Source organism: Canis lupus, chromosome 6 (genome assembly GCF_048164855.1).
Source record: "Canis lupus baileyi chromosome 6, mCanLup2.hap1, whole genome shotgun sequence".
NCBI classification, from domain to species: Eukaryota; Metazoa; Chordata; class Mammalia; order Carnivora; family Canidae; genus Canis; species Canis lupus.
Genome location: NC_132843.1, coordinates 60,269,766 through 60,397,955, shown reverse-complemented (window position 1 = coordinate 60,397,955; position 128,190 = coordinate 60,269,766). Strand labels below are relative to the sequence as shown.

General features: G+C 41.6%; 2 long non-coding RNA genes and 1 other non-coding gene across 5 annotated transcripts; 2 read left to right on the top strand and 1 right to left on the bottom strand.

Moving 5' to 3' along the window:
• Positions 1-21,141: 21,141 nt before the first annotated feature.
• Positions 21,142-71,584, top strand: LOC140635724 (uncharacterized). The gene is made up of 3 exons (XR_012033070.1): positions 21,142-21,291; positions 70,256-70,347; positions 71,346-71,584. It is a non-coding gene; the product is annotated as an uncharacterized lncRNA (long non-coding RNA).
• A 1,062-nt stretch (positions 71,585-72,646) lies between these two features.
• LOC140635725 (uncharacterized) lies at positions 72,647-127,502 on the bottom strand. Of its 3 annotated transcripts, XR_012033072.1 has the most exons (5): positions 123,168-123,348; positions 113,016-113,127; positions 108,535-108,689; positions 82,620-82,737; positions 72,647-78,417 (listed from the first exon to the last, which is right to left on the bottom strand). It is a non-coding gene; the product is annotated as an uncharacterized lncRNA (long non-coding RNA). The 3 variants fall into 3 exon arrangements; XR_012033073.1 differs by lacking the exons at positions 108,535-108,689; positions 123,168-123,348 and adding an exon at positions 127,406-127,502; XR_012033071.1 differs by lacking the exon at positions 108,535-108,689 and having other exon boundaries at positions 123,168-123,346.
• LOC140636100 (U6 spliceosomal RNA) lies at positions 99,073-99,175 on the top strand. Its single transcript, XR_012033425.1, has one exon. It is a non-coding gene; the product is annotated as a U6 spliceosomal RNA (small nuclear RNA).
• Positions 127,503-128,190: the final 688 nt, after the last annotated feature.

The following is a 128,190-nucleotide window of genomic DNA, read 5'->3' as shown; positions in this document are numbered from 1 at the left end:
GCAGGGCTTCTGATAGTTAAAAATATATTTACTGACCACTTTTAAACATGGTGAATGGAATATACATGTTTACATTTTTTACCTCCCAAAACTGCCCTAAAATTCCAGTGAAGAATGACAAGAATGGGAAGGGAGAGGATAGCAAATAAAAAATTTTGGAAGATAGGGGGGGAAAAAAAGGGTAAACAGATTTAACTAAGCAGAGAAAAGTGAAACTGTTGAAGGGGAAGGTAAAAAGAAGTCAGTTGATTTGCACATCAGAACTCTGAAAAGTTGAGGAATTGGAGACAATAGGACAGAGAACAGCAAGGATGAAAAATGCCTTTAAAAATGGAATTGAAAAAAAAAAAGGAATTGGAGAGGTATCTGGGTGGCTCAGTGGTTGAGCATCTGCCTTTGGCTCAGGTTGTGATCCTGGAGTCTTGGGTCGAGTCCCGCATCGGGCTCCTGGTAGGGAGCCTACTTCTCCCCGTGCCTATGTCTCTGCCTCTCTCTGTGTCTCTCATGAATAAATAAAATAAAATCTTTAAAAAAAAAATGGAATTGGAGGGTTCCTGGGTGGCTCAATAGGTTAAGCATCTGCCTTTGGCTCAGGTCATGATCTCAGGTTCCTGGGATGGAGTCTTGCCTCTGGCCTTCCTGCTCAACAGGGAGCCTGAGTCTCCCTCTTCTTCTGCCCCTCCCCCTGCTCCTGCAAGCAAGGTCTCTCCCTCTCTCTCTCTCTTTCACACAAATAAAAGTCTTTAAAAATGGAATTGGAGAAAAGTCCACATAAGGACCAGTTGGACACACAGCCCCTTGCCCTCAAGCTGCCATCCCTCCCTGCCTCCAGGAAGGAGAATGGATTTTTGTTCCATAGAGAATTAAACCAGAGATATTGAGGAGAGGTCTCTGACTTTTAAATAGGAGCAATCTATCAAGGACCACCACACATTTTAGGAAAGTGTTTAACATGAAAGGTGAAAGCAGGGATCCCTGGGTGGCGCAGCGGTTTGGCACCTGCCTTTGGCCCAGGGTGCGATCCTGGAGACCTGGGATCGAATCCCATGTCGGGCTCCCGGTGCATGGAGCCTGCTTCTCCCTCTGCCTCTGCGTCTCTCTCTCTCTCTGTGACTATCATGAATAAAAAAAAAAAAAAAAAAAAAAAGGTGAAAGCAAAGGGAAATTTTTTAAAAGATTGAATCAATATCTATAGTAAGATACATTATAGCATTTGTTAAAAAAAAAAAAAAGACTAGGATACCATGAAAAAGTTACCATCAAAGAACAGAGAAAAGGCTCGTACAAATTAAAAATATAACAACCAGTATAAAGATGTCAGCAGGAGGTTGGAAGACAAAATTGAGGAAATTCCCCAGCAAGTAAAAGACTCCGGACCTAACCATATCATAACCCTACACTGAGCTAAACATGTGGGCAAACCAGCACTATTATAAATTGTTGATTGGGAGAAAACTGGTAAAATTTCTACAGAGGGCAGTTGGGCGATTTCTTTCCAAATTAAAAATAAACATTCCTTTTAATCCAAAAATTCCATTTCTAGGAATTTTATCTTACAGATAAACTCATTTGTATATAAAAAGATGTATATGCAAGGATAGTAATAGAGGCTGAAAATACATGAAATGTCATCAACTGGAAACTGGTCCAAAAAATTATATTATACTCATACACTGGAATACTGCAAAAAAATGAGATCATTCTAGATGTACTGATATAGAATGACTTCTAAAGTATACTGAAAAAAGCAAGATGTGGAGCTGTGTGCTTATACACAGAGAGCTTATTTCTGGTAGGATACACCAGAATCGATAATGGTGATTCCCCCAGTAAGGGGAACTGGTAGCTAGATGTCCTGGTGAAAGAGATACTAACTTTTTGCTGTTTGCCTTTTTGTGTCTTTTACTTTTTTTAAACGATTGACTGATTGATTGATTGATTGATTGATTGATTGATGAGAGACAGAGAGAGAGGTGCAGAGACACAGGCAGAGGGAGAAGCAGGCTCCATGCAAGGAGCCCAACGTGGAACTTGATCCGGGGTCTCCAGGATCGTGCCCTGGGCTGAAGGCAGCGCTAAGCCGCTGAGCCACCCGGGCTGCCCTGATTTTTTTAAGATATATATTTTTTTATTTTGAGAGAGAGGAGAGAGCAGGAGGGAGGGAGAGTGGGAGGGGGAGAGAGTTTTAAGCAGACTCCAAAGCGTACATGGAGCCGGTGGCGGGGCTCCATCTCACAACCCTGAGATCATGACCTGAGCCAAAACCAAGAGTTGGACGCTCAACTCACTGTGCCACCCAGGCACCCTGTGTCTTTCAAATTTTATATCTCCTTTTTAAAACTCATTTTTAACCTACTGAGCTCATGCCTCCATTTATCATTATTTAAAAAGTCTTAATTTCCAATCAAAGTAAATTTTGTAATTCTCCTCTGAATCATTCCTGAATCCATTAGCATTTTTTTTTTGGTGGAAATGCCCCAAATTAGGCCCTGCACTATAATAAACAATGCTCTTGAATATAATATTTTAATGACTATATACTCTGTAGTGTCTTTGGTTTTTACTTATAGAACAATACTGATAGCGTATGTTTTTTTCATATTTATAGTGTGTGTACCTCTCTACTTCAGCCATCACCCAGAGCCCCTGCTAAAATGGTGACCCTAAGTGACAATGAACCAGAAAATGTTACTCCCTTGACCACCAGGAGTGATGACCTAAGCCAAACTAAACCACTATGCTTCTCCCAGGAATTTGGAATAAGTTCACAGAAACATTCAGCTGGACGTGGGGGTCAAACTGCTAAGTTACATAGCACTCGATGTATGGCGGGAAAGACACAAGGAAGCAGGGAAAGAAAGCCCATCTCCAGAGAGGAGTACAAACATGGTGAGGACAGGGACAGAAGTCATATGAGAGATGATTCCTGACTTCACAATTCAGGCCTATCCTCGTGGTTGCCTGTCTTGTGTGTTTCTTGAACTACTGGGAGTGGTTCTCTACTTCATACACCCAACCATTTCCTAGCTAAAATATGAACTATGACATATAGACTATTTTCAAGCCTCCTTACTAACAACTAATCTTTTATTTATTAATACTTCTCAATGTTGATCTTAGTTCAAGTACTATTATACTGGTAAACTGGGAGTTAGTCATCACTATCCCAGTAAATCACAATCAACAACACAACACTACTTTCCCTATCCAGTTTCTATCACTTTAAAAATAAGATGATAATATTTCTGATATTCCATGATAATATTCCATGATGATATAATGGTATCTTCTTCATATCATTATTCTGAAGATTCATATCATTATTCTGAAGATAACATTTCAAAAGCAAAAACAAAAACAAAACCGTTTTGAGAAGTGTTTTTAAATGCCAGCTATTATAAGTAATATTATTTGTTATGTGTTAAAATGTTCATTTCAGAGCGCTTCTCTCCATCACTGATGTTGATTTAAATTTTGGCGCTAGTTTGAGGTTGTAAGACCTGCACTGCTGGAGTATCTCCATTTTCTTTCCCTTGTTTCCAAATTACTCAAGGTCATCAGGTCAATGCTTAGGTTAGGCTGTGTGAACTTTATTCCAGATTTGTGCCTTGACACTGTCTTTCAGATGTCGTCCAATGCCCTGCTTTACTAATGCCTGGTAGCCTTGCCCTCCCCATGTCCAGTTCAGGCTCCTGGAAACTGGACTGGGCCTATCTTGCCTGGAAAGGGAATTCACATATTTACTCAGGCAGCATTTAATCAACATACCTATTCTTTCCAGTTATTTATGTGATAAACCCATGTTAGTTCTAGACTCACATTTTAAGAACTCACTTTCCTGTTGCATCTCTGCTGTGTCAGGGAGGCAGCCATCTGGCGGTATCCAAAGAAATCAATCATCTTTCAACCTCCATCCTTCTTTAGAAAGGACGAAGCTCTATCCTATTCTTCTTATAAATGCTTTCCTAACTTCTTTTCCTTTTATATTTATTTCAATTTGGTGTTACCTGTATACATCTATTTCCCATTAGGCAGGCTCTCAGTGTGATTTTCTCAGGCTTTATACAACTGCCTAGGTACAGGCAACTGGGTACTTAGGTTTCAGATGAAATAGGAATCCTATTCAATTAACCATATAAAATGTATTATATAATCAGCAAACAGAAGTCAAATCTAAAAATACTATTTAAGATCTAGGACAAGAGGTGGAGACAAAAAGCCAAAAAGGAAGATGAAATCTTCAGGTAAAGAAATAATTCAACTATTAGGTAATAGTATTTGTTTTCTATAGAAAGCCTTCCAACATAACCCATCCCGTAGTGGGATTTATAAGAAACTTAAATTTTCTCCCCAAATGCTATCAAAAACAAACTCAAAGTGTAGCCAATGTAAAAAAAGAAATCCAAACTTGAAAATTTTAACATGTGAAAAAATTTCATAAGAAAGAAATGTGTTACTGGAGTGGAAAAAATGGAAAAAGAGGAGTGTAAAAAGTAATTGTCCACATACGAAAGTGGTCATGTAGTTAAAACCGAAATATTCTTAGATGGAAAATGTCAATCTATCTGACTCACACCAGGCAATCTCTTGATCTATAATTTATTCCCAAAATGAATCTTACCAGGAGTGGTGAGGGGTGGAGGTGGATAGAGAAATTAAAAGGCCATATAGATGATCAGCTCTGCAGTCTAGCTAGGGCATTTAGAAAATTCTCACTCTGGTTCATATCTTGCCCATTGAGTAGGGTCTGTTTATCCTCTGGATCCTGACTCAGTCTCTCATCCTGCAAAGGCCAGGGAGAACTAGTCCCAATACCTACTATACCCCAGGAGGCCCTTCCATAAAAAACTACATCTCCCGGGACACCTGGGTGGTTCAGTGGTTGAGTGTCTGCCTTTGGCTCAGGTTGTGATCCTGGAGTCCTGGAATCGAGTCCCACATCAGGCTCCCTGTGGGGAGCCTGCTTCTCCCTCTGCCTATGTCTCTGCCTCTCTCTCTGGCCTCTTATGAACAAATAAATAAAATCTTAAAAAAAAAAAAAAAACACAAGATCTCCCTCACGTTCATTACATTTGGCATCTGATACACACATCCATGGTGTGCCAGATTCACCCAATTTTTTTTAATGTACTTAATAGAACTTCTGGAAACCATTGCATTACCAAATGGCAATGCCTTTTCTATGGCACTCCCCACATTGTATTTTTTTAATATCTAACTTCTTATAGAAAGACTTTAAACTCCTTGAGAATAAGATCTATAAATGTGTAGTCCTTCCTTACCATCATCCCAATGTTTTACCCAGAGAAGTTTTATCATTAGGTATATAATGAATCAAGATTAACAATAATAATGGACAAGTCATTTTTCCAAAGCCTCTGAATTAAAATGTTTGTAGTAGTAAGCCAGCAACCCTTTCAAAATTCAGGTCATCGCTGACTTTCTCTTTTACTCCCTTTCTTACTTTATTTTTATTAGTGATACAATGGTGTATATCTTGCCTACAGGAGCTGTTTTTATCTTGAACCTTTTCCCAAGACATATTATAAGCAGCTCCTTTCTCTTCCCAGCAAGTTTCAAAGTTTCTTAAAAGTGGGGATCATAACCTGAATCTATCACACCATTCATTCATCTTTCTGCACACAGTATTGATCAATATTGACCAAGTGCTTTCCACAGACCAGGTGCTTTCTAAGCATTTCATATACATTTAATCAGTTAACCCTCATGGCAGCCTACAGGGCAAGTACTAAACACATGTAGTCAGCTCAGAGTCGCACAGTTAGGAAGTGCAGCACCAGGATTTGGTGCAAGGCATTCTTGCTCCAGGCGCGTGGTCTTAACTGTTCTACTCTATTGCCGCCTAGGCCGAAAGCATTATTACAATGGCTTCCTGAACAACATGTTTAATCTAAAATGTTTATTAAAGGTATGATTTTTGGTAAAAAAAGAAAAAAAAAAGGTTTGTAATGTACTCAGGTAGCAGAGATGATTCTCCTCCACCCGCTGTCTCCTTTATATTATTAACACATCTCCTTTATTGTTATCATAGGATTCTGTTTTTCATGCGAGTCTCACACTACCACCAAACTATGACACCGCATGACACTGCAAACTATTAAGTATGGTTATTTCCAACATTGGAGAACCTCTCAGAATACCAAACCCAAAGCCCCTAGCTGCCTTGCATAGGATGGCAACATTAGACCTACCAGAAGGTGAGTCTCAACTCGGTTCTTTACCAACCATGGGACTTCAAGCAAGTCACTGAAATTCTCTCAGCTTCAGCTCTTTCTTGGAAGAACAGGGAAAATAAAATCTTAGTAAGAGAGCTACTGTGAATTTCAGAGGTAATGTAGGAAAGACAACTGGCACAGCATCTGGCACATAGTAGATGCCCAATTAATATAGTTGTTATTATTCTCTTAGCAATTCACATAATTATTGTTGCATGAAAAAATCAACATAGAGGTATTTTTAAGGATCTACCCTTTCGCCAAGCCTATTAGTGCTGTTATTTTCTTGTGTTGTGTTAAAATCTATCAGACTATTAATCTCATTGATGTTTATGCCTCATTAATCAGTAAAAAGAGACAATTCTCTTAGTATGGAGCCACATATCACTGCTTTAGCTCCCTCTCCCACCAGAGAATTTATTGGGAGGTGGCTCACATTTCACCTCTCATGGTTAATCCCACAGCTGTCAAGTGGAAAGTACATTTCACCTCCCATGGTTAGCCTCACAGCTGTCAAGTAGAAGAGAGGACAATGACATCATTGATCTTGGGATATTTCTTTTAAAAAGAATAAATAAAAATGTCACTATCGCTCCTCTAACGTGATATTGTCTATAACTGGTGCTAAATTCCTGGAAATTCAGGGCAGGTTATAAAACTGATTTTTATCAATGCAGAATTCATATGATCCAGCAGCAACTAAACAGAAAAAAGAAAACAAGTAATGTTTACTATGGTCTAGGCTAAAATCTGGCTGTGTAGCATCGTAGAATCCTGGATTTGGAGGAGCTCTCCATGTTTTCCTCCCCTCTTCCGCCTCCTCCTACCTGATATTTGGATTCCACTAAAAGAACAGCAGGTGGTCATCCAGCCTCTGCCAGAAGTATGGAGACCTGGAGATTTGGGCTCTTGTTCTGAGCTGTGTCACTAATCCAGACAACTCAACCACTTCAAGCTCCAGTGTCTTCTATCATGAAACACTAGCTCTCTATCTGACCTGCCCAGCTGCAGTTCCCCACCCCTCACCCCACCCCTACCCCATGAAACCAGCAGCCTCCAACATACAAATGGATCCTGTTCCAAAAGATCACCGAAGCCTGTTATTTGGAACTCAGAAAATATTTCCTGTTGAAGCATTATAAATGATGGTTGGAATCCCAGGTTTGTTCACGGCACTCTATTTCATTCATACCATGGTTAAATTATGACCCTAGTCCAAGAGTAAGGGGGAGGAAAAGGAATTTCTTACCCCTTTTCTGGATGCAAGTCAACACTAGACAAGGCTTTGAAGAGTGTGTTATTTATTTTGGCACAATCTCACTTCCTTTCCTTTCCTTTTCTTCTCTTCCATCTTCTAATATCTTTTATTCTAGGGGCCCAAACTCTACAACTGTAGCATTACATTATGCAGGCTTACTTCACTTTGCAAGTTTGTCCTTAGCGGTCTTTATCCTCTCCATGTCCCTTTTTCCGACTCTTCCTCTACCCACCTCCATCCCTACCTCCTGCTCATCTATCTAGTCACCAACCCCCTCTCTTCTCCTCCCTTAGTGAAGCATCCACGGCTAAACTAGGGAGAAGGAGATCTGATTTAAATGAGGTGTGAACACCTAAGTACAAGCATAGCTTTCATAGGAAGTGTTTTCCTGAGTTCCTTGCACACATCCACTCTTTATATCTTCAACAGTCCTGAGAGGGAGGTGCTATCATTTGCATTCCACAAATGAGAAAACCAAGGCACAGAGTGGTTAAATAGCTTGCCCAAGGTCAGTACGCTATCGTCAGTGATGGAGTTGGGTTTTGAATCCAGGCAGTCTACTACTGAAGATGGTGCTCTCATCCTTACCTTACTGGGGGTGGTGGTGGTGGTATCTAACTATGAAATGCTTCTTAACCCACATGAATCTCTATGTTTTGAGCAGCATAACAGGCAAGTGAAAATATTCAAGCAGTATTGGAGAACATATTATGGGACAGGCAGCCATCAAGCCAGGGTGGTAAATGTCCACGTAGGTGATGAAAGTAAATGAAGTGGTGACTTCACAATGATGACTTAGATTGTATTCTTTCCTTACAAGCACAACCTGTAGGAATGTTCTCATCCAGAGAGAAAAAGGTTCACTCCTGTGTTTCTTGGTTCTCCTGTTCTGCCTTTCTCTTCCTAGTGTTGGTACAGAGAAAGACACAAGAAATAGTTGACATGTCTCATAACATACTCCTTTTTTTTTTTTTAAGATTTATTTATTTATGATAGACAGAGAGAGAGAGGCAGAGACGCAGGAGGAGGGAGAAGCAGGCTCCATGCCGGGAGCCCGACGCGGGACTCGGTCCTGGGACTCCAGGATCGCGCCCTGCGCCAAAGGCAGGCGCTAAACCGCTGAGCCACCCAGGGATCCCCTCATAACATACTCCTAAGAAAGATGCAGTGTCCTTCTGGTGATAAATGGCCATCAGCCCTGGTCTATGGTATGTGAGGCCCTCCCTGTGGCACCTGGAGAGTGCATGTTTCTTATGGAGAGGCAGCACTTCTCAGCCCCAGGTGATGTGTAATCTGCAGGGAGGCAGACACTGACTCCAGAGGCTAAGCTCTCAATTGCTTTGTTATCCTGCCTGGGTTCAAGTGACACCTGGATCATATTTTTAATGTGCTTTATTGCGATATATTCATTTTCGTGGTGAATCATTGCATTTATGAGTAAATTAGAAAGACGTCTGTACTTACCGGGACTCCTTCAGTTGCAAGTGCGATAAACCCACTCAAATTATCTTTAAAATATACCCACATGTGTGGTGATATGAGGCCTCAATGTCAAACCTGAACTAAATCTAGAGGCCCAAGCAATATAATCAGTCCTCCTCTTCTTGTCTCAGAACTTCTTCAATTGGTGTGTGGATCTCCTCTACTCCTACAGATGAGAAGATAGCACTCCAGATGAACGTTTTTCTAGCCCACACATCTATTTCTGATTAAAAAGTCCAAGGGAAGGACTTTGATTAGGTGATCTTAGGTTGTGTGTCCTGAGCCTAAAGTGATTGCACTTTACCTGGGGAATTGGGTTGCCTTGATTAGCCAGGGCTAGTTTATTTACTTGTCACCATGATAACAAGAGAATGAGTGACTGAGTACTATGATTGAGAGCCCCAGCAATGTCTTAAGAAAATGCAAAGGGATAGTTCTCCAAATAAAAAGTGGTTCTGAACAATCAAAGACTATAGCTGCCTGCTATAATGTTCAACATTATGGCTAGCTTGAAAATTGGGGAAATTAAAAAGGAAAAAATAAAAAGGGGGCTTCCACTGGATAACTCAAAAATTCAGACTAGCTTTAGCTTATGTTCACTTAGTGAATGTCTTCACGATTATGATAAATGTCTAAATAAAAAGTGAAAAATTCAGTCAGTCCTATAACGTTTCTAAATATTTAATTATTTTGGTGTTTTATGAAAAATATGGGTAATTAACTCCTTTATTTTTTTAGCTGGATTTTTACATGTTTTATCTCGATTTTAAAAATCTGGATGCTATATAAATCAGATGAATTACATTTAGGATCTAGAACACGTAACCTGGGTTTTTTGGACATGATTTAAAAACCATCAGATTCCAAAAAAAAAAAAAAAAAAAAATCAGATTTTAATGAGTGATTTAGTGTCTTACCATACCATGTTCACTCTCAACAAGTTAATGCTAAACCAGAGAACGAATATGAGGTAAAAACAGAGACATTGCATTGTTATTGCATTTCTATAATTGGGTTGAAAAAAGAACTAAAATCTAGATATGCTCTATTTAAAAGTCAGAAAACCGGGATGCCTGGGTGGCTCAACAGTTGAGCGCCTGCCTTTTTGGCTCAGGGCGTGATCCGAGAGTCCCGGGATTGAGTCCCACATTGGGCTTCCTGCATGGAGCCTGTTTCTCCCTCTGCCGATGTCTGCCTCTCTCTCTGTGTGTCTCTCGTGAAAAAATAAATAAAATCTTTTTTAAAAAAGTCAGAAAATCATTTAGGTCTTTGTATATCTTTACTATTCTTTCCCATTATATCTAATTGGTAATTTGTGCAAAGCAATACAAAGGTACTAGGGGAATTTTTTCTTCAAAGTTAATGCCTTGCCTCTCTCCTTTAGCATATTTACTATCAGCACAGTGTGTTAAGTTCCCAAATTTCCAATGTAATATGGGGTGTGAAAGTAAAATGAGCCTTTAATTTTGTATTGTAAAGACAGATTTATTTCCTTACTTGCTATTTTCCTACCACAAGGTGGGCCCTGATGCTAAACACTGTACACCCATAACTCATCTCCTACAACCACTCTGTTGAAAAGAGACCATCTATGGGTAAGGAAACCAACATCTTTGTTTAATCTTCAAAATAATCATCTGGGGGTAAATATCATTTCAATCCTCTTACTTCTGTCAAGGAAACTGACACATAGAGAGGTCTTGAAAACTACAGAGCTAATTAAGGGTAAAACTGGGATTGAATACAGGCAGTGTAGCTCTTGTGCTTATGCTCTTGGTCACTATGCTATACCTCCTCCAGTTACTGAATGGTTAGTCTATTATCAAGTCTATAACCTATAACTGATGATAGTTAATGCTTAACCATAAAATATGCATTAAACCTCATTCTTGGGGACACCTAGATGGCTCAGTGGTTGAGCGTCTTCAACTCAGGGCATGATCCTAGGGTCCTAGGATTGAGTCCTGCATTAGGCTCCCCGTGGGGAGCCTGCTTCTTCTTCTGCTTATGTCTTTGCCTCTATCTGTGTATCTCTCATGAATAAATAAATAAATAATATCTTTAAAAATTTTTTTAAAAACCCTCATTCTTGTATACTCTGGGTCAAATTCCTCTCTATAGCTCTAAAGTTCCATGACACTTTTCCCATATTTCTCTCTTTTTGGGAAAAAAAAGTGGAAATAACCATTAGTAACTCTCGTGTATTATTTTCAAGTAAAATACACCAAGATCAGGATGTACATTTCTCAAAAAGGTAAGTTTCACAATATTGCAATAATAGAACATGTATGCTCGCATGTTCTTCAAAAAAGTCTCTGTCCCACCTTGTGCCAACGTCCTCTTTAATGCTACAAGAACAGAGAAGGACTTGCCCATTAGGTGGGTCATTTGAACCTACCTCCAAATGAGAGAGTTATGACCGGACCTCTCCACAGCCAATCATTTTTGCCCCAGAAAAAAGGTCCTCACTCATTCTTTCTTTGAAGCAAATACTCATGTGTGAGCAAAACTTTGTCTATGTGAATCCCTTCCCAAAAAGTTGATGTAGGGCATCCAGTTCTGCTTACATATTTGTCAAAAGAGAGAGAGAGTGGGGGAGGGAGAAATTCTCATAGGTGGAAGCTGAAACCATGATCACATTGTAGAACTTGTTTGCACTACCTGGAATGACAATTGGTTTTGGGGAAGCTTCCTTAATGATTAATCAAACACCATGGGTCCTTCTGTCTTTTTGTATCTTACACATAGTTCTGTTAAGGGTAAAGCTTTAAGTTAGAAACAGTATTGATCTCATACAGGGAAATGGTCTAAAGTCAAAACATTTGAAGCAGCATATAGGTAAATAATTCTTGTTTTAAGTAAACCATGTTTTAATGTATAATATTGTAAAGACACATTTAGTAAAACTGATGCATAAAGTTTATGTGATTTATTTTTAGTGGCATGCTTTTTCAATAAGCACACAAATGAATTTCAAGTAGTATATAGTCACACCCAAATATTTATCAAATATGATAGATTGAAGGCATACCATAAAATGTAGTCCCAATTTTAGTCAGTCCTCACCTTATTTTAGTTTTGAAAATATTCAACATACCCTTGTTCTTATTAGCAAGAAAGACATTTTTAACCTTATGATGAAAATCATACATTTCAACTTAATCATGTGCAAGAGAACAAATACTTTTCAAAGTTTTGATATAGTGTGCACAGCTACAAAGTTTGAGGATCACTGCTCTACACAATAAAATCCCAACTCCTTCGTATGACTTTCAAAACCTTCCATAATCTGACTCCTAACTGTCTTCCCAATTTCAATAGTTGGCTATATTTTGTGTCATTTTTTAAGAATCCCAAGCAAGATAAACAAAAAGTTTAAAAACCTCACACTTTGATGTACAGTTTGATTGCAGAACAACAAAGTAGAAGAGAAGATGTTAAAAGAAGATGGAGAGGGATCCCTGGGTGGCGCAGCGGTTTGGCGCCTGCCTTTGGCCTGGGGCGCGATCCTGGAGACCCGGGATCGAGTCCCACGAGTTCCCGGTGCATGGAGCCTGCTTCTCCCTCTGCCTGTGTCTCTGCCTCTCTCTCTCTCTCTCTCTCTCTCACTGTGTGCCCTATCATAAATAAATAAAAATTAAAAAAAAAAAAGATGGAGAGAAAAAAATTATCTTCAAAGGAATAGAAATTAGATTCACCAGTAAAAGTTGAAGTCAAAACATGGTAAATTAATATCTGTAATGGGTTGAGAAAAAACAATCAACAAAAAACTGTATAGCTGTCAAAAGGTATCTTTCAAGAATTAAGAGTTTTCCAATTTACTGAAGGAAATTCTACAGAATGTATTTCAAGCAGAAGTAACATAATCCCCAATGGGAAGTATGAGATGTAAGAAGAGATGAAGAGCAAAAAAAGTGGCAATATATATGTATTACATATTATTATATGTGTATAGATCATGTATATATAAAATAAAGCATATAAAATTACATATATTATACATATATATGTATATATGTGTGTATATATATATAAAATAAGATGTCGTCACAAGTTTAGAAGGAATGTACCTTGACATAATAAAGGCCATGTATGAGAACACACTAAGTGGTAAAAAACTGAGAGCTTTTCCTCTAAGATCAGGAACAAGACAAGGACAGCCACTCTCACTACTTTTATTCAACATAGTATTGGAAGTCCTAGCCATAGCAATCAGACAAGAAAAACAACTCAATTGGTGAGGAAGGAGTCAAACTTTCACTATTTACAGGTGACATGATACCCTAAGGTTTTTTTGGTATCCACCAAAAAAAAAAAAACTACCAGAACTGATAGATGAAATCAGTAATGTCACAAGATACAACATTATTATACAGAAATCTGTTATATTTCTATACACTAATAATGACGTAGAAGGAAAAGAAACTAAGGAAATAACCCATTTACAATTATCATATCATTATTTTATCATAAATGATAAAATACTTAGGAATAGGGACGCCCAAGTGGTTCAGCAGTTGAGCATCTGCCTTTGGCTCAGGGCATGATCCCAGGATCCGGGATCGAGTCCCACATAGGACTCCCTGAGAGGAGCCTATTTCTCCCTCTGCCTATGTCTCTGCCTCTCTCTGTATGTGTCTCATGGATAAATAAATAAAATCTTTAAAAAAAAAAAAAGAAAAAATACTTAGGACTAAAGCTAATCAAGGAGAAAAAAAAGAACAAGCACCCCGCACCCCAAAACTGAGTATACTCTTAAAAAATTAAAAGTGTTTAAAATATTCCACAAAATCAAACCAAAACATTCACCACAGCCACTACCCCTAATGGTTTTGCTTTCATTTCCACCAAACATCCAAGGAACACATCCTTCTAATCTTTAAAAACTTATTCCAGATTAGAGCAAAAGACAGAATTCCCTAATTTATACTATTTGGATAATATAAACTTGGAATCAAAACAATAAGGACAGAGCAAGAAACAAAAATTAGACTCATATATTGGAATTAAAATTTTAAAAAGTCTTAATTATGGATGTGAAGGGGCAAATACTAAGCAAAATATTTATAATTGTACCTAGCAAGTTGGATTTATTTCTGAAATACAAAGTATTTTAACACTAGAAAATCAACTAATATAATTCACCACACTAACAGATTAAAGAAGTATAGTTATATGATTATTCTAAAAGATGAACAAAAAGATTTGGCTAAAATTCAGTGTCCATTAATGACCACAATTTTTAGCAAATCATTAAGAGATAAGCCACATGGCAGGTTGGAAAAACATGGCCATATATAGTATTTTGCTGTTCCTCCTATCAGGAGGTCAACTTTATTTTCCTTCCCCTTGAAAATGGGCTTTCCTAATGACTTGCTTTGGCCAACAGAATGCAATGTGAGTTGCCTTATGTGATTTCCAAGTCTAAATTTTAAGAAGCATGTGGCTTAACTTTCATCCACTTGAAAGCCCTGAGCTTCCATATAGGAAAGTCAGGCACTTTTGCTATAATAAACTAACCAAAGAAAGAGGTCCTAAAAGAAGTAAGACCATGAAGAAAAAGAAGTCCCTGTATTCCAGCCATCTCAGCTGTACTACACCAGCTTGAATCTTGTCCAATCTCAGCCAGCCCTGTTGATTGTACCTAGAATGGAGAGGTGAGCTGTCCCAACTGAACCCCACAGCCAACCCACAGAACCATTAGTAAATACTTGCTGTTTTAAGCCATTATGTTCTTAAATGGTGTGTTACACAGCAATACACACCATTATTATTACCATTTTTACCATTATTACCATTTGGTGAGAATGTTATAATTCTTACCAAAAACCTATAGCAATCATCGTATCATATGGTGAAATGCTGAACAAATTCTTTTTAAGATCAGGACAAGACAGGAGTACCTCTATCCCTTCTGTTTATACTCATCATATAAGAGATCCTGATGGGAATAATAAGATTAAAAAAAAAAAAGAAGAAAGAAAAAGAAAATCAAATTATAAGGATTAGAGGGCCACCTGGCTGAATCAGTCAGCAGAGCATGTGGCTCTTTATCTTGGGGTTGTGAGTTCGAAAGAATATTGGAAAGAATCTACAGATAAAATTGATAATTAACTAGTTAATGAGAATGTTTAACAAGGCTAATGGGTAAAAATGATACTACCTATATGCTAGCAACAGTAAGAAAACGTAAAATTTGGGGGCCCCTGGGTGGCTCAGTCAGTTAAGCAGCTGATTCTTGATTTTGGTTTAGGTGATGATCTCAGGGTCGTGGAATCAAGCCTGGCTCCATGTTCAGCAGGGAGTCTGCTTGAGATTCTTTCTTTCTTTGTCTCTGTTAGCCCCTTCCCCTACTTGTGTGCACTCTCTCTCTAAAATAGATAAATAAATCTTTTTTAAAATGTGAAAATTTTAAAGTTACCTTTTACAATAGCCTAACAAAGCTTATAGAAATATGTAACAAAAGAAGTGTTTGGCAAATATGAAACATTCTTTTTAAGTTTGTTGAAGTCATTAAAGATGACCTATATAAATGGGAAAATGTATCACTTTAGGTTTGGGGGTCTCAATTTCATAAGCATGTAAGTTCTACCCAAATTGTTCTACAAATTCAGTGCAATTTCAATCTATATTATAACAGTTCTTCTTTTCTTTTTTTTTTTGTAGTTCGATAAGCTAATTTAAACATACATATGGTGGGAGGGGGTGCTGGCTTGCTCAGTTGGTGGAGCAGGCGACTCTTGATCTTGGGGTCGTGGGTTTGAGCCCCATGTTGGGCACGGAACCTACTTAAAATAAATAAATAATAAAAACTAAAAAGAAAAAAATACATATAGGAACCAACAGGCCAAGAATAGCTTAAAGAAAAGCAAGGTTGGGGGTGAGTTGGGGGTAGTTGTCTTACAAGATACTGAGATTTACTATAAAGCTGTAGTAATCAAGTGTGTGATATTAGTTTAGGAATAGCCAAAGTGACCAATAAAACAGAATAAAGAACCTATAAACAGACTCACACAGAAATGAAGAGTTGAATTGGGTCTACACTGTCAGCAGAGGTCCTGGGGAAAGGATCAACGAGGGATACTGGATCAATGGTTTACCCACAGGGAAATAATTAGTTTGGACTTTTGTCTTATTCCATATCCCCTAAATCAGTTCCAGGTGGATTGAATACATTAAAGTATAGACAAAACTATAAAACTTTAAAAAAATGCAGAATAATATCTTAACGATCTCATGGTAGGGAAGGATTTCTTGAACAGGATTTAGAAAACATAAAGCTGAAAGAAAAAAATTGATATAACCAACTGCACTTAAAAAAATAATCCCCCCAAACTAGTCATTAAAGACAAGCTATAAAGTTGGGGAAGATATTTGTAAAAATATAACTGAGAGATAATGTATAACTAGATAAAAAATTACTCCTAAAAAGCAAATGAGAAACATACCACTCAATAGAAAAATGAGGAAAACATGTCCTAACCTTCACTTCACAAAAGAAACTCAGGAAAAGATGCTCTTAGTAATCAGGAAAATGCAAATTAGGATCATAAAGTGACACCACTGTATAACCAGTTCGGCTAAAACTAAAATTTCTGATGGTAGCAAGTGTAATAAAGTGTATCGAGTATGGGAAGAAACTCACAGATCACTGATAAGCATATAAATCGTTACAATAATTTTTGAAAACTGTTAGTATTATCTAATCAAAGATGAAGAGACACATAGGCCAAAAGCTAGCAATTCCACTACTGGATAAATTCCGTAGAGAAACTTACATATGTGTGCCGGAGACTTGCCCAAGTCACAGAGCCAAAGAGCAAGTCACAGATGAATACCTACATCATGATCCCATTTATATTAAAAATAAAACATAAGCAAAACCAAACAATATAGTGTCTAAGGATAGCAAACGAGATAAAACTATAAAGCAAAGCAAAGGAATGCTATTTACAAAATTCAAGATAGTCCTTACCTCTGAGGGGGAAGAGAAGGGGATTAACTTGTGTTCTTGAAGGTTGAGTACTTGATATATATCTATATAGCTATATTGTATTATATTATATATTTTTTCAATCTATTTAATATTTAGTAAAGACTTTGTAAAGTGTTCAAAAAATCCTCACATTTAATCCAGATGACCTCAGGGAGGCATGACTGGAATGCCATTGTCACCAACAAAGCCTAAACTAACCAACTGGAGTAGAGTTTGCAAAAAGAAGGCCTTTGGAAAGATCTGTTCAGCTTCTCTAGGAACCTGGAGAGCAAGAATTTGTTAGCGTCTGTCAGATTCAACCCCTTCCACTTGCACTCAGACACGTACACCTTCTTCTATGCTCCCCTCTTCCACACTTTATTCCTATAGTACTTTCACTCCTCCCTGAGTGCTATATTTAAGTCCTATTAATTTGTATTCTCAATATTTTTCACTTTTCCCCAGTTCGAGCAGATTGGCAGGCCCTTTTTTTGGGGGGGGGGGGGCAAAAGTTGTTGTTGTTGTTGTTGTTGTTGTTTTTGTATTTTTTTAAAAGAATTTATTTACTTATTCATGAAAGACACACAGAGAGAGGCAGAGACATAGGCAGAGGGAGAAACAGGCTAGGTTCCCCATGGGGAGCCTCATGCCGGACTCAATCCCCAGACCCCGGGGATCACAACCTGAGCCCAAGGCAGATGCTACACCAGTGAGCCACCCAGGTGCTCTTGACAGGCCCTTTCATGCTTCCTTGTCCTGGGGATTTTTACCAGACCAAAAAACCTGGCAGATAGTGTACTGTCAATGCCTCCTCCTGGATGGGGTAAAAGTCTCAAGTCCCTTGAAAAGACTATGTGGGATGTCCTGGAGAAAAAGAGAGAGGGCAAAGTGGACTAGGAGAGGGGAGCCAGGCGCCCTCACACTGCTTAGCAGCACTCCCTGGGAAGTGTCAGCAGGTGCAGCCCCATGTTGTATCTACAGAGCCAGAACCTCTGCACCAGGGTCCCGGCCAGGGAAGATTCCTGGCCTGGAGCACTGGGTGTGATAGCAGAACGCTGCCAGCCTTTAAGATCCACAGGCTGGGTCCCTAAGACTGGCAGCAGTAACTTGGATGGGCAAGAGCTGAGAGTCACTTTGTCGTTTTCTAGGTACTGGGAAAGCCTGTCTACATCTGGATAGTTCCGATGAGAAAAGGGCCTGTGATGGAATTTCCAGCCAACCTGGAGTGTGGAGACTCAGGATTGCAATTAAGTTGTTGCAAAGACAATAACTTGATACTTGTTGCATTTCTGAGTGTGTGGACTGAGATTCACACTTCCCCTGTAAAGATCTTGTCTACTCCCTATAAAAACTGCAACAATGTACCATCTTGATTGCTTTACGGGTCTTCAACCAGAATACAGGCTTGTTGATGGCAAAGATTATGTTAGTTCACCTCTGCATTCCTAGATATGTAGTTATGCAGATGGCAGTTGCTCAATCAACAGCAGATCCAAGTTTTGTGGGGCCTGAAACTCTCTTTAAGAAAAAGTAGACAACAGCATAAATACAAAAAAAAAGGTACAAAGGAAAATTTTTATTTTGAATGAGAAAATAAAACCACCACAGATACATTTTATTAAAAAAATATTTATTCATTCATGAGAGACACACAGAGAGAGTCAGAGACATAGGCAGAGGGAGAAGTGGGCTCCCCATGGGAAGCCTGACACTGTGGGACTTGATCCCAGGACCCTGGGATCATGACCTGAACCAAAGTCTAATGCTCTACCACTGAACCACCCAGATGCCTCGACAAATACATTTTTTAATGAAAAAAGTTTAATTTTTTTTAGGGTTCCCTCATGGAAATTTTTTCAAAAAAATTTTTTTGTTGTTGTTTTTTAAAGATTTTATTTACTCAGTTATTTGAGAGAGAGAGTGAGAGAGACAGAATGTACACAAGAATGAGCCAGGGAGGACAGAGGGCAAAGGACAAGCGGACGCCCCACTGAGCAGGGAGCCTGATGGGGGGGCTGAATCTCAGGACCCTGGGATCATGACCCAAGCTGAAGCCAGACACTCAACTCACCAAGCCACCCAGGGACCCCGCTCATGGTAAATTTTTAAGAGATGACAAATGCCACTCACTCTCAGAATCCAGAAAGAAACAACATACTTTATTAGTTGCCTAAAATACTTCTATAGGGGACACCTGCGTGGCTCAGTCGGTTAAGCATCTGCCTATGGCTCAGGTCATGAATCATGAATCTGGGATGAAGCTGTGCGTCAGCTTTCCTGCTCAGTGGGGAGTCAGCTTCTCTCTCTCTCTCTCTCTCTCTCTGCCTCTCTCCCTATTCGTTCTCTTTCTCTCTGTCTGAAATAAATAAATAAAATCTTAAAAAATAAATAAATTACTTCTATAACGCTATTTTTACTGCACTTTAAAATCTGGATAATCTCTAAGTGACAATAATTTTGTATTATCATTTTGTATGGAGAGAATGGAAGGATAATTCAGTCTTCTAGCCTGGTTAATTAAAAAAAAAATTTGTTATATCTAAAATACTCAACTTTCAGGGTGCCTGGGTGGACCAGTTGGTTAAGCATATAACTCTTGATTTCGGCTCAGGTCATGATCTTAGGGTTGTGAGATTGAGCCCCACACTGGGCTCAGTGTGGAGCCTGCTTGAGATTCACTCCCTCTCCCTCTGTACACATGTGCGCACATGCTCTCTCTCTTTCTCTCTCAAATAAATAAAATCTTAAAAGAATACTCAACTTTCCACACAGATGTATTTAGAGTTACAACACTACCCTATAAATACATGGATTCCAATAAGTTCTATTTTGCCCCATTTCTGTCAAGAAAACAAAAGTATGGCATGTTTATAATTGTATATATGGCATGATTCAGTCTATTCCTAATGGGGAAAACTTTCATTTTGAATAAGTATTAGTGATAACTAAATTTTCTACTTAAAATTTCACATGCATGAAGACTGAAAGAATTTTCCATGGGTTTGCTTCTAATTCTATGTTTGAAACCTCTTTTCTCTTCCACTTTCCATATACTCTCGATGCAATAGGACATGTTCAGATTGTAATGTGACTCCTGGCTTGGCATGTTCATGCCTCATTGCTGAGCAAGCCACCTCACTGGGCTACAGAAGCATTCCCAGATGCTATTCCAACATGGGGAAGCCAGCGAGGACTAAACTATTTACAGAAGAGATTGCGAGCTGCTAAACCCTCACCAAATAGATTCCCAAGTCAATGGCTTCTTTTCAGATCCTAAAAATGCCTGTAATAACTCTTAATGCCACTCTCCGCAAGAAATATGCCTGAGATGTAGTACTGGAAAGAGATGGGCTTGATAAAGGTTTGTTGAGTGACTCAATGAACCAAATGTGAGACACTGACATTCCTGGAATCTCTTGTGGAGTAGAAATTGTCCGTCTTATTCAGGACCTACATATACTATCTTTCACTAACTCCATGCTCATCCAATCTTCGGATAAACAGTGTTTTCCTAGGCACCTTGGTTCAGGGAGAGGCATTGCCTACACAGCAGACCTGAGTGTTCTGGTTCTGGAGAGAGTAAATTTCTCATTACAGACAGATAAATTCTCAATCTGGTGAGAATACCAGTCTCTTGGGAGTTTGATTTGTGTAGTTGGGTCCTGAAAAGCCAACACCTCAGAGGTGCCCGACAAAATTGAGCTTTATAACCCAGAAGGGTGGCACCCCAATATAAGGCCACTTGCAAAGCTTTGTCATAAGCAGCCAAGTTGGTCTTTCCAGGAAAGATGAGTCTTCATCAGGCACACCTCAAATCTGCCACTCTGATGACTGTGATAATGCAAAATAACATTCAGATTGGGTAAGAATTATTAACTGGATATATATTAACTAGATGTATATACAGGTGCCATTTAAAAAGAGGGGATTACCATTTTTCCACTACCTTTCTATACTTAAAAAAATAATGCTGTTCTCATAATTACTTAAAATGATTTTTAGAAATGCATGCCAGTATGTGGGATGAGGAAAGAATTTCTTTGCATCTATGAGACAAGCAGCTCTTAAATACCCCCAGCACCAAGGGAGTAAAGAGCAGAACCCACTTAGCAGTTGTGCTAGAAATGCAGGGACACGTCATTGCTTTAAGACCATGCTTGGATTCATCATTCCCTCAAGTTCCAGATTCTTGCGGCAAGGGGGGGTGGAGGGAGGAGAAGGACTGGGATGGCATTCGCCATTTAATAACTGACTCCATTCTCATGGAAATTATGGGGTTGGAAGCAGAGATCATTTCATCCAGTTCCTCCATTGTACGGATGGGAAACCAAGGACCAAGGGTAGGTTATTTGTGCAAAGTCTCACAGCTAGTGATAGATGTAAGGACTCTGGAATGGGCTTAGGATATTATTTTTAGGCCTAAGAAATTCAGAATTGAGTGTCACAGAGGCTGTAAAGGAAGGTATGTCATGAGCCAGCCGCTGTCCCAGTTGTTTGCAGAAGGAGAGTCAGATCCCCACAGCCGCAGCCAAATTAACAGCTGTTAACAGTTGGAGGCAACTGTCAACTCTTAGAATTTTGAGCTTGCAAAAATCTTGCAATTAATGATACTAGGGAACGGTTGCTCCTCCTGGTCCTATCCATCATTCATCAGGAGGTGACTAGGACCACCAGCTGTCACATGCCAACTTCTTCCTAGCTAGAGCTAGAAACTAGATTTGGAAAGGGGATAAAACCAGTCTCAGCCAACTGCAAGTTGATATTTGAAAGAAAGTCCATAGCGGAGGTTGACTTGGAGAAGAAATAGGAAACAAAAAGAGGACAGCATAGCAAAACAAGATAAAAAGTCTCAAATATATATCTCTAGGGAAAAGATATGACAGGAAAAAAAAAGATAATAGAATAGCTCTGGAAGGATAAATAAAAAACTGATAATTGCCTCCTGGGAAGAGAACCAACATTCAGGGCTTTTTAGGCATAGGAGAGAATTTGCACCGTACAATCTTTTGCACGATTAGCCTTTGGAATCGTGTGAATTTTTAATTTATCATTTTTTAAAATTTGATTTTTGAAAATAAAGTAATAAGGGAACCTACCTCAAGATGATAGCAGTTTTAAAACAATCTCTGGGAAAGGAGGATCTGGTCAACGGAATACAGTCTGGCGCTCCCCAGGACCTGTAGTGGAACTCCAGATGGTGTGGCCTGGGATGTGCTGCCTCAAGCTTGGTTAGGAGCAGCTGCCTCTGACCGCAGCAACACTTTTTAACATGAGCCCAACACACATTCCTCCTTCAGTCTAATATTTCTTGCTGTAACTCCTAAATATCTCCCAGAAACTAAATATTTCCTTTTTTGGAGAAGGATGAAGTATAGGCCAAATCCTATTTGAACAGCTATTATCAGGCTGTCTAGTTCAATATAACAAAGTTTCTGTTCTAGTCTAAAGTCCACACAAGCTTGGTTTTGCTCATATTTGTTGGTATATAGAGGCAACAGTAAAGATTTTATACACGTACATATGTATGCATGCTATTTTTCTTTTAAAATACATGTACATAGATATGAACATATATATACTTTTTTGAAAAAAGATTTTATTTGTTTATTTGAAAGAGAGAGACAGAGATAGTGGGAGAGAGTACAAGGAGGAGAGGAGAGGGAGAAGCAGGCTCTCTGCTGAGCCAGGAGCCAGACACAGAGCTTCATCCCAGGACCCTGGGATCATGACCTGAGCTGAAGGCAGATGCTTAACTGACTGAGTCACCCAGGTGCCTCCACTTTAAAAAAAAAAAGCTTTCAGAGACACGGCATTATAAGGAGTCAGATCTGTAGAGGATGGTATCAAACAGGATATAAAATAATCAATGCAGCAGGCAAGATGTAGCCTTAGAAATGGGAGTGCACACTGCTACTCAACATAGTACTGGAAGTCCTAGACTCAGCAATCAGACAACAAAAAGACATTAAAGGCATTCAAATTGGCAAAGAAGAAGTCAAACTCTCCCTCTTCGCTGATGACATGATACTCTACATAGAAAACCCAAAAGACTCCACCCCAAGATTGCTAGGACTCAGACAGCAATTCGGCAGTGTGGCAGGATACAAAATCAATGCCCAGAAGTCAGTGGCATTTCTATACACTAACAACGAGACTGAAGAAAGAGAAATTCAGGAGTCAATCCCATTTACAATTGCACCCAAAAGCATAAGATACCTAAGAATAAACCTAACCAAAGAGGTAAAGGATCTATACCCAAAAAACTATAGAACACCTCTTTTTTTTTTTAAAGGAGGTCCCAGGCCTCATTCCTTTTTTTTAAATTTTTTTAATTTTTATTTATTTATGATAGTCACAGAGAGAGAGAGGCAGAGACATAGGCAGAGGGAGAAGCAGGCTCCATGCACCGGGAGCCCGATGTGGGACTCGATCCCAGGTCTCCAGGATCGCGCCCTGGGCCAAAGGCAGGCACTAAACTGCTGCGCCATCCAGGGATCCCTATAGAACACTTCTGAAAGAAATTGAGGAAGACACAAAGAGATGGAAAAATATTCCATGTTCATGGATTGGCAGAATTAATATTGTGAAAATGTCAATGTTACCCATGGCAATTTACACGCTTAATGCAATCCCTATCAAAATACCATGGACTTTCTTCAGAGAGTTACAACAAATTATTTTAAGATTTGTGTGGAATCAGAAAAGACCCCGAATAGCCAAGGGAATTTTAAAAAAGAAAACCATATCTGGGGACATCACAATGCCAGATTTCAGGTTGTACTACAAAGCTGTGGTCATCAAGACAGTGTGGTACTGGCACCAAAACAGACACATAGATCAATGGAACAGAATAGAGAACCCAGAAGTGAACCCTCAACTTTATGGTCAACTAATATTCGACAAAGCAGGAAAGACTATCCGTTGGAAGAAAGACAGTCTCTTCAATAAATGGTGCTGGGAAAATTGGACATCCACATGCAGAACAATGAAACTAGACCACTCTCTTGCACCATACACAAAGATAAACTCAAAATGGATGAAAGACCTAAATGTGAGACAAGATTCCATCAAAATCCTAGAGGAGAACACAGGCAACACCCTTTTTGAACTCGGTTTGAACTTGGCCACAATAGCTTCTTGCAAGATAAATCCACGAAGGCAAAAGAAACAAAAGCAAAAATGAACTATTGGGACTTCATCAAGATAAGAAGCTTTTGCACAACAAAAGTTGTGAAGAGTCAACAAAACTAAAAGACAACCTACAGAATGGGAGAAGATATTTGCAAATGATGTATCAGATAAAGGGCTAGTTTCCAAGATCTATAAAGAACTTCTTAAACTCAACACCAAAGAAACAAACAATCCCAATCATGAAATGGGCAAAAGACATGAATAAAATCTCACAGAGGAAGACATAGACATGGCCAACACGCACATGAGAAAATGCTCTGCATCACTTGCCATCAGGGAAATACAAATCAAAACCACAATGAGATACCACCTCACACCAGTGAGAATGGGGCAAATTAACAAGGCAGGAAACCACAAATGTTGGAGAGGATGCGGAGAAAAGGGAACCCTCTTGCACTGTTGGTGGGAATGTGAACTGGTGCAGCCACTCTGGAAAACTGGGTGGAGGTTCCTCAAAGAGTTAAAAATAGACCTGCCCTACGACCCAGCAATTGCACTGCTGGGGATTTACCCCAAAGATACAGATGCAATGAAATGCTGGGACACCTGCACCCCGATGTTTATAGCAGCAATGGCCACAATAGCCAAACTGGAAGGAGCCTCGGTGTCCATCGAAAGATGAATGGGTAAAGAAGATGTGGTTTATGTATACAATGGAATATTACTCAGCCATTAGAAACGACAAATACCCACCATTTGCTTCGATGTGGATGGAACTGGAGGGTATTATGCTGAGCGAAGTAAGTCAATCGGAGAAGGACAAACATTATATGGTCTCATTCATTTGGGGAATATAAATAATAGTGAAAGGGAATAAAGAGGAAAGGAGGAAAAAATGAGTGGGAAATATCAGAAAGGGAGACAGAACATGGAAGACTCCTAACTCTTGGAAATGAACTAGGGGTGGTAGAAGGGGAGGTGGGCGGGGGGGGGGGGGGTGGTGGTGGTGCGGGTGACTGGGTGGCGGGCACTGAGGTGGGCACTTGACGGGATGAGTACTGGGTGTTATTCTGTGTGTTGGAAAATTAAACACCAATAAAAAATAAATTTATTATTGAAAAAAGAAAAAAGAAAGAAATGGGAGTGCAGCATAGACCCAGTATTCAAGAGGCAGTGTATCATAAGAATTTAAAGCATGGGGATCCCTGGGTGGCGCAGCGGTTTGGCGCCTGCCTTTGGTCCTGGGCACGATCCTGGAGATCCAGGATCGAGTCCCACATCGGGTTCCCGGTGCATGGAGCCTGCTTCTCCCTCTGCCTGTGTCTCTGCCTCTCTCTCTCTCTCTCTCTCTCTGTGACTATCATAAATAAATAAAATTAAAAAAAAAATAAAGCATGGACTCTGTAGCCAGGCAACCTACAAATCCAGTTTTACCACCTAATTAATGATGCAACTTTTAGCAAGTTATTCACCCCCTTTGTGGTTCAGTGTTACCATTCACAAAATGGAGCTAATAATAATAAAAATCTCAAAGATTTGTTACAAAGATTAAATTAGTTAATAGATAAAATGTCTAGAATAGTGACTGGCCACAGGGTAAGCACCATCACATGTTAGTATTAGCTGTTGTCATTCTGCACAGAAAAATTTGGCAATGTGAACCCATGCCACAATCCTTCTGGCCCCTAGAAAAGGTATAATCACCCATAGGATGATGTTGACCAAGGAGGCAAAGATATCCTTGATCAGGGTCTCATCATGGCCTTTGTGAAATAGTCATCAAGATAATCTACTTCTCTTAAGTCCATGTTCACACAGCAGTTGTCTTGATTACTAATCCAGCTTTCCAGTTATCTGTCCATAGGGACGGGGGTGTGGTATTCTGAATGAGATGCAAGTCACTTGTATCTTGCCAAAAAGGTTAGTTTCCATTTAAAAATGAATGCATTGTCATTCTGGTTTACAAGTCCATCTCATGGGAGTATTTCCCTGAGGGTGCATTTCTGGGGTACATTCTGAAGATCTAGTTTGTGGACTCTCCCAGCTGTGATCCAGAATCTTGGCCTTTGTGAAACTACCAAGGAAATGTCACCTCAGAGGCCTCCTGAGTTGGATGCCTTCTTCCCCGGTGAGATCCCTCTGATGCTGCTGCATCATTGTAGGTAGCAATCATTCAAAATGTTTGCAAAATACTGTGGTCATGCTGCTTGGCAAAATGCTATTTTTTATATCATATTTATGTATAGTATTTGTATTTGAAAATCTACAGTTTGGTAAATATATGTGGCAAAATTGCACCAAGAAATGAGGTAATGATTCTGTTTTGACACCAAAAGCAGAAGCAGAAGGGATTGAGACTTTCTGTAGGGAAGGAATGAGTAGGAAGTATATTCTTTTTGCTGTTGTTGTTTTTGACTTTTTATTTATATTCCACATATAAGTAATATCAAGCAGTACTTGTTTTTCTCTGGCTTATTTCACTTAGCATAATGCCCTGAATTTCATCCATGTTGTTGCACATAACAGGATTTCCTTCTTAGCATATTCTGAAATATATTTCTCTCTTTTCACCTACAGGGTCTTGGGTGTTTTGGTTTTGTGTTCCATTTTTGGTAAATGGTTTGGGAAAATAGTCATTGGAATTGGAATGCTCAAAAGCCTAATCAGCCTGGAGTTTGGACATAATAATCCAGGCTCCTAGGAGGCCCTCTGTGTCCTGTACTGGTCAGTGTCCATCCAGAACAGTGGGTTTTTTCCTAGGAACCTGGTAAGAGCATTCATTGGAAAACTGTCATTTGTCCCAAGGAAGGAAACCAGAGGAAAGAGCTATCTCACATGTATCAATCAGGAGATTTTAGCTGCAAATTATTGCTCATCTTTGCAAACAGGACTTCTGTTTTAGGTGGGGAATGGATTAACTAACTATAAGTAATAAATGCTCCATGTTTGAGGTAGGGTGATGTAAAGGAGTTTTGGGGAGGTACTTATAAAAGAGCGATAAGAATTTAAGGCATCCAAAAGGAAATGTTTGTTTGACGGAACAAAAGAGCTGTGAAGGCCTCTTTCCTTAAAACCAGAGCAATGAGAGATACCTAACTCTGGGAAACTAACTCCACTAACAAGAGGTAGTGGAAAGGGAGGTGGAGGAGGGATTGGGGTGACTGGATGACAGGCACTGAGGGGGGCACTTGATGGAATGAGCACTGGGTGTTATGCTATATGTTGGCAAATTGAACTCCAATTTAAAAAAAAAACAGAGCAATGATGGCAGATGGGATGAGTAATGAGGTAAGGAGGAAAAGTAGAATTTGGATGAGTGGAGGTGAAGGTCAGTCCAGTCAAAGAGCACTTTGACCCAGACCACAGATGTGGAAGTGAGCAGCACATACAGGGGAGGCAACTGCATTCACAGGGATGATCAACGTCCCTCTATTCTCTCAAGGGGCTTGTTTGACTATTAGTTGGGTCTTCCACCTACACATGAATAATTAAATGTATCCCTTATCTGTTCTGTTCTATAGTAGAAAGAACAGAAAAAACACTGTTAACCTTCTTAAATTATTTCATAGTTGTAACTATTCCTCAAATATTAATGCAATAGTATATTCAACTAATATTTTTAGTGTGATCAGAATCATTAGCAAACAAATAAAATATACGAAATTTACTCTTTCATAGAATACAAGAGTAGTCAAAAAGAGTAGTCAATATAAGGCCTAGTAATATATTGACTCTTAAAAATAATAATATAGGGATCCCTGGGTGGCGCAGCGGTTTGGCACCTGCCTTTGGCCCAGGGCGCGATCCTGGAGACCCGGGATCGAATCCCACGTCGGGCTCCCGGTGCATGGAGCCTGCTTCTCCCTCTGCCTATGTCTCTGCCTCTCTCTCTCTCTCTCTCTCTCTCTCTATGTGACTATCATAAATAAATTTTAAAAAATTAAAAAAAATAATAATATATACCATTTTTTGAGTGCACATTCTATTCCACATACTGCTTAGCACTCATGCACATCTTGATTATAAAAATTCTGGAACAATCCTATGAAGTTGTCTGTATTATTGCGATTTCACAAATGAAAAATGGGGTCTTGAAAGGTTAAGTAACTTGCTCAAAATCACATAGCTAATTAGTAGAACCAGAACTGGGACTTTAGTTAGTTCTTTTTCTTTTATTTTTTAAGATTTATTTATTTATTTGTTTATTTGAGAGAGAGTGCAAGTGGGGTGACAGAAAGGGACAAACAGTCTGTGAGCTGAGCATGGAGCCTGATGTGGGCCTCGATCGCACGACCTTGAGATCACGATCTGAGTTGAAACCAAGGGTGGGACACTCAACCGACTGAGCCACTCAGGCACCCTGGGACCTGGTTCTACCTGACTAAATCCATCCCCTTTCCACACAGCCCCAGGTTTATGTATATAGACATGTTTACATGTGTGTGTAGAGAGCATGTTCATGACACTATGTGGTAAATATGTACAGACCAAATGTTGAAATAAACATTTTCATTTGCTTTATTTGTGGCTCATAGAAACAAATCTATTCACAGGAAAAGATCTTTGCAAAGAAGTAAACATGCCTATCAGATTTTCAGAGGAAACTTTAAGGTTTTTGGTGCTTAGGTATGTGGCCAGCAAAACAGCCCTATTTTTTTCCCCTTTTGTTGTGGATTTGTTTTTGAATGAGTTGTATAGCCATGACACATTTGATTGTTATTTCTTAGGCTTGTTTTGAAATGTGTATTGAAGCCTTGTGAACTTTGCAGTTCTTATGGTCAACACATTTTTTTTTCAATGGCTGCTAAATGATGTGTTTTTTCCAAAACTCATATGGGAGGATGACCTCTTTTAACCTGCAGGTCTTAATTTTCAAAAATTTCCTTTATTTTTTACACTAAGCTCGATATTCATTTTCTTAGTTTCCCTTCCAACTTAGCAAATCTTCATGTGCTCAGCCTCTGCTAAGGCATGTGAGGGATTCAGCAAGAGGACACAGTGTGTTGGGTACTTTTTTTTTTAAGATTTTATTTATTTATTCATGAGAGACACTGAGAGAGGCAGAGACATAAACAGAGGGGGAGCAGGCTCCCTGTGGGGAGCCAGCCAGATGCAGTACTAGATCCCAGGACCCTGGGATCACAACCTGAGCCAGAGGCAGACACTCAGCCAGTGAACCACCCAGATGCCCCTCACTGGGCACTTTTTTCAATGATCATTTCTTCAGAGGGGCCAGCCTTCATCATCCTAAAGCCACTCTCATTATCCTCTTAGGGCATCATGTTCACTTCTTCTCACAATTTAGGATTGTCGTATTTCTCTACCTGTTGGTTGACAGTTGTGCCCATGGGATATAAGTTGGGAGAGAGTGGAGACCTGTCTGTCTTCCTCACTCCTGCATCCACAGAAACTTAGCATGCTGCCTGGCAAGGGGAGCCTCTGAATAAACATTTGGTGATTGACTGAACTAATAGATGGCTATCTCCAAGTCCTGGCAGCGCCTACCACGTGATAGGTGCTCCATGAATCTTTTTTCATAATGAATGATATGTGATCTGAAGCAGATTAAGGAAGAAAAGCAGGGTTTGATCTGATCTCCTAGGGGAGCATTCAAGGTTTCCTCTGTCCAGAACAGACATTTTTGGGGGGATGCTCCTTCTGACTATGTGGGGCTACTAATCATGAAGTGTTTCAAAGGAAAGGCACATGGCCCACACTGAGTCCGTCACTCTTGCTCATTTCTCTGAGCACACTGATTGTCCCTGGATAGGCAAAAAATTCCAGCCAGGCCAATCAATGTCTTTTTACCAATATTTTTTAAACTTGAGGTGGAGAAAGATATTCCTTTTTCTATTAGTCAGAAAGGTGCGAGGATTTGCACCCCAGGCAGCTATGTCTTTTCCTACAGTGGAAACTGATCTAAGAAATGATGCCAACAGGCAGAGATTCAGAGGCAGGAGAGCCCTGATGGCCAGGGTCCAGCTGACACATCCTTTCCAAGGCTTAACTGTTCAGCTTCAGATCTGTGAGCTGATCCTGTGTTCTTTCAGAAATAACCCCCACTAAATAACAACATGCTTGAGCAGCTAGGTTGAGTCCGGGAATCCCAACATATTCGGGGCGGGGGAGGGCTTCTGGACAAAAAGAGCAGAGGTTAGCTAAAATATGATTTTTTTAGAGAAGTTCATAACTAAACACTTTTATGATAAGTATTTATGGTCTTCAGCCAATGCCTGCTACTAATCTCTCTAGTATGATCCTCAATTATACAGTTAGCTTTAGCCATTAAAATAGAAAATGAAATGTGATAACATGAGGAAATAAAATACTTCAGATATAAAGTTAAACGGAGAAGGATGAAGATATTCATAGATATGAATAAATATATAGTAAGAGTACAACTAAAAAGCAAAATGATGTTGTGAAATCACACAAACTTTAGAATCACACTTTGATTTGAAGTCAGATTCAGTTTACTAGAAGCCAACCGTTGGGCACATTGCTTCACACTTTGAGACTTTGGTTTTCTCATCGGTAAACCAGGGATAATATCTCTCAGAGTTGTTGATAGATCAACTGAAAAAAAAATATGTAAAATTCTTATCATAGTGATTGGCATTTAATCAATGTTACTCTTTTTGTGTGTGTGTTAGAAATAATGAAACATCATATTAAAACTTTTTTTAAAAGATTTATTTATTTATTTATTTATTTATTTATTTATTTATTTATTCATGAGAGACAGAGAGAGAGAGGCAGAGACACAGGCAGAGGGAGAAGCAGGCTCCATGCAGGGAGCCTGATGCAGGATTTGATTCCCGGTCTCCAGGATCAAACCCTGAGCCGAAGGCAGGCGCTAAAGCGCTGAGCCACCCAGGGATCCCCCACATTAAAATTTTTAAAACAGGAGAAGAAACACATCTAAGTGTTACTTGTGCTTGGATTCACTGATTTATTCAACAAATATTTATTGAATGCTGACAATGATCAGGGACTAGAAATATAACATTGAGCAACATGGAACCTTGTGTTCATGGAATTCAGATTCCTCTGGAGGAATATAGACAATACATAAATAAATTCATTAAATGGTAGATCACATGTCCTGAAATGCTATATACTAAGTGCCCCATGTTTGTGTGTGAAGATGAAGGTACAACAATTTGCAGCAATTTAAAACACGATGTCTTGAAAAGCCTCACTGAGAATGTGATATTTGGGCAAAGACATAAGGGTGAAGAGGGACAGTAGGACTATGGTTGATTTTCCTTTTTTTCCCTCATAATCTGTTTTTCTGATTTTTAAACTGAGTATCAACTCAGTTTGATCTCAGTTGATAAAAATCAACTGAAATTGATTTTTAAATTAAAACAATTAAATGGAAACTAAAATTGGAATCTTGCTAAAAACATTTATTTTATAAAAATTTATTATTATAGCTAATGTATCTATGGTATTTAAATTTAGAAAGTGTGCTTCCTTATCCCTTATTTTCAAAATACCATAGCACTGCTAGAAGGCAAGTAATATTTTTATCCGTTTTACAAATTGAAAATGAACTTCCAAAGATCATACAGCTAATACGTGTTACAATGAATTCTTGAAATTCAGATTTTCATGCTTCAATCCCACATGCTGTGATAAATTTATATTTCTTATATCCATCTTCTCCTAAAATTTACCTATTCATCTATACCTTGCACTGGTCAATAACTTCTTTTTCTTCTTTTTTTTTTTTGTCAGTAACTTCTAATGACAGTTATTTATTGTGGTCACAGGGTTAGGAAATGCAGTAATATAATAGTCCCTACATATAAGGGAGTATATGCACATTTTTGAGTTGTATTATTGAATAAGCCATAAGCAGTGACCTATGTGTGGTATTTAGTATGATAACAAAAGCTTTTTAACTTTTACTTAATTATTTTTGTTGTTGTTAAATATTTTATTTATTTGTTTGTTTTAGAGAGAGGGGGAGTGTGAGTGGGGGGAGGGGCGGGGAGAAGGAGAGAGACTCTTGAGCAGACTCTGCTGAGTGTGAAGGAAGGCTCAGTCATGACCATGGGATCAGGAGCTGGGTGGAAGCTAAGAGTCAGAGGTTTAACCAACTGAGCCACCCAGTATGATGCTTTTAAAAATGTTACCCTTTCCCACAAAAAATAAACAAACAAATAAATAAATAAAATTAATTCATTCAATTCATTCATAGAACATTATTCTAAATGTTCTTCGCTAAATTGTTTTGCCTGGAGTGAAACTGTCAATGACATACTGTTAACCTTGATCGAGTAGAATAATTTACATAACCCCATTGTGCTCCTTGACACTTTATACCAAGAATGAAAGTTGGAAAAGTTGCTTTGAGCTTGTTAGGAATGAGGGAGTGAGTTGAATATTCCATTCTTCTAGGAGCCTGATTCCATCCGTAGGTCTCATCTTGACTTCCTTTTGCAAACTTTCTGCCCGCTTCCAAAACAGTTTTAGCTCAAACCCAGTATTTGTATTGTAACTCAGAAACAAAACATACAATTAAACTAAACACAGTAGTGACATTCTAACTAGAATTTATAGTTGCAATAAAGTATAGTTATTAAAAATATTGGCTTAGAGTTTGATATAATTAACTGTATAGCCTTTCAACAAAAGCAAGCCTTTTCTATTTGTTAGAATACCAAAAAAAAAAAAAAAAAAAAAATGTGCCTGAGTCTTAGAAGCAGTAGTATTGCAATAAGGTAAGAATGGCTTCTTGTACCTATAATTCAAAAAAGAACAGAAAAGAAAAAAAGAGAGTGGAGAGAGAAAATTGCTTAGCTGAAAACCAAATCGTTTGCCTCACGAAGAGTTCAGAGGTTTTCTAATCTATGTAGATCTACATAGATATGATTCTAATTCAAGTGATTAAATCTTGATAAAAGAGATAAAATGTGTAAAAACACTTAAAATAGTATACAGTAGGTGTCCAATATTTGTTAGTGGTATCTACATTTGCCTGAGGGACAGATTTGTGAATGATGGCAGACATCACTTCTGCCTTTTCCAAACCCCATTCATTTATAATTTCCTCACTTTTCATGCACTCACTGACTTAGGTTTTAAATTGGATGGAATAGTTTTTAAATTGAGCACCCAATACATTTCTAGCATTATATTTTTGAAGCCTTGTATTAACTATAACAACCCTATAAAGTCTCTCTCTCTCTTTTTTTTTTTTTTTTTTTTTTTCAAATGTCAGAGTAGAGTCAAGTTTGGGGTAGAGGCTTTTCCAAGTCAGGATCTGTTGGTAAAGGGCATCATGTATTGAAATTTGCGTCATAGTCACAACTTGTACGAAAAAGTTCAAATATTTAAAAAGCAAACTAGATAGTTTGAAGGGCAAAGAAAAATAGCTTTGATCCATAATTGATTTTACCAGGAGCCGTTTGCATGTTCTGCTTTGCAGAGCCTTTACATTTATCTGCAGAGCATGAAGCATTCCGTGAACACTAGCGCAAGCAATTCCCCAGCGCAGATGATTAATGTAGCTCTATCTTCCCCTGTTCATTCTATCTCACAGAATGTCCCTGAGCTATAATTCTTGATCCTATGCTTTTTAGATTTCATCGTTGGCCAGAATGGACTCTTCCTCATGGTGGGAGGAGGATCTGAGAACAGAAGAGAATGCAATGCTATCTGAGGGGGCATTATCTTAGCTTTCCTCTCGCCACAGCTCCACTGAGGATGGGTGACCAAGAATATGGGCAGAAAAATGCAAGTTAATGTTTTTCTCCTGCCTTATCGTGTGAGAATTATAGAAGGCAATCGCTGGTGAGAACGAGAGTGAGGGTGCCTGGAGGAGGACGCAGGGCAGGAAAGTTTATAAACTAAAAGAAGCTGCTATCCTTTATCTTTCCCAGCCCCTCAGAAGACCTAAACACTTACAATTTGAGTCAAGGGGCTTTGAAATGGACTGACTCTGTTGGTTTTGGGGATGAGGATCTGGTCTGGGCTGATTCCTTAGTAGAGCAGATCTACTGAAATTATTTCAAATACAGCAGCAATCCAGTATTACCCATGTCAGATGACTTAAAACAATTTTTTTTGAGTAGCAAAATACATATAACATGACACTGTGTTAGTCATTTTTAGGGGTACACGTCAGTGGCATTAATTACATTAATTATATTTACAAGCAGATTCATTCATTCATTCAACAAATCTTAATTGCACACTATAGGGCAGCCAGTACCATCAGTGAACAACAACAACAAAAAGATCCTGGCTTTACAGAGATTTCTTGATTCTAGCATAGAGAGGCAGAAAACATAATAAATAAAGAGACTCTGTGGCATGTTTAGACCGTGATAAAGGTTGTGGTTAGATTCGAGGTCACGGTGCTCCCAGCATCCAAAGGCTACTGTGTCCTTCAAATAACTCGGAGACCTTTGCTCTCCCACCTCTTCCCCCATAGCTCTGCCTCCCGTGATTGCTAGTGATTTTGGAGAGTTCACTGGTTGCCTGATTGGGTAGTTAATACAGCGGTTGTGTTCATTGGAACTGATCATTTACGAAATCTATAACAAACTCTGATGGCAGTCAGGGCTGTCGATAAAGAAGGGTAAAGGTCTCTGCTACACAGAAATACTGCGCTTTCCCCCAACAAAACAGTCTTCACTTTGAGAACCCGTGCCAAAGTGCAGGATTCAAACGGAAATACAGGCTTTCTTCACCCGTAATGTGGTAATTTTTTAAAAAGGATAATAAAATAAAAATATTTGCATTTTGAAAATCCTTCCTCCTCAAAAACCTAAAGTGGCCAAAGAGGGAGGGAGGAGAAAAAAGTGGCTATTGTGCTCTGCGATGACAGTGGAAAGGAGATCCCGAAATGTTTGCTTTTGTCAAGTGCAAAGATGCTATCTGATCTTTCCTATAAAATGTTTAGCTTCTGCTTGGGCTCTTTCAGGTTTCAAGGAGCACTTCTTTTTTTTTTTTTTATTTTTTAGGATTTTATTTATTTATTTATAAGAGAGACAGAGAGAGGCAGAGACGTAGGCAGAGGGAGAAGCAGGCTCCCTGAGGGGGAGCCCGATGCAGGACTCCATCCCAGGACCCTGGGATCATGACCTGATCCAAAGGCAGCCACTCAACCACTGAGCCCCCCAGGCACCCCTCAAGGAGCACTTCTATACTGTAATATTTTCAGTGTAAATGGGAAGGAAAGTAGTAGGTACATGATTGTGAAACTGGACCACCCTTTGACCATGACCAAAATTAATAAACCAGTGCAGGGCAAACGTGTCTCCAGCCACCATACTCCCAACAGCACACAACAGCCCAAACATAGTGTTTCAGCCAAAAACATGTAACCTGGGAAAACCTCAAGTAAAATCAAATTGAGAGACATTCTATGAAATAATTGGGACTGGTTTCTTTAAAACTGGCAATGTTATGAAAGATGAAGGAAGGCCGAGGAACTGTTGCAGATCAAAGGAGACTAAAGACTAGAATGACAGATCCCTGCTTGTCTGGGACTGAGTGGTTTTCTGGGACTTTGATTGCTAAAACCAGAAAGTCAGGTGAGAAAAAATGAACCAGTCACCCTCATAAGGAGATATGATAATTAAATGCAAAATGTGAAATGCATGATCCTGGACTATAAGGGGAAATGATATAAAAGACATTATTGAGACAATTCGCAGAATTTGAACATGGGCTTTAAAAAAATCGTAGTAAAATAAAGATAACATAAAATTTGCCATTTTAACCATTTGTTAGGTGTACAGTGTAGTGGCTGAGGTACTTTCATAATGTACAACCATCATCACCATCCATTTCCAGAACATTTTCATCTTTTCAAACGGAATTTCTGTGTCCACTAAACAAGAGCTCCCCATTTCCCCCTCCCCCTCAGCCTCTGGTAACCCCATTCTACTTTTTGCCTCTGAGCTTTTTGGCTACTTAACCTACCTCATATACATGGAGTCACAGAGTATTTGTTATTTTATGAATGGCTTGTTTTATCGAACATGTCCTTATTTTACCTAGCATGTCCTCAAGGTTCAGATTTATGTTATAGCATAAATCTGAATTTCATTCCTAAGGCTGAATAATGTTCCATTGTATGCATACACCACAGTTTGTGTGTCCATTCGTCTACTGATGGACATTTGCATGGTTTATACCTTTTGGCTGTTGTGAATATGCTGCTATGAACATTGGTATAGACATATGCATGGACTTTAGATGGAATTAGAGTATTACATCAACGTAAAATTTCCTGAATTTGATACTGTAATGTGGTTATGTAGGAAAATATCTTTGTCCCAAGGCAAGTATTTACACTGAAGTATTAAGAAGCAAAGGGTTATGATATATGTATGCATCCTATTCTCAGTTGTTTCCAAAAAACTAGAGACAAAGGAGATGTGGCAACATTTTCCAAATGAGTGGATCTGGCTAAAGAGTATGTGGGTACTCTATTTTATTTTTGCAACTTTTCCACAAGGTCAGAGTTTTAAAAACACATGGGAAAGTAAGTAAGAGAAAGTAAGTAAGTTCATTTCTGACAACCAGACTTTGCGTAGAAAGAGGAATCTATGAAGAGCCAGCCCTCAGAGAAACTGAATTGTAACAAGGGGAGTGGAAGTTAAGGCAGGATTCATCAAGGCTTCCTTGAGTACCTTGTCCCTATGGGCACAAGCTGGCCCCATGCCCTTTGCTAGTGCTCTGCTTTTAGGGTTTCTCAACTACTCTCTGTTTCTTCAACTGCTTCTGTACCTACCAACTAATTTCTGCATCCTGTCCTCTCTTCCTGTTATCTTCAGCTTGCTCATAGCTTCTGTTTCCTCATGGCTTCTACTTCCCCTTCATTGGGCATATTTAGCTGCTGCTGTATCTTCCTCTGGTCCAGGCAGCTGCGGTTGGGGTCATGTGGTACAGAGCATGGCAATCTTTGCATAGAAAGAGCTATGGTCATGATATGAAAGCTCTTTGCTTGGGCAGTCCAGTCCTGATTTAAGGATTATGCCCCGGAGACTTGGTCGGTGAAGCATCTGACTCTCCGTTTTGGTTCAGATCATGATTTTAGAGTCAGAGATCAAGCTCCGTGGTGGGCTCCATGCTGGGTGTGGAGCCTGTTTAAGATTCTCTCTCTCCCTCTCCCTGTGCACCACCTACCCACTGCTCGCGCATGTGCTCACAGTCTCTAGCTCTCTCTGGGGCAGGGGGAAAGTTGGAAGGGAAACTATATCTAGGAAACTTGGTATGGTTTAGGGTGTTGGTACTGGGGATGCAGTAGGGAAAAAAAGCAAACCATCCAATTTCACCCCAGGCATTATAATTCATGTTTGATTGTCTTGGAGATGTACCAAAAAATAGAAACTATGTATAAATGTTCCAGAAACTTGGAGGAGACAAGATGTCATTGTAGTCTTGGGACATATTGATTATCAGAAAACCACCCTCCCTCCTTCTCCCCTTCCCTCCCTCCTTTCCACAAAAATTCATTATGTGAAAGGCACTATAACGGGTGCTATGTGAAATCTAAATTGTTTAACATGTGGTCCCTGCCACAAGAAACTCACAGTCCAGAACAATGCAAAACTGAACTGTATAACCTGCTAGTATGGATCTGACTTGCATTTAAAAAAAAAAAAAAAGAACTGAAAAGGAAAATTATTAGTCTATCACACTTAGTAATAGTAAATATTGTTTAATGGATTTTTATGTGTATGTTCATGTACACAGGACTATGATATAAAATGTATTTCTACTGTGGGTTATAGAAAAACCATCTGCAGGCCACTGATACAGTAGAACTTAAACCTACAGCTTTGGTGATAATCTGTGTGCTGATTCATAGCTCCAGCCTTGAACTTGTGCCTGAGCTCTGAACAGGGCTATGCAACAGCCAGCTGGACCTCTCAAATTCAACATATCCACAATTGCCCGTATCATTGTCCTCCCCTAAATGTGCCCTTTCTCCCCATTGTCTGTTGGTTAATGACATTGGCATCTACCTGGTAAGTCAAGCTTGAAGCCCCAGGAGTTCTGTACAGTGTCTCCTTCTCCACTCCTCCTTCAGATCCATTGGCCAACTGGCCTCCTCTCTACCCTCACTAGTGCTCCTTGGGTAGGCCCTGTGTAATTTTGCTCCTGGCTTCTTTCCATACCTTCCTAACTAGCCTCTCTGTCTCTGGTCTTGTTTCCCAACTCTTTCCCAAGTCTGTGTATCATATTGCTGCCTAAATTATCTTTCCCAAATGCCCATATGGTATTTTTGTTCCTGTTGAAAACATGTCAATGATTCCTGCTATTTTCAAATTGATACCCAACCATGAAAGCTAGAGTCTTTTTCTCCTGACTTTTACTCTTGCCTCAAGTTACTTTCTTTGTTTCTTCACCTATGTCTAAATTCAAACCCTCTTTCTGGACACATCTCTGGCGTTTCCTGGTTTTGTGACCCTTTCTGACTGCCCGTCAAGGCTTCTCTATCATCCTGGGCATGCCAATGTCCCGGCACTGACCAAAACACATGGTTATTGCTGCTTGGTTGTCTTGATTTTGAGCTAGCTGACAACAAGGACTGTTTCATTCATCTCTGTGAAATAGACAACTAACTAGCCTACAGCCTGACATAGTCAGCACTCACTACACGTTCATTGAAAGACAGGGTAAAGATGAAATCTCTTACTGGTCTACTCTTTGATTATAATAAATACAGTGATAATGTTAAATAATTCTTGCAAATACTGCAGTTTTCAAAAGTCATTAGAAATAGAAGGTAACCAATTGGCCAGATGAGCTTTGTTTAATTCTGATTTGCTCACTCTCTTTTCCTGTTACCCCCTTCTCTGGTTCCTACAACATGAGAATAAGAGAACATTGCCATCTGCTTATGGGAACATCCAGGAATTCTCCCGCCAACAGAATCCTGTTTTTTGACAAAAAGGAAAAGAAAAGACCAGAAAGGAAGGCAGGAAGGCAATGTGAATTATGTTTATTTTACTTTGGACCTTTTGTTGTGCTTATTGTCCATCTGTGTTGCTGTTGAGGCCTTTGGGAGGTAGCCCAGATCTGCTGTTGCTTTCTTTGGATGTGAACTTGCTTGGAAGCAGGGGGCCTGCCCCAGAGTGACTTTTGAGGAAACTTCCAATCCAGACTCTATAATACAAGGACCCAAAGTCACCATATGAATTGCCCTCATGGAACTACCTTGATTTTCTCCCTATCCTAGGCACTGTGGACATGGTGGCAAAGAAGATGTGGTCCCTGTCTAGAGTAGAAAGGGTGAATTTTTCTTTGTTCCTGTGTAAATTCAGGTTTAGCTTGACATAAGTGAGATTTAGTCCTTTCTAAGTTATTCATCAATTTTGTTTCAAAAGGTTATACCTCTTTGTACTGGGTAGAGCTATTCTTAATGCAAAAGTTTAGAGCCCAGGAATGGGAGCTCCAAGAGTCAATCCATTCCTTATCTGAAATAAACACACTGTGGAGGCAAAATATTCTCTGAGATTTACTTTTTAAATATGCAACATGGTGTGATATTACCATCTTCCCATGTGAAGATTCACTGAGCTACAATATGGGAAGTACCCACCAAAGAGGTGGGTATCCAGTCACCTAACACCCACTGGATGTAATTCACCCTCATAATGCATCAGAAAACACAGGGGACACTGAGACTGAACCAGGATGAGGGTGGCAGAAACTCAGTGTCCCTACCACCCCCCGTGATGCTGTGGTGTATGACACAATAGGAGCTCAGTGGAAGGATTTTGTTTTCAAGTGCAATAAATGGCCTAGTTACAGGCTTGCAGGTAAAGTAAATGCTGAAGCATTCTTCAAAGTGTTGCTTTGGTGCTACAAAGTGTGCCTTTGTCATCTTTTTTTTTTTTTTGAGTGAGAGCACACATGCACAAGTAGGGGGAGGGCAGAAGAGGGAAAAGAAAGAGAATGTCAAGCCAGCTCCCTGCCCAGTGCGGATCGTGATGCAGGGCATGGCTCCATGACCCTGAGATCATAACCTGAGTCAAAATCAAGAGTTGGTTGCCCAACTGACTGAGCCAGTAGGTGCCCAGTGCCTTTCTCATCTTTAAGAGGAGGTGGAAGTTAGGGAACTGTAACAGATCTTACCACCTAATTAGCCACTTGATCTTAATAGAGAAATAGAAAGACTAAGTCCTTTGGGTTTTGCTGTACTGATCTAGGTCATTTCCAGCTTTCTCACAGTAAATCAATTCCCCACCACTGTGACAAGAAGCAACATCTGGAATAAATATGATTTCTCAAAAGGTCAGTTTGTGCATCTTTAGAGCAAGGCTGCAAAGTTTTACTTTAAATCATAACAAACAATGTTTTAAGGCAGCTAAGGCAAAATTAGGAAGGGATTCACTGGAAATTCTGTTGTGGTCATTTTTCAGTTATTAAAAACCTGACATGTTCCCAACAATATCTCCAATGTGTTGTTATAAAGCCTCTCATTCCCATGCCTTCACTCAAGATCCAATACTTCCTGGATTCTACAGCAATAATGAATAACTCCCTGACCACCGAGTGATGTAAGGTCTTCCTGGCTGAACCCATTCTCAGATTCTGACCTCTTAGTTTCTAAGACATATCGCAAGAGCATAGGGGATTCTTGTTCCTGGGATTTTTACTTAAGCAACAGGGGTAATCTGATTGTAGAACCTTAGTTTTACCCCAGGCTTTGCCTGTGTTGTACTGATGGCAAAACTCTCCTTTATTGCCTGTTTCAAGCACGACCTGATGCCACAGTCATCACTGATAGCTTGCCAGAACCTTGGAAGAAGTCATGTCACCACCAAATAACTTGTCTGTGTGACACATTCAACATTTGCTCTGGTCTGACCCTTTCCCACCCATTTGATCTCAGATTCCATTTGCGTCTATCATTTGCTCTCTGCCTCTGTCAGGTCAGTTTCTCTGTATTGTCCCATGAGTACTGTGGCCATGTCTGGGCTTTGCTTGTACTAATTCCCCACCTGCTAACCCAACCCCTCTCTTCTTTTTCACCTATGCAAATTCCTCTACCTCCTCAAAACCCAAATAGAATCTGTTTTTCCAGTGTTCTAATATTCCATTCTGCTTCTGGTTCTCAAAACTGTGCTACTATTAATTGTTGATATTCATTTATCATTCATTCCCTTAGTTTTGCAATAAATATTTCCTAAGAACCCACTATGAGTTATCTCCATTCTGGAACTCAGGATACCATGGTGAATTATATAAGTCTTTGCCCTCTTGGAGCTTTTATTTTAATGTGAAAGACAGACATTAAGCAAGTTAATAAGTAGCATAGCTTCAGATTGAGACAGGTGCTATGAGAAGAAAAAACAAAAAAAACAAAGGCAGGGTAAGGGCTAGAGCATGGCCATGTGAGTGGAGGCTGTTTCCCCTATAATGATCAGAGAAGACCTCTTTTTTTGAGGAGGAGACAGTTGATATTTGATCAGAGACTTGAATCGTGAGAAGAAATCAGCCATGAGTCAACCCCAGAGCAGAGTGCTCCTAGTAAAGGGAAGGGGAAGCGAAGTTTTGGAGGCAGGAATGTTCTAGGATAGCAAGAAGACTAATGTGAGGCAGAGTGTAGAAGGAGATAAGGATGAAGAGAACATAGAGGTGAGAAACTGTAAGGTTTTGAGAGAGAGAAGAAACCAGGGTGACCTCTTAGTGATGTGTCTAGTACCTGGGAAGCTTGGGGGAGAAAGTGCTGAATGTAGATTTGTGTGGTCAGGGGAGCTGCTAACTTGGAAATGAGAGTTCATTTTTAGGCATGTTAAGTTTAAGATCCTTTTAGGCATGCAAGTGTAGATATTGAGTAGATTGTTGGTTATATATAAGTCTGAAACCTAACAAGAGGTCAGGTTAGAGATACAAAAAGCCAGGGAAGGGCCTAGGCAAGATCATCTGGGAAGACAGCAGAGGGTAGATTAGAAGAGGTCAGAGTCCTGGGGTCCGCCAGCATTTAGAGATCATGAAGGAGACTCTGAACTTGTGGCTATTGAGATTTTCCATATATCCAAACACATCCATGGTATTGTGTGGTACATTAATAGCTTCATGTACACCAGACTTGTCATGATAATCAAGATTGCAAACTTCTTGTGACTACTCATGTCTCTCTACAAGAGCAAGGGTAAAGGTCCAAAGTGTTTTGTTCATGCCTTCAGTCTTGGCACAGCCCTTGTTTACCACGTATTTCTTTCTGTTCCAAACTCTCTCACAGAGAAGAGTGAACACTGCCAGGATATTGGGGAAAATGTAGCTACTTCCTTTCTCAAGGACTGAATCTGTGAATTAGTTAAGATTTCTCAGACTTCTTTTACTGGCAGTAAACTGACACACACAGAGATTAACTAATTCATGCACAGCCCAAACTGAGTCAACAGCTAGCCTCAGGCCACACTGCAGCATTCAGAAAGTGTGGGCTGAGGAGTGCCGGCATTGCAGCCACGTGGAGTGTTGGTTTTTTAAAATATTGCTAATACCTAGGACTTGTCTACTAAGTGCTTCACAGATAGCAACTCTTAATCCTCACAATAACTCCATGCAATAGGCAGTACTGTTCCCCATTTACAGATGGGGAAACTGAGGCACAGTTGGGGAAACTGAGAGTTTCATAGGTAAGTATAGTTGCAGATCAGTCTGGGTCCTGAGTCCATGCTTGTAACCACAAAGCTACACACTCTGCTGAAGCAGAATCTCTGGGAATGGGACATAAGTATAGTCTGTATTTAGGAAAGTCTCTGAGGCATTTTTATATGTATGAAAGTTTGAGAACCAAAGTTTCGTGGGATCTCAAGTTTGTTCTTTGAAGCTCATGGATAATCTTAATATTTGCTCTACTAAATCATTTATTTTTAACATCTCTAAGAACCCATGTTTAAGTTAATTTATTAGAATCTCATAAACTATTCTGAGTAGTATTTTGTTAAATATAGCTAACAGCCTACTTACCACATTTAGTTTATCATTTACAGAGAGGTAAAGCACATAATTGTACATTGAATCAGCTTTCGTTGTCTAACATGTTGACAATAATAACTTAACAATTTAAAGTCTCATGCCACAGACATCAACACAGCCTACTCTCAACAAGAAAAAAAATGTGTCTTTTGACTACATGCAAAACAATGAAACTGGACCACTTTCTCATACCAGACACAAAAATAAGCTCAAAATGGATTATAGACCTAAATGTGAGACCTGAAATCATAAAACTCCTAAAAGAAAACATAGGCAATAATCTCTTGGACATTGACCTTGGCAATGTATTTATGGATATGTTTCCTCAGACAAGGGAAACAAAAGCAAAAATAAACTATTAGGACTACTCCAGAATAAAAAGCAAAAGCTAAGGAAATCATCAACAAAATGACAAGGAAATCTACTGAATGGGAGAAGATATTTGCAAATGATACATTCAGTAAGGGGTTAATATCCAAAATATATAAAGAATGTATACAACTCAACAACAAAAAATAATCCAATTAAAAAATGGGCAGAAGACCTGAATATACATCTTTCTAAAAAAGACATACAGATGACCATACAGATGTCCATGATGGCCAACACACACATGAAAAGATGCTCAACATTATTCTAATAATGAGGGAAATGCTGATCAAAATCATAAAGATATATCATATCATACCAGTCAGAATGCCTAGTATCAAAAGGATAAGAAATAACAAGCATGGGTGAGGATTTGGACAAAAGAGAATGCTGGTACACTATTGGTGGGAATGTAAATGGGTGTAACCACTGTGAAACATGGTATGGAGTTTCCTGGAAAAAATTAAAAATAGAAATCCCATATGATCTGGTAATTTTCTACTGAGCATTTACCCAAATAAAGTAATTTGAAAAGATATACATACACTTCTGTTTACTGCAGCACTATTTACAATAGCTAAGCTACGGAAGCAGCCCAAGTCCATGGATAGATGAATGGCTAGAGAGGTGGGACATATATCCAATGGAATATTACTTGGCTGTGAAAAAGAGTGAGATCTTGCCATTTGGGACAACATGGATGGGCCTAGTTATGTTGAGTGAAATTAGTCAGAGAAAGACAAATACCATATGTATGCAAATACTTACATGTGGAATCTAAAGAACAAAACAAATGAACAACCACACGAAAGCCAGACTCAAATACAGAGAACAGGGGTACCTGGGTGGCTCAGTAAGTTAAGCATCTGCCTTCCACTCGGGTCATAATCCCAGAGTCCTGGGATTGAGTCCCGAGTCAGGTTCCCTGCTCAGCAGGGAGTCTGCTTCTCTTTCTCTCTCTGCCCCTCAACCCACTCCTGCTCTCTCTCTCAAATAAGTAAAAGAAATCTTAAAAAAAAATAAGTACAGAGAACAAACTAGTAGATGCTGGAGGGCAGGTAAGCAGGGGGAGGAGCAAAATAGTCAAAGAGGAATAAAAGATACAAATTTCCAGTTAGAAAATAAATATTTAAGTCATGATGATGAAAAATAAAATACAGTCAATAATATTGGAATACAATCAATAATATTATAATACAACTAATATAAAATTCTGTTAATTATACTTCAGTTAAAAAAGAATAGTGTGTCTTTTCCCCCGTATTTATAATTTGACACATTTGTCTGCTCAGATCCATTAACAACGGGCTAATCAATCACATGGCCAGTACAACAGCATGAATGACACCATGTGGTGGCTGAGAGGTGGTGGTAATGTGGCATGTCCCAGCTTTGCACTCCCCAGGGTAATAAAGACAAAGCCTTTTGAGGTATGGGATGGCCCAGAGCTCTCAGAGAAGTCAATCCTTAGAATGCTCTCTGATGACCTTCGTGGAAGGTCTCAAGAGCTTCTGGGATGAAAGGGAAATAGAGTCTTAGGGTGTGAAAAAGAAAGGAAATGAATCCATTTCTCAGGTGAAAAGAAGGAACATGTTAAATACACAAGGCCTTTAGATGCCTGGCGATAACATTCAATAAACTCATTTCTGTTGACAAGGAATTATGTTTTACTGCCACAGATCTCCACCCAGAATGACCCTGGAGTTTGCATCATCTGAACAGTGAGACTGGTTTCACCTGTTTGCAACTGTTAAACCATTAGTCATCAGCTGAGAAGCTGTTTAAGCTGATTTCTCCGGAAGTTTATCATATATATATATATATATATATATATTTTATCCCATAATAGAAATCAACAAGGCTATATACCTGTTGTATATTATCTAAGGGGAAAAAAAACAATTTGGAATAAAAAATGAAGCCATTATATTGAAGAGAACTGAAACCTGAGTCTTTTATCTGAAAAGAAAAGAAAAAGAAAGAAAGAAAGAAAGAACGAAAGAAAGAAAGAAAAGATAGTAGTGGAAGGATGGGAATTGAAATGAACTTCTAAGGTTTATATCTTGGGTATAGAGTTAACAGATTTAGAAGAAAAAAGAGAAAAGAGAAAAATACAAGATGCTGAAATAAATTTGAATTTCAAATAAACAATGAATAATATTTTAGTATAAGACTACCCCATGTGATATCTGAGAAATACCTATACTAAAAAATTATTTGCTGTGTATCTGAAATTCAAATTTAGCTGAGTGCCCTCTATTTTATCTGGCAACACTACTTGAGTAGTGTCTTTTAATCTGAGTTTGAAAAAGATCCTTTTAGAAAACAGATGTCTTCAGGAAACTGGGTCATGGATTCAACAGCATAAATGCTTGCTAATTATGCTGTTTAGTGTGATGGGATTATATATTTATTTAATATAAATAAACTAGCAATTGTATTGACCAAAACTTAGTTATTTTGATTTGAAAGACCACCCACTTTACTTATCTGTATAGCATGGGTAGGAAAAAGCTAAAAATTCTAAGAATTATGGACAAGGCTACCAAAGGCTGCACTTTTATTACATTTTACTGCTGTGATCAAAATCATAACCATATATGAACTCCCTGACCTAGTTTTGTAAATAATTCTGTGTGGTAATAACTTAAATGTAAAAGGATCACAGACCCAGCCAAAGATAGAACAAAGCCCAGAAGAAAGGGCCAACTTGCTTCCTCCTTGATGCTACCATTTACCGCAACATGTCCAATTCCAATTTGCCCAGGATGGCAGTAAACTAGTACAGTAAACAAGTGCAGAGGTTGAAACAAACGCAGACATAGAGTTGGGTGCCAAGGATGTGCAGTGGGAGGGAGGAAGGAAGAGGTAGCTTAAAGAACAAGTATGTTGTACGTCAAAGTCCAAATGTGACGGGCTCCAAGGCTGAGAGGGGGTAAAGCGGGGATGAGGAGAGGGCAGGGCAGGGGATCTGTGTGCGAAGGGCTATCAGATAAAAGGAAACTTATTTTGTATAGCTCTAGAGAATGAAACGAAAGGCAATAAGTGGACGTAGCAGGAAAAAAGGATTTTTACAACACTTAGGCAAAAGCTTTCTGAGCGTTAGAGGTGCTCGCCGGTAGATGGGGTGCTGCTGGACCTGTGAAGCAGAGGCTGGCTGCCTGGTGTCTTGGGTGAGGAGTGGACTAGATGCCCCCCGGCCCCACTTCCCACTTGTGGTATATTTCAACCCAGCAGAGTCTGGGGCCTTTCATTAATTGCTCTGTCCTCAGTGCCTAGGACACTGCTTGTCACACAGTAGGGTCTCTGCAAAATCTGCGGGTTGATAGGAGAGTGCTTTGTGGAGGCGGTGGTACTATTTTGGGCTTTGGTCTTGATGTGAAAAGAAAAGGGCAATTTGCTTAAATCAAATCCACACACAGTGAGCATCTACATTTGGAAAGGAACAACCTCTAAGGCTCTATTTTGTGAGAGCTACAAAATACATATAATCTGTGTTTCCCCAGCCCACACCAGCCTGGAGAGAAAAAAGAAAAGAAAATAATAGTCAAAAGCCACATTTCTCTGGTTCTGCAGTCCTCCCTGCCTGTCCCATCAAATTTCTCCCCAGCTGGTTCCAGGAGTCCCTGGGGATGGCCCTCTTGCCTTCTGAACTCAGAGCTCTAGGAGGGCATTTGATTTCACTACTTTTCTGTCCTCTGGTTTGTCATTTTCTCTCCTGCTTTGTCGTACTGTGGTGATGTCTCTACATTTCTCTCCTGCTCCAAAGACGCCACAGCTTCCATGCGCCCCACCAAGGGCAAGCAGTGCTGCCCTGGCACTTGCCAGACATGCCTTGCCCACCACCGCCGTGAGGTTGCACTCAGAGCACACAGGCGGAGAGGATGAATGAAAATCCCGAGGGAGAGGACACGGGTCAGCTGGCAGCAGCAAGAGCAGGGGATGCCAACCAGGGAGTCGCTGAGCCACCGCCACAGAGCAGCTCCACGAGGTCTGCCTCTGGGGACACTCGGCCACACGTGTCAGAAAGGAACACCGGCTCAGAGCCAGCGCAGCCGGGAGATGATCCTTTCCTCCTCTGTGCCTCAGTTTCCCAGATGTAAAGCAGGGACAATGACAGTGCTTCTTGTAGGGAAGACTCAGTGAGTGAGGACAAGCAGCACTCAGAGCTGTCTGGGCCTGGTGGGCTCTTCTGTGCGGGCCATGGTGACTGGAGCTGTCACTGTGTTCTGAGTTGTGTAGGTCCCCCAGGCAACGCGGTCCCTATTTTCCTCATGTTGCACCATGTGTAGCCTTTAACTCTTGAGATGAACTGAGATGGTTTCTTTTTGAGCCACACAGGTGCCCCAAAATGAGTGGGTTTCTGAGAATTTGAACAAATAATCAGGATCAAATAATTCAAATTTTCATATATAGAGACATATATGAAATAAATTAGTCTAATATATATATTTGTATTTTATTTTATTTTAAATCATTTTATTTTATTTTATTTTATTTTATTTTATTTTATTTTATTTTATTTTATTTTATTTTTTTATTAGAGAGATAGAGTGCTGGAATGCAGAACGAGCAGGAGAGGCACAGGGAGAGGGAGAGGGAGGATCCCAAGCAGATGCTTAGGCTTCATCTCGTGACCCTGAGATCACAACCCAAGCAGAACCAAACCAAGTGTTGCTTAACCGACGGGATACCCAGGCGCCACTAATTCAGATTTTCAAGCTGGAATTTTCACCACTCTTATTTGAGAAGTAGTAGAGAACCAAACCAACAGGAAGCAAAGGCCCATAGTTGTCAGTCCTCCTCACACAGCTACCTTTGTTTTGGGGAAACAAGGCAAAAATTCACCAAGTGATGATGAAATATTGGAATATCTGTTCATGCCTTCAGCAGAAGAAATGACACTTGTCTCGAATTTACAGATTTGTGGAAATAAATTGCTTTATGGTCTTGGTGTTATGGGTTATTCTGTCATTATCAACATTCTTTTTTTAACTTGATAAGAAATTTAAACAAATTTTTCTTTACTCTGAGTGTGTTCCACATTTTAGCTGACACTAGCCTTTTGTTACCTAAATGGTCCTCAAAGAGTGGCCTTTCATTCCAAATGTCTTGGGAGGAAATAGATTTTCACAATTATATTCTGAAAGTGTTTTGAAAGTATCTACAGTGCACTAAGGGGGAAATATCTGTTGGCTGATGGAATTTTAAACCTAACATTCAAGAGGAAGAGTAGGGCTATAGATAGATGTATAGACTTGGAAGACATTAGTTATACAGGTAACAATGAAAGTCTGAGGGTAATGAAAGCAAGTGGGAAGAGACCATTTAAAGTGAAAAGAGAAAGAGACAAAAATTGCTAGTTAGGGCCTTTAAATAAAAATCCATGGTCATCAGATTTACACGTGTAGCCCGTTTTTCCTGGGTCCTACCCTGGACCCACTGAACCTAAATGTTTAAGACAAAAGTGACCCCAGGAATTTGCATTTTAAAGAAAGCGCCCCAGGTGATCCTTATGCAAATAAAAGGCTTTTAAAATTGAGGTATAATTGACAGATAATATTATATTATTTTCAGGTATACAACATAATAAGTTGATATTTGTATTTATTGCAAAATGATCACCATAATAAATCTTTGTTAACATCTATCACCACACCTAGATAGGTTACGAGTTTTTTTCCCGTGATGAGAACTTTTAAGATCTACTCTCTTAACAACTTTCAAATAGACATTACAGCATTATTACCTATAATCACACTACATCTCCCCATGACTTATTTGTTTTCTAACTGGAAATTTGTACCTTTTGACGATCTTCACCCATTTTAGCCCACCCCCTATGCCCCACACCCATCCCTGCCTTGGGAACCTCCAATATGTTCTATCTACCAGTTCAGTTTGTTGTTTTAGATTCCACAAATGAGATCACACTGTATTTGTCTTTCTCTGTCTCACTTATTTCACTTAGCACAAGCCTACAAGTTCTATCCAATGCCCTCAAGGTCCATCCCATGCAAACATAAATTTGAGCTTCATAGAACCCACAGTAGGGGATATTTGCAACAGGCAAAGGAAAAGATGCCCCAAAAAGGAGGCATAACAAATTGTGTCCTGGCTGGCAATTGTGAATAGCCATAGTGGATTCTTCCGAGGATTTCTTGGTTGTGATTTTTCCCTTAACTTGGTTACTTGCAGTGTGTTGAGGTTAGGGAATCAGAGGTGGTGACAGATTCAGACACTACACAAAGAACATGGCTCACTTAAAAAAAGCCATGGTAAATTGTCGCCTAACATGTCCTGTGCCCAGCCTGGCCCTTGTACTTCCAGTCCCAGGGCTCCTTCAGTGTCCTCTGCCCAGGCTGAGGAAGCCACACTGATACAGGCTGGAACCCAAAAGTGATGGGAGACCGGGGGTGCCACAATCACAGGCTTCTGATCCCACTGTTGCCTTTCCAGACACAGGGGAAGGGAGTCACACTGGATATCTGAGCCAACCGGAGGTTCCAGAGTGCAGCCCTAGCTGTGTACCAGGGGCCCGTGAGGAATACCTGGAGAGTTTATTTGAAGATGGCAACCTGTGTGCCATCCAAAAGGATCACACTGGTGCCCAAAGAGCCTCAGCTCACCCTGTGCACAGCTGGAGGCAGAGTCAAGTCAAACCAGTCCTAATGGTGTCACTTAAGCCACTTCTGGTGGTGCTTTGCAGTCTATTCTGTAAGATACTTTTATTTATTTTTTTGAGAGAGAGAGAAAGCATGCTTGTGAGCACGGGGGAGGGGGAAGGGGCAGAAGGAGAGGAGAGAGAATCTTTTTTTTTTTTTAATTTTTTTTTTTATTTATTATTTATGATAGTCACAGAGAGAGAGAGAGAGAGGCAGAGACATAGGCAGAGGGAGAAGCAGGCTCCATGCACCAGGAGCCCGACGTGGGATTCGATCCTGGGTCTCCAGGATCGCGCCCTGGGCCAAAGGCAGGCGCCAAACCGCTGCGCCACCCAGGGATCCCGAGGAGAGAGAATCTTAAGCAGACTCCAATCCACGCTCAGCACAGAGCCCGTCATGGCACTTGATCTCATGACCCTGAACCATGACCTGAGCCAAAATCAAGAGGTGCCCCTAAGATACTAAGATTTTTAATTTGTGACTACCTTGTAAAGAAGTTTCCTCTAATAGATAGCATATCTACATAAGTAGTCAATCTTTTGGTCTGGATGAATCTGAAGAAGTGAATTCATAGAACTGGGTATTGCCTAGGAGTGACGAGTTGCCAACATGCAGGGATGGGTGTCATGCGCATGTTTCTGCAGGGAAGTCACTTGTGGGGCAGTTACCAAGGTCCCAGAATTGCTAGGGGTCATTTGGGGATAAAAATGATCCCAGCATGGAACAATTGGGGCGGTTGAATCCAACCATACATCACCCAGATAGAATGTGTGTGTTCTTCCCCTCCGCCTCCCCGAGGGAGCAAACGTAAATCTTAAGTGAAGTATAACTTAGACTTTCCCTTAGGAAGGAGGGGCAAGTAGGCCGGGGCAGCTTGAATATAACATTTATAAGAGCTGTTTTACATATCGTGGGGGTTAGCATCCTATAATTGTTTTGCCCTCACACAGAAAAGCACCAAAGGGAGATGATGCCAAAGCATGACGCGCTGGGGGGAGAGTAGGCTTATGAATGCATCACACATAAATGTTTATGCTTATTTTTCCTTGTTATACATGCTCCTTGTAAATAGTTCTAAGATCAGAAATATAATTCCATCCTCCATAGACAGGCAGGGTGAACGGCTCAAATATTCTTGAAATTTTAGATATACAATCACAGGCATGATCAAGAGACCTACTTTCCATAAAAGGACAGGGAACATACAAATTCCTGGGAAAACACATTCCCTGCGGGAGGGAAGAGATAAATGCTTGTATTAACCATGCTCAGAGACAAGATGCAAACAGTCAAAGGCAGCGGCGAACAGGGGCATGACTGCTGTGGGTAGTTAGATTTCACCCTCGCATGCAAACCAGGAGACAAGAGATTTACCAAGCTCCCCGACGCAGGCGCATCTGTCCCTTCTTTAAATCCGATTTTCTTACCATCTGTTCCTCTACTCCAGCCTTGGCTGTAAACAAAGTTTATGCACAGCGATGGGCCGTGTTGCCAGGCAGCTCTCCTTGCTCCTCTAAAACAAAGTCAGTTCTGGACTGGAAAGACTGTGGGCCCCATTATCATCCATTTTCCCCGACCACCTAAGTTGTGACAGTGTCCAAAGTAATTTTAGAAATGGGATTTTCAACTTCATTTGGTAAACGTGGGGCGACACAGCTATCTGGTTTGGAAAATTCTGTAAGGGAACTTCTAAATGCCTGGCGATGTTTTAGGTCGTGGAAAAAAGATTTCCGTCCCCCTCCAGAACAGTGAGGACATGGTGGGGGGCAGAACTGGCCAAGGAGAAACTGATGCAGTGGCCCTGGGGGGAGCAAACTCTCTGCCTCCAAGGTTACCATTTGACAAGCGGGGGTGGGGTGGTGGGAGGAGTCAGAGATGACTTAAAGATGTGTATCTAGGATGTGAGGTTGTGGCTTTGAGAATGCACCAGAAGAGCCAACCATCTGGCAGCTGTGGGGAGGGATCAGCCGACCTCTGGCCTCTGGCTCCGGTTTTTCCAGCTATATAATATTTATAATGCGCTCTTCCTGGGAGAAGCTTGGAGCGCTACACATCTTTGAATGGATTCAGTTAATCCTGTTACTGTCCCATGAGTAATCAGAGACGTAGAGAACAGCAAACAGGAGGAAAAATACCACATTTAAAGCGGTCACTGCCATGGCAAAGAAAATAACATTCGCTCTGCTAAGCAACATGGGGAAAAGTCAACCTTGTGATTCTTCTTTACTGACTCTCAGAGTCCAGGCAGTCACAGAAGTAAGCAGAATTCAGTCAAAGGGTGTTAATTCAGATCATGCAAGTCACTTGTTGATTACAAGTCCCCCCTGCGGCAGGGGAAGGGATTTGTCTGCTCTGGGGGCCCATGGTGAGGGGACAAGCTTTTGACTAGGGCAGCTGGGGGAACTGGGAACATACAGGGACGATTGAGCAAATAAGTAAATATGTTGAAGATTTCTTGCAGTCAGAAGGGAATCACAAATATTTTCAAAAGGGGAAATGAATCCTAGAATAAACCCCGTGTGTTAGCTTGGAGATGGAGGAGTCAATGTGAACTCATAGCTGCAGGTAGGCAGAGGCATAGCTAGAGATACAGATAAGAGGTGTGTGGGTGTCTATGCGTGTGTGCATGCATATATGCAGAGACATACGTATGCATCCGCGTATACACATATGTACACATGTAGACATATACACATATTTCCTAGTTCTAGCTGCTGAGAGGGCCAGGAGCAGAGATAGCCTGTTGGCAATGAACACACATAGCTTGTAGACCTGGCTTCTAAATATTATTCTCCATTTAAAGGAACCAGGGTTCTTAGAGAAATGGTTGACTCTATGGATGGGTAGGGAAAATAAAAGATGAGACAGGAACATCTTGTACTCCAAGTAAGGAAATGTTCAAAGAACGATGGGGACATAGTAAAAGGACATTAAGAGTTGACTTAAGCTCCTATCGGGCAAGTCTGGGATTATTTGAGTATCATGATAAATGATATAGTTACTGACTTTAACCCTTTGATTAAAATAGGAATCCATGAGGGATGCTCGGGTGGCTCAGCAGTTGAGCATCTACCTTCAGTCAAGGTGTGATCCTGGCCGGGTTCCTGGGATCGAGTCCCACATCAGGTTCCTTGCAGGGAACCTGCTTCTCCCTCTGCCTATGTCTCTGCCTTTCTCTGTGTCTCTCATGAATAAATAAATAACATCTTTTAAAAAATAGAATAAAATAGGAATCCATGAGTCTACACTGCTAAGAATTAAATGAATAAATGAAGGAGAAAGGAAAAGGCTATCTTACAACAGAAATCTTAAGTTATCTCCTTACGGAATAAATACCTAGGAATGACTCAGTGGAAAATCCTATAAGGCCCCATGTTTACCAAATTTAACAATACTAAATGGGACAAATTAACATTATCTGCCTCCTGATATGATGCAATGAGAAGACCAAGGCATTGCTTCTGAGGTATTCTTGCTACAAATGCATAAATCATAAAAAAAAATCAAATAAACCCAAACTGCTAGGACATTCCACAAAGTAACTACAGCCTTCAAAAAAAATGTCAAGGTTATGAAAGAGAAGGAAAAACAGAAGAATTGTTCCAAAATGAAGATTAAAGAGAAATGACAACTGTAGAGGACCTGCACAATGTAAAATTAGGACAATGGAGGAAATTTGAATGGGATCTGGGGAATTGGATGATAATTTTGGATCCATGTTAGTTTTGTTATCTTGATGGTTGTTTTGTATAAGAGAATGTCCTTGTTTATAGGAAATACATAAATACATATTGAAGGATTAAGGAGTAAGGTATTAAGTCTGCAACTTTTTCTTAAATAGTTCAGAAATAAAACTTTAATATGTGTACCTATAAATAATAAGGCAGATGTGGTAAAATGATAACAATTGGTAAACCGAGTGAAAGGTATAGGAGAGCTTCAAGTACCACTTTTACTTTTTATGACTTTAAAATTCATTTCAAATTTCCAAATGAGAAAATATAAGAAACATTAAAAATTGCCTACTGTGGGTCTCTATGTACATAGAGCATCATGAAAAATTGAGGCCAATTCAAATGGATTAACAGTGACACTTTTTTTTAAAGATTTTATTTATTTTTTCATGAAAGGCATAGAGAGAGAGGCAGAGACCTAGGCCGAGGGAGAAGCAGGCTCCCTGCGGGGAGCCTGATGCAGGACTCGATCCCAGGACTCTGGGATCATGACCTGAAGGCAGATGCTCAACCACTGAACCACCAGGCATCCCTACAGTGACACTTAAGGCATGACCCTCACCTACTGAGACCCAGTCTCTGCCCTCTGATTGTTCACCAAAGAGTATAAAAGGTGCAGGGGGATGCTGGGTGGGGAGGGAGAAAAAGATGGAAGTGTGAGAGAAATGGCACAAATGGTCAAAGCGCTAAAGAAATTCAAAGGAGCCAGGACGATTCACAGAGGAAGTGCCACATGAGACTTGAGGTGGGATTAGGGCAGGGGCCTGGGGATCCTGCTTAGCAGGTAACCACAGGATTTAGGCATTTCTGAGAATTCGGACTCTGTTTTCTTTCTGCTCACCACGCAGGCTGGTCTGTTCCTCACCTCTGCACTCTCACTCCCAATGCAATGAGGCTCCTGCCTGGAATGTGGGTGGTTTATGGGTTTAGAGGATCTACCGCAACCATTTTTCAAGACTAAGCTCATTTCCCCTTCTTTGACTGTTTCTGACTGGCTTACTTCCTTCCAGATAGAAGAGTTCTTTTCTCTTATGTCTGTCTCCTGTTCTTAGTATTTGTATTGCTGCACATGTGGCTCTGAGGGGCACTTGTCAGACACCCTGTCCATCCCTCTCAGTCTGAGTCTCCTTCTAGCTTAGCATCTTTGTACCTCCAGTGTCCCCCCATAGTGAGAGGCTCGATAATCATGCAAATAATCAAATCAACCCCAGACCTCTTCCCAAATGGCGTTTCTTCCTCCCCTTTCCATTTTATTTTTTTCTCACCCCTTTCCATTTTTGCTCCTAGGCTCACTAAAGGCTTTCTCTAGTCAGTGAAACCACTTCAGGGACTTTTCAATCTCAAGTACTATGAATCCATATTTGAGGGGAAATATCCTCTTTTCTTCCCTGAGATCATGAGCAAAGGTGGAGGGAGAGACAGACCAACACGCTGCTCACAGGAACAAGATCTGCCACACCGGTGACTTAAATCCTTGATTAATGACTCAGTGGCTAACCCACTTAGAAATATGCGAGCTACTCCCCGGGGTTATGTTAGGGGAGGCGCCGTAATGACCACAGCTGATCTCAAAACCCAACCAAAATTATGTTAACCACTTGGCTAATGATGCTTGGGAGCTTCCTACATCAAAGCAGAGTGTTTATACAAGCTGCTATCTGCTAAAGGCCAACGGACTTACCCGCAGCATTATTATAATAGTAATTAGTAATCGCCAACATTCCTGTGAGCACTCTTCATCCAGGCCCCCGAACAAATGGCACCAGGTCTGTGTGCACAGGCGTCACCTGCCCCATCTATGGAATGAGGCAGCCCCGGGAGGAGCAGCAGGCAGCTGCTGGCTCAGGCTTTGAGGCCGTCCTGCTTGAGCCCCTGACCCCAGTTCTGTGAGCGAAGCTCCAGTTACAAAGCCAAATACCACCTCCCCCCCCCACCCCCCACCCCCGCCCCACTTCTCCACTGGGACTGCAGTTTGAGGTTGGAGAGAACCTTTTGTGAGTTGATTTAGGACCATCGCCTACTGTATACCACATAGGGGATTGCTTGCTGTCCCCACCCTGGGTGGGGGGTTGTTGTTAGGCCATCGATGTGCTGCAGAATGCTGAGGGATTTCCGGCTGGAGCTTGCTTCTCCAGGCTACAGTTACCGCGGAAGCATAAAGCTGCCCCCGGCTGTGTCTGTGGCCTTCACTGGTTTGAAACACTTGCTCTCCAGTGTGGTTTTGCCCCTGAGAGAGCCCGGGCCTCCCCGCCTCTGGCAGGCCAGCCAGCAGCTGTTGGGAGAATTTTCACCACCCCGATTATTCTAAGGCATCTGCAGAGTGGGTGAAAACGGACTCCAGTGAAAAATTTCTTAACAACAGCAACAGCAGGAAAACTTTTCAGAAATGAGGCAGAATGGGCAGCCCGGGTGGCTCAGCAGCTTAATGCCGCTTTCAGCCCAGGGCCTGATCCTAGAGACCCGGGATCGAGTCCCGAGTTGGGCTCCCTGCATGGAGCCTGCTTCTCCCTCTGCCTGCGTCTCTGTCTCTCTCTGTGTGTCTCTCATGAATAAATACATTTAAAAAAAAGATTTTTTTTTTTAATCTTAAAAAAAAAAAAAAAAAGAAATGAAGCAGAATGACATCCAAGCCCCGCAGAACAGCTGGCTCTTCAGACACCTAGATGTTTTCGCTTACTCGGTGCCATAAAGCATTTGCAGGGTTCTCTCCTGAAAACCATGTCGTGGGCCACGCGTGGTGGAGAATAATAGGATTCCCATTTTCAGAGGCTGAGCAGCAGGGACATCGGACCAAGAGAAGAATGGCGAGAAGATTGTTGTAATTACAGTTTCTGGTTTCAGCGATTTCCCAGGGAAAGGGTAAACCAACAAAGCTCATTGGCATACGTTACACAATTTTTAAATGTGTACTTGGTAGTAAAAATCAGCTTGATTTCATAGCTTGTCATTATGGCCTTAACGCAAATAAAGCAGTTTTTATTCCTACCCATAAGGGAGCACAGCACGTTTCTCTGTCTTCTAATACCATGTACCCGCACTGCTTGATACGGTTGAGCCAAAGTGAAGTGGAGAAGCTTACAAGGATTACTCCTCTATCTGCAGGGTAGTTTCCCATCAGCCCAGGTTCCTAATGCCCACAGGAGGAAGGTGGTGCTATTATCCTCTGTTTATAGATGGAGAAATAAAGGCCCAGAAAAGATGCGTGGCAGCCAGTCCTAGAGTGTGGATCTCATGGTCCTAAATGTAGCCCATCGAGTCATGTCATTGCTCCTGGTTGAGGATTATAGTTTTAAAAATAATTGTGCTCATGTAGCAACTCGTTATTATAAATAAGCTAATAATTCACGAGGAAGGAACTAAAAAACCAGAGCTAGCAACAAGTGTGTGACAGCTTCAATTTTCACCAGCTGTATTCACTGGCCCCCAGCCAGGATACCATCTGACCTTCAAGCTGGCCAAGCATGTGGGTATTTGTCAGTACTCAGAACCAGAAAAATCGCTGTGATATTTTAGCAATACAGATTGCTGTTAGGGAGGTTAAGAAGGGTAAAGAAAAGAAACATGCTGCATGTTTTGAGGACTTCTTATTTCTTCTTGGATATGGCTCTCAGGGAGCATCAGTACTTTAAATCAAATATTTATTGAGCATTTACTTATGAGTCTAGTCTTGTATGTAGATTCTGTCGAGAAAAAGAAAAGGTTAAGATATAATTTTAAGCTCAATGGTTTTCTGTCTGGTTGTGGAGAGTATGAACACATAAGAGCCTATTCAAGCAGCATTGGCAAACTTTGGCCCACAGGTCAAATCCAGTCAGCCGCCTGTTTTGTGCAAAGCATGAGGTAGGAATAGGTTTCACATTTTGAAATGGTTGGGGAAAAAAAAAACCTCAGAAGACAAAGAATATTTTGTAAAATGGGAAAATTACATGAAATAAAATTTTAACATCTATAAATCAGATTTTATTAAAACGTGGCCACACTCATTCACTCTTATCTTGTGTATGGCTGTTTTCACGCTACAGTGGTCAGCCCAGCTAAGTTGTTGTGACAGAGGCCATATGGGCCACAAAAAGCTAAAATATTTACTATCTGGTCCTTTTCAGGGAAAGTTTGCTAACCCTGAGGTAGATAATAATCTAATGGTGCTAGGTGGAGTGGTTTGGAACCAGTTGAACAACTGGAGGAAAAATGGCTTTGGATGGGACTAAAGCTTCAAGGGGGAAGTGCCTCCATGTGCCTCCATCGGGAGGTTGAAGGATAAAGATATTGAGTATCGTGGTTGAGAAGGAAAGGCCAGCGGTCAGCTTAACTTCACTTCTGACAGCAATGTGGTCTTGGGATGTTCTTTCTTTATCTATCTATCCATCCATCCACCTACTTATTTATTTATTTATTTATTTATTTATTTATTTATTTATTTATTTATTTATGAGAGAAAATCCTCAAGCAGACTCCCCAAGGAACCTAAATTTGGACTTGATCCCAGGCCCTGAGGTTATGACCTAAGGTGAAATCAAGAGTCAGACACTTAACCAACTGAGCCACGTAGGTGCCTGCCCCTCTTGATACATTCTTTAACTTCTGCCCCTCAGTTTCCTCCACTGTTAAATGAAAGTAATAATACCTCTCAGGCCCATGGTAAGATCTTGAACACATAGCACATCGTGCGGGACAGGGCTGGTGTCTCGTCAGTGTTAGCTGTTAATAGTAGTGATGGTTATTAGTTTTCATACTTGGGCATCTGTTAATAAAAATAAGTCAGTGTTTCACTTAAAAACTATGTCTTTCAGAGGTTATTAGTGAAGAAGCTTTCAAAATTTTTCTTAGAAGATGAATTAGAGCAATTAAATCCTATGAAGTCGCTAAAAGTGGTGTTATAGAGAATTATAGCATGGGAAAATATTCCCAGTGGGTTCCGTGAAAGTAAGTTGTATGAGCCTGGCAGCTCTGTTTTGCAATATATCCAGATCTGAAACCCTGTATGGGAATCTGGTGAAGGCTATTGACTTCTCTACTTGATAAATGCATGCTGCCCCTACACACGTTTTGCATGCAATCTTAGGGCTTAATGATCCCCTGAAGCCCATCCTTGGCTTCCAGGTTAAGAACTCCTGCTCTAGTTGCTCACTCATACTTCTAAACCCAAAGAGATCAATTTGTGAACCAGAATGTTAAATTATTAATTTATGAAAAAGAAATAATGTCAAGTGGACTAAAATTCTTGCATTGGCCAATCAACTTGTATCTTACTATACAGAAGCTACATGAACAGCCAAAGCACAATTAAAAGTGAGTATGGAATCATAGCAAAGGGAATTCAAGAATGTTCTTAATGGCTCCTGTCGCCAAGCTATGATAGTCTGATGCATCCATTTCCTTTGGAGAGTATGAGAGTATACCCCTGCCAAGGATGCTAGAACAGCAAGTCCAGGACCTCTTCTGTGGACAGTTTTTGATGTTTGTGCTCTCTGCTCGCATATACAGGGAAGGCTGAAATCCTTCTGTTATCAATCTTGCCAAATAAAGGTACAGTATGAGCAATTGGACCCCCCCCCCCATTTAGACATGTTACTTTTCCTTACACTATGCTTGGTCTATACGTATATAAGTTAGGTAGATAGATAGATAGATAGATAGATAGATAGATAGATATAAATATATCTATGACCAGATTGATAGAGAGATGATTCTGGTTTGGGGTGGGTTTGTTGTATTGATTTTTCATAATTTCCTTTTCAGGAGGAATCTTTGTCTTCAAATTTAGGAATTACCATACTGTCCCTCACCTCTTCCCTACCTCGAGTCTATGCTGACTACAGAGAAAAGGATCCATTATTTCTTTCCTTTCCCTCTCTTCCTCCCTCCCGCCCTCCCTCCCTTCCTCCCTTCCTTCCTTCCTTCTCTCTCTCTTCTTTTTTTTTTAAAGATATATTTATTTATTTTAGAGATTGAGAGGGAGAGAGAGAGAGTGAGCAGAAAGAGGGGCAGAGGGAGAGGGGGACAGAGAATCCTTAAGCAGACTCCTGCTGAGCACAGAGCCTGATGTGGGGCTCAATCCCAGGACCCTGAGATCATGACTGGAGCCAAAATCAAGTCAGATGCTTAAACTGACTGTGCTATCCAGATGCCCCAGTCTTTCTTTCTTTCTTTTTTTCTTTCTTTCTTTCTTTCTGTCTTTCTTTCTTTCTTTCTTTCTTTCTTTCTTTCTTTCTTTCTTTCTTTCTTCTTTCTCTTTCTTTCTTTCTTTCTTTCTTTCTTTCTTTCTTTCTTTCTTTCTTTCTTTCTTTCTTCCTTCCTTTGATATAATCTTTTGTCTTGAAATAGTCTAACTTACAAGAAGTTTTAAAAGTCATATGTCTGCTGTTTCCATGGAGCTTTCCCCAGCTAACCACAATCAAAACCAGGGAATTATATTGGTATGATGTTATTAACTCAGGTTAGACTTTACTCAGACTTCACTAGTTTTTACATGCACTCTTGGTGTGTGTGTGTGTGTGTGTGTTTCTATGATATTTTAGCATATGTGTAGATTGAGCAATCAAGATATCACAAAGATACTCCCTCCTGTTACTCCTTAACAGCCTGCAATTTCATTTCATAAATACTTTGTTTTGAGTGTTAGAAGTCTTGGTCCAGCAGACTTCTGCTATTTCAGGCACCTGAGGTTCTTAGGCAAATGACTTCAAGGGACAATAGTTGTGACCTCCTTGGTAGGGAGGGGGAGGTAAATGCATTCAGTTTTACCAAGGCCTCAATGTCAATTTATAGACTCAAGTTTTCTTGAGTTTCATTTCTGAATCTTTGAATATTTTCAGTCATTGAGCAATTTTTTAAATGTATATTCTTGCTGCTATGTAGAAACAATCTAGTAGACTTTTTGAAAAAGTCAAAATATCTAACCAAAATTTCTTTGAGGATAGTCACATGATAAAAAATGTTTTAACTTAAAGTCTGTGAGATGTGTTGGCGTGTCCCTTCACACACCCCTCAACTCATTTCACTTCTCTCTCAACTTGTTTCCTCTGGGCTTTGAGGTTTCCTGCCCTTCATATTGGCTTTTTACCTTAGTTGAGTTCCAGGTGGACGAATTTAGGGCCAATGTGCTCTTATAGAAAATGCCAGCTGAGGTTACAGTCTTGTGAAATCTACTTTCAGGGGGTTCAGTTTCCTGGTGCATCTTCCAAGCGAGTATGCTCTTGTTCGTTCTAGAGTTTGCCAGTCCTTTTGCATGGCTGTCCCCTGAGAGAGTCAAAACTAAATGGTTATTGGAGCCAGCCCAATGAGCTAAGTGTTTTAAATAAATAAATAATGACACGTGTATATGGAGTGTAACCAGCATCAGTGTCTCTTTAAAGTCACCGAGGAGAACAAAGTATAATTCAACCCAGGACAGCATCACTGAAACATTCTCAAGGACCTAATGAATGGATGGAAACATTCTAAACTGATTTATAGTGATAGTTGTACCACTAAGCAAATTTATTAAAAATAATTGGAGGGGTACCTGGGTGGCTCAGTCAGTTAAATGTCTGACTTTGGCTCAGGTCATGATCTCAAGGTCCTGGGATTAAGTCCCACATCAGGCTCCCTGCTCAGTGGGGAGTCTATTTCTCCCTCTCCCTCTGCCTCTGTCCCCTGCTCATGTATGCACTTGCTATCTCAAATAAATATATAACATCTTAAAAAAAGAATAATTAAAAATGAAATAAATAAAAATAAAAAATTGAATAATACACTTGAAATGGGTACATTTTCTTTTTTTTTTTTTTTTGATTTATTTATTTATTTACTTGTGATAGACACAGAGAGAGAGAGAGAGAGGCAGAGACAAAGGCAGAGGGAGAAGCAAGCTCCATGCCGGGAGCCTGACGCAGAACTCGATCCTGGGACTCCAGGATCGCGCCCTGAGCCAAAGGCAGGCTCTAAACTGCTGAGACACCCAGGGATCCCCTAAATGGGTACATTTTCTGATATGTAAAATACACCTTGAAAATGCTGTTGTTGTTTTTTTTTTTAAAGAATTTATTTATTTATTTATGAGAAACACAGGAAGAGAGGCAGAGACACAGACAGAGGGAGGAGAAGCAGGCTCCATGCAGGGAGCCTGATGTGGGACTCCATCCCAGAAATCCGGATCATGCCCTGAGTCAAAGGCAGAAGCTCAACCACTGAGCCACCCAGGCGTCCCAAAAATGCTGTTTTTAAAAAAGGAAAGTAACCTATATTTTTCTATTTTTCTGCAATACAGAGGATCAGCTGTACAAGTGCTCTAGGAAATACTGCCCTTGATAAGGGATTTTTAAAATCTCAACTGACCACTTGCTCCCCAGGCCTCAGGTATCCTCACTGTATTTTTCTCTTTAGAAGATGTTCTTCCCCTCTAGTTTCTAGTTTGGGTCTAAAAAACAGATCTGGTTGTTTTGAGTGGAAGGGCTAGCACTTCTATTGCCTCTGGTACCCCTGGCTTCTCTGAACTAGGGGCCAAATCTGCAGACACCTAATGGAAAATCTTAGAGGGAGCAAGAGAAACTTATTTGTCAGTCCAGTGTAGGGTAAATATGGCCTGAGGAAATGGAGAAGAGTGGAGTAAAAACCCGAAGAGAGAGTACCCTGGAGATAGGGGAGGACAGAGTGAGTTCAGCCTACCTGATTCCCCTGGGGAGGAGCCCAGGGGATGTGGTGGGGCACCCAGGCCCAGAGATAACTCATTTCCCTGGGGAACCTCACGCTGTGGTAGAAAGCTACCCACCTTACCCAGGGACTTTTGCTGCTCTGAGTGTCCTATCTCACTGAAGACATGCTCAAGACACGGGGCCAGAGGAAGCTGGGTGGACAGGAAGGGTGAGGATGGCAGTAGGCATTTAGGGGGTATGGGGAGTGTATGTGGCAAGCACTGTGTTGTAGAGAACAGGAGAGGAGCCACGGAAGAGGAGAGACAGTCATCATGCTCATCCAGTGTTCCCATTTAGCTGGGAAGTTCTATAGGTTGAATACAGTTATAGAGTTTATTCATTTATTAACTATCATTTATTAGCTCTGGGTTCTTCAGCAACTTAGGTAATCTCTATCAATGATCTATTACTATGCTTTCTTTTTACTATACTACAGGTATGCTTCATTTTATTATACTTTATTGTACTTCACAGAAAGTGCATTTGGTACACATTGAAGTTTGTGTTGAACAGGTCTATTCCATTTTCCAGCAGCATTTGCTCACTTGGTGTCTCTGTCAAATTTTGGTAATGTTTTCAATATTTCAAACTTTCTCATTATTATTATATTTGTTATGGTGATCTGTGTTTAGTGATTATGACTCGCTGAAAGTTCAGATGTGGTTGGCATTTTTGAGTGATAAAGTATTTTTTAGTTAAGATATGTACATTTTTAAAGATATAATGCTATCGAACACTTAATAGACTACATATAGTGAAAATAGAACTTCCACATGCTCTGGGAAGCCAAAAGATTCATTTGACTTGCTTTATTGCAAGGGTCTGGAACTGAACTGTAATATGTCCAAGATACGCTTGTATTATGTTATCATTATAATTATAATTTGCCTTGGATGGTGGTGGGGTCAGCTGAGGGCCATGCTCAGCAGAGATTTTGAGCCAATTGGACCCCCCCTTTACCCTGTGGTTCTTTTTATTCATTGGTTAGTTCTGGGATTCTTAAGTGGCAACTGGGTTTCAAGAAGATAAGTTCCAAAGTGCAAGCATTTATCAAGTCTCTGCTTAAGTCATGTTAGCTGATGGGCCATTGGCCAAGGCAAATCACCTGGGTGAGCAGGGAATCAACAAAGGAGGGGCTACACAAACAAGTGAACACTGGGAGGTCTGATTGACATGACAACCAGCAGAAGAAGAATCTACCATATTTCCTAAGCCTGTTTCCTCATCTGAAAGATGGGGTTGATACTAGTTTTTTATTAGGCTGCTTATCCAGAATAAATAATGGATATAAATCATCTATCATCATGACTAACAATTAGTAAGTCATCAAAAACTGTCTGCTTTTCTCTTGATCACTGACATTACTATTGTTATTATTCCTATCATATTTATCAGAGTATAAGGAGATGTGAGAGTGAAATAGCAGGAGACCCTGACCTATGGAGGAAGTCAGGAAACACTTTCCTGAGAAAATGGTATTTCAGCTGAGGTCCGGTAGATTAATTAAAAGCTTAGTAGGCTAGGTGCACCTGGGTGGCTCAGTTGGTTAAGCGAGCAACTCTTGATTTCAGCTCTGGCCATGATCTCAGGGTTGTGTGAAACAGCCTGTGTTGGGCTCTGTGCTCACTGTGAAGTCTGCTTGGGATTCTCTCCCTCTCCCTCTGCCCATCCCCTTTTCTCTCCCTCTCTCTAAAATAAATAAGTAAATCTTAAAAAAAAAAAAAAAAAAAAAAGTTTTAGCAGGCTATAGGAGTAGGTGGCTAAGAGCATTCCAGGAAAGGAAACTGTGTGCAAGGGCCCTGAGGTTGGGAGGAGTCGGTGGCAACTATCACAGCCATGAATACAGATGATTATACAATATTAGCATTGCAAACCTAGAGATATTCTTAGGGTGTTATGAACTTTTAACATTTTCAGGGACCAGGGCAAGAGTATAAAGAAAGATCAATAGATATGTTTAAGTATTTATAAAGTTAGCTAATACACTATCAATATGTTTTATCCTCCTATATAATCAGAGTACCCCTGGTTCACCCTGGTGGGCTTCCCAACCCCAGTTCCATCCTATACCATGAGGGTGCACATGCATGTGGACCCCCTAGATTGCACATCCAAGGTTCTCCCCAGCAACAAATAGGCATTGCCCAGCTACCCCTCAGCATCCTTTGGGTTGTGTTCACCAACTATATGGTCTACTTTCAGGATGGACATAGGGAGAAAGGCGGTAGGCTATTCAAGGATGGCATTCTGGGGTCTTGGGTACCCAGAGTATGGTCCAGAAAGAGGTCACAGTCTGAATGGGCACCTCCCCTTGGTCTATGGGTTATCTGTCCCATAAAGAGTGGCCAATCAAAAGGAAGGTCTAGGGGGAGATCCTAAAACATAAGGCTCAAGGCAGGTCCCCTCACACCAAGAACAACACTGGCTATGGGAACCCAGGGAAAATAACCAAGGCCAGGGGAGGGGAGGCAGGGTCAGGGAAGGCTTCCTGGAGGAGGAAATGCCCGAACACAATATTTTCCAGTGGAGGAAGCATCTGCTCCAAAATTGAAGTGCATGATGTAATAAATCTAATGTTCCTTGAAATCAAATATGCAATGCTACAACTAAGTGACAGATGTTTTGGCTTTGCCTAAGAAGGCATTTCTCTTTTAACCCCTTTATTTGGCAAAATTATAAGTGTTCTGATCAACTGTGATTTCAGTTGGGAAGTCTTACTCTACTTGGTTCACATATGGCTTAGCAGACAGTAGTTAGGGGTCCCTGCACTCTTTTCTAAGTTGTTATCATAGGGATGAGAAGGATGTTCTTTTTTTTTTTTAAGACTTTATTTATTTATTCATGAGAGACAGAGAGAGGAGAGAGAGAGGCAGAGACACAAGCAGAGGGAGAAGCAGGCTCCATGCAGGGAGCCCAATGTAGGACTCGATCCCGGGATCCCAGGATCACACTCTGGGCTGAAGGCAGGTGCTAAACCACCGAGCCACCAGGGCTGCCCAAGAAAAATGTTCTTAATAAGGAGTTAACTATGAAAAGAATTTTAATGACTCATACAATTAGATTTAACCCCAGTACTTTGTGTGAAATACCCATTCGCTAAGAGTATTTCTTAGGGGAGGGGGAAAAGATGATTGAGTGAATACAGATGGGAATGCAGAAATGTGAACATTGCACCACCCTTTCCCTTCTAACACGATGCTGACCGAAGGCCCTGAGGCCATCATTCACCAACACCCCCTCTCATCCCCAAGGTCAAGATAGCTGCCCTTCATCTTTAAGCCCTGGAATACTTGACAGAGGAAAGGATCTGTTCTAATATGTTTAAAATTTTTCTGTTGGACTTTGAACATGAGCATTGTACATTTGTTTGTGGAAGTCCCAGGGTGGGAAAAGTAAGCTACAATGGCAAGATTAAATGCACTAAAGGGAGCCAGAAACTTTACATTTCTTATAGAATGATCTCAGTCATTTAGCCCTGGGGGAAAATGGCAATGTCAGGAATGAATTTACCAGCCACAGCCCAGAAGAGAGCACGGGAGAGTCCATGGCTGGAGGTGCGTGGGAGCAAAGGCCTGCGACTTTGCAAGTAAAGGGCAGCCTCCCAGGAAATTTCTTCCTAATTCTTGCCCTATCCAAATCGTACCAAGAAAGAAATACTATAAAGCTAGATGAGGCCAAAATATCTGGAATGAAGGAAAAGGAGAGAAGAGGAAAAAATGGACTCTAGAGTTACCACTTTGGAAAGACTGGAAAGAAAGGCAAAACCATCCACAGATATTCAATTTAGGGAGAGGTTATTATTATTACTGTGTTACCAGTAGTGAATTTCAATTGAGTGCTTACTGTGTGCCCAGAAGGACTAAAGTTTATACATTTGGGCTCTCTGAGGAATATATACACATTCTATGAGGAAAGTGCTGTTATCAACTTATTTTATAGATGAAGACAGAGGCTTGTAGAGGTTGGGTTCAGGGTGGGAGGGAACTTGATGGATTCATTTTGGACAGAGGGCATTTCAGGGACATGGGCTCTGAGAGGGGATCTCCAGGACTGTCACAAATCAGAAATGGAACCTGGTGGATGAAAGTGGGACAGGCAGGGGGAGATGGACAATGGGACACATAGATTTTCATTGTCTATTGTTTTGTGCCTTTTTGAGTTTTGAACCATATGAATGTGATATCTGTTCAATAAATAAAGATATTTTTTTAAATCAGAAATTGAAGTCGAGGAAAGGTCAGCACTGAAAAAGTGGCTTTGAGAGTCAGGTGGTATTGAAGACAAGGGTGTGGATGCGTGTGGGCAACCTCCAGAGATAGGAGCCCAGCAGTAATCAGTGAACCTAGATGGGAGAGATCCCTTTTTGTCATTTTTAATGAGCCAGGAAGAAGCAAACTTAATACTCTCTTGGGTCACAGCTCTGACTCTTGACAGATGAAAATTAACTCTGGGTTTGTGGAAGTTTTTAGGAGGCATTGGGAGACCCTTACCACCTGAGCAATCCAGGAAACACTTATCCTGAAGAGAAGGCCAAGGTAAACTTTTCTACAGCTAGTGAGAGTAACACGCAGGAATGATTCACAACCCCATACCTCCTAGAAGCAACTGGCTCAAGCATTTTAGTAAGAGGCCAAGGCAGCTATGCCACTGTGTGGAACTTAATTATGTATCACTTGGTTTCTTTAATGTTTCCTGAGCTAAGTAAGATTATTAAATGTTTTATGTTTAATCTGTACCTATTGAGAGCAGAGGTTGGGTCTGAATGCCCAGGAGAACCATTCCTTCAAGTTTCCAGCACTTCCAGCTCCCTGGCCAGCCTCTTGTCAGTACCAAATACGTGATGAATGGACTGGGAGAATGGAGGTGCCCTTTATGAGAAAGGGTTGTGTTGAGTAGGAGAGACAAATGAGAAGCACAGGACATTAAAGCTAACAGGCACCCGGGGGATGGGCGAGGCAGTGGTTCTCAACTTGAGCATGGAGGGTTCTCAACATGACCCTTGTCAGGGTCTCATGGAGGGCTTGTTAGGACATGGGTCCTGTCCCCAGAGTTTCTGTTCTGGGTCTGGGGCCTGAGAATTCACATTTCTAACTTCCCAGATGATGTGATTTTATTTCACCACACAAGGACCACTGAGCTAGTGCTACCTGTTCATCTACAAAGGTGAAACTGAGGCCCAGGGGTTTACATAACTTGTCCTAGATCCCCTAGTTAATGGCAGAGCTGGAATTAGAGTCTTAATCTCTCTCTTTCCCTCATCTTTAAATATATCAGCCTCTGTAACCTAAAAGTAGGAACACTCTCTTTTCATAAACACGGGGCAGTAATACTATCAGGAAATTGACATTCAAATAATACTGTAAGCTAATCTAATATAAACTACTAATAACAGACCTAATTTGAATTTTGTCAGCTGTCCCACTAGTGTCCTGAGGGTCCAGGATCCAATCCAGAGTCACACAAATTTAGTTGTGATGTCCTGCTTCAGTTTTCTTCAATCCGGAACGATCCCTCAGTTTTTCTTTTGGGGAACTTGATACTTTTTTAAAAAGATTTATCCATTTATTTATTCATGAGAGACACAGAGAGAGAGAGGCAGAGATGTATGCAGAGGGAGAAGCAGGCTCCTGGAGGGGAGCCTGATGTGGGACTCAATCCTGGGACTCCGGAGCAGAAGGCAGACGCTCAACCACTGAGCCACCCAGGTGTCCTGTGGGAACTTGATACTTTTGAAGAGTAAGGTCCGTTCTTTTGAAGACTTCCCTAGATTTGGGTTTGTTGGATGTTTTTTCTTGATTAAATTCAAGTTCTGCATTTTTGGTCCAAATCACATAGGAGAGAACTTCTCATGTCTTCTCACTTAAGACATCACACATGGAGGCATCACACATGGAGGCATTTGTTCCATTTCTGGTGATATGAACATTGATCACGTGGTTAAGATGGTGTCTGCCAGTTTTCTCCATAAGAAAGCTTCCATTTCTCCCCTCCCTTTGTTATTAATAAATATCTTGTGAGGAGATACCTTGACACTTTGTAGGTATATTTCTCATCACACTTCACCCACTAATTTTATTACCCATGAGTGACTCTCACCTGAAGCAACTATTAATGTGGTGGTTGCCAGGTGGCAATTCTCTAATTCTATCCTTTCTCCTACATTTATTAGTTAGAATCCTACTGTAAGGAAAATTTCTCCTCCCTCCTCATTCATTCATTCATTCATTCATTCATTCATTCATATAGTCATTCATATCAGTATAGACTCACTCATGGATCCTTTTTTATTCTACAATCCATATCTCTTGCCATGTATTAGTTCCCTTTCTATCATATGGCTCTGCTGCTTATAATACCGTTATTTCAGAGGTACTTTACTAGTTTATCACGGTGGTTCAGAAACCAAATTGAATATTTTTTTCAGACCATAAACTTAGTGATAGACCTCCTCTTTCTTGCCTGTGAAGGCTCCAAGCTAGAACCCAAGGAACATCAGTAGTCTTACAGGGTGCCAGAGCTATTGCTCTAAGTCATATTTTCCAGGGTTGTAACAACAATTTTTTAAAATTTTGCCTTAAAGCCACTGCCTTCATCATCCCCGACCTACCTTTAATTCCTCTTAAACCACTTGTGTAATGAGCCTAAGGATTATATTATGGTCCTCAAGGTCAGATATGGGGACGAGGCAGACAGAGCTGCTCATAGCCAAACCTAGAATACTGTGAAGGAAAAAAACTACCTTACATGGCAAGCTCTCTCTCTCTCTCTCTCTGGTCATCCTCCCACTCCATTGTCCCTGGAGTACCAGAAGGAGGGACATTTGGCATGCATTGGTATTTGGTTGCATGAGTCCAAAGGAAAATGCCAACTCAGAAGTAAATATTTCCCATTTTGGACTACTAATTACATTATATGATTAAAAAGAAACAAGTGTTTACCACATCCTTGATTTCACCATCGTGTCATTGTGCAACAAAAATAAATCCGCAGTTCAGCAGAAGCAAGATGTGACTTAAAAAAAAACTAAACATTTTTTTGTTTTAGAAACAGATACGGCTGACTCAGAATCACATAGAAATGAAAAATTTCATTTTGAGTGCCATACACCTCTGTCCTCTAAGATATATTCCAAGGGAGATTCCTCTCAGGATTTGGCCATTTATGACGAGTATCAGAATTCTCCAAGAATACGACCTCAGAACTGAACCAGGTTGAGTTGGAATGTGGGATGCAGTGGTTCTCACCCTGTGCTGATACTACCCCCCCAAGGGACATCTGGTAGAGGGTTAATGCATTTTTTGGTCACTGCAATTAGTAGAGTAGGGGAGCAACTGGCATTTCATGGGCAGGGGCCACCACGTTAATTACCTTGCCATACATAGGACAGTTCCAGACAGCATGAATTGCCCTGCCCCAAATGCCAATGATATGTCATAGAAAAACAATCAAAGAGTTTCCCCAGGGATTTAGATTAAACCAAGATTCCAAGTCATTTTAACTGCTTTCTTGAAGAGTTATAACTCTAGGTGCTGTTGGCTGTAGCCATCATGTACTTAGTGGATCAAGGGATAGAGCGTGAGTCTGCAGTGAGAGAGGATTGGCACAGGTGTGTGTAGGAAGAAACAGGGAAAAGTGATGGAGTGAGACTCCTGCTCACACTCGTATTCAAGCTGCTGGCTCTTATTGAGATTCGGGCCCATCTATGATCCTGTTACCTACAAACAAGACTCTTAACTTCAGAGAGACTGACTGCCGTCTTCTACCACACAGACTGAGCAACAGAGCAAGTTGAGGAAAAAGGAAAGCAGAGAGAAGCAGAGATGTACCACTGGATGCTGCCTGAAGGCTTTGCACGGTTCCTGGTGAGTTTCTGAGCCCCAGCTGCCCCTGGACCCATCAAATGTGGCCTGAGAGGTAGATCCTAGGGGATGGGAACTCTCAAGAAGGAGTGGGAAGTTCCAGAAGCAGCAGCAATCTGGGCAGCAAATGGTTTGAGTCTACTGCACCTGCAGTTCGAAGTCAGCCCAGACTGAGCCCGGAAATCCATTCCGTGGAAAGGATCCACATGAGTTTGAATTAAACAAAGCTGTTTAGTGTGGACTTGACTGCCAGGAGGCTGCATCTATGCATTAGGGGTCAGTAAAGAAATTCCCATGTGCTGGTGAAAAAAAGAAAAGAAGCCACTTTCTTTAAAAGGAACACAAAAACAAAAATAACCCTCATGCTCAAGGGAAAATCATCTCTTAAATACTAGCTGTGTTTTCTTAACTAGCTTTTGATCTGCTCGAGTAGGACGGTCAAGTTAGTGTTGAGGATGGGAGGTTTCATTTCTGTTACTATTGAACTTGATGAGATACAGAGGAAAGTTGTGGTTTCGTGGTGGATTTCTGTGGGCTGGTGCTTACCTGCATGGCAGTAGCTTCTTTAACTGACAGAGAGATGATAGGGGGAGAATATCATTCCAAGAAGTTTGGCTTTGTTAGCCAGCAAATCACTTAACAGCAACAAAGGTACAGCTTCAGCAGAGCTGGTTGCCGTGAGCACCTGCCATTTACAGGCGGTGGATACAGGCAAATGAAGGAAATGTGGTGGGTGTCACAGTGTTCCGAGGCATGGCTTGGGTGTGAGATCCGAAATTCTCTTTGCAAGGCTTCCATCCCAGGCTTGCGTTTCTTGGATTTCAGAAATGATGCTGGGATTGATCGCCAGCACTTTTCACCCGTGATTATACCCTTGCTACCTCCCTTCCTGTGGTTCCCTTCACAGAGTCCTCTCACGCTTAGGGCTCTCAACACTGAATTAGCTTCAGAATTGGTTGTGTTAACACACAAATCATTAAAAAACTGTATCTCAATTTCAGGAACCGAAAGACTTTTTAAAAGGAGGCAAAGTCAAGTCTTGTGAAATACTCTTCCGATGAACCCCCTGCAGCTAACTAAGGGAAGTGATTTCTTCTGTTAAATGTCTCCAGCAGCGGAGTTTCAAAAGTTCAGTCCTGTGTGCTGTTGGACCCTTCCAAGCCTGGAAAGCTCTAGACTCACAGGCGAGAAATAGCATCTGACACATGGCGGGCAATCAGTAAATGCTACCTGAACTGGACTGACGCTGAGCCCGAGTTCTTTTTTTTTTTATTTTTTTAAGATTTTATTTATTCATTCATGGGAGACACAGAGAGAGAGAGAGAGAGAGAGAGAGAGAGGCAGAGACACAGGCAGAGGGAGAAGCAGGCTCCATGCAGGGATCCTGATATGGGACTCGATCCCGGGACTCTAGGATCACACCCTGGGCGAAAGGCAGGCGCTGAACCACTGAGCCACCCAGAGATCTCCCTGAGCCCGAGTTCTGAGCCGATATGTGCTGTCAGTTCTCAGAGTGAGCTGGCCCTCGTTCTTTGCACCTGTTACAGGAGAACTATCTACAGAGGAAGGAGGTCGCTTTCAAGTCTAAAATCTCTGAGAAATAAAATGTTTCGTGGTGCGGTTAGTATTCGGAGCCACTTCTCAAGGCCTATGCCTCACTTTTTGAGCATTAGTTGTACTATGGTCCCGTGCACTCCCCAGTCTGCTATTGCACGCCCCCGGGCCCTCTCTCTGATCCTTGAGCAGGCCACATTCTCCTGCCCCTGGGAATTTGCTCTTGCAGTTCCTTCTGTCGGGGGTGCTTTCTTCCGGCCCAGGCTGGGTGCTTCTCACCGCCTGGGTCTCAGCTGAAATGCCGTCTTTTAAAAGAAGTCCTTCCTGTTGAGTTATCTAGAGTAAGCATCTCCCCCAGTCTGACACTTTCCATTACGTCATCCTGCTTATTTCCATGCGGTGTTTATCATAATATATATGTTTACTGGCTTATCATAACCTCCCCCTAAACTACAAGGGCAGGGAATTGTCTATATTCATTCCCGCGCTATCTTCAGAACCAAGCTTCCAGGAATCCATATATATGTAATGCCTTTTCCAAAATAGAAAAGGCTGCTTCTTCTTCTGAGAAGGCCCAGACGCTTGCTGGATGCCTGGTTTGATGAGCTAGGCAGGCATGGGCTGTATTTCAGCCCTTCCTGGTCCCTTGTCCACGTACCCTTGTTCAGTGAACAACCTATACAACTGTGCACTATCTCTGCCCAACACCATGCAAAGTGCCTGCAGTTAAGAGAAACATTAATATCAATTGGATGAATAAATCAACTTTATTGAGGTTTAATTTACTTACAATAAAATGCACTATTTCAAGTGTTCAGTTAGATGAATTTTGACAAAGGCATGTACCCACGTAACCACTACCACAACCAAGATATAGAAATTCCATTATTCCAATAAGTTGGCTCATATCCTTTTGCAGTTGTCTCTCCTCCCACACAACCCCTCCTACCCAGCCTCAAGCAATCATTGAATCTTTTAATTTTATTTAGTTATATCTCATGTCCTTGCAAAAGAATTTTTAAATGGCCTTAAAAGGGAATAAATACACCAAAATCAATAAAAGTGGGAGAATAAAGAGAAGCAAGAAAGATTAAGAGGAGCAAGACAGATATCCCAACTATAAGGGTTGATAGAGCGTCTGTGAATGGATTTCAAGGCTGAGGCTTGGCCCCGGCATCCATATAGCCAAGGCAAAGAAGGAAAAGTGGTATTTCAATTACTGAGAGCAAAAGCATTTCATTTGTCTTAGGGGAGATGAAGTTTCCCGAGCACAACAGTCTGAGATATTCCTCACACTGGTCATCAGAAGGAGGATTTTGGAGGATGCTCTGAATGGTAGCTTCCAAGAGTTTCATGGAAACACAGCAGGAAGTCCTTGTCTATTTCTTCCTGACAACCTTCTGTAAACACTCTTATAGCAAATATTAAGGTACCTCTCCTAAACAAGATGATTTCTTTTTTTCTTTTAAGATTTTTATTTATTTATTCATGAGAGACACAGAAACACAGGCAGAGGGAGAAGCAGGCTCCCTGTGGGGAGCCTGATGTGGGACTCGACCCCAGGACCCAGGGATCATGACCTAAGCCAAAGGCAAACGCTCAGCCACTGAGCCACTCAGGTGTCCCAGCCAGATGATCTTACTGTTTTTGTTTTGTTTTGTTTTGTTTTTGTTTTTTTCAGGAAAGTGGGGTGGTAAACAATTCAAGGTTATCTTCTCTTTTTTTTTTTTTTTTTAACGTTATCTTCTCTAGTGAGGTCTGGAACTCAGCAATCCTTTATTTTCCTGATGGGCAGAGCTTTTTCTTTGAAACCCAGGTGGGTATGTGGGCAGGTGGGAGGTTTAATGCTCAGTTGTGAAACTTAAAAGAGCCTGGCCAGAAGCCCTGTCTAGATCAAAGGACCCCCAGCCCTGCCTGGAGCTGTGCTGGGAGTGGGGCATGTGTCTGAGGAACAGCCAGGATTTTCTTAAGGAATCAGTTTTGGACCTGGGCCAACATGAGCCAGGGCTCCTTGAGGTGCCAAACTTCTACACTTGAACATGAAAGGTATTGTGGGCAAGTGTCGACAGCCTCTCATCACAGACATAGACATTTCTTAGCAATATTTTTGGGAGTCTGAGTTCTAGGTCATCCCACCTTTGCCTGTTGATGGGTCAGTGAGGGCCTGAAATGAATACCCTCTTCCCTGCTGGATTCTAAATCAGTTGAGAGATGAGAAAAAGGGGTAAGTTAGCTCACGGCCAACCTCCGTGTAGAACAGCCATTTATTTCTCTGTGGCGTGGCTTCCTCATCTCCAAAACGGAAGGTGGACCAGTGAGTGGGTCCTCATTAACTTTCTAAAATCCCCTTCACTCCCTTCAGCTCCTCTTGCTAAGCTTTATCTATGCTTCATCTTAAAAGCTAACTCTGAATTCTTTATGAATCCGTGCATTTCTTATAAGAGGATATCTTCACAGGAGTGATATTTGTCTCTTTGTTTTCAGACCCTGACAGCTGGATAAAGAGATTAATTCTACTTATTCTCTCAGGTTTCTGAGTCAGACCAAACAAAACAAGCAAATACAGAGAATCCCAAGTCATATTGGGTCATGTATCCCTTACTGTGGTTTAGACCCCGAAAAGCGACCTGGGGTTCTTCATCAGTCTGGTCTGTTTGTTGAGTTCAAGGTCATTTCGGGTTCAAGAGAATGCCATGCTGTTTTTCCAGCCCTTAAACAGCAAGAAAATGCAAAGCACATTTTGTAGTTGGGTTTTACGCACACAGGGTTCCAAGATAAACTCAATACATATGTTCTGATTCATTCACACTTTACTCACTAAATAACTATTTGATATCTAAGTAGGCTTCAGAGTTTTAACAAAAAAAATCTCTTCAAAGTATTCTTTCCTTTGAAACCAACACTCATATTTTCCTAAGCATAAGAATGAATAATGGCCAGTAGAGTTTGCAGATATTTGAAACATTGCCCAAACACAACTTTTTCTCAATTTCGATGTTCCTTCAAAACCTGTAATACACGTAATCCTAATTTTGAAAAAAGAAATACACATACACGGTGTGTGTGTGTCACCCATGTAGGTATGTGCCAGGAATTGTGCTAGGAACTTTACCTACAGTGTCACTACTATTTATGACAATGTTTAGAGTTAGGTATTACTTCTCTTGCATTTACAAGCAAGGAACCTGAGGCTTAGAAGGTTTTATGACTCCCCCCAAGGCCAGAGCTGACAGGTTGCAATGCCAAGATTCTATTGAATTCTCTCTGTTTGAATCTTCTTAGTTAATTTTGTTCAATTCAGCGAATATTTATCAAGGGCTTCTCTGTGCCAGGTGCTGTCCCAGGCCTGAGGAGAAAAACAAGGGAGGACCTTGAGATGTTCCCAGTAAAGGACTTCTTATTTTTATCCTTCAGCATGTGATTGGAGATGGCAAGTAAATGGGGGCTTTATGAGGCTGCACCAGTTAGGACATGTTTCTGTGTGGTTGGAAGTAACAGGGAACCCGACTCAAACTGCCTTAAATAATAAGGAGGTCACACTGTGGCTGAGAGTAGTGGTTATCCCCTAACATCCATTTTTTCTTTTACCAAGAGCTTATACTTGTAAAAATACTCTAAGTTTTAGCCAGGCATATGGCCCCATAGAACAAAGACGATATTTCTCTGGGTGCCTGGGTGGCTCAGTTGGTTAAGCATCCAACTCTTAGTTTTGACTTAGGTCATGATCTCAGGGTCATAGGATCGAGCCCAGTCTTGGGCTCCTGCTCAGTGGGGAATCTGCTTGAGATTCTCTCCATCTCCCTCCCTCCCTCTCCCCCCCACCTGCATGTGCATGCACTCTAAAATAAATAAATAAGTCTTAAAAAAAAAAAAGGACAACATTTCTCAGCCACAGCTGAAGTTAGGTGTGGCCAATAATGAATTACTGCACATACACAGAAGTGCTATGTACACTCTCTGGGAAATGGCTTTCCCTTTTCTCCTTGCTGACTGGATTCAGGTGTGATGGGAGTTGCTGGCGCAGCCACCTTGGGCCACAGGGAAATAAATTATGTGTTAAGATGGCGGAGCTACTGCACATAAGGCTATCCCTGGAAATATCTTCCTGGACCTTTTTTTTTTTTTTTTTTTTTTTTTTAACCTGAGAAAGAAATAAACCTTTAGCTTGTTTAAGCACTGGTATTTGGAGTTTTCAGTTACATGCCACTGAACCTAATCCTAACTCATTTATTTACATAGCTGGCAGTCCGGAGGTAGGGAAGGCTTCAGTGTTAGTTTGATTTAGCCGCTCAATGATAATATCAAGGAATCAGTTTTGTTCCAGATCTTTGTTTTGCCTTTGGTGTCAGTTTCATCCTAAGGCTGGCTCTCTTTCATGGGGCAAGATGACTGCTAACAAAAAGATGAATATATGCTTCCTTATCAATTTTCAGAGAGAGAAAGAATGACATCCAAAGACACTCTTGTCAAAACAATGAAGTTCCTTTCCCAGAAACCCTCTGACATCTTCTTGCTTTTCATTGACCTGAATAAGGTCAAATGCAGCCAAGGGGATGTCATGAACTGATTAGCTTAGTTTCAGCCAGAACCAATCCCTGTGGCAACGGGAGTTGGGCTTATACTAATTGTCCAGTGGTGGAGGTAGAGTATCTTTTTCTTTTTTAATTTGGGATAACATACTAATTTAGGGTCAGAAGAGTCCATTCTTGGCATCGATGAATTTAACCTTCAGTTTGTACCATCTTTGAAGAGCCCCCAGTGGTTCACTGTATAAGCAGCAGCATAGCACTTTCCTGTGTGTTTGCTAAGAGGATTCAATGAAATAATGTGGCTCTCCCATTTCAGGAAATTTTCCTCCAGAGGCTAGAGGGAGTCATTTTACTGGTGAGTCCGAATGGATCCATGAAGTCCCCAGATAAACACCTTGGAAATGGGCAGAGCTGTCAGTATTACCTCCTCTCCAGGTGGTGTGACCCAGGGAGGGCTGCCTGAGAATTTCTCCTCTAGCTGCCCAAGAGCCTCCCTCCTCCAAGGCCTGTAATTCCTAGAATCCATATTCTTTGGGATTAAAACATCTTTTCAGAAAGTCCCCATTAACCTTGGAGGAGACACACCGAATCTCAGGACAAATAGGTTGATTAGGTTAATTAGAATGCTCACCACCTCCTCTAACACCAGGGACACTGGGCCAGTGGGCAGTTGGGTGTTGTCATAGAAAAAGAAAAAGTTCCTGGGTTCTGACTAATCAGAGAGGGCAGGGTAGGATATCAAAATGGGGTTCCTGAGTCCCTGGCCAAGAGAGGAGGGGGAGATGACCTGGAAGTGGAGATAGTGGAGGAATATCAGAGTCAATTTCAGTGACTTAAGAGTTTAGCTGAGGGCTAGCTCCGTGCAATCTTTTCCGAGCGACAAAATAGTTATCATTTGATTTTGTGGCTACTGAGAGACAACAGCTCTATTACTTCCCCTCTTGGATGCACCAGTGGTTCCCAGAATCTCTGAAGCTTTGATTCCTCCCCATCCATCTGGCTTGTGGCATGCCCACATGGCTCGGTACTCAGCCTCATTACAATGACAGGACTCCATTAGTCACCCCAAAATGGAAAGGAACAACCAGAAGGAAGGCATTCATTCAGTACAGAAATCACATCAGAGAAGGAGTGAAGCCAGAAACACTGACCTGAAATAGGGTTAGGGGGAGCTAGGTACAGTGGAAAGGAAAAGGGCTTTTCCATTATTTCCAACCAACTCTAAAAGCAATTCTACAATAAATCTCTTTTTTCATTAGTAAGTTCATTAGGGTAATGTCTTCCAACAGGTCCTCAGTTCAGTGGCTTATTTAAGCTTATCACTTAAAGCCATTAGATATTGGGTACTTAATCCAAAACTGTCAGGATCTCATTTATTTTTCTTTAGGGCCGTTTCTGAAGTTCTTCTGAAATGCTTGGTCTCACCCTCACATCAACACTTCTTCAAGTGTCATCCCTGGACCATTCACATGCAAATCACACGGCAGGGGAAAGGGTGGAGGTGGTGGTGGTGGTGATGGTGGTGGTGACTGAGTGATGAAAATCTTTATCTCTGAGCTCCACCCAGCATCTCCTTAACCAGATTGTGTGTAGGGCCTAGAAACCATCCTTTTAAGCCAGCAAGTCATGTGATTTTAATATACTCTAAGGTTTAAGCACACTGATTCCTAGAGAGTGCCAATAATAATACCTTACAATTTATGAGGCTCTCTGCTTTACAAAGACTTGTGCATAATATCTCAGTTGCACCTCACCACATGCCTCCGGGAAGATTGTGAGAGCAGGTGTGATTATTTCCGTCTTATGAAGGAGAGGCCTCAGCTCTGTACCTTCAGGTAAGTTACACGAGGTTACATACTCATCAATGGGGTGCGAGGACTCTAACTCCGGTCTTGGAGCACAGAGTTGGGTGCTTTTGCCATTAGCCTGAATGGTAACAACATCCTGATTGATTAAGCGTGGAACTCGGAACTCTGTCTTGGGCTGCTGTCTAAAAGGAAAGAAAAGAGTCAGTCTGGCAGCCACAGGAAGAAGCATCCTTTGTGGAAAGAGAAAACAAAACTACAAGAACTTGGAAAATGTCAATTACCATACTTATAGTCATTAACGGTCTAATCATAATGTTAAATGTGTTCACTACAAGTATAATATTTACTTTTATTACGTATTTAAATTTGACTTGGTTGACTCAGTTGGTCAGGATCATTGAATTTTCACAATAGTGAATCATGTGCTCCGACATTCCATTAGGTGAATTCTAGCTATACTCATTTACTTTTAATGATAATGATGTTGAATGAAAATCCATGTGACTCAAACCTGAGTCAAGGACTCAGGAATTCATTCATACCTAGTTTCCTTTGTCAACAACCCGTGATTCCCGATTTCATTCTGAAATTTTAGTGGAATGAAATCTGAGAAACTAAAAAAATTCTATCATGAACCCCCATTTGGTTCAGTCGAAATGATCAGCCAATTCAAGCCCGCTAATGAGACACACGTTGGCAATCAGTTTTACAACCAGTGTTAGGTGAGTAATCCTGCTGAACCCCTACACACCTGTGTGATGGTTAATTTTATGTGTCAAGTTGTCTGGGTCACAGGATGCCCAGAGGTCTACTTAAACATTATCTCTGGGTATGTCCGTGCGTGTTTCTGGAAGAGATAGGCATTTGGATTAGACTGAGGAAAGCAGATCGCCCTCCCTAATGTGGGTGGGCATCAGCCAGTCTGTTGAAGAACTGAATAGAACCAAAGAAGTGGAAGAAGGGAATATTTGCTCTCTGACATTGTCTGCTGGAACGCTGGTCTTCTGCTGTACTGGGACTGGGACTTACATCATCTGTTCTCCTGGTTCTTGGACCTTGGGGTTTAGACTGAAATGACACTGGTTTTCCTTGATTTCCAGCTTACAGATGACAGTGGGATTTCTCACCTTCCTTATTCATGTGAGCCAATTCTTCCCCACTGTGCCATATATATAGAAGGAGGGAATGTATATATACACATATGTATATTATATATAATATAATAACATAGATGAAATGTATATCATATATGAAATATTATTTTATATATCTCCTATAAAATATTTTATTTATATATGAAATATATTTTATATATATGAAATACATGTCTTTTTTTTAAAGACTTTATTTATTTATTCATGAGAGACACACAGAGAGAAGAAGAGACACAGGCAGAGGGAGAAGTGGGCTCCTCGCCGGGAGTCCGATGCAGGACTTGATCCCCAGACCTGGGATCATACCCTGAGCTGAAGATAGACACTTAACCGCTGAGCCACCCAGGCATCCCATATAAAATATATATCATATATAATTTATATATATATATATATACATATATATATATATCTCCTATATGTGTATCTCTTACTGGTTCTATTTCTCTGGAGAATCCTAACACACCATGTAACCCTAGCGCCCTCCCCCCTTTTCACCTCAAAATTTCCCTGGCTGCATTGTAGGGTCAAATGGGTCACATTTAGCCTTGCTCCCCTTGCCGGCTATTGGATTTCTACCTCCTGCTAAGGAGACCAGGGTTGTGGGTTGGGCCTCACAAGGAACTGCTAGCTTGGCTTTGTTTTATGCCTTTAGGCTCAGCTCTACTTCACGGGGCAGCCACTTGTGCTGTGAGAGAGCACAAATGGCTGGTTCACTGGGGTGGGCAAGGCCCGAGCCCTTCTCAGCATTGCTTCAGAAAGCAGTCTCTAGAAAGACCCTACAGAAGCTGAGTAAGTCCTTGGTGAACGTGGGCTCTGCATCACATTCAGTGAAAAATGCATATTATGCTGCTGGGCTTACACCACTGTAATTAAGACATTTTGCTAAAAGTTCCTAGTGGATTCATTATGGCTGGTCCTGAGTTAGAATGCATCCGAGCCATTTTGGGGGCAACCTGGGTACCATACGTGACTGTATTTCTCTACGTGCTGGGCCAGGCTGTATATTTTGGAGGGAATATTTTGTCTAATCTTCTGTGTTTTTTTATTTTAATTTTGATTTATCTTGGTACCCAGAAATCTATCTGGCCTCCACCACTGGGATAAATATACTAGCCCATTTTCTAGTTTTCAAAATAGTTGTTTAATAATCCTTTGAACCACCTGGGTTTGTCAAAACGTATGATGCATGGAATAGGTATGAACTCTTCTACTGTGCTCTAGGTACTAGAAATATCACTTTACTTTTCTAGCTCAATATTGACTCCCTGAACCCAGTAGTAGGGGCTCCTCCCTGGGTGGAGGTCCTTGCTGTCCGTGGGCTCTCCCGGGGTTGTTGCAGGCCCTCAGGGTTCACTCGGTCTACGAGCATGGGGAAAGAGGCCTCTGTCAGTAACCCATTTGGTCACTGCAGATGCTCCTTGGCCAAACTCACATGGACCTCCTGAAGGCTAGTAGGCCCTGCGGCTACCCCCTCCTCACCAGGCCAGATGGCCTGCAGCTTGATGTAGGGCCCTGACAACATCTATGCAGCCATCCCCCATTCAAAGTCTCGCCGCCTCCTGGGTGCTGGGGAGGACCCTCTCCTCCGAGAACCCTCAAACTGGAGAACCAACCACTCTCTGCCTGGCATCAAGCCTCTTTCCAATTCTAGACACCTTATGGCCCCCAATCCCACCCTCGCTCCACCTCCAGGCTCCTTCTGCCCGGAAGCCAGTCCTGCCAAACAAAGGCTTGTCCCTAAACACTAACTGTGTCCCTTGGGAACCAGGAACACAGGAACACAAAGCCTGGCTGCCTTTTCTGAGGGGGTTAGGGGGAAAATTCTGCTCAGCCTTTGCTGATGAGCCCATAGCAGGTGGCAAAAAAAAAGGCCTCCACAAAAACAAATCACAAAAAAAGGCAAGACACCAGATACCTCCTCAATAATTCACTCCAAGCATAAATATATATGCATATATAATTATTCCCCCATTTTCCTATAGTTTTGCTTAAATAATATTTATTTTTTTATTATTATGATACTGCTTGTGTTCCCTTTCCTCCCCTAAAATATTTTGTTCCCCAAACTGTTGAATCTATTTCTGAAATTTCCATTTTTTACAATTAGTGACTTCCCCCCCCCCTTCCTGTTTTGATGGTAATATTATATAATTTTCATAAAGATTTTGTTGTTGTATGCTTCAAACTCTAACAGGATTTCATCAATAAATTAAAAACAAAGATTTTGTTTTTTTGACTGCTCCTTGTTTTGAATTAATTTCATGTTATTTGGCAAGTTGTATAAATTATTTTAGGGGTACTTAAAATTGCATTAAGTTCACATACTAATTTAAAATATATTATCTTGAAAAAAATAAAATCTATTTACCACATTTTCTTCTTAGCCAGAAGCAAGGTAGATTTTGCCATTTTCCCCCCTCCCTTTATTTGTCCTACTATGGTGTTTTCCATTTCTTTCAATAAGATAAACTTTTTTAATTCCAAGTTGAGTCAATCCTCAAGAATTTATGTTTTTTGTCACTGTAATAGGATGGAATCACTTTTTCTACGTGTACCACTAGTATAAAGAATAGCACCAAATTTTGTGAATTTGTCTTAGACTCCCTAGCTTTCCATTTACCTCTTGAATTTCATAAGTGTATAATAATATATCCCAAAGATACTTTGATTAGTCCTTTCCTGTCTAGATGCCTCTGTTTCTTGCCCTTCTCAGAATGTTGTTGTCACCACTGTAATACCATGCTGAGTATTATGATGGCAGAGGGCACATTCATTGGCTTTGTTTCTGCTTTGAAGGGATTCTCATTTTGTATAATACTGGCTTGTAGTTTTGGTTTCTTAAAGGAAGAAACTTTAATACAGAAGCCCTTCTAGTGAAAATATTTAGAGTTTTCAAAAGGAACCAATGTTGATTTCATTTGAATTATTTCTTGGTATCTATTGAAATGATGAAATCATTTTACAAATTTTTCCTATTAAAACCTATCCCTTGAATGGAGATGGAGACAATGCAGTACTATCTGGATTCAGCTCACAACTCAAAGTTTAAAGAGTAAAGAAGCAAGCCAATAAACCAACCAGCAAACCCAGTAGCTCAGAAAGGCTAGACAGAAGAATGATCTATTGGGGAGTGTTTATTCTCAGGAGACCCACCACCAGCAGTCCTTTGAAAGGTGCTCAGAGAATCATCCAGACTACCGCTTGGCCCTCCCCACGTGCTCACGCACTTGATTGTCCTTGTCCTGTAGATTGTGGTCAGGCCTCTACTGGACCTTGAGAATGCCCCTCTTTGACAGTCTTCCTTGTTTTCAATGGAGCTTTGCAACAACCATGGTGCATTCTTTTCTGTCATTCAATCACAGGAACAAAAATTTTAGTTACTGCCTTATACTATGAACTAGCAATTGATGTCATACGAGGACTACTCTAAATAGCGTTGGGCCTTCATTACTTTATATACACTGAGAATGAATAATAAACAGTAGATTTTGGGTAAGTGGATACTGGGAGAAATACTACAACTCTGAGTTACACAATTTTGGTTAAAAGAACTGTGTGATTACCTGATGAATTTTTTAAAAAAGATTTTATTTATTTGAGAGAGAGACAGAAAGTGCAAGAGAGAACAAACAGGAGGGGAGGGGAGGGGCAGAAGGAGAGGGAGAAGCCAAGTCCCCGCTGAACAGGGAGACCAATTCGGGGCTCAACCCCAGGATCCTGAGATCATGACCTGAGCTGAAGGCAGACACTTTACTGACTGAGCCACCCAGGTGCCCCTACCTGATGTATGTTGGACTGGACAGAGTATATTGTTCAATGGTGGAAACTTTTTCTTTCTAAGTATTTTGTAAAAGAATTCCTTTTTTTAAACAAACAAACAAGCAAACACATATCAAGCTGGCACAAACTGGAAAAGGTTTTAACCCACAGTCAGTGAAGGTGAGGGCAATATGACAATATGTAAATGCACATGGTCAATTACCCAGTAATTCCAACTATGAGGTATTTATTGTCATCTACAATAAGATGGATGGGCAACGTAGAAGAATATAAACATAATGTACTTATAAAAAATTTTGGAAATCTTAAGTATGTCTACAAAAATGGATTGATTACAAAACTTATGATACATTCATTTAATGGAATTCCATGCAACTGCTAAAGAATGAGGTAGATCTTCAGATCCAGGTAAGAAAACACACAAGACATATTAAATGAAAAAACAAGGTGGAGAACACTAGGTACAGTATGCCCTTACTTGTGTATATATGTTTTTAATGGCATTAGCTTCTGTATAGATAGAAAAATTCTGCAAGAATACTATTTGACTATTTTACTATGAGAAAATATATCTATTATTATGAAAAAGTATTGTTCTCACTTTAATGCAATTTCATTGTAGAAGTTTTGGAAGACATAGAAGGATATCAGGGTAAAAATAAGAATTTCCCAGCCAAAAATAAGAATCACCCAGAACAATCTGATGTTTTCCCTTTTGGCATTTTTTCAATGCATACATACTTTAAGAAAGATTAACGCCACGATGCTCATAGTGGTTTCATCAATAGTCTCTCTACTGCTCAGTATCCTATCCTGAGTAATTTTCTATGTCATTAATCAATCATGAAGATGTTTTTCTTGAAGAATCCATCCTCTTCCTCTATCTCATAATTCAAGGCAGTTCTTGTTTGGCCTTTGCATGGCTGTGTAGCTTGGTGCAGTGGACTGAGAATAGGCTTTAGAATCGGAAGCCCTAAGTTCAAGACATGCCTCTGCTGGTTAGTTGTGTGATCCCTGGGCAAGTCACTTAACTGAATTGAACCACATTTTCACCTTTGGAATATGGGTAAAATAAAAGCCAGCCCTACCTAGATGGTGGTGATATTATGAGGATTAGATGAGGTATCACAGGCAAAGTGCTTTTTGAACTGCAAATTCTGGTGAGAATCTCCCCATTGCCCTAGCATAGGCCCTCTGTGCCCTTCCCTAAGTCTGCTCACATAATCCTATCCTTACCTGAGTGACCGAGGTCCTTTGGAAGAAGCCCACTCAGCCGCAATGAAGACCAGACTCAGTCTCTGGGATATGAAGACTCACAGTCTGGACTGAACCCATGTTTCTAGCCTCATCTGCTGATCCCGCCATTTTGACATGGCTCCAGTTCCTTCCATGCACTTTCACAAGGAAATACCCTCTCTAGGTAGCCCATTAATCTTGTTCACCTAGAATATTCTTTATTTCCCCTGTGCCTGCCAAAATCCTATGCATCCCTTAAGGTCTAGGTCCACTGTCAACTTCTTGAAGACATCCCTGACAGCCAAGGTAGAAATAATGGCTTCCTCTTGGGCTCACGTGGCACTTGGTATTGTTGATCTATATTCATTTATCACATGGTGCAAGAATCCTTTGACTCTTGGAGCACAAATACCCCCTTTTGGGGTATCTGCCCATCCTAGGATTTATCTCCGTTTCTCCAAGACCTGCTTTCTTAATGCAGCAGCCGTGTTTAGCTATAGGTGACTGGAATAGGGTGAATCCCTGGAAGAAGATTCTCCTTTCTGGGATGTTGGAATTAATATTTAGGATGCCAGTCAGTGTGGCTGCAAGTGAGAACATGCACCTTCAGGATTCAAGCCTGCCTTTGTGGAGCAGCCAATTTGGATTCATCTGGGCAAACAGAGGTGGTGGACACCGTCTGCCAAGAAGATCCAAAAGTAATGAAGAGAGACCAGAGGCCATAAATTCCCAAAAAGAGAGAGTGACCGAGAAGAAATGTCTTGGTCCTGGGCAGCTGTCTAATTCAGGGTTTTCAGGGTTTCAGGGCTCCAGGGGCCCAGATGTGCTTTCAGCAGCTTTGGGCTCCATGAAGTATCTGTACATAGGTACGCATTACCTTCTAGTGGTTGAGCCTCTGCCTTTGGCTCAGTTCGTGATCCCGAGGTCCTGGGATCAAGTCCCACAGCAGGCTCCCCATAGGGAGCCTGCTTCTCCCTCTGCCTATGTCTCTGCCTCTCTCTCTGTGACTCTCATGAACAAATAAAATCTTTTAAAAATTTTGATATTTAGTCTATTCCAACCATATATGCTGAGATTTGTAAAGATTGAGGAACAAAACACTTGGGGCTGAGGGGGTGTGGAAGCTGGGCACTGAACATTTTTAGAAAGCTGCCCAGGTGATGGTGGTGGGCACAAAGCACAGGGAACCCGCCGGGAAAGGCTCCAAGGACTTGAAGTGGGCGATGCGCCTGGTTTTAGAAAAAACTCGTCTTGGGAGCTGGCCTGAGCAGCATGTGGGGAGGAGGCGGGAGCCCACCACCCACTGCCACCGTGGGCAGGTGAGGGCCGAGGGCCCCCCTGCACCGCGACAGTCGCAGGATGGAGGGGAGGAGGACCTCGGGGACTCCTGTTTAGGAGACAAAACGGTCCCCTGGAAGTTTAAGGGGCAGTGACCTGAGGGTGCCCCCTGGGTGCTAGGAGATGCCTCCGGCAGACGGAGGACAGGCTGGGCCAAGCAGGTGGGAGGGCCGGGGGGCGAGGGGGGAGCAGGTGAGCCGGGGGAGCCGGTGCCCTGGGCCTCTGGCTTGCGAGGCGGTGCAGGGCGGTGCAGGGCGGCCCGGGCAGCCGGACAGACGCGCCGACCGCTGCGGGCCAGACCGGGGCCAAATTTGCACTGGGCCACCAGGTCGGGAGGTGGTTTTTATTTTTAGCATTTATTGAAAGGAGCCTCCAAAAAAACAAGGTCACTTTCCCGGCTCGCAAAGGTGTTATGGGTGTTGAAAGGAGGAGCGGGGCCCCACCCTGATCGCCTCGGAGATAAGGTGCCACGTGTGTCTCCCAAGCGCCTTGAAGTCAGGTGGCTTCTCAGGGCTCTAAAATTAGCAGAGCAGCTGCGCTCGGTGGGTGGCGAGGCCGAGGCTCCCTCGGGGACAACTAGGCCTTCCTACCCCGGGGTCTGTTTGGGCTCTGTTTGGGCGGGGAGGTCAGGGATCGAACAAGACTCTACTTCTTTGAAGAATTCCCCCAGGAGCTTGGCACGCCAGGGTGCCACGCCAGGGTGCCATGCCAGGGTGCGGCAAGCGGGCAGCGAGTGGCTCCCCTTGCCAGGAGAAAGGGAAGGAACACGAGGAGGGGGTCCCAGGAAGGAGCCTCGTGAAAGGGTGACTTTTCAAGAACATGCACTGTAGAGGTGACACCCTTAAAGACAGGTGAGGAAACAGTTTGCACTGGAAGGGTCAGAATTAGGTCCGAAACTGAAAACGTGCTGTGGGGCTTTGTGTTTTGCACAGAAGAGTGCTATGGAAATGCTCTCTGGTTGTGGTTTTGACTCGAGTGGTGCAGCCTGGTTAGGGCTCTGCTGCCAGCAGGAGGCATCTGGGGAGGGGGCCAGGAGGTGGGTGGGAGTAGTGGAGAGGAAACTTTTCAGTGCATTTCTTTATTTAAAAAAGAAAAAATACATATTTGTATAATATTTCTATATAAAAGCCAAACCTCAGAACAGATAAATGGCCAGGGAGGCTACTGACAAAATATTTCACTGTGGTTCTACCATCCCGGACCCTCCCCAACTTGAGCTTTGGTCTGTTGATTTTACATACCCAGAGGAAGGGCAGAAAATTGTAAGTGGCACGGTATAGGTATAGGACTCACCGTGGAACTAAAAAATTAATCAGTGACAAGCTGCCAGGGTATTATAAATCCAGGAGTATCGCTTCTGTGGCATTTGTCTCGGGATGCTTTTTCTACAAATACTCCCATAATCCCAGATAATCCCAAAAAATATGTAGTAGCAAGATTTAAAAGAGTAATCTCGCCTTGTCCTCTGGACAAGGACTTGTCTTAATGTCCTTCATTAGCACAAGGAATCCCCATTTTCTGTTCAGAAAGGTGCCACCCCCCTCCCCCCAGCTGTCTCTGTAACTGCTGGCTGTTGGTTGGGGATGTAGGGGTGGCAGTAACAGGGAGGTGGGGGTATGAGAGGAGAAGGCAGGTGGGATGTGACTGGAGCCAACACCCAAAAACACCCAAAAGGACAACTTTTGGGCTGGGTCTCTTGGATAAGTGTAGACTTGGGGAAAAGAAGCTTCCCGGGAGGCTGTGTCAGTTGAGCTAGGGTATGCCCAGATATGGGTTATTCTAGGGCAAGCCGTACCTGTGCTCTGAAACACTTCCCTTGCTTAGGATATTCTCTTTTGTAATCCCAGTTGTGTTTCCTAGTGAGTCCCTGGCTAAAGTAAGGTGTGCTTCCATAGCTAGGAGAGCAAGGGAGCAGCAGGTTCCCCCACGAGAGAGTTGCTGACAGAGTCCTGGCCAGGATGAGAACTGCAGGAGGAGGTGACTTCTGGGAGCAAGAATGTTGGAGGCAGGGACACCTGGGAGGCTCAGTGGCTGAGCATCTGCCTGCAGCTCAGGTTGTGATCCCGGGGTCCTGGGATTGAGTCCTGATCAGGCTCCCCGCAGGGAGCCTGCTTCTCCCTCTGCCTATGTCTCTGCCTCTCTCTTGGTGTCTCTCATGAAATAAATAAATTTAAAAAAAAAAAAAAAAAGAATGTTGGAGGCAGCTGGAATCGATGAGACCACCCAATCCTTCCTTTTCCTTTATACCTTTGATCTTGGCTTTTCCTAATTTTGTTCAATAGCCAAGATTCGGACCGTTCACTGTACTTTCATTTTTTATAGCTGGGAAAAGCTTTTATAAGCTTCCTCTCATGGCCAAGAGAAACCACTGGGCCAGTCCACTCTGGTGTCTCCCTCACATCTATAGAAGTGGCCAGGGCATCCCCAAACACCAGCCCCAGGCCCTGGAGCCAGGTCTCTCCCTTTTCTTCTGAGCTTCTCCTCCTCTAGCTCCTGCCTTGGATTCTTGGCTGCTTCCCTGTGACTTGGTTCAGTCCTCTTCTCTCACAGCTGACTTCAGGGTATAGGGCATGCCCAGTGGCTACGCATACTTCAAAGCTGCTTCTGGATAGCTGGAGCAAATCTCAGGCTCCTGGCTAGGTAAAGGAGAGAAATTTTCAAATATGCAGCTGACTCTGTGAATCACCTACAGGAATTCTTTACTGGGGATCCCTACAGAGCACCCACTGAGCACTTTTATAGGTGCTTGCTTTTCATCCCCTTAGATGCAGAGGCTAAAACACAAAACCAATGTAAGTTCAGAAAGGGGATGTATCAGTGTCTCCGCATATATCACCCATAATGCTCTTCATACCTTGACAAACTGAGAGCAATTTTGCCCTCACATGAGGGCACAGGAATGGCACAGGCTGTATGTCTCTTCTGTGGCATTTCAGGCTCAGTTCACAAAGCCTCTTAAAGTGGTGGTTGGGGATATTTTGGAGATAACTCTCTAAAAGGAGGGTCTGAAGTGACTGCAATGCAAGCCGATGAGCTAGGCTCAGGAAGTCCACCCCCTCTTGTTCCTATTTGATTAAACATTGGGAGGCACGCTCAGATCTCTATTTCTCCCATAGCGGAAAAGGAAGCCAGCATTTTTTGAGTAACTGGTTCCATGCGGTGTGCTAAACACATTTCACAAATATATCTAGGTAGTTTAATCCTTGAAACAGTTCTGTGAGATAGGTGTCTTTGATCTCATTTTACTGATGAGAGCTCCGAGAGTCACTGTAAGGTGAAATAACCCTGCCAGAAGTTTGAGTGCTAGGGAGTGGTGGACCTGGGGTTCTAACTCAGCTTGTCTGATGTCAAGGTCCATGCGTGGTTGACCCTTGAACAACAAGGGTTTGAACTGTGCAGGTCTGCTTATATGAAGATTTCTTACAATATTGTACTATAGGTGTGTTTTCTCTTATAGTTTTCTTAACATTTTCTTGTCTCTGGCTTACTTAATTGTAAGAATATAGTATATAATACATAAAAATATATGTATTAATTGACTGTCTATGCTATTAATAAGGCTTTTGGTCAATGGTAGGCTATTAGTGAAGTTTTAGGAAAGTCACACTTATACATGGTATTTTGACTGTGGCAGGGGTGGGGGTTGACTCCCCTAACCTCTGAGTTGTTCAAGGGTCAACTGTATTTTCCTTTGTGTTGTGCTACCTCCCAGCTAAATCTCTATTTTTATAAAGTTTGAGAGAACACATGAGGAGCTATACATAAGAAGCTTTGATAGTTGTGTATCAAAGTACACAACTTTGTGTCTTTGGAAGTCTTAGATTCTTAAATATGATGAAAAGAAAACAGAAGGCGATCGGCTAAGAAAATCTGGCAAATTCCGAACGTATTGCTCAGGAATCCTCAGAATTAGAAATTATAAGTAGGAACATGGATCTCAGCCTGTTAGAGAAGTATGAGACTATGGAGGCTGTTTTGCTGCAGGCAGCAAATTGGTTAATATGTATATACACATTGATTGAGTGGCTTTCCAAAGAGAAGAGCCCTTGGAGTCATTAAAAAATAAAGGGTTATGATGACCACAATTTCAAAGAGGGCTATTAGTAAAGGAAATATGGATTTCTGATTGATTAAAACAGAGTTCAAAAAAGAACCCATGACTGCTCTACAAGTGTCTTGTGTGATGGGCAAAACCAGATACATTAGTGTTTATTTTCTGCAAAGGGAGCTTTATCTCCTTCAATTCAAATCAACCCAACAGTCTCAGGATTTGGAAGCCTCTGTCCTTCTCCACATTTGAGCCTCAGCCACGGTCTGACATGGCTTTAGAAAGTCACATCCTAGGGATCCCTGGGTGGCGCAGTGGTTTAGCGCCTGCCTTTGGCCCAGGGCGCGATCCTGGAGACCCGGGATCGAATCCCACGTCGGGCTCCCTGTGCATGGAGCCTGCTTCTCCCTCTGCCTGTGTCTCTGCCTCTCTCTCTCTCTCTCTCTCTGTGTGACTATCATAAATAAATAAAAAAAAAAAAGTCACATCCTTCCATAGGAAATACTAGTACCTCCCAGAGGCACTGGGGATAATCCATGACTTTGTTTTGTAAAGAAAGTGTGACTGGTGATTGACCTTTGAATTGTAACACTCCTCTCACAATGCAGGAATTTACCTCCAATCAACCTACATTTGGATAGGTAAACATCAGTGCCTTTGATCTGAAGGGATCTAAACAAGGATGTCTTTTCCCTGTCTACTCTAAAAAGATATTTGGTCTACCAGCAGACTCTGATGGTCGATGGCACAGAAATAGAGAATGCAATGTCTTCTTTTCACAGTCTAACTCTTTGGGATAAGATGATTTTCCCATGTGACTACATTTTTTATGTTGTTTAACTCTGGGTAAAGAATAAATCAGAGCCATTCAAACACTTGGCTTAGAGGCTTGGAGTTTGGGGTTGTAAACAGAATGTGTACATAGCTTCCTTCTGGGAGAGAGGAAGGAGGAGTCACGGAATCTGAGAGGCCTTGAAGATAATCTGTGGTAGGCAGCCTCTAGAAGACCTCCCAGTGATCCCTGCCTTCTGGTATTCTCTCCCTTGTACTCCCTTCCCTTGGGTGTGGGCTGAATTCAGTGAGTCAGTTCTAAGGAACAGAATACAGCAGAGTGACGGGATGTCACGAAGACTCTGACTCCCATCTTGCTAGCTCCCTCTCTCACAGTTATGCTGAAGAAAGCCAGCCACCATGTTGTGAGCTGCCCTGTGGAGAGAATCATGTAGCAAGAAACTGAGGGAGGCCTCTAGCCAACATCTATTGAGGAACTGGGGCTCTTACTCCAACCAAGACTCTAATTCTAGGATTCAGAGAGCTGGATCCTGCTGACAACTACTTGAGCGAGCTAGAAAGCAGATCTCTCCATGTCAAACCCTGAGAGGGCTGAAGCCTCAGAGAGACTGGATCACTGACTCACAGTATCTGTGAGATAATAGACATTTGTCGTTTTAAGCTTCGAAGGGTTGTTACGTCAACTTAGGTAACGAACAGTCCATCCAGTCCAACCTCTGTATTCTTAATGAGTTGTTGGAGACCTAGAGAGATCTAGTAGCCTGAGCTCCCATAGCCTTGGACCAGACTGCAAGTCAGGCCCCGGAATTTCCAGACTGAGCTCTCCCCCATTCACGATGCCCTTCTGCAATTTGGCATTCTGGAAACCTGCCTGACATGGCCTTGTTTAAACCCCCTTTAAATGAGCCCAGACTTTTCCCTAAAAGGATATCTCCATGTCCAGCTGGCCAGGAAGAGGACAGAGCAGTCTGGAGAGCTGGTCTTAAGGCCAATCTGTTTCTTCCATGGCCCCCAGCAGGGCTCCCCACTTGCAGCCAATCCCCATTTCAGACACTGGGCTTTCTTGTCCACCCAGAAAACTTGAAAATGCCAAATCTCCCCAGATAATAAATTCTAATATTTTATAGCCTTTCTCTCTCCGGCCAATATTCAGAGCTGTCTTGTCCTGCTAATTCTCAGTGGAAATGAGCACCAGTCTCTCTCCATGGCATTCTCCTCAAGTCACAGATTCATGTTCTGTGCTGCCTTTCGCCCTAGGCCTTCTGAGAAGAGGAAATAAGGCAGCTCTGGGGGGTGGGGCAGGGCAGGACAGTCCCAGCAGAGTGGCCTTCAGTGCCTGGACAGAGCACAGAGAGGATGGGCTGGGGTGAGGCTGGGTGAAGCCAGGGGAAGAGGCAGGCCTGGGCTGGGCGAGTCTGGGCCAAGCAGAGGAGGAGACCAACAGGTAGTCTTTGTTGGGTAGGAGGCAGGCTGGTGTCATGTGCTGGGTGGTGCACTGCAGATAGGAGCCCTGGTGTCAGGGTCAAAACCAGACTGAGAGGCAGGTCAGATCCTGGCACAAAATAGACAAAGCCAAGCAGTGGATCAGGAACGCAGGCCTCAGACACAGGTAGCAGCATCAAGTAGACCTTAATGGCACCTGATACTAGGCCTTGCTTCTAAAACAGCTATGTGCCCAGGCAGTCTGTTTGCTTCTAGTTACACCTGGAAGCAACCCTGGGACATGGATGTTTTTCATTTTCAGTGCCTTTTCACTTCATATCAAGTGCCCTCACACCAGTGGAAGGAGGAAGCAGAGTCAAGGCTGTTAGCCTTTCATGCTCCAGGAACTGGCTCCCCAGTGGCCCTGGAGGTGAGGATGGGTGTTGGGCAGGGGTGGTGGTGGGTTGTGGTATGGTGGGTTATCTGTTTTCCAAGTTTCCTGGCATATCTGTGTCTGATAATGATAGGAAGAGAGGGAGGTCTCCTCAAGTGTTTGGCTGCTTCAGGATTTGGGGAGCAGTTGTTGGTGGGGTCAAGAGGACAGCTGTTCTTAAAGACTCCAGACAGATCCACAGCAATCTTTGACTTTGGAAAGGTTGGCAAGCAAGTGATCAGCTACCTCTTCCTGCCACCTGGTGGATGCTCCAGCTAATTTGTAGACTATTTCTAAGCCTCTGGTTACTGAAATGACGTTGGTATGGAACGGAGCCGGGGTCACAAAAAGGCAGCCCAGTAGATCCTGCCCTCAGATAAACTTTATTTGATCCAACCCAGCATTTAAAAATTTAAAAAGAAAATTGGATCCACTTAAAAATCAGGATTCTTCACTCCAATCCATTGGCATACTTCATTCCCTTATGATATTATGGCAGTGAGGCAGGCAGCCTCCTTTATTATTTTTTTTTCCTAAAGATTTTATTTATTTGAGAGAGAGCATGCACAAGTGAGGGTGAGCGGTGGGGGAGGAGGGACAGAGGGAGAGGGAGTGGATTCCCTGCTGAGCAGGGAGCCCAACATGGGACTCCATTCTAGGACCCTGGGATCATGACCTGAGCCAGAGGCAGATGCTCAACAGACTGAGGCACCCAGGAGTCCCTGGGCAGCCTCCTTCAGATGGAGCAGACACTCCCTCCAGGTCTAGGCTTCCAAGGTACTCCCTCCCATGACACAAGCACACGCACTTGAACCCTGCCTCTTTTACTCATCTACCTTATTTTCCCAGCCCCTATGGCTATCGGAGATTTTACTCCACAAAACTGAAGGATCAAGTTGGCCCACCAGAGGATACAGACATCATAATAAAAAGATCAAAATTCCTACACTTCAAATGCATTTTGATACCTGGGAAAGGATTTTCCTAATCTCCCTAATTACATGTCTGCTCCATTGTATTCTTTCTTCTGTGTTGCACTTCAAGAGCTCTCATAATAGAAATTGTCTGCAAGAGCCAACTGCACTTATATAATTAGCATAATATTGGTCAAGATAAATTAGCTTTGCACAAACATTACATGAACAGAGGGACTCAGTTCTCATTAACTGAAAGAGGTCATACAGTGTAGATTATATATGCAGAGATGCTAGTTTGGTCAAAAGTAATCTGCTCTGATTAAAACAGAAATAAAGTAGCTGAATTACAATAACAGAGCAGCTGCTAAACTCACTATTGATTTCGTCAGGAGACAAAGAAGTGATGATCCTCCTTGGGTCTCGTCCAAGAAGAGACAGAGTAATTTTTCCATCCAATGTCAAGTTATTAGCTATTCAAATGAATATTCCTAGTTGAACTCAGTAGATAAATTGAATTATTTCCTTCTGCTCCATGTTGTGTTTTTAACGGGCACCTTATATGATTGCACTTGACGAGCATTGCACACACAGATAAATAAATCCCCACACACAGATGTTCAATGTAGACTAATTTAGTTTTACAACATGCTTCTTGAGGGGTGCTTGGGTGGCTCCGTCTGTTAAGCATCTGCCTTCGGCTCAGGTCATGATACCAGGGTTCTAGGATTGAGCCCCATGAAGGGCTCTTTGCTCTATAAAGAGTCGGCCTCTTCCTCTCCCTCTACCCCTCTGCCCCACTCATGCATGTTTTCTCTTTCTCTCTCTCTCTCTCTAATAAATAAATAAAATCTTTCAAAATGTGCTTCTTGAAAAAGTCACTTGGAACCTGTGAATTCTAATTTCTAGTTTGGTTTCATTGCTATTTTGCTCTCTAATATGGAGCATGTAATGTCCTTTCTGGGCTCCCAGTTCCCAAGTCTTTCACTCCCTGGGATTCATGGACATAAGTGCTTGAGCCCTAGGTCTGGAACAAAGGCCTTTTTAAAAATTAAGTCTGAGGCCCAGGGAGATTGGTGGTGAGAGTATGTGGCTTGCAAGTCTCTGAAAATACTGAGCAGTTAGGCTCACATCTGTTGTGGATGTCACAAGGGGTTGTGGTTTGTCGAGGATCCCATGAGGAAAGGTAGTTAACTTTAAAAAGTAGATGAATTTTTAAAAAAACAACCACATGTATTGAAGCATAAAAAATAGATCAATGCAGTGTTTCTAATTAGAATGAGGAACTAATTTTAAAAAGGATTTAACCTTGAACTTACAATTTATTTCGTCACTCAAACATATATCCTGCGGCTGGTTCTATGGGTGCCAGCAAAATGACTGTCCCCCAGCAAAAGCATCAAGTCCATGTGCACTTGCTGGGATGATGCCCTGCGTTAATTTAGTCAAAAGGCAAGGAGTCTACTGCAATGCAGGCTGCCTAATAAATACTGATTACCGAACAGTGTCTCACTCTCAATTTGAAGTTTTTTAGTTTTTTGTTTTTTCTTTTTCTTTTTTTGGTCTGGTGGCTCTCCTGCCTGCCTACCACAGGGACCAAGATCTTAGTCAAGAGGCTTTCCAAACCATGTGTGTGTGTGTGTGTGTGTGTGTGTGTATGTGTGTAATGGACAAGCACAATGAAAACAAAGCAGATATATGTACATGAAGACCGCCAAAGCCATGGTACATCAAACTCATCCCACTGGTTGTGCAATAATTTCCTCTCTAATCTCACCCCAAGCATCTAATTTTTTTTCTTTTGTTTTTTAATGTGATGTATATTTAAGTGATTTTTTTTCTTTGATTCTTCTCCAGAAGAGTCACTGGATACCTGCACTGTGGGATGTGGGAGACCTTAGAATCCTCCCACTCATCCCTGCAAGTCCTCTTATTTTTCTTCATTCCTAGGATGAACATTTACCTCCAACTGCGCCAAAGTTGCAATGCTCAGTTCTTTACTGTTTTCTTTTCAATAATTCAGGCTTGGTGAGATGTGCAGTTTTTTTAAAAAGAAAAGAAAAATCCCCTCCAAGTAAACAAGGGGAAGAGTGTTTTTCTTGTTGTTGTTTTTTTTAAATAGACTTGCTAGTGGACACTAGCTGGTGAGGTCGGGGAGTCCTGAGAAGCTGAGGGGCTCCCAGGACCACCATCCAGTGTCCTTCAGCCCCCCTTGCTCCTGGGAGCAAATGCCCAGCAAAAAGGGATATTTCCTCTTCCTCTTCCTCCTTTCCTTCTGAAAACAACCTTTTCCTGACCACGGGCTCAGAGAGGGTGGGACACATTTTCTCTCTTCTGGTTAGAAAAACAAACATGCACCACACTTCCAGCTTCTCCTTTGTGCTTCTGGATCTCACTCAGGGGAGGAAGAAGCTGCTGTTCCCCATGTCCTTGATCATCAGCCTCACATCTCAGCTTCGTTCAGTTTCCAGGATACCCACCCCACCCCCAGGCTGGGTGGGGAGCCCCACCCCCTCTTCCAAGCATGCAATCTTGAATGTTGCTGAGCCCCCAGGACTTGCTCTTTATCACTCTAGGGGCATTTTCTTTGAATGCAATCCAGTCTCTCAGATTCCCACGTTCCAAGAGGCTGCTCTCTGTCCGATGGAACATTCTGTTGCTGTGCACTGTGAACCAGTCTTATTTTGTTCTTTTCATTAGGGAATGTTTCCATCAGGGGCCTGTGAGTTGAAAAGGCTCAGTGCTCAGAATGAGGATGGCTTTGTCTCCCCTAGCTTCGTGACCTCTGCCAGGAGTGCTTTCGGGGCTCCAGACAGGACATAACAGAGAAAAGTGCTCAGAGCCCTGTTGATGAAATTTTGAGAGTTGCGGAGAAACCGCTAGCCAGGCTGCCTGGATATATTAAAATGTCATCTCTACATTTTGGACATGACTAGCTTGTTTAGTTCGTGCTAGAGAGCAAAATAGAGTTTGTTCTCAAGGGAGAGAAGCAGACGGAGAAAACAGGCATATGAACAGCTGACAATGTTCCAGCCACTTTGTCACAAAGAACTGAATCCTCCATTATTAGAGCCAAAAATCATCAGCCAATTCGAGTCCCCTGGGAATGATGCGAGGCTGGAGCAGAAGTGGCCAAAGCCCCCTCCACATGGACGCAAAAAGCAAAATGCTATTCTTTTAAGTCAGGTTCTTAGGAAGGGAAGCAGAGCTTCTTAACATTTATTATAAATTATGTGCCAGGCACTGGGCTGGGTGCTTTTATGCTTGCTATTTAATTATTAAGCCACTTGGAAAATAGGTATTAATACTACTGTGTGTCTATAAATTTGGTTTATGTTTATCTACATTCATATCAGTTGCTTCCTTAGTTGGCCAGGTAGCTGTTCAAACATCACCTTTGACAACCTCCTTCCTGAGCCCTTAGCCCATAACCACAACGCCTGCCATCCTCTGCCTCATTTCTATGGCTCCTCTGATGCTGTTACCTTCTGGGTGAATTCCTCCCAATTCCAATTTATTAATTCTCTCTTCAACTACATTTAGTTTAGAAACTATCCTCTTGAGTTTTTGAAAACATTTCAATGGTTATACTTTTCTTCATAATTTCTAATTTTATGTCCACCTGTGTTTATTTCATTTGTCTGTCTTAATGGCATAAACAAATGTCATTGGCATAGATATTTTGTCGGGATGTGATGCCTTCAATGATCTCTTCAAGGATTCCAGATGAAAGTATTTTTAAGTCTTTTTCACAATTTTTAAATTATTTCTTTCTGGAAAAAAACTCAAACCAATTATTGACTTTATTGGCTCTTTCTGGTGTTTGATCTCTTGGTGAATTTTTTTTTTTTATTGACTTATGATAGTCACACAGAGAGAGAGAGAGAGAGGCAGAGACACAGGCAGAGGAAGAAGCAGGCTCCATGCACCGGGAGTCCAACGTGGGATTCGATCCCGGGTCTCCAGGATCGCCCTGGGCCAAAGGCAGGCGCCAAACCGCTGCGCCACCCAGGGATCCCTCTTGGTGGATTTTAAAGTTGGGTTTACAGGATCATTATACATAGGAATCTTTTACCCTTGCCTGTATTTTTCTCTGTATATTCCTTCTTGTGGGGTTTATGTTTGAGCCTGAGCTAAGCTACACCTCAGGCAGTGGTATGTAGCACGTCCTCCAGCTTCCTTTCACAGGCCAGGGAAGCCCTGCCCCAGCTTCCGGTTGTGAGCTCTGAACACGACTCCGGCTCCTGTGCCTCCCACAGAGCACCTTTCCTTTCTGGTGTGCTTTTATCTGCAGAAGCCAAACTCATGGCTCCTACTACCTACTTCCAGATCCAGAACCTGGCAGGCCCTCAGATCAGCCCCTACTCTTTGCTACCCATTTTGATTCTGTTCTAGGACTGTGGTGATATATATATATATCTCCACAGTTGTGGAGATATACACACACACATATACACACACACACACACATATATATATATATATATAATTTTTGAGTGTGGCTATGACTTTTTAAAAATTTTTATTTATTTATTTTAGAGAGAGAGCATGTGCATATGAGCAGGAGGGGCAAAGGGAGAAGGAGAGAGAGAGTCTCAAGCAGACTCCTCACTGAGTGCAGAATCTGACTTGGGGCTTGATTTCACAACTCTGAAATCATGACCTGAGCTAAAACCAAAAATTGGACACTTAACCAGGCACCCCAAGTGTGGCTTTGACTTTTAAAATTCTTTTTTATGTGTTCTCTCTCATCGCTATGTGTTGGATCAGAGAGAGCTTTATAGCATTCACTTACAGTGCCATTGAATCTGGTGAACAGGAATTGGAATTGGGAAACACATATTTGGTAGGACAGAAGTGGGAGGTCAAAACTGGGCAATTATGTACAGGTTGGAAGAGTGAGTAGAGAACCTGAAGAAATGATGAGTTCAAGTACTGCTGGTAAGTTACCGTGCAGGAACCCTAGTTATTAAGATGAAAAGAAAAGCCATCAAATTTCAAGTTGAGTTTCATGGCCCTGATTTCACAGGTCCTCCCTCCCTCTCCTTCCTTCTTCTTAAACCCTCTCTCCCTCACTCCCCTTCACATTGGTGATAATCCCTATGGTGACCAACCATTTTAGTTTGCCTAGGATGGTTTTGGTTTTAGCACTGAAAGTCCTGTTTACTAGGAAAGCCTCAGTCCTGGGAATCTGGGATAGTTGGACACCTTAACTTCCTACCTTTCACCTTGTGAGTGCTAATAGAAGACCCCTAATACCAAAATTAACATTGCTAAGGGGTAAGCTTGAGAGACAATAATGGGAAGGGGAAGACAAAGGAGGAGGCCCTGGGCCTCTGTAGTCTTTGCTGTGTAGAAGAAGCAATAACCCAAGAAGGACTTTTTACTCTGAATTCAGCAGGAATACAGACTCAAAAGGGACTTTGAAGGATGTGATCCTCAGAATTTACTGCTTGGAGAAAGTTGGACCATCAATATAAATGGTATTTATAATTCCTTATATATTGGGTTCAGAAATTACTTGCTTTTGGAAAGGAAGGTTGTATAAATATTATTTGATTTGATTTCTCTCTGGTCTTTGTGAGTTCAATAAGCTATCAATGATAGCATTAAAAATGATAATGCTATCATTTTTTAAGTATGTTGAACTAGATAGTATCAGTTCCACTGATTCCATATTTTTTTATCAGTGATCAAAACCATACATCATTTCATGCTTGCTTCTGCAGCACATCTACAAAAATTAGAATGATCCAGAGATGATTAGCCTGGTTGCTGCACAAGGATGACATGCAAATTTGTGAAAACCGTATGTCATTTCACTATTTTCAAAGTGCCTTTATCTTAGAAAAGCATTGGTCAGTTCTACAACCACTGTCACTACAACTAAATGCTGCTAAGGTTGTCCTTAGCTATCAGCAGTCACTGCTAACAGAACACTAATTTTATTTGGATGGTGATGGAGGTTAGTGGTGTGTAGCAGCAATATACCTTGACTCAGGGAATGAGTTAGGATTGATAAATTCCATCTAGTCATGGCTATATGACTTTTCCTTGTAAACTGCTCATCGTTCCTCCACCTTTGCTACTAGGAGTAAAATGTTACCAGTTGGGACCAATGAGATATAAAATGAAAGTCAGCTGGGAGTTTTCCAGGAAATGTTTGCTTTTCTAATAAAAGGGACAGACTTGAAGAAAAGCATGCTGTCATCCCTTTCTCCTCCTTCATATCTGGAATGTGGATGTGATGCCTGGAACTAAGGCAGCCACATCAAGTCCATGAAGCAATACACATGATGATGAAAAGCAATATGCCTATAAAGTCATATTTGAAGGAGAGCAAGAGCTTGAGGCCTTGATGACCTGGTCAGACCTTCCCCAACACTGTACCTCTGGAGTTCCTGTTTAATAAAAACAAGTGTCCTTACCATTTAGGCACCTGTTGGTGCGTGGCCCTTTACTTGCAACTAAAAATCAATTTCATGCTGAAGAACAAGGTAAATAATCCATAATGATGATACACGGAAATGGGAATCTATGTTAGCAGACCTGTCATGGTTTTTGGTGGTGGTTTTTTTTTTAAGATTTTACTTATTTATTCATGAGAGACACACACAGAGAGGCAGAGACATAGGCAGAGGGAAAAGTAGGCTACCTGTGAGAAGCCTGATGTAGGACTTGATCCCAGGACCCCAGGATTATGACCTGAGCCAAAGGCAGATGCTCAACCATTGAGCCACACAGGTGCCCCTTGTGGGTTTTGGCATTCCAAAGCTCTTTATTCTAAATAGGAAAGGAGAAACACTCTTTTTGTTACCCCTCGGTGCTCAATGATTATTCAGTTTCAGTATAAACAAAATGTTCTATAATGTGCTCTCTCTGCAGTGCCTATTTGGGGATGAGACATAACTCTATATGATGCCATACTAAAATCCTTTTGTGCATCTTAGAAATAGAACATCATCTGTGCTATATTGTCTTAGGGCAAAAGGATATAGACTGGGGACCACCAGAACTTCCAGGGCAATATTTTGCTGGGGGATTGGATTAAATCCACCACAAGAATAAGACAACTGCTTATAGTGGGCTGGAAGGTGGACTCACAAACCCACTGCCATCTACAGAACTAGGATTCAGCCAGTGCTCAAGTGGACAATGAGCCCAATCCAAGGCTTCCAAATAGCTTCTGTGTTGGCAGGAGGATAGATCCTACCTTGATCAAGGATAGGTAAAAGGGTAAAGAATGAATTCTGTGGGGAAATGCTATAGAACAAGATAAAGGGAGCATCATCCCAAAAGCTTAGAGAAAGGACATGCCTCTGAAAATGATTTACTGCAAGACCCAGAAGATTTGGGGCAGTGTATGGTATCCTTATTATACAGAGAAAAGGCAGAAAGGAAGCAAAACCAACACAATAGAAACCCAAAGAAACAAATATGATAAGAATGAACCATGAGATTTTTGAGCACCCTTAACTTCTGAGTTCCTACTGTGGACCAGCACTCAGGGGCTCAGTGATGGCTAAAGTATAGCCCTTAACCACCAGGTGCTCGTGGTGCCATGATCCCATTCCATCACAGTAACTTATTCGGAATTGAATTGTAATAATAAGCTATGATACCATGAAGTCCTACAGTGTATTAAAGCATTTGTTGTCTAGACATACTCTATTTTGGAAAGATTAAATTGCCATCTCCTAAGTAAGTAAATGAAGCAGGGAATGCGCAGAGGAATGGGAACCACTGAATGTTTCATTGAGCTCTGGTTGTTTTATGCAAGACGCTCTAAGAAAATGCATCGTTCTTTAGAAGATCTATTTCTCCTTGCTTATATGGAAGTGATGGAAGGTCCTCCGGAAGAGAGGTAGTGACAGCAACATAAGCTACTTCTTCTGTGCAGCCAGCATGGGTTGAGCCATAAGCTCTTTGAAGACTCTGAGGAATCTTCCCACCAGCACAGGGACATGTCGGGCAAGTTCACTCATTGTTTCTGAGACTGATAATGCTCAGTCCAATCCTGGCCACTTCTCTACTTCCAGCCTTCCCCTGCCCTTCTCTGAGGACAGAAATTAAGCCACACACTCAGAATGTCCTATCCTGTCCCCCTGACCTCCAAGGAAATATCAGTTCATAGCAGAAGGGTGTAGGGGGAAGGGGACAATCATTTCTCAACCTATTATTTAAGCTCTTCTGATAGAATCTTGCCCCTGGGCACGCTGATGGGCCAAAGGATGGAAATGGGCCACAAGCTGGGACAATGATAGAGCAACACCATGCCCTGGGCACAGCAACTGGGAAGGGAAGGGCATTTGATCCACTGGGACCCATTGTAGCATATTTTTGGAATTCATGATCTAGGGACCACAGAGCACAGTGCTCATTTTCTCTCTGTGGTGGAGACTAGCAGCTCTGAACTCATCAAGACGGCATTTCCTGCCATGTGGAGGAAGCTTGGCTTGCAGTAGGAGGAATGATACCGCTCACAGAGGTACAGTATGACAGATCCGTTTCTAGCTGTTCCTGAGCTACACTCACATCTTGACCATCCCACAGCCATATTAGCCTTCCAAACACATTTTCCCTTGACTGAGTTTAACGTGGGTTTGGCATTTATAACCAAAAACAAAACAAAACAAAAAAACCCTAACGCTGTGTGTTTTGGTTTTCCAAAAGAATTTTTTTCCCGATTATAAGAGTGATACTCATAAAAATTCAAATATTGGAAAATATTATATGTAAAATAAGAAACTACTGTAATTCCACCATCCAGACATAATCATTGTCTTTTAATATTATTCTGGGCATTTCTTTCTTTTGAAGTACAGATAAATAGGTAGTTTTATAGGAGTACAATTTTATAACATACCATTTTACCTAAAAATATGTTTTGGATATTTTTATGGAACAATACTTCTAAAATCTACATTTTGAAAATAACTGCCTAGAATTTTATATTGAACTACTTTAATGTACCCAGTCCCCTTTGTTGAACATTTAGGCTATTTCAAAAGTTCTGCTATGACAAAAACACAACAATGAACGTACTTGTATGTACATTTTGGAGCACTTGCTATAGTCCTCACTTCTTAAATTCTAATATTCTTATTTGTTTTGGCAACTTTTCCTGTAGCCTACCAATGTCATGTATGCCCTTTTGGTTCACTCCTTATTTATTCATTCATTCTCTCAACAAACATACCGAGAGTACGTTATGTATGCTGCTGTACTAGATTTGGGGAAAACAAACAAGGGTAAATGTTGGTTTCATCTTTAAGGAGGAAGGGGAAACTAGAAACTTTCTATTGAAAGCTGACTCTGCTAAGCACTGTACAGGTTTATTTGACTTAGTTTTTATTTAAAAAAGAGGGCAGTCTGGGTGGCTCAGTGGTTTGGCACCGCCTTCAGCCCAGGGCGTGATCCTGGAGACCTGGGATCGAGTAACCGCGTCCGGCTCCCTGCATGGAGCCTGATTCTCCCTCTGCCTGTGTCTCTGCCTCTCTCCCTCTCTGTGTCTCTCATGAATAAATAAATAAAATCTTTAAAAACATTTTTTTTAAATAAAAAAAAATAAAAAAGAAACACCAGGTGTCCCTGGGTGGCTCAACGGTTGGGTGTCTGCCTCTGGCTCAGGGTGTGATCCTGGTCCCAGGATCCAGTCCCGAATCGGGCTCCCTGTGAGAAGCCTGCTTCTCCCTCTGCCTGTGTCTCTGCCTCTGTCTCTGTGTCTCATGAATAAATAAATAAAATCTTAAAAAAAAAAAAAACCACCAACCCTGTGCAGGGTTATTATCTTTTTATATAAGTGAAGAAAGGAAGATCAGAGAGGTTGAGTAGCTTATTCAAGATCACACAGCACATAAGTGCAGACCTATATCAAGGTCTGACTTCTATCACATGTAGTTTAAAGAAAGAGGTGTGACGGCAAATGACAAAACCAATCTGTAAGTGCTCTGTAAAATCTGAGCAAAAGGATGCATTTAGGTCCATCAACCACAATAATCAGCAGAGGTTGACCTTAGACAAATCTTTTATCTGTAGCAAGCTGCTTTGTAATAGTCCAGGTTAAATCACTTGCCTGACTCCACACAGCTCTCGGGGGCCCTTGGCAAGCCAGAATATTTGCCAGCTGGGAAGTTGGGGGAGAGAAAGAGGCTGTTTCTAAGCAGCTCCGTTGGGACAGGCTAAAACTAGCAGGTGTAATGCCAGGGCTCCTGGGAAGATCAGAACAGCAGTCAGAGAGGAGGCAGAGCCATTTGAAAGAAGAGCTCAGAAGAAAGGGACAAACTGTTGGGAGGCCTCAGGACTCAGGCTGGTGGAGGCGACACCCTGAGTGGCCTCACACTTGGTGTAGGTGATGCCCCAGCATAAGCCAACCCTCGGGATAAGCATGCATGTCACTGGAGCCTGGGAATGGAGGAGCCTGGAAGTATTGCTTGCCAGGCACAGGGCTGTAACAGCCGATTAAACTCGTGTAGTTTGTGACTTCATGGCTGCTGAAGGCTTTAGATTTGTTCGGATGAGATCCACAAAGCTGGTGCTATGATGTCCAGCCAGGAAATACTTGACAAGCCTCAGCTCTTTCTTTCCCTAGGGGAAGACCCGAAGTGCAAAGCACGTGCATTCGGGGAATCTAGTATCTTCCACACTTCCTTTCCTTGTACACGTTCCCCAAGGGGCCTCCTTGCCCTGTGGCTGAACCCCCCACTGGAGGCATCACGGCTGAGCGCATGACTTTTCAACCCATTTTATTAATTTTTTACAAAAATGTATTTATTTTGAGAGAGAGCAGAGGGGAGAATCGCAAGCAGACCCCTTGCTGAGCATGGAGCCCAATGTGTGGCTTGATCTCGGGACCCTGAGATCACAACCTGAGCCTAATCAAGAGTCCAGCGCTTAAATGACCGAGTCACCCAGGCGCCTCTTCAACCTCTTTAAAATCTTGACTGGAACACCAAGAGATAAAGCAAATGAAATTGGAGCTGCTCCCATCTGAGTAGGAGTCAGGGGTGCCAGGGTCCCCTTCCTCTCCCAGGATGTTCTGTTGCAGTTTAGAAGCCACTGGCCTTGCTGGAAGAGTTCCAGATTTGAAGTTAGAGCACCCAGGTTCTAATCTAGGTTCTGCCACTTAGAAGGAGTGTGGCTTTTGAGAAGTCACACAATCTTTTAGATTCCATGGTTTTTACTTGTGAAATGGAGAAACTAGAAACTAGTTCTTGTTTCCTTCAGAAGTTGATGTGAGCAATAGGTGCAACCAGGTGGGTAAAAGCAGCTGTAAAAAGCCATAAAAATGCAAAATGTTCCTTTCCTTAGCTTTTCCACATTTGCACAGCCCCAGGATGTTTCCATGTCTTTGGGCTAGGGGACAAATTTCACCACTTGGAAACCAAACAGTGTGATTTACTTACTTTTATGGTTTCTAAAGAGAAATGATCATTTTGAAGGTACATTTCTTTGGGTTTTTCTCCCCTCCATGTTTTATTCCTGGATCCCCCCTCTCCTTTTCTCTGATAAACCCACCCACTTCTGTGTCTCAGCCCCACACCCCCCCCTTCCCCAGAGACCCAAAACTGTTGCCCTCAGGCACACAGTATCTTCTGTAACAGGTCCTCTATGCATGCCAACTCACTTTGTCACTTAGATTTATGACACTCTAGGAAATCCATTTTAGCAGGGAACACCAAGGTCATTTCCTCTATTTCTCTAAGTATACCCCAGGTTCATACAAAATAAAGATACCAGATGTCTTCTCAGAGTTCTATCAGAGAAACCATGATTTCTGGTGGTTCTCCTGTTGCTGGGGATGTTATGTCGCAGCACTATATGCAGTAGTGATAACACATCCACCCCGGGCCCTCCTACCCACAAAGCCAGAAGATCGTAGGGGAACAGCAGTTTATCAATGGGGTTCACCAGAGAGGACCATGTCAATTTCTCAAAGTCATGGCTGGCTTAAATATTGGGCTTGATTTGGAGCATGGAACAGAGAATTATGTTCTCAGCAGCTCCCCAGCTGCCTATACAGTTAGGGCTTTCCCTCTACTGCCTGACACACAGGGTGGGTTTTGAAATGGACTAAGATGAGTTATAGTTCCATGTTCCCTGATAGTCTCCAGATGTATACCAACGGTATATGCTGTGGGTGTTATATTAAATTGGATCAATTTTGTTTTCTGGGTAGGAAGTCAGCCAGTGTTGCTGTGACTTATACTCGTCGAGTGGTTTCAGGACCATGGCAGCAATGGTCACCTCTTTAGAGTGAGTTGACTCTCCTGATGGGCCAGTGGTTTGGATGATCCATTATAGGCAGGGTAGAAATTGGATTTCAAGTGGGAGCAATAATTCCGCCCCACATCCCATAGACTAATAGAGCTTAATAGAACTGTTGCTTATGCAGAAGAGATTTCTCTCTTCCTTGTGTACCTGTTTTGACATTCTACCTGTGTGTAGCTCACTTGACTTTAAGTGGAGCCACAGAAATTCTTTCTGGAACTTCACAGCCTGTCTTTACATTTTCTTTCGAATGACTTAGTCCAGTGCAGAGGAAGAATAAATAAGGTGGAAGGGGATAAGTCACTGGCAGAGAATTCTAGCCCTGAGATCCCTGGCAGCAAGATCTACTCTTCTTGCCAGCGGGGTACTTGGGGCTTTCAGGATTTGGCCTCTTACCACCACTCAGATCTGTTCCTTGATGCTCCTCTAAAATGTGGTAATCCCTTGAGGCCAGACTTCAGGACTTTGGCCAGAGCATGACATAGGAGAGATGTTTCTCTGCCTCCTCCACTCACTCCCCTCCTGCAACGCATCCCTGCATCTTTCCTCAATACCAGCGGGACACCACACACGCTCCTTGTGGCTATGACCCTAGTCAGTTGTCTTCAAGGCAGAGCTTCCTGTCTTTCAGCCTCGTCATATGCATGACACCACCTGGTGCGTCAGTCCCAGGTTGGGTGGGGGTGAGAGGGTTACCCTGAGCCCTGGGCTCGCCAGCTTTCAAACTGAAGACTAGAGAATTCATAGGTGAATGGGTATGCAATGTGTTTTGTGCCTACACCCAACATTTAACTCTGATCCCTGGCTACATATCAGAAAAGAACCAGAGAGTATAAGGGATAATTGAAATCTCATTTGGTTAATTGGTTTTAACTTCCTTCCCTACCAGACCTTTTACCAGAGCTATTAATTTCCTCATTTTTCTCCTTTCATTTTCTCTGTCCAACCTCTGTTTACGGAGCTAATCCACCATGACAAGAACAAAAAAGCCTGGCAGTCAGGGGAAGGAGAAACAGGGAGCTCAGTCATCTGCAGACTAGGCTGTGGGCTGCTGCAGCGGTCAGACCCCATCTCATAGGGCCAGTCGGGTCTCACCATCCCACCCCCATGACACCCCAAAACTCAGTCCTCCGTGAGGCTGTGTCCCTCCCTGGGCCCACTCAAAGGCCAGAGACACTCCTGGGGTTGGAAGAGAGGTGGGAGCTGACTGCTGCCAAGCAAACATGGAGTCCCAAGTGAGAATCTAGGGTGTTCTCAGCCTCAGAACAGGCCAGCCAGCTCTGAGACATGCAAACCGCCACAGGTGCAGGATGTAAACCAGAAGTGGCCGGGTAAGGCTGATGAGGCCACGGGCTATGTGCTTTGCATATGCCCCTAGCAGGCTAAAGTTAGGTTCTGGCTCAGGGGAAGGGCCACATTTAGCCAGTCTCGCTACTGAGCTGGGGACCCATCCGTGCTCTGGCCAAGGGCGCAGTCTGGCTGGCCCTTTCAGAGTCACAGGCTGGGCTCCAGGTCACTACTGTGCTGCAGTAGAGGAAGGGAAAACTCAGAACTGCCCCTTTCCTTCCCCACAAGCAAGTCTGAACATCATAGATGTAAAATCAGCGAAAATGGACCAGTCAAGTCCTATCTAATCCTCTTGATGCTACCAAGTCTGTCTCCCTCTTTGTTGCCCTCCCCCTCTCCCAGACCTAAAACATCACCAGATCCCATGAGAGAGCTTCCCCCCATCCGCCCACCCCCCACTGCTGCTTAGGGACCCATCTCCACTAACCTGTCTCCTACAATAGTACTTGCCTTCTGACCTCTGACCCCACAATGGGCCTTCCTTTCTGTAGTCCAGCCTCACCCCCTTACAGCCAATGCCCAGCTTCTCTTGCTGTCAGTTTGCTTTCTTTTTCTTTTCTCTAAAGGTTTTATTTATTTTTTTTGAGATGGAGGGAGATAGAGAGGTGCAGGGAGGGAGGGGGGCAGAGATCACAGGTGGGGGGAGGGGTAGAGGGAGAAGCAGACCCCCACTGAGCAGGGAGCCTGACATGAGACTCAGTCCCTGGACCCTGAGATCATGACCTCAGCCGAAGGCAGACATTTCACAGACTAAGCCACCCAGTCACCCCAGTTTGCTTTCTTCTTTAGCTATGGTGTGCATGCCTATTCCAGTGAGCCACCTTAAGCCACGTGGTTCCCCAGGTGTGCAGGCCCCAGGTACCTGAAAGGGCATTGACCAAAGAGCCCGCAGGGACAGGAGCTTGGCAGGCTGTGTATGCTGAACAGAGATGCTTGCACCCTCAGCATTTCAGTGCCCCCCCAGCAGCTCCAGCCTCCCCTCAGCTGTGGGATCTGAGCTGACCTAAAGACCAGGCCAGGAAATAGGGGCTGTATTTGCCATATCCTTGGGGCACATGTGTTGTGCTAAAGACATGGTGCCCCACGGTGTCTTTGAAAGACTACACATTAGACAGAGGATATTTTTTTTTTCTTTTTCAAAAGGGATGGGGGAGGGGAAGGGGGGAGGTTTTAGGCAGGATGTGAGGTAGTCAGTCCGCTGTCTTGTATCACTGGTTGTTAAGGATGGATAGACTTGCTCACAGAGGTCTCAGTGACCCCCCTGGAGTCAGTGTGGTGGAGAGGAGGCTAGATGGGGTAGAGATTGCGTTGTTGCTCAGAACCCCTGCCCCAACTGTACCTTAGGCAGTCTGCCCAGACCTGATAAGGAAGAGCACATTCCCTTTTTTGGTCCTGGAGATTAAGGGCTGTTTTCCAATCAGGAGAAAGCTATAGATGTTAATGCTTCCAAAGCCAAGAGGCTGGGTATGATTGGAGTCTGGTCATTGGATAACAGGTGAATAGGACGAGGGGCTGAAGAGGATGGCAGGCAATGTTTGGGAATCCGTTATCTGTAATCCTACCTGGCCTGTTTCCTCATAGCTCATTGACAGTGTTGACCACTCACAGAGCAGGGCACAGTGCTGAGCATGCTGGGTGGTATTCCAGTGACAACAAAAGACATGGAAGGCTCTATTCACAAGGACTTAAACATCTGATGGGGGAGAGGAGATAGGACCTAGGAACAAATATAATGATTACATGGAGACAGATAGAAAGGGGATAGACATTCCTCAGCAGCCATTATAGGCACATTGTCTCACAATGATGCAGGCCCTTAGATCAATTTTGGAGATTGACCCAGATTTCGCAGGAGTCTGAAACCACTCTGCTCTGTTTGAAGCTCTCATTACCATTTCTGTTCACATATTGCTTCCAGTGGTTTCCTCTGGGAATCACTTGAGAGCACATTCCCTCTAGAGACTAGCTAGAGACATCACGGAAAGTCACTCTATAGGTAGATGGCAGACCAGGACCCAGTAGCAGGGGACCTGGGATAAGGCTGACTCAAGAGGGAGCAAAGTGCCTGACCCCTCTAAACTTCCATTCTTAAATCAAGCCACTCATGCAACTGACCTCACGTCTGAGGGCTTGTTTTCGCTTGCTTGCCTGTTTCTGCTGTGGAAGGAAACAGGTGCTGTGAAAGATAAGTTATAGGAGAACACTACTGCCTTACTCTGATTAACTGGGAAAAGACACAGAAGATTTGCTTCTTCTAGAAGTTAAAGCTGTAAAGAGCGGGTTCGGAGTTTCTCAACCTGGGTGCTATTGGTCATGGCCTGAATAATTCTTTCTTATGAGGGGCTGACCTGTGCCTTGTAGGATGTTTAGCAGCATCCCTGGCCTCTACTGACCAGCCCCCACCTCCAGCTGTGACCATCTAAACTGTCTCCAGATGCTTTCAAATGTCCCCTGGAGGCAAAAATCACCTGCAGTTGAGAGTCACTGCTACTTATGAAAGGAGTTGGATCCCAGGCAGCCTGACACTTGCTCAGGAAAGGGCTGGATTTCCAAAATGGAAACAGAATCATGGGAGGGTCAGCGGCAGACATGGGGTTTGGGGAGGCTTAAATCCGAATGACGTGTGGTGCTTTCTCAAGAAAAAACTTTCGGAGGATTTCCAGTGTTGATGTAAATTGCTTTTATAAGATTGTTAGTTGAATGTGTATAAACATGAAACTGGGCATACATCCCATACATAGGCTTGTAACTTCTACAATTGCTATATCAAGACAAATTCATGATTTTGACAGACCAAATATGAGACCAGCAAATTTAACCTATTAATTTAATGAGACAGATGGCATGATTTTGTGGTTACTTGCTTGGTTACTCAGGGGTCTAGGCCTTTCTTTGGGTCAGGCATTGTCCCATGACTCAAATCTCACACAACATGGTCCCTTCCAACTGTGAAAACTTGGGTTGTGAGCCTTTCATGAGGTCACTTGGTGAAGGAAAACTTGACTCATGAAGGTCACCTGTGTTTTCTTCTTAGCAGTCAAGACAAAATAGTACATCTGGCTCCCACATGGTCAGAAGCCCAGAGTGATGTGGACACTGTAAGCTCTAAGTTGGACCTATGGAGGACCTAGATGATGCTCACATTTTTCAGATGCTCCTCAAAATGAAAAGAATTTCTTATAAAAAAATTTTAAGTTCCCACAGAGAACTCCCAAGAATATACTAGGAGACTCTCAGAGGAGTTCTAATTGGGTCTGATCCTCTTTCCAGATGAGGAATGAGGCCCGGAGAATTGCCCGGGGAAACAGCTGCTAAGGGTCAGGGCTGACTGGAAGGGAGCCTCTGCGCTGGCGGCCAGCGCTCCCTCATCCTCTGACCTCTCGTCCCAGCAGGCATTACAGAATTCTCACGTGGAACTCTGTAGAAGGTTCGGCTTACTGTTTTAAACGTTCATTCAACTGAACTGAATACTTCACATTCACTTTTTTAAGGGTGCTAAATTGAACTCAAGAGTTTGTTTTCAAAAATCTGACCTTTTAGCATTTAATAGTATGGTTAGAAAGCATTTTGCATGCACATGTGGGTGTGAGCTATAACCTACATACATAAAAGTGCATTAAACATCAATATCCAATTCAGTGAACAGGACAAAGTGAAAACCCACAGAACCAAAGCCAGGTGAAGAAAGAGAACACTTCTAGTGTGCAGCATTCTTGGTCACAATCCTTCCCTTCCTCTAAAAATAACTGTTATTTTGACTTTTTTTTTTTTTTAAGATTTTATTTATTTTTTCATGAGAGATACAGAGAGAGTCAGAGACATGGGCAGAGGGAAAAACAGGCTCCATGCAGGGAGCCCGATGTGGGACTCGATTCTGGGACCCCACGATCATGACCCAAGCTAAAGGCAGACACTCAACCACTGAGTCATCCAGGTGCCCCTTGACTTTTGTTATAGTGATTTTCTTAAACAAGAGAATTTAGTTTTGCCTGTTTATGAGCCTTCTATCAATGAACCCTCACTCTATTTGTTTCTTGATGTTTGTGAAATTCATCCGCACTATTGCAGGTGAATCTAGCTCTTTTTCTTTTTTTTTTTTTTTTTTTTAAGATTTTTACGGATTAATTTGAGAGAGAGAGTATGAGCAGGGTGGAAGGGAGGGGTAGAGGGAGAAGCAGACCCCCACTGAGCAGGGAGCCTGATGTGGGACTCGATCCCAGGACCCTGAAATCACGACCTGAGCTAAAGATAGATGCTTAACCACCTGAGCAACCCAGGTGCCCTAGCTCTTATCCTTCCTATGTTTGGTAGACATTTGGGGTGTTTCCAGCTTGGGACTATTATGAGCAATGTCTCTATAGACATTTTTTTGTACATACCCTCGTGCATAGGGCATTTTTCCATGGTGGCATTTCTTCAACTGTGAGGGAAGTGTGTGAATCTTTGACCTCAGCTGGTAATGGCAGCTACCTTCCAAAGTCTTCAATGCCAACTGTCCCCTGGCAGTCCCTCTCAATTTTCTCCATTCTTATTAGCACTGGCTCTTCACAGATTTTTAAATTTAACCGGTCAGGGATATCTCATGGGTTTAATTGGCATTTCCCTGATTACTAACGACACGAAATATCTCTGCCACACTTACTGGCCACATAAATTTCCTCTTATGTTATTGTGTGCCTGTTCTAGACTTTTGCCATCTTTCTATTGTCAAATTAAATTTTCTTATTGTTTTAAACTTTTTTGAAAAAGATTTTATGTATTTATTTGAGAAAGAGAGAGAGAGCGCGCAAGTCAGCAGGGGGCTGGTGCAGAGGGAGAGGGAGAAACAGGCTCCCTGCTGAGCAGGGAACCCAGCATGGAGGCTCGATCCCAGGACCCTGAGATCATGACCTGAGCTGAAGGCAGGTGCTTAACTGACTAAGCCACCCAAGTGCCCCAAATTTAAATTTTTTAAACAAATCTTACCTTTATCAAAACTACATTTGACAGAAATTACGTTACTTGGACCTATCTTCCAAGGTACTTCTCACCTGAGAGCTGTCTATAGTTATGGGCAAACTGTCTAAGATCTGTGAGCTTAGAAGTCATTGTTTCTCAACCCTAAATCATTGAAAAGCTAAAAACAGGGGTGCACAGAAAAATAGCTATCCAAATCTTTTTTCTTGTATCCATTTTCCAAATCTATTGAATTTTGCCCTCTCTTGGTTCCCCATATTTTCATAGAGAACAAACATTCCCTGATATATCACAGTCCTTTGTTAAGATCATCAAGCGTAGACAAGGTCATCGTTCTATTCTGTATTTCTCAGTGCTGTGTGTTGAATGCATTGTTATGAGTTAGCTAAATGTCAGTAATAAAGTGGTGCCTCTATTCTATTTACAACCTTTGAAGCGGAGATAATATCAAGTAAAAAAATATATATATAGCTCTAATAGCCATACATATCTAATAAAAAAATAATCAGCTCATCCAAGTCTGAGCTCTAGCTTTTGCTCACCTTATCTTCTTTAGACATTTAGGTATGAGCTCATTGGCAAAGACTTAAGCTCATACAATCTACCATTAAATAAATTATTCAGTAATCTGTGATGTCCTTGTAACATGAGAATCCCCTATTAAAAAAAGAAATAGCTACACTGCTCACAGAGGCATGTGCCTACCATTTATAGTCTTTGCTTTGCTAGCAAACCCAATTAGGACTCCCTGGTAATTTACAGAATTGATGTTTGTTGCAGGGTTTTACATGCATATGTGTGGGTGTGTGATACACACACATACACACCCGGAGGACCACAGAGAAAGCCCAGGCAGGTGTGGGTTATTTGTTAGAGCTGTCTCATTTTCCCCTTAACACATTCGACACTCAAATAAGGACAAAGCATCTCCCAGTCACCCACAGATTCAATGATATGTATTCCTGACAGTATCCAGGCAACTGGGGCTCTACTTTTTTCAAAGTAAACATTTTACTCTTCTGCTAAAAATGTCCAGTTTCTCTTCCAGACAAATAGGAGCCTGGAACACTGAGCCTCCCCCTCTTACCTCTTTCTTCTCCTGGAGTGCAGTCTGATGGCCTGATAGCTGGAGCAGACAAGAGTTGCACAGAGTTGAGGAATCAAGGAGGCAACCTCAGTGGATTCTCATTTTGAAAGCCCTGGAAGACAAAGAGCCAGGTGTCTATTTTTCATAGTTGAATTTTTTGATTAGAAGAATATTTTATGGGGGTGCCTGGGTGGCACTGTCAGTTAAGCCTTGGACTCTTGGTTTAGTTCAAGTCATGATCTCAGGGTTGTGAGATGAAGCCCTGTGTCGGGCTCAGGCTCAGTGCAGAGTCTGCTTAGGACATTTTTTTCCTCTGCCCCTCCCCCTGCCCTGTGCTTGCTTGTGTGTGCACGCACTCCCTTTTTCTCCTCTAAAATAAATAAATAAAATCTTTTAAAAAAGAAAAATAAAAAAATATTTTATAAATACAGAAACATGGGCGCCTGAATGGCTCAGTCAGTTAAGCATCAGCCTTCGGTTCCCATCATGATCCCAGGGTCTTATGATCAGGCCCCAACATCCCTGCTCAGCAGGGAGCCTACTTCTCCCTCTGCCTCTGGTCCATTCCTCCACTTGTGTTCACTGTCTCTCTCTTCTCTCAAATAAGTAAATAAAACATTTTTTTTCAAAAATAGGCCCATGAGGGCCAGAATAGTCATTATTCACATAGTATATGTTATTTAAATTTTGAGTTGACAATTACTAAAAAGGTCTCAATATTGTGCATCAAGTCATATCTCAGAAGCAGGCATTGATAGAATTCTTGGCCTATTGAAAAAAAAGTGTGACCAAATGAGTGAAATGAAATCATGTGAAATACTATTTGAAATTTTTCAACACTTCACATAATCCCTCAGTAGTAAATAAGCTTCTGAAAAATAAAAATATATGAAAGCTGTGCAAATAATCAATAACAATTGAAAGAATATTAAAATAGATTTTTTAAAAATTAAATCACCACAATGAGATTTCACTGTATACCTATTAGAATGGCTAAAATTAAATATAAATTTAATATATATTAATATATATTAATTTTATATTAATTTATAATATATAATATATTAATTATATATATAATGATAATATCAATCGTTGGCAAGGATGCAAAGAAACTAGATCACTTATGCATTGCTGATGGGTACAGTCACTCTGGAGAACATTTGGTAGTTTCTTATAAATCTAAACATGTAATTACCACATGACCCAACAACTGCACTCTTGGGCATTTATCCCAGAGAAATAAAAACATAGGTTTTATGTTCACACAAAGGCCTGAATATGGATGTTCATAGCAGCTTTATTTAGAATAGTCCCAAACCAGAAACAACCCAGATATCCTGAATATCCCAGATATCCAGTGGGTAAATGGGTAAATCAAGTGAGGGTACATCTATACCCTGTAATACTACTCAGGTACAAAGGAACCAACTATTGATATGTACAGAAAACATTGGATGGATCTCAAGGGAATTAGGCTGAGTGAAAAAAAAAAGCCAATCCCAAAAGGTTACATATGCTATGAGTTCATTTATAAAACATTCTTGAAAACAACAAAATTACAGCAATGGGGAACAGATGAGTGGTTAGACTGGAGAATTGAGGAGGGGGGGAAGAGGGAGGTGGGTAGTGTTATACAAAAGTAACACAAGAGATGGTGATTGATATGCAAGCTTCCACATGTCATAAAATAGCATAGAAGTAAAATGTGCACACACGAATGCGTACATGTAAAACAGAGGCCACCTGAGTAAGATCTGATTGTACCCATGTCAAGATCCCGATTGACATTTGTCCTACAGTTTTACGAGATGTTATCATTGGGTGGAAACCAGATAAAAAATGCGTGTGGTATCGCCCTATATTATTTCTTACCACTGCATGTGAATCTTTAACTACCTCTAAATAAAGTGTTTAAATGTTTAAAATTTAATGAAACCTGATATTCTTATGATAGACATCTGTTAATCTTGTTGCACAGAGAAAGAATCTAGGTGTGAAACTAAAGGAAGACCCATGGAGAAGTCTGAGAAAAAATTCAAAGCAGAGGACAACAGCAGAGGCTAGAGCTATTCCTGCAAGTGTGTGTGTGTGTGTGTGTGTGTGTGTGTGCAATGCATGCGTGTGAAAAAAGGTATCAGCAGAGGTTATTTTTGGGGTGTCAGGGCGGAGTGGGAGAGGGAGTTCTTAGCAATGGGGTCTGCTGTGTGCTAGTGAGGAGGCTTCCAGAGGCAGAGGAGGGGACAGGGGCCAGCTTCCTATGGGGTCAAGTCCAACCATGAGTTTAACTTCAGTAACCCTAACATATACCATTAGATGAACCTAGAATTACTCCACTTGCTGGAACCAAATCCTTTTCCCCCCATTCCCTTTCTTTGTGATGGATTTAAACCACAGGGAACAGTGGATTATCTTTGGGTGGCTCTGAATGGGGCTGTATTAGTCACCACAGCTTCAATTGTGCTTCTGTTTGATTATCAAACTGCAATTCCATTGACACCGCCTCAGTGAGCGCATCCTCTGTGAGCACCGTGAAAAGGATTGTTGGTTACACTGAAAACCTGTTCTGAATTTGTAATTACAACATGACCTTATTGAGATCTCAACTAACTCAGCTTTAGGATAATCCCAGGTGAAGAAAAAGAATTGACAAAGAAAGAAAAGAAACAAATGAGTTGAGGCAGGTGCTGGGTTTGTCTGTTCCCTTAGACTCTGGGGAGACACAATGGGTCCTACGAGCTGGGCTTAATCAGGGCCTCGCCCCGTCCAGAGCTGGATGTGAATGGAAAGGACTCATGCAAACTCACTGGTTGGAAAGGAGCTGGGAGTCCAGGAGACTGGTGATAAGCAAAATGTATTTAGGGTTCTGTTCAAAATCACAGCTCTCAGTCCTGATTTCTTAATGGCATTTTACCCCCTTTATTTTACTAGTCACTTCATCCCACTCCAGAAGGCAAACAAGTTCTACAGTGTTTTTCTTAATGGCTTGATGTCTCATGATCTATTTATCTTGTTTCATTTGCTGTCTTTTGGGTGCTCCTTGTCCTCTACTTAAAGGAGCTCAATGCACTTTATTTTGCATCTTACTGGCATCTACCAGGTATTTTCAGCTGAAACAGTGAGGTCTACTCTTTGTCACTTCTCTTAGTGGCCCACCAGAGTCAGGTGGTTTGGAGTAAATAATGGAAAAAAGGATGATTATAGGGGCCAGACAAATCTGTACCTGCTAGCTATATGGACCTCATCAGGTTATTCAACTTCCCTGAATCTGTATGGCAAAGTGGCTAAAGGTAAGGTTTCAGAGGTAGCCACATGAATGGAATCTGGGCACCATTCCATACTGCCTGGGAGATCCTGAGCCCATTACTGAGCTTCTCAAAACCTCAGTTTCTTCACCTGTTAAATGCACGTGGCAGAGACAATTAATTCCCCTCTTCCCTTAGCAATAAACCCTTAGTTTTTAGATGGACACATGGCTTCCTAAATAAAGATTGTATTTTTCAAATTCCCATGTAAATTCCCAACCCATGTAGGCATGGCTGTGTTCTGAAATATCATGTGGAATTCCTGAGATGTGTCTTTAAAGGAAAGGTGTGTGTACTTTTTTACCTTGTCCTCCGTCTTGCTTCTTGGAATGCAGATATGATAGCTGGAGCTCAAGCAGTTATCTTAGATCATGAGGATGAGGGCCACACTCTAGGGATGACAGGGTTGAAAGCTAAAAACAAAGCTGCTGTCCCTAAACATTTTAAGCGTTTGAACTTACTTTTAAATTTTAGTGTGAGAAAACAAAACTTACATATTTCAGCCACTATGACTTCAAGTTTTTTGTCACATGTGGATGACTCTAATCCTAATGATATAATAGGGTTTGTAAAAAGTGGAGTAAAGACCACTAAAAACTCCTTTATAAAAGTGAAATGATCAAAATCAACTTTTTCAAAACTCTGGAAATTAACAAAATAATTTTTTGGTTAGCCTATTTATCTAATCCATAGACATTAATTTTTAAAAAACCCACTGAATTTCAGCAAGAACAGCAAATGTTGTGGCATTGTATTTTATTTTATTTATTTATTTATTTTTATGTTGTGGCATTTTAATGTGCCCTCCCTCCAGCTCTATGGTGGCTTTGAAAACCAACTGCCTTCCAATTGTGGTGAGCACTACAAACCTGCCAGCCACTGGAGGGGACAAAACAGGGTGGAATACCTTCAAAACCTCATTCCCAGATATCTGTCATTATTTGATCTGTCTGGCGATTTCCTGAAAGACCCCATTGACAAGACTATCTTTATTTGGCCTATCTTGGAAATCACCCAGTGTGGAAAGCCTTTTACCCTGGTATGTTTGTTGACAACAACAGAGACAATTACGTAACTTTACTGCCTGAGGTGGTGGATAACAGTAGGGGTAAAGAGTAGGCTAACCAAAAAGTTTAAAAAGAAAATCTGTAGAATGAAATGTTTATAGTGGCTTTGAAAAACTCTAACACATCCTTGGAATCTTCAAGTTCATATGCATATGTAGGGTTGTGTGAAGATGTTTAGGAAAGATCTATAAGTCTTCACCTCTAGCTAACCTTGAGGCTCTGAAAAAACAGGAACTAAAGGCTAAAGGAGGGTTGTTAACTGCCTGGCTTAGTGTTGAAGGCATGTTCCAACACTCACAAAGAATCTTTGGCAAAGACTGAGAGACTTATTTGGCATTAAAAAAAAAAAATCTCTGTCCAATCATTAGCTGACCAATAAGCTAAGTAAGTAGAGAATTCAGTGGCTATACATAACAAAACATAGTCCAGAAAAGCCAATAAACAAACAAGCAACAACAAACAGCAAAACAAACCCTCTGGAGGATGAAAAATCTGATTTTCAGGATTGCCACATTACTTAAGATGTCTAGTTTTCAACCAAAGTTTTCCAGACCAGTAAATAAATAAGAAAGTATGGCACATAGACAGGGAAAAAGTAACCAATAAAAACTGTTCCTGAAACAGCCCAGAATTGTACTACTAAATGAAGACTTTATTATATATTTTTATTATATATTTTTTAACGATTTTATTTATTTATTCATGAGAGACAGAAAGAGAGAGAGAGAGAGAGAGAGACAGGCTCCATGCAGGGATCCCGATGTGGGACTCGATCCTGGAACTCCAGGATCAAGCCCTGGACCAAAGGTGGCACTAAACCACTGAGCCACCCAGGGATCCCTAAATAAAGACTTTAAATCAGCTATTTTAAATATATTCAAAGAACTAAAAGAAACCATGGCTAAAGAACTAAAGTACAAGAATTTTTAAAAAGCCTTATTTGTTTTAGAGGAGAGAATGTGAGTGAGTTGGGGGACGGAGAGGGGGAAGGAAAATCTTAAGTAGACTCTGCACTGAGTGCAAAGCTCAACACAGGATTTGATCTTATGACGCTGAGGTCATGACTTGAGCTGAAACCAAGAGTTGAGTGCTTAACTGATTGCAACATCCAGGCACCCTGAAAAGTATAAGAATTATATATCACCAGCTGGAGAATATTAATAAGATATAAATAATTTTTAAAAAGAAGCAAATAAAAATTCTGGTTTTGAAATAAAAAATTCAGTAAGGGATCTCAACAGGAAATGTGAGCAGCTAGAAGAAAATATTAGTTAACTTGAACTAAAATTTTACAGTCTCAGGAACAGAAAAAAAAAAATGAGAAAAGTGAACAGAACATTAGAGACTTGTGTGACACCATCAAGAGTACAACATACACATAATTAGAGTTCCAGAAGAAAAAGAGAGAAAGGGCAAAGACTATTTGAAGACATAATGGCTGAAAACTTTCCAAATATGATGAAATACATTAACCTATACATCCGAGAAGCTCAACAAACTTCAAGTACCTTAATCATATCAAAATCAAACTGTCAAAGAAATAGCAAGTGTTGGCGAGAATGTGAAGAAAAGGAGCATTCATGCACTGTTGGTAGGAATGTAAACTGGTGTAGCCACTACGGAAAACAATATGGAGGCTCCTCAAAAAATTAAAAATAGGATTACCATATGATCCAGCAATTCCACTTCAGGGTATTTATCTGAAGAAAACAAAAACACTAATTTGAAAAGGTATATGCACCCCCATGTTCATTGCAGCATTATTTACAATAGCTAAGATATGTAAACAATCTAAGTGTCCATCAGTGGATTGATCCATAAATGTAATACATGCACACACACACACACACACACACACACACACATCCTGTAATACTAATCGGCCATTTGCAGGGGTGGTGGGGTATGAGGCTGGTACACTGGGTGAAGATGGTCAAAAGATATAGAAAAAGGGGCCACCTGTGTAGTTCAGTGGTTGAGCATTTGCCTTCAGCTCCCGGTGTGATCCCGGGGTCTGGGATCAAGTCCTGCATTGGGCTCCTTGTGGGGAGCCTGCTTCTCCCTCTATCTATGTCTCTGCCTCTTTCTCTCTCTCTCTCTCTCTCTCTCTCTCTGTGTCTCTCATGAACAAATAAACAAAATCTTTTAAAAGAGATAAAGAAAAGGTACAAACTTCCAGCTATAAAATAAATATGGTGATATAATGTATACCATGGTGACAAAAGTTAATAATACTGTATTGCATATTTGAAAGTTGCTAAGAGTAAATTTTTAATGTCCTCATTATAAGAAAAAATTTTTTGTAACAGTATCTGATTACAGATATTAACTAGATTTATTGTGATGATCACTTCACAACGTATACAAATATCAATCATTAGATTGTATACCTGAAATTAATGTAATAGGTTTTGATTTAAAGATTTTATTTATTTATTCATGAGAGACACAGAGAGGCAGAGGGAGAAGCAGGCTCCCTGTAGGGAGCCTAATGCGGGACTCAATCCCAGGACCCCAAATCACAACCTAAGCCAAAGGCAGACGCTCAACCACTGAGCCACCCCGCTGCCCCCTAATATAATGTTATATGTCAATTATACCTCAATAAAAATAATAATGTGACATGAATGAGAATAGTATTACAACCCTTTGAGCATGAGTTTTCATTTTTTTAAAAGATTTTATTTATTTATTCATACAGACACAGAGAGAGAATGAGAGGCAGAGGGATAAGCAGGCTCCATGGAGAGAACCTGACGTGGGACGCGATCCAGGGTCTCCAGGATCATGCCCTGGGCTGCAGACGGCACTAAACCACTGCGCCACCGGGACTGCCCAAGCATGAGTTTTCAAAAAAAACTATAGTAGTATTAATTGAGATTCCTGTTATTGGGGTTTACATACATTTGCCTATTTAATCCTTACAAGAAATCTACTATATATGCATTAGTTACTGTCAAAAAACCAGAAATAACAACATCATTAAAATAGTAAAAGCTAAATTAGTAAGAGTTTATTGTGCATATAAAAAACAGTTTGCAAACTGGGAGCTCTCAAATCAATGGTAGAATGGGGCTCAGAGGATTATTTTAGAACAGCTTATATGGTGAAAATAGAAGACTCTTTTTTTATAATAGTTTGTTATAGCACTAGAGTTTTCCTACAGATGGGGGCTTGATTAAAAGTGGTTAACTTATGCCAATTTGGGGGAACAGTTTTCATTTGTAATTTTCAGAGGCATAAAAACCAAACCAAACCAACCAAGTTATCAAAAGCCAAAAGCAAAATGAAAATAGCAAGAGAGAAGCAACTCCACATACAAATGATCCTCAATAAGATTAACACTTAAACACTCCAATTAAAAGGCAGATATTGGCAGAATGGATAAAAATAAACAAACCTGATACAACAGTATGCTTTCTATAAGAGATATACTTTAGATCCAAAGACACAACTAGGTTGCAAGTAAAACCATGAAAAGAAATATATCATGTAAACAGAAACCAAAGGCAAGCTAGAATAACTATACTAATCTCAGACAAAATATATACTAATTAATTTTACTATATTATACCAGCAAATGACAAAAATAATTGCTAGATATTTATTTATAAATATCTATGCACTTATTAACAGAGTCTCAAAATACAAGCCAAATGACAGAATTGAAAGAAATAGATAATTCTGCAAAAATTGGTGGAGACTTCAATGCCTCACTTTCAATAATGAATACAAAAACTAAACAGAAGTTCGACAAGGAAATCGAAGACTTGAATAACACCATAAGCCAACTAGACATAACATATCCATAGAATACTTCACCTAACAACACCAAAATAGATATTCTTTAAATGCCCATGGATCTTTCCTCAGGATAGATCATATGCCTCATCATAAAACAAGTCTCAATAACTTTTAAAATATTAAAATCATAGAAAGTATATTCTTCAACCACAAGGGAGTGAAATTAGAAACCAATAACAGAGGGGAACTTAGGAAATTTACAAGTACATTAGAAGTTACACAACACATTCCTACATAACCAATGGGTCAAAAAAATAATAAGGTATATTAGAATAAAAACTGATGTGAATGAAAATAAAACATGACATACCTAATCTTGTGGGATGCAGCAGAAACAGTGCTTAGAAGCTGTGAATGCCTATATTAAAAAAGAAGAAAGATCTCAAATCAATTCCACCTAAAGAAATTAGGAAAGAAGAGCAAACTAAATCCAAAGCAAGAAGGAAGAAGGCAATGAATATTAGAGTGAAAATAAATGAAATAAAGAGTAAAATAGTAATAATCAAGAAAACAAAAAGTTGGATCTTTGAAAAAAAAATTAACAAACTTTTAGCTACATCGATCAAGAAAAAAGAGAGTAAGTTCAGATTATTAAAATCAGGGATGACAGAGGAATTACACGGACCTCACAGGATTAAAAAGAGAATAAGAGAGTATAAAAGAGAAGAGCATAAAAGAATACTATGAACAAATGTATTTCAAAAAATTAGATCACCTAGGTGAAAAGGACAAATTTCTAGAAAGACACAAACTGCCAAAACTGACTTAAGGTGAAATAGAAAATCTGACTAGACTTAAGACAAGAGACTCAATTAGTAATAGAAATTTTCCAAGAACAAGCCCTAAGCCAGGTGGCTTCGCTGATGAATTCTACTAAATGTTTATGAGGGATTGTGTTAATTCTTCTATAAACTCTTTCAAAAAACACAAGAGGAGGGAATACTTCCTAACTCATTCTAAGAGGATTTTGATACCAAAAACTAGACAAAGACATTGCAAGAAAAAATTCTCAACAAAACACCAGCAAATGGAATCCAGCAACATATAAAAAAAGTATTAAAGTATATTATAAACTAAAGTGATATAATAAATGCATCAGGACAGTATGTAGGAAATACTCCATAAACGTTCATTTTTTTCCTGTTTTCCCGTGATGAATGTGACAGAAATTACTATTGTTACCAATCTGGTCTCCCTCTTCTGTGTATAATCAATCTTCATTATTTGTTGATTCTACATTTGAAAATTTGCCTACTTGCTAAAATTTATTTGTACAAAAAACATTCATTTGTACACTCCAAATCAATATTCACACTGCTTTCATGGCCATTCATGGACATATGCAGAGTGGGGATATATTTGATTTGTCTGACACACACATTCCCAGTTGAGGTAAAACAAAAGTGGTGTTTTGCCTTCTTGTTTCAGCTCTTATACAAAGAACAGGCTTCTAGTTAGACATTTTTTCACATTTTTGAACTTTTTACTGGTGATTTCATGTTTAAATGGCCCCCAAGTGTAATGTTGAGATGGTGTCTGGTGTTCCTAAGCACAGGCTGTGATGTGTCATATGGAGAAAAAGCGTGTTAGATAAACCTCATTTAGGCATGAATTACAGTGCCATTTGCCACGAGTTCAGTGCTAATGAGTAAGCAATAAATATTAAATAAGATGTCATCAAATAGGTACACACATAAAACCAGGTTATGTATTGATCAGTTGATGAAAATGCTGTATCTAGAGACTCATAGGAACCTAACCCTGTATTTCCCCTGTGAGCAAAGTCTCAGTATTCTCTAATTCAACGTTTGCAATGACTTTATAGAACATAACTGCCAGCTGCCACAAATAAAATGAACAGACTGTACATGTACCCTGCTCTAATAGATTAAAACTCGTGGCTACAATATCTACAACTCCTTCCATCAAGAGACTATTTCCCCACACTTTGGATCTGGGCTGACCTTGTAACTGACCTTGACCAACAAAATGCGGCAGAAGTGTTGTGTAGGTTCTGGAGCTTAGGCTTAAAAGATCCTGTAGCTCTTGCCTTTGTGCTCTTGGGACACCGTCCTGAGACTTTCATGTAAGAAAGTCCGCTGAGCCTACTGGAGGATGAGAAGCCATGTGGCAAAGAATCAAGGTACCCCAGCCAACAGCCAGGATCAACCCCAGACACGTGAATCTAGGACATTCCAGCCCAGCTGATCCTCTGGCCAAAAACAGTTGTGTAAGTGAACCCAGGCAAAACCAGCAAAGGAGTTGCCTAGCTTACTCACAGAATTGCAAGAAATAATAAACTATGTTGGTAAAAACATAAGTTTGGGGTGGTTTATTACACCAGGAACCAGTAAATGATTATACCTGTCTGCTTAGAATTCAGGGTGGCCATGGGGCTTGTTTTTGCAAATGAAATGTGACACATGTCACTTCCAGGTGGAAGCACTGATTTGCTGTTCTTTGCTCTTTCCCCATCCTGGCAATTGGGGAAGTATGTATTGACAAGTAAAAGCAGTAAGATTAATTGGAATGCTGAATTACTACATGAGGAGAGTTGCCCTAGATAACTGCTCAAACCTACAGCAGATACGGCGTGAGGTATATAAACTGCAATTGCATAAATTCTAAGATTTGAAGATCTGTTTTCCACCATACCATCTCGAGCTGGTCTGATGAATACAATTGGCATAGCAGGCCTAGGGGTTTAAACAGATATGCTCTATGCAAGATATTTCCCCACCTGTCCAAGCAAGAATCTCTAGATCCAAACAAGAAAAGGAATTTAGACAGCTCAATTTAAAGATGGCTTTTCAGGATTAATTTCAAATATTAATCAACCTCTTTGAATCTTACCAGTTAATTGTACAAAAGATATTCCTGGACCACTCTGGTGCTATTCTGATAGTCCTTTGGAGAACAAAGAGGTGATTCTGAACCAGGTCAGTAGATAGAGCATGCAGAGGAGAACAGAACACCAGGCAGCTAACCTTGCTGTCATTGCTGAGCTGTGTCCCATTATCACAGTCAAGTTCACCTTACAGCTCAACTAGCTTGCAACAATTTTCTCATGTGTCAAGTGAAATGAGAAAATGTGCCCTGAAATCCACACGGTAGCTGATAAAAAAAACAATGGTCCTTAAAAACAGATACGTTATTGTCATTCAAGACCTAGTCACCTTCCCTGCCTTTGATTTGTAAATGTCTGACATATGCATATATGTGAATATGGATAAATATTTGCGTCTTCATTTTTATTTTTTAAAGATTTATTTATTTATTTATTTATTTATTTATTTATTTATTTATTTATTCATGATAGACGTGTAGAGAGAGAGAGAGGCAGAGACACAGGAGGAGGGAGAAGCAGGCTCCATTCAAGGAGCCGGACGCGGGACTGGATTCCGGGACTCCAGACGCGGGACTCGATCCCGGGACTCCAGGATCGCGCCCTGGGCCAAAGGCAGGCGCTAAACCACTGAGCCACCCAGGGATCCTCCTGCGTCTTCATTTTTAAAAACACATACACCAAAAACCTAGTTACCTCTAAGGTGGGGCCCTGTGTGGAGGCTGACACTAGTAAATTTTGCAAACTGTAGCAGTGCTATGGACTGTGAACCTCCTGCCCCCAAATTCATAGCTAAATCCTAATGCCCCATGTGATAGTATTAGGAAGGGGAGCCTCTGGGAGGGGATTAGGTCATGAGGGCAGAGCCCCTGTGACTGGCGTTAGTGCCCCTATAATAAGAGGAGCCCACGGAGCTCCCTAACCCCTTCCACAAACTTCTGTTTCTGACCTGGAAGAGGCCCTCACTCGAGCATGCTGGCATCCTGACCTCAGACTTTCAGTCTCCAGAACTGTAAGAAATAATTTTCTGTTGTTTATAAGCCACCCAGTCTGTGGCATTTTGTTATAACAGCTGAAAGGACCAGGACAAATGCTTGGTGTGTTTCTGCGCAAAACGCCCTTAGCTTAACAAGGAGGGGCTCCACCAACAAACAAGGAAGCCCTTTGCTGCTGAGAAGGTATGTGTGGGCTTAGGTCTGGCCATCCAACATGGAGACAGAAGATACATTTGCATGTGTGGTAGAATGGGGTTGGGGAGGTGAAATGGTGGCTGGCAAATTTTGGACACATTCTAACGATGAAGGCTGTTGTTCCATATTGTGGGCAGTGTGGCTGCTTCTTCAGATTGGTGTCAATCAACATTAGAACTTGTCCCACTGGTGGGTGGAGGATGAGGGAGCGGGAGGTGGGAGGATGGAGAACCTGGGTGGCTCAGTCAGTTGAGCATCTGACTCTTGATTTTGGCTCAGGTCATGATCTCAGGTCATGGGATTGAGCCCCGTGTCAGGCTTTGCACTCAGTGGGGAGTCTGTTTAAGATTCTCTCTCCCTCTCCCTCTCCTCTGTCCCTCCCTCAATGCTGTCTCTCTTCTCAAATAAATAAATCTTAAAAAAAAAAAAAAAAGAACTTATGCCCCTGGAAAAACTTATGCCCCTGGTACTTCTGACATTCCCCATATTCAGGAAGTGGGAGTTATTCACTATCTTTCTGCAGAGCAGCAGTAGCTCTCTCCCATGGGCCCACCCCAGCCTCCGTAACAGTCATGCATTCTCCATGGCAGCTGGACTCGCCGCACCTTCCTTCCCCAGCTACTCCTTTTTCTACAGGTCTAGAGTCAAAGTTTGTGACACTGGCAAGGATTTGACTTGAGCCAAACCAGAAGTGGATTTAAAGTTGAGTTAAGGGGATCCCTGGGTGGCGCAGCTGTTTGGTGCCTGCCTTTGGCCCAGGGCGCGATCCTGGAGACTAGGGATCAAATCCCACGTCGGGCTCCCGGTGCATGGAGCCTGCTTCTCCCTCTGCCTATGTCTCTGCCTCTCTCTCTCTGTGTGTGACTATCATAATAAATAAAAAAATTAAAAAAAAATAAAGTTGAGTTAAAAGAGGAATTATTTGGAATTGATATAAAGGAGATTTATTTTATTTATTTGAAAGAGAGAGGGCATGTGCATGAACAGAAGGGAGGGGCAGAGGGAGTGGGAGAAGCAGACTCCCTGCTGAGCAAGGAGGCCGAAGCAGGACTCGATTCCAGGAACCTGGGATCATGACCTGAGTCAAAGGCAGACATTTAACCGACTGAGCCACTCAGACACCCCTAAAGGATTCAGGGATGAACACTGATTCAGAGACCAATGCCTTGGTGATGTAGACTAGCATTTTGTGACCTGCATGTGACCAGGAGAATTTGGGCTGCCCCCGTTTTAATCTCATGCCCAACTAATGCCATCCCACTTCTGCGTGTGCGTGCGCGCGCACACACACACACACACACACATACGCACACACATACTCAACTCCCAAAGCACCAATTAGTAACATAAATTGGAGGGAACTTTTCACAGGGAAATAAAAGGGGTAAATGGACAACAGGGAGCCACAGCCCATCCCCTTTGGCATCTCTGCTCTCTCTCAATTCCTTTTCTGCCCCTGCCCCCCTGCCCCACCCCTGTTCACTCCATCCCCCAGATCCCCTCTCAAAATACAACCGCCCTGTCCAGTCCCCTCAGAAGCACAGAAACCATTAGAACAACAGCACCATAAAAGACCTCTAGTTATATAGTGTGGCCATCATGTCTCAGGGGATGGGGGTCAGCGTGAGCTCAGTACCCTCCACCCCAGGAGGAGCCCTGAAACATGAGGTTGAGTTGTGAGAGGCCCAGGCCTTTCTTCTGTTCTGAACTATGGGGCAGGTCTCCCTCAACCAGCCAGGAAACATGGGTCTTGCCTCCACTGAGCTAAAGGCAGGAGGCTGGCTTTGTTGATCCCTTGCGGCATATGGTTCTAGGACTGACCCTTGATGAGGTAAAGAAATCGTGTGACCCAGACCACACACACCTGGTGGAAACCAGGACACTCCCTGCAGCAAGGAGTTGCTGTGAAAATCAAGAACAAAGGGAATAAGGACAGGCCAAAACAAATGGCAGCAGTGTTTAACAGAAAATCCTTGGAATTAGAAGACACGATTTCTGGTTTTGCCTGTCTTGGGGCTTGCGTAAATCAGTCAGGTTTTCTGAACCTCTGCTTCTCCTACTGTAAAGGGGAGATGCCCTTTCTACTTTGTGGGGCTTATCAGGAAGCTAAAATGAGACAACACATAGGAAAAGATGGTAAGGGGGGAAAAAGGCTTAGCCACGAAACCCACAAACTGACCTGGGCTTCTTTCCAGCCTGAATGTGAAGGCTCTAGGACACAGTAAAACCAGCTTTTCTCATGCAAGCTGTTATGGCTCCTGACATGTTGGTACTTGTGGAAAGCTTACTCACTGTTTCAAAAGAAAGCTCCTTTTATTGTGAAATTGCGAAATTGTTGCCCTAGCAAACCATTAGAGCTCAAAGATCCTGGATAGGAACGTCAAAACTCTCCCTAAGAGAGTGCCAAGGAGAGGTTGTTTCGAGGGATGGATGAGCTTGAAGGAGCAGAGGGGTTGGCGGCCAGAACTGGAGGGAGACTTGCTAGAAACACAGCTGGGACCAAGGTCAGCAGGATTCCAGAAAGAAGCCAGCAGTATCTCAAGAGGGATGGTGGGTGGGGCTGTAGGAAGGCGGGGGCTGGGGTGGTGGGAATAACAGCCCTTCACCAGAGCACACCAGAGTTTTAAAAGAGCTTATACATTCATTACTTCACTGATTTCCCAAAAGGACCCTCTGTTGTATGTATTATGTTGACTCTCATGAAATTGTCACATCGTCTCACAAGGTTACACAGTAAGTATTGGAACATAACAGAGAGATGAGATGGGGTGGCTTGTGTGGTGAGGATATCTGAATCCCACACTCCCCACCCACCGCACCGCCCCACACACAACTTCTCTAGAACTTTCCTTCTCTACCATATGTTACTAAAGTCAGATGTGAGTCTAGAGGAAGGCATAAGTTGTAAATGGCCTTTGGAGGTCTAATGGGGGTCACAGTTTTAGTGGGAAAAATGAAAGAATA